Source organism: Oncorhynchus gorbuscha, linkage group LG17 (genome assembly GCF_021184085.1).
Source record: "Oncorhynchus gorbuscha isolate QuinsamMale2020 ecotype Even-year linkage group LG17, OgorEven_v1.0, whole genome shotgun sequence".
In the NCBI taxonomy this organism is placed as follows: Eukaryota; Metazoa; Chordata; class Actinopteri; order Salmoniformes; family Salmonidae; genus Oncorhynchus; species Oncorhynchus gorbuscha.
In genome coordinates this window covers 51,264,885-51,409,063 of record NC_060189.1, presented here as the reverse complement: position 1 = coordinate 51,409,063, position 144,179 = coordinate 51,264,885, and the positions used below count along the sequence as shown (strand labels likewise).

The following is a 144,179-nucleotide window of genomic DNA, read 5'->3' as shown; positions in this document are numbered from 1 at the left end:
TCTTCACTAATATTCTACAATGTAGAAAATAGTACAAATAAAGAAAAACCCTTGAATGAGTAGGTGTTCTAAAACTTTTGACCGGTAGTGTACACTGACATCCAAATATTTTGCATTTATCAAACTGCGTTGTGTTCGGCCACAAAAGGCTCTTACATAACCCAAATATGTGAGAAGGGAGACTAATTCAAAGGACAATAGAATGGATGAAGTGGGCTTCCTCAATCCATCCACCATGCAGGTCAGTCGGCGTGCACCAACCATTCCATCTACTTCTTCAGTGATGTCTTTTGCTTTCCCTTCTAGTGCCACCCCAGAGATAACCCCCTTGATAGGCGCCCTGTTTTGATGATCCACACGCGACACATTCCAATCCGATATCTTTATGAGTCGCAAAGCACGCTCCGTCTGCTCCGGACACACACAAACAAAATAAGCCCAATTCTTGTTATTCTCACGGATGCCACGTAATCCAAAACCGTCAGTTTCAAACAAAACATCCGCTTCCGACATCTTCCTACGTTAAGTCTTCACTTAACTACCACTACTACTTATTCTGTGGTTTTTTTCCCCCAATAAGGTGTGTTGCTGCCAACTGGACGGGGTTGGAAAGAAAACAAGTTTAAAAAAAAATCCATATGTGATGTAGAAAATCTAACTTAATCCACACAACAAAAAATAATACTTTAACAAAAACAAAGCTCACTACTTCCATCCTTCAGCTTCATATCTCCCCTCTCAGGCTCTAAGGCTTGAGGGTGGTATGGCTCTTGCCAATACTCCATGCATCTCCTCCGCTGAGAAGTCTTCCAGTCCCAGGAACTGCTCTGCCACATCCACAATGATAGTTATTTTCCTGGACTTCCTCTCCACTTTGGCAGTGCCGTTAACCACCGTAGTTATAAAGGCCACAAAGTCCACCAGCTTGACATGCAAAATGTCTGGCAACCCCTGCAGAGAAGGCCTATTCACCACCATAGGCTCTTCAGGACCATTAGATCCCTCTATCCTTTTTACAGCTGTTTCATATGAAATGTTCTGGTTGGCCCTGACTTCAGCGACCTCATCCTCTTCCACCCTCGTCGGCCATTCTTAAGATGTCGCTTCATGATCCCCACCACAATCGCAACACTTCACATGCTCCTCACTTTTACAACACATGAGATGATCTCTTCCACAACATGGACATCTCAAATTGTCCCTTCTGCAGACACTTTCCACATGTCCATAACCTGTACAGTGATTACACTGCGTTGGTCTTTGGATAAATCCTCTTACATGGTAATTCATATACCCAAACTGCACTTGGGTACGGATGGACTCGTAAAAAAAAACTTTCAAAAAAACTCCACTCACCACACGATTCATCCGCCGTGCATCAATCACCCCATGGATACCTTTTTATTTCTGCAACATCGATTTCCCACAAGACTCCTGCTCAGGAAGTTGGTGGCACCTTAATTGGGCAGAACGGGCTTGAGGTAATGGCTGGAGCGGCATCAGTGGAATGGTATCAAACTCAGTTTCCATGTTTGCCATTCCATTTGCTCTGTTCCAGCCATTTATGAGCTGTTATCCCCTCCGCAGCCTCCTGTGGACGCCAGATATGACCCCCTTGAGGGGTGCCCTGCTCCGAATAGCCACGCATGACATGGCAACCTTCTCGAATCGGGTGAAACACAACACCCGCTCCTTCTGTTCCTCTGATGTACAAGAAATCAGAACGAGTCCACTTCTCATAATCCACACAGAATTCCCTTTACCATCACTCTTTCCACCAGTCTGGATCTCTGAAATGGATTACTCTGATTTGGCAACTTGTTCCGCTCCTCTTCAACAAACGTTCTCCTATAAGACTAGGGGACATACACAGAACTGGACGTTTTATTTCCTAACTCTGCTTTGCTCTGTTTTCCATGCTGTCAGACGCTATAATGGCACAGATATAAAGAAGAGTCCTCCATCTATCTTTATGATCCACACCTCCCTGCTTGCGCCATCTTGCACCTACGAGTCACATCCTCACTTCTGTTTACACTGAAGAGAAAGGATCTTATTGGTTGGGAATCATAGCTCAAAGGGTGTGGTTAAATGAAAATGTATGTGTGCGGTTCTTTGAAATATGATACTGCTCTATTACACATCAAACCTTCTTCTTGTGCATTTCCGGCAGACTAGACGCTGTATCGCTGCATTTCTCAGGTCAGAGTGCAAATTACACATTTAAATATCTAATAACCTCACACCAGTAGATGCAGGCCGGTGGAATACAACAGCTTCCTTGTTATTTCGATTTGCCTATCATTTGAGCTCAATCAAATGTATTTATAAAGCCCTTTTTACATCAGACGTGAAAGTCCTAGCTCAAAATTGTTACAGGCGAAAATGAGGTTAGTCAGGTCACAGAATGACCTATCCTCAGCATACCACCGGCAATATAACATACTTCAATCTCTACCTCACCACATTCCTCACACTTCCCGTCTGTGTGTTTCCCCACTAACAATAACCCACTACCCAATCCACAATGACCCAACCACAGCCTTGTCAACAGAACCCCATCCCTCCTGTCACACCCCAGATACCCAACCTCCCTCTCAGAATTCTGGATAGAAAAACTGCCTTCCCCACTCCCTCTCACACTCACATTGCCACTCCTGGGTCAGCCCCTCTGCTATGATGCTCGTACATTCCATCCCCCCTAATGGGACCACCTTATGCACCGCCTCCTCCTTCACAGCTGCTTTCGGCTACCTCATCTGCTGCCTCATTTCTCCCTACCCCAACATGAGCTGGGCAGTGGCGGTTGTAGACCATTTCAACTGGGGGGGGCCAAGCTGGGGCCAGTTGTACTGTTAGAGGGGCCAGATACATTAGACGTTATTGTTGTCATATCGTTTTCTTCACTGCATTGCAGGCATTAGCAGGCAAAAGACCATGTTCATAATCATCATCGTTGCCACGGTCTAATAACGGATGTAATAAAAAAAAGCAACAGCAAAAACAAGTTATGTAAAAATGATTTCATACTCCATTTAGGGGGGCCACAAGGGGGTAAAAAATAGTTGTCACAGGGGCACTACTAATTATTTCTAATTTATTAACAGATTTGATCACATAAAGGAACAGGTGCAACCTGACTATGCCAAATGTGTTAAAGGTGTTATAAATAATTTATGAATAGAAAAAAAGGCAAAACCAAATCAGAGGCGGGGGGTTGTTGTGTGTAACATCCCAAGGATTCTGGATAGCAAGGACCCCCGGAGGGCAAGGACCGAGCTTTAAAGAGTTTCCACTATGTTCCACAGGTACAAAGTCCAAAAAATGTAGGGTATTGTACAAATTAATAAACTTAGTTTTTGGCTAATTTCAGTGTTTTTTGGCTATGCCAGCACACCAAACAACAAGCCTGTATCATGTGAGCATCCCCAGATAATCAACTAAAAGGACCTAGTAATCCCCCAAAAATTCTGACCCCAGTAGACTTAATGAGAACTACAATATTTCAGCTAAAGAATAGCTACAATTTCTCCCTGTTGTGGACATGCCTATGTCTGATGAGGTAACTCAAGAAGGAGAAGCTCTTGTAACATAGTTTGCACTTGAAGGGCCTCTCCTTGGTGTGAACGGTCTGGTGCTGCTTCATATATTTTGTCTTAGCAAAGAGCTTCCCACACGTGGGGCAGGCAAACGGCTTATCGGCGTCCGTCCTAACGCTCGGCCTACCATGTTGTGACCCAATGACACCAGAGGAGGTAGAAGCATGAGCCACCACCCTCAGGTGGTTAGTGTTGGAGCTCTCTCCTTGACCTCTAGCCATTGTTTGGGTGTTGTTGGGATTGTGTGCTGTGTTATAGGTTAGGTACCTCTCGTTGTGAACACCGATCCTGACCCTGTTTGTATTTGTGGGGTAACCATGAGGTAGCTGAGGAAGGCTAGACCCAGATTCAGGCCCAAGCCTTCTATGAACCCAGACCCCACCAGGCATTAGATGAGACCCTGAAGGAGAAGACCGACTACCACCAGGGGGGTCTCCCACCACTACCTGTGAAGGCTGAAGCCCAGGGTGACCTGCTCTATTCATCATAGATACTGTGGTGTTTGTATCATAGGAACAGGAGGGTCTATCTCTATCAGCCCCAGGCCCTGTATCATCCCTGCACTGAGACTGTGAAGAGAAGGGTCTGGGCTGCAGACTGGATCCCTGACTGGAGCCTCTGTCTCTCTGATGACCACCAGGACCGAGGTTGTTCAGTCCACCTGTCCATTGGTTGTGTTCTGTGTGGTGGTGGAGGCTCTGTCCCTCTTGGTTGGGTCCCGGTTCCGATTCAGGAAGGAAGAGAGACCGCTCCGGATCCAGGGTTCTGATTTGTTGCCAGGGTTTGTGACCAGCCACTTTAGAGGTCCAGTCTCTCCCGCCAGTAACACAGGATATCAGCAGGTCTTCATGGACTGCAGACTGTAAACACAAATTGAACAGAAGAGCATGAAGGTTTATATAAGAAACTCTTTGCTGTACACAGAAACATGACATTCTAAAATGTTAACCACAGTCAAGCAAATATCTAACAATGTGAATCAAATACCTAACAATATAGAGCCATTGGAATGATACAAAAATAACATTAAAACAAAATGGCATTACAATCAGGTGACAAGTAAAACTGAACAAGTTCCACAGACATGTGACTAACAGAAATTGAATAATGTGTCCCTGAATAAAGTGTGTGTGTGTGTGTGTGTGTGTGTGTGGGGGGGGGGTCCAAATCAAATGTAACAGTCAGTATCTGGTGTGGCCACCAGCTGCATTAAGTACTGCAGTGCATCTCCTCGTCATGGACTGCACCAGATTTGCCAGTTCTTGCTGTGAGATGTTACCCTACTCCTCCACCAAGGCACCTGCAATTTTCCGTACATTTCTGGGGGGGAGAGATGGCCCTAGCCCTCACCCTCTGATCCAACAGGTCCCAGACGTTCTCAATGGGATTGAGATCCACGCTCTTCGCTGGCCAAGACATTCCTATCTTGCAGGAAATAAAGCACAGAATGAGCAGTATGGCTGGTCGCATTGTCATGCTGGAGGGTCATGTCAAGACGAGCCTGCAGGAAGGGTACCACACGAGGGAGGAGTATGTCTTCCCTGTAACGCATAGCGTTGAGATGATGCTGTGACACACCGCCCCAGACCATGACGGACCCTCCACCTCCAAATCGATCCCGCTCCAGAGTACAGGCTTTGGTGTAACGCAAATCCAACCATCACCCCTGGTTAGACAAAACCGCGACTTGTCAGTGAAGAGCACTTTTGCCAGTCCTGTCTGGTCTAGTGACGGTGGGTTTGTGCCCATAGCCGACATTGTTGCCGGTGATGTCTGGTGAGGACCTGCCTTACAACAGGCCTACAAGCCCTCAGTCCAGCCTCTCTCAGCGTATTGCGGACAGTCTGAGCACTGATGGAGGGATTGTGCCTTCCTGGTGTAACTCAGGCAGTTGTTGTTGCCATCCTGTACCTGTCCCGCAGGTGTGATGTTCGGATGTACCGATCTTGAGCAGGTGTTGTTACACGTGGTCTGCCACTGCAAGGACGATCAGCTGTCCGCCTCGTCTCCCCGTAGTGCTGTCTTAGGCATCTCACAGTACAGACATTGCAATTTATTGCCTTGACCACATCTGCAGTCCTCATGCCTCCTTGCAGCATGTTCACACAGATGAGCAGGGACCCTGGGCATCTTTCTTTTGGTGTTTTTCAGAATCCGTAGAAAGGCCTCTTTAGTGTCCTAAGTTTTCATAACTGTGACCTTAATTGCCTACTGTCTGTAAGCTGTTAGTGTCTTAACAACCGTTCCACAGGTGCATATTCATTAATTGTTTATGGCTCATTGAACAAGCATGTGAAACAGTGTTTAAACCCTTTACAATGACGATTTGTGAAGTTAATTTGTAAAAATACAAATATCTTTGAAAGTCAGGGTCCTGAAAAAGGGCCATTTATTTTTTTGCTGAGTTTAGAATAACTTGTCTCACTGTTAACACTTGACATTTTCTGTAAATCTGGTATTCTCCCTTTGATAAAAAAATATTTTAGAATACTCTGGAAAAGTTCAAAATTACTTATTATTATTCTGTAAACATGACACTTCATCAGTGAAGCATTTTAGGACACCAACCATCACCATATCCTCTACTCTGCCTCATCATACTCTATTTCCTCAGTTCATCTCATCCAGTAATCTACTACATCCTAAACCAATAGAATTAACTACAAACTAACTAGTTCTACACTACATGTCACTATACAGGGGCCGTGTGCATTTCCTGCTGGTGTATCCTGAGGTAGCTACTCTCTGAGAACCTCTTCCCACAGTGGGTACAGGTGAACAGCATTTTTCCAGTGTGGACCTTCAGGTGCACCTTCAGCTGGTGCTGACGGGAGAACCTCTTCTCACAGTGGGGGCAGCTGTAGGGTATCTCCCTTGTGTGGACCCTCTGGTACCACTTCAGGTTGGAGGAATTGGAGAAACTGGCCCGGCACAAGTGGCAGACTAACGATTTCTCCCCCGTGTGCATCCTTTGGTGGATATCCAGGCTTTCCAACAGAACGAACATGGGAAGCGCTTCTCTTTGCCACCGGATCTACTGATAGCGTTACTACTACTAATACTGTCATTTGTCAATGGGCTTGTGTAGTCATTTAGTGTTGAGGCACGGATATTGTTTGAGGTCTGGTTTAACATTCGGAGAGTGTGAGGAGGACGAATGCCAGGGAGTGTCTGATGTCACAGGGTCCATGTTCCAGTTGATAGATCCTATAGAAGGCAGGCTGAAGGCAGCTCCTGTTAGGGGGTTAAACTGAGGCGCCATCCGGTCTCCCGGGTGGCACAGTGGTAAAGGGCACTGTACTGCAGCGCCAGCTGTGCCACCAGAGACTCTGGGTTCACGCCCAGACTCGGTCGTAGCCGGCCGCGACCGGGAGGTCCGTGGGGCGACGCACAATTGGCATAGCGTCGTCCGGGTTAGGGAGGGTAGGGATATCCTTGTCTCATCTTGCACCACTCCTGTGGCGGGTCGGGCACAGTGCACGCTAACCAAGGTTGCACGGTGTTTCCTCCGACACATTGGTGCAGCTGGCTTCCGGGTTGGATGCGCGCTGTGTTAAGAAGCAGTGCGGCTTGGTTGGGTTGTGTATTGGAGGACGCATGACTTTCAACCTTCGTCTCTCCCGAGCCCATACGGGAGTTGAAGCGATGAGACAAGATAGTAGCTACTAACGATTGGATACCTCGAAATTGGGGAGAAAAAGGGGGTAAAATTCACAAAAAATAATAATAAAAGAACTGAGGCACCATCAGTCTCTCTGAATCACATCTATAGGATCAGGATGGATACGGACACGTCCTCGCAGACCAAAATCTACACCTCGCCCTGGTCTCAGCCAGTCCATTGTCATGGAGCCTAAAATTGGATGTAGTTGTGTTCGACTGTCTGTTTCTGTCTGTCCCATCCACTGACCTTCACTATGTCACCTCTAGTCCTGGCCGCCTCAGTGATGTTGTCCCCTGGACCCTCCTGGGTCTGGGAATCCAAGATGGCCGTCCAGTCTCTGTTAGCTTCCAGCCAACCACCTGCAGGAAGAGGCTATAAAATGGGCTTGACAAACATGTGAGAATTCTACATGTTTTTTTTTGGTCAATTACCAGGTCAAGTTCATACATTGTGTGTTTTTGTATGTAAACACGAGTTGTGTTGATTTCATTTTAATAAATATCCAGATCCATCACTATTCCCATTGAAGATCTATTACTGTATGTAGGCTATATGTCTTTCTCTCTTACCTTGCTCCCCCACCTTTAGTCCACTCAGCAGGTCAATGTTCTCTGGTCCGTCTTGTATTGTCTCCTCTTTGACCAGCAGCAGATCAGGCTTCCCATCCTCCATGTCTACTGACTGTAAGAGTGAGAGGATGTTGGATCAAGAAATCTGATATGAGCACCCTGCTATGGAGCATTTTCTGATTGGGCAATGAGGGATTGCTGTGAGTACTATGCAAACATGTTAATTGATTTAATTACATTTACATTACATTTAAGTCATTTAGCAGACGCTCTTATCCAGAGTGACTTACAAATTGGTGCATTCACCTTATGACCTTTGACAGTCTTTAATGGTTTGATAATTGAAAGGCATGGTCCCACACTAAGACAAAATTAAATCAGGACTTGGGCCCGTATCCACAAAGAGTCTCAGAATAGAAGTACTGATCTAGGATATTTCCATATAATTGTATTAATTGTGATCTAAAAGGCAAAACTGATCCTAGCTCAGCACTCCTGCTCTGAGAGGGTTTGTAGATATGGGCCCTGACCTAATATAATTGACAGTAGTTTACAGTGGGCTCACCTCAGTGAGACTGTGTGTGGTCCTGTGCTGCTCAGCTGGTTCCTCTGTGGGTTCAGGAGGAGGTGTAGTCTGGTTGTCATCCACGACTATGGCCTCCTCAGGGTTCCCCAGACCCTCCTCACACCCCTCCTCCTTCACCAGCAGCACCTCTGGACCCTCCTCCTCCTGGAAGAGACAGGTGATACAGATCACACAGACAAACACTCCCTCAGGTATGTACACAAAGATAAAACACACTTTTGACAGAGTCTTTACCCATCCCCACCACGTTTGAGTCATATACTGTATTTACAGAATGACTTCATTGTTGTTAAACCCATCATGGTGGACATAAATATGTTGTGGGTAAATGGGTCAGCTATGATAAGTCAAGTCATCAGACAAACCTGACTAAACTATTTTGACGTGTACAGTAGGTGTTTGTTAGTGAGTAGGTATATATTTGTTCTAAAGAGCTGTCATGTTTATGCAGAACAGGGTGAGATCATATGTGATGTATATTAAAGAGAGTCTCAATGAAAGTCTAAGAATGAAAAGTCCCATGTAGGTGTTTATTGAACATAAACAAGTTTGAAATACACCATCTGAAAACCACACACACGTCTCAATTAAACATCTGCATGAACTACATGAACTGCATTCATGTTATCTTAGTGTCTTGGGGGGGGGGGAAACATTTTAAATGGAAGTAATGTACTAGGCATGTGAAAACCATCATATAGCCTACACCAGTGTTTCCCAATTTCGGTTCTCAAGTACCACCAACATTAAACATTTTTATTGTGGCACTAATTCAACTTGTCAACTAATCATCAAGCCCTCTGAGTAGAATGAGGTGTGCTTGTCCGGGGCTACAATGAAAATGTGTACCGTTGGGGGACTTGAGGACTGGAGTTGGTAAAACACTGGCCTACACAGTACAAACACTAAGCAATATACTTTTTAGGCTTATACATCCTACAATGTCTGGGCCTTGCACTTCAACACTCGTAGTTGTTGTGGAAATTGACCCACTGCTGTTGTTTACTTTGCATCTGCGTCATCTCTCTGAGTGTTCCTTTAATGCAGGGTTTGATCTAAACGTCAGAAGCTATCGAGTGGAATGGTTACTTTCGTTCGGTTCTAATTTTGAGTAAATAACTCACGGACACCAGAGAAGCTTAACCAAGTTGAATTCTTCCCAAAGGGTCGATACAGCTGTAATTCCGACACAGACATGGCTTCCCCCGTGGTAGTATTCATACCCCACTGTGGGTGGAGTCTCCTCCTTATCGCTAAACATTGCATCATTATTGCTAAGCAGGGAACTAAGTGATATGAGCCTTCAACGGTTTCTCCCCTTACCAGTACTGTCACATGCAATTGTTTTCCCTGCACTCAGCCCCCCCCCCCTCATGTCTCTTTTGTAACTAATGTTCCTATACTTCTGAGTATAAAAATGTTCCAGGTTTAACCCAGAATCCAACACTTTCTATGTTATAGAGTGGAATGGTTTTTCTGCTGGTGTATCCTGAGGCATCTCCTCTCAGAGAACCTCTTCCTGCAGTGCGTACAGGCGAACGGCTTCTCTCCTGTGTGGACCCTCTGGTGCCTCTTTAAATGACCAGCCTGGGTGAAGCACATGTGACACTGGGTACAGCTGAAGGGTTTCTCCCCTGTGTGGACCCTCTGGTGCCTCTTCAGGGTGCCAGCCTGGGTGAAGCGCATGTGACACTGGGTACAGCTGAAGGGTTTCTCCCCTGTGTGGACCCTCTGGTGGATCTCCACATTCTGGGAGCAGCTGAAGCTTTTGTTACAGAACATGCAGAGGAACCGTTTCTCTTTACCATTGCCTGACGTGGCTCCCCCTCCCTGAGCCTGGGCTCTAGCTCTGTCGTTTGAGTTCAATTCCTGATCTAAAAGGATGTGGCCGTGTGAATCGGAAGGCCCCATGGACATGGATAATGGGTCGCGATCCCTGAACATGTGTAAAGAGGAGTGGGTCGGGACATTTAGATTTGTCTCTAGGCTGTCCCTGTAGTCTAAGAAGTCATTACTGTTGCCCTGTGAGTGTCCTTCTCTTAAGTGAGTCTCGTCTGCATTCCATGTCAGAGGAGCATCACTCTCCACTTTCACAGTCATCTCATCTACGACCAGACCCTCCCCTTTCTTATCTAGACAACCTTCAGAGTTTACACTACTACTGTACCGGTTCCAGTCTCCTCTAGACAAATCAGTCTGTCTCTCTAAACCCAAGAGCATGTTGCCAGGGTCCATCTCTGTAGCGTAAGAACAAGAAGGATCATCACCTCCAGTGTCTAACGTGTCACCATCTCCATGGGAATGAACAGTCTTCTGGCTCTGGTGAAATACTGGTAAATACTCTGATCCGGGAGCAGGAGAACAGCCCAGTCTCTCCAGACAAAGTTTCTCTAGGTCTGATCTGTGGTCAGATCCTGTGTGTAAGAGGCTGTGTGTTACAGTTAAAGTCTCGTTGTCTGTCTCGGACTTGAGGACGGCGTTCGGCGTTCCACTGACCTCCATGATGCTGCGTCGGGTCCTGGGCTGGGGCGCGGCGGCAGCGAGGTCCTCCGTGGCTTCAGGGGGCGCTCCAGTCTGGATGTCTCTGCAGTGACGTGGGTCCTCCTGTCCTTCAGACCTCTCCTGCTTGACCCTAGGCCCTGCAGCCTCTGCATCTGCAGACTGACACAAGAGGTTATTACCGGTACATGAGTTGAATTGTATAACAATGTCGTGGGGAAGTCTCACAAGCTCCCCTGTGGCAAGTGAATAGCCGAAGGGAGCCTTTCTGAAATAAACTGGCCACATTTAATGTACCGTAAATTTGATGCAACACTAACCTCGATCACGATAACATGCTGGGTTGAGGTTCCACTCCCTTCGTCAACAGTGATTGGTTGGTCATCTCTCCATGTATTATGTCCCGCTGGCTTCACAATGCTTCTGTAGCCTCCAGTGAAATGTCCTTCACCTGAGAGAGTAATTGGGGGGGAAAAGAGGTTAAGTTCAGTACTGTCAATGTTCAACACTACTGTACACTGTTTACAAGGCAAGGATGTTAGGGAACACTTAGCATAACTTATTGATATACTATTTATAGATCGATATTGTTTTCATTGAGGAAATAAAAGAAAATGCCATAAATCAAGAATCTGGTTAGAATGTGTCTTTGCACAAGATCACTAAGTAATTAGGGGAATTATTGCATACTATCAAAAACTGACCAAGACCAAATTCTGGTTAACCATATCATTAACACATCTAAAGTTACACATGCTCAGAAGAGAACGGGGCTATAGGCCCCACAGGCTCTGCCATGTCGTCCAGTCGATATGTGCCAAACTTGAGGTGATGTGTTCACCTTTTCATAAAAAGTATGAAACTTGGTACACTTTGGAACCCTGAATATGTTCAGATCTATGGGGCGATCACAAAAACGGCACTTTTTCATTCTGACACAACTAAATGTATTTTAGATGTAACGGGTTGAAGGTTGGAGTGGAGTGCATGTGACCATCTAGGCCAGACCAGTTGTCAATTTACTCAGAGTAGGGTAGAGTATACAGTACATGTCCATTATACAGATATTCATTTTAGGCAAGATTCATGGCTTGGATGACCAACAGGGTCATAGCAGATCAGTGTGTACGAGACCCTCAAGCTAGAGAGTTGTCCACAAAGGCTGACAAATCTCATTCTAAATAGATGCACATACTCATTCCACTTCATCCTCTTTGGGACATTAGCCCATAATGAGTCAAAAGGTTGACCTTAAAATGAGGGACAGACATTTCACGTGAGGAGATGAACCACTAATCACATGAAATAAATAAAATCTTCAGAAATGACTGTCAAAGAAACACAACTAGGGCTTTACAATGATGGTGAAAACTTGGGAGAAATGTTGGGGTTAAGTGGGTTCAAATATTCTAAGTCACAGAAGAGACACAGAGGGCGACATGTCAAAATGCTGAATTGTGGCACATTAGGAAGTCTTTATTCATATAGACAAATCAGATGTATTCAATGTTCCATGTGGTCTATATTAAGGGAAACGTCATTTAATATAAACAGGCTTTAAATGTAATATTGGTGCACAATTTCTACTTAAAATATCAAAGGAATGCACAAGGTACTCATTTGGTGAAACGACCCTTGAAGTAGTCAAAAAATGTCCATGTTTGTAACTATCTTGAGAAGCATACCATAGAACCTCAATCTTCCAGCACCATGCATACTACCAAAGCCTTCTTGAAGTCTATGGTTAAAAAGTTAAAGGGAGGGGGGGGGGGGCACACATATGTCCCTGTCCTGTTCAGAATCCTGCTTGCTATTGCCTTAGATTGGTGTCAATAGCTGACTCCATGCTACTTCATTCATAGACGCAAAACTGCTTTAGCGCCCATTGGCAATAGTATCTTCCGACCTGGGTAGTTTTGTTATTAAGAGCCCCAACACTTGCTTTCAACATTTAACATACATCGCTTGCCGTACGGTTTTGGGAACATAAGGAACGTAATCTTTCATATCAGCAATAAATTATTTACGACACCTTTTTATAGGGTTACCACACAGCCATATTAACATGTTACAGTGCTTGTTTATGGAAAACAGAAGGACGACAGAGTGGACTACCTGTGTTAGTTAGCTACCTGCTCTCCGAACACCTGTGTAAACGGAAGACGGACGCCACTGAAAAATACTGTCTGTTGGTTGCAACCGTGTTTAATTCAAACAAGTTAACAGTGTACAGTAAGTGTGTATTTTGCATTTGTGAAATCATTTTGATGTGATATGAATGTAAAGGTCTTTATGCTTCTACAACAGTACCGCAATTGAGAATCAATTCATGTTTAGAAATAGTGTTTGGCTGTTTTGGCTTCCAGAGACAATTCGCCTTTAAACAAAACATTTTAGATCCTTTGACTATAAGGAGTAACATTAGGCTCATTTAGTCCAATATTGGCCTAACTCTATGAATACATTTCCAGTAAAACAGAATAAATAAAAAAAATGGTTGATTCCGCATTGCTCCTAAACTGGGACTCACTTTCAAGTGTTGTTTCTCAAAAAAAAGTTTTTTTTAAATCAACAGAAACCTGCTCATGGCAGTCCACCATTATATAATTATCGGAACTGTTTATGATGTTGTACTTGACCATCAAAGCATACACTACATGGCCAAAAGTATGGTCACCTGCTCATCAAAACTCTCCTTCCAAAATCATAGGCTATAATATGGAGTTGGTCCCCCCCTTTGCTGCCATAACAGCATCCACTCTTCTGGGAAGGCTTTCCACTAGATATTGGAAAATTGCTGCAGGGATTAGCTTCCATTCAGCCATGAGCATTAGTGAGGTCGGGCACTGATGAGAATGCGTTTCCACCCGGCTCGCAGTCGATGGGGTTGAGGTCAGGGCTCTGTGCAGGCCAGTCAAGTTCTTCCACACCGATCTCAACTAACCATTTCTGTATGGACCTCGCTTTGCATGGGGGCATTGTCATGCTGAAACAGTAATGAGCCTTCCCCAAACTATGGCCACAAAGTTGGAAGCACAGAATCGTCTAGACAGGCCTGGAGAACTCCAGTCCTCGGGGGCCTGATTGGTGTCACACTTTTGCCCCAGCCCCAGCTAACACACCTGACTCTAATAATCAATTAATCATGATCTTCAGTTCAATGCAATTAGTTGAAATCAGGTGTGATTGCTATGGATGGGGGAAAAGTGTGACACCAATCAAGCCCCCGAGGCCTGGAGTTGCCCAGACCTGGTCTAGCATGTCACTTGAACTAAGGAGCCGAGCCTGAACCATGAACAACAGCCCCCGACCATTATTCCTCCTCCACCAAACTTTACAGCTGGCGCTCTGGATTTGGGGCAGGTAGCATTCTCCTGGCACTTCAGGGAATGCGTTTCCACTGTTCCAGAGTCCAATGGTGGCAAGCTTTACACCCCTCCAGCCAACACTTGGCATTGTGCATGGTGATCTTAGGCTTGCGTGCGGCTGCTTAGCCATGGCAACCCATTTCATGAAGTTCCTGACGAACAATTATTGTGCTGACATTGCTTTTAGAGACAGTTTTGAACTCGGTAGTGATTGTTGCAACCGAGACAGACGCTCTATGCCATGGGTGTCAAACTCTGGCCCGTGGGCCAAATTTGGCCCGCGGGGTAATTATATTTGGCCCGCGAGACAATACCAAATTACTACTAGAGCTGGCCCGCCGGTATTATACAGCGCATTCACCACTAATACTACGAATCCCATAATGCTCTGCTGTTTTCGCGCGCCAATCAGGACAGGACCCAGAAACGCCCTTCCCAAAAATGGCAAAAAGAAAGGCAGAAAACAGGAGCTTTCTGGACAAGTGGGGGGCAGAATATCTGTTTACATATGTAAAAGACAAACCTGTGTCTTGTTTGTGGAGTCAACGTGGCTGTAAGTACGGAGTACAACATTAGACGACACTATGAAACGAAACACCATGACAAATACAAGGACCTGGACATGACTCAAAGGAGCCAGAAAGTAGAGGAGATGAAAAGAAGTTTGGTTTCACAACAGAATATGTTTAAAAAAGCCACATCACAAAGCGAGGCTGCTGTAAAGGCTAGTTATATAGTGGTAGCAGAGATCGCAAAATCAGCCCGGCACTTTAATGAGGGAGAGTTCATGAAAAAGTGGATGATGAAGGTTTGTGACCTCGTATGCCCAGAGAAAAAACAAGCATTTTCAAACGTGAGCCTGAGCAGGAACACAGTAGCTGATCGCACATGTGATCTTGCCACCAATCTGTATGACCAGCTGATGGAAAAGGGAAAATATTTTGTTGCGTTCTCCCTCGCTGTGGATGAGAGCTGCGACGCATCTGATACTGCTCAGCTGTCAGTCTTCATCCGTGGAGTGGACTCAAATCTGTGTGTTACGGAGGAGCTATTAGGATTCAAATCAATGCATGGCACAACCACAGGAAAGGAAATCTTTGAGGAGGTTTCCAAATGTTTAACTGAAATAAAGCTGCCGTGGGATAAACTCGTTGGATTAACGACAGATGGTGCGCCAACGATGTGCGGTAAAAAGAGTGGACTGGTGGGCATGGTTCGGGAGAAGATGCGGGAAGAGAACTGTGCAGGTGAGCTAACTGCATCATACATCAGGAAGCACTGTGTGTCAAAGCCCTAAAGATGGAACATGTTATGACCACAGTAACACAGGTAGTTAACTTTATAAGAGCCAAAGGTCTAAATTACATTTACATTTACATTTAAGTCATTTAGCAGACGCTCTTATCCAGAGCGACTTACAAATTGGTGCATTCACCTTACGACGACATCCAGTGGAACAACCACTTTACAATAGTGCATTTAAATATTTTAAGGGGGGGGGGGGGTGAGAAGGATTACTTTATCCTATCCTAGGTATTCCTTAAAGAGGTGGGGTTTCAGGTGTCTCCGGAAGGTGGTGATTGACTCCGCTGTCCTGGCGTCGTGAGGGAGTTTGTTCCACCATTGGGGAGCCAGAGCAGCGAACAGTTTTGACTGAGCTGAGCGGGAACTGTACTTCCTACTTCCTCAGTGGTAGGGAGGCGAGCAGGCCAGAGGTGGATAAATCACCGCCAGTTTAAATCTTTTCTGGAGGAGTGTGGTTCGGATAACGCAGACGTGCCGTATCACACAGAGGTGAGATGGCTAAGCAGAGGAAAAGTACTGAACAGATGTTTCGAGCTGTGTGAGGAAATATGTCAATTCCTGGAAACCAAAGGGAAGGATACAGCAGAGCTCCGGGAGCAAAAGTTCCTGTGTGAGCTGGCCTTTCTCTGTGACATCTCGAGCCATCTCGATGCGCTGAACCTGCAGCTTCAGGGGCGGGGGCGCATCATCACAGACATGTACGCTGCAGTGAGGGCCTTCAAAACTAAACTGTGCCTGTGGGAGAATCAGATGCTGCAAGGAAACCCTTGCCATTTTCCCTGCTGCCAATCCATAAAAGTGCAGATCTCTACCGCCGTGTTCCCATGCGCACAGTTTGCTGAAAAACTCAAGTGTTCTCGCCGCTGAGTTTAGCCGGCGATTTGCCGACTTTGATGCCCAGAAATGCAAGTTTGAACTGCTTAGTAATCCCTTCGCAGTTGATGTGGAAAATGCACCAACCAACATCCAAATGGAGCTGATTGAACTCCAGTGCAACGACACGCTGAAGTCAAAGTATGATGCTGTGGGCGCCGCACAGTTTCCACGGTTCATCCCTGACACAATGCCTCAGCTCCGCACCCAAGCTGCTCAGATGCTCTCCATGTTCGGCAGTACTTATCTATGCGAGCAACTTTTCTCCTCGATGAGGATGACCAAAACAACTCACAGGAGACATCTGACTGATGAACATCTTCGCTCGATACTGAGGATTTCTTCAGCTCAGAGCTTGAGCCCAGACATTGATGAACTAGCATCCAAGAAGAGATGCCAGGTATCTGGCTTGGGCACATCAGATTAGACCAGTGTGCAATAATTAACGTTTTCTTTATGCACTTTTTCTTGCTACAAGGCATGGGCTTGAATGGTTGATTGATTTATTATCATTTTATTTGTAAAATTATTAGCCAGTGGAAAAAGTTTATTTAGGTATTTAAATCAGAAGGCTGCAAATAGAAAAGAGGCATACAATTTTTATTTAAATTGTATTTATTTAATAAATGAATGCCATTGATGTGTTTTTTCATTTGAAATTCGATTTTGCATGTCTCCACTATTAAATTATATATTGTATGGTAATAAGCGATGCTTTTCCATATTCAATGTTAAAGCAAAACTTGTTTGGGTCCATATTAAAAGGTTAATTTGTTCAATGTTGGCCCGTGACTTTGTTCAGGTTTTACATTTTGGCCCACTGGGTATTTGAGTTTGACACCCCTGCTCTATGCGCTTCAGCAGTCCCGTTCAATGAGCTTGTGTGGCCTACTACTTCGTAGCTGAGCCGTTGTTTCTCCAAGACATTTCCACTTCACAATAACAGCACTTACAATTGACCGGGGCAGCTCCAGAAGGGCAGAAATTGAACGAAGTGACTCATTGAAAAGGTGGCATCCTATGATTGTGCCACGTTGAAAGTCAAAGCTCTTCAGTACAGGCCATTCTACTGCCAATGTTTGTCTATGGAGATTGCATGGTTGTGTGCTCGATTGTTTACACCTGTCAGCAATGGGTATGGCTGAAATAGCAAATCAACTAATTTGAAGAGGTGTCCAAACTTTTGGCCGTGTAGGTGTCATTTTAAAAATATTTTTCATAAATCACATTCTGTGTTGTGTTTGGTTCAGCAGATATGACAGAAAATGCATTGTCCGGTTATGGTGGAATAGCAAAATGACGTTTGAGGTTGTGCATGGCATCCTTCTAGTCATTGACCATCAAAACATAGGGGTGGGTATACATCACATTTTCCGTAATATCATGTTAGATTATTTGGTTATGGTGGAATGGAAAAAAGCCACCAGGATGCGTTTTTTCTTTTTTACGATGGCTGCATGTGTGTTCAGGACCCCCAAACTCTACTTGTGTACTAAGGGTGTGTTCGTAAATTAAGAACGTTTCGCTCTCGGAGTGCACACTGGACGCTCTGATCGAGGAAGTGGGTTCATCCGAGCGTTCTGACCTCAAAACGGTAGTCAAGCACCCAAGCTAACAGGCTAAAGTTGGCTAGCTACTTCCAGACACATGAGAGAACACCTCACTCTGACCATTTTACTCGCCGTAGCAGAGCTGGTTAGGCTGTTTTCATGTTATCTAGATCGTTGGTGACAAACTGCTGGCAACAATAGAATCCCTTTTTTTGCCGAGGTTTACTGACACCGGTCACTTTTAACCGGTGTTGCGCGTTCGTAAGTTCATGTTATTCTGCCCTCTCTGGCACACCCAGACGAGAGTGCGCTGAAATCAGAGTAGATAGATTGAATTTACGAACGCACCCTTGGTGTCATGCTTTTATGAAAGCGTGAACATAATTTCCACATATTGCCAGGGCTATTCTGAAAAATGTACCTCTTGCCGTTGCTCTGTATCGGTCGAGGATCTTGACACTTCTGGGACTGGCGAGAACGCGCTCTCGCATAGTCTTCTCTGTGCGTTCCCGTGACACTTTCATTTCCAGAAGCTGTAGTTTCCTCCTCAATGTCCTGTTTTCTTTCTGGCTTTGAGTTATTTCCAAACGAAACACTTCATAGTCGTCGTCTACGACTTTACAGATCTCCGCCACGGCTGCATTCGCTAGCACCTCCATGATGGAGGCTATTTGAGTGTGGAAAACCATACTGTTCACGTTAGCCATTGTTAGATGCTATCTAGGTAACGTTAGCTATCAGTCAAGTCCTGTCTCCAAATCGAATTAAAGACTACATTGGATAAGTATGTGATGCTGTGCAATTAAATGAGTAATATTTTTGCTAAAACGCTGACGTTTTCTTGATCACTGTTTACTTCCTTTTTACTTCTTCTTCGGAGTTTAACGGCGGTTGGCATCCAATATGTTGCATTGCCTCCCCCAACTGGACTATAATATAAATCCATTATACTTTCTGATAATAAAAAATAAGACATATATATTTTAAAATACATAAACACCCTTCCAACTAACCCTACACTCATTAACCCACTACTTTGACCCTATCTGCTCCTGCACCATGCCAAAGGCCTGGTATTTATAAATGCATTTATAAAGCCCTTTTTACATAAGCAGATGTCAAAGTGCTATACAGAAACCCAGCCTAAAACCCCAAACAGCAAGCAATGCAGATGTAGTAGCACAATGAGGTTCATTTTGAGAAAAGACTGCTAACCTTGATAGCTATCTATGTATAACTAATTTCTCTCACGATTATAAAGCAAACAAAAAACTGCATATTATTGGCCTAAAAGGTTTGCTGTGTTAGCCCAGTCTATCTTATCTAGGGTCCAGGGTCAGGATTGCCTTCAGAAAGTATTCACACCCCTTGAATTTTTCCACATTTTGTGTTAGCCTGAATTTAAAATACATTAAATTATTAATTCCTTTGTCACTGGCCTACACACAAAACCCCATAATGTCAAAGTGGAATTATATTTTTTGAATTATTTTACTAATGAATTAAAAATGAAAAGCTGAAATGTCTTTAGTCATTAAGTATTCAACCCCTTTGTTATGGTAAGTCTAAATAAGTTGAGCATTAATGTTTAACTTTTTTTTTTATGACTTCATCTCTGTACCCCACACATGCAATTATCTGTAATGTACATCAGTCGAACAGTGAATTTCAAATACAAAGACCAGGGAGGTTTTCCGATGCCTCGCACAGAAGGCCACCTATAGGTATTTCAATATATATATTTTTAAAGCAGACATGAAATAACTCTTTGGGCATGGTGAAGTTATTACACTTTGGATGGTGTATCAATACATCCAGTCACAACAAAGATACAGGCATCCTTCCTAACTCAGTTGCCTGAGAGGAAGGAAAGTGGTGGCTGCATCATGTTATAGGCATGCTTGTAATCGTTAAGGAATGTGGGGGTTTTCAGGATAAAAAGTTAACGGAATGGAGATAAGCACAGGCACCACCCGTAGAGGAAAACCTGGTCCAGTATGCTTTCCACCAGACATTGGGAAATTAATTCACCTTTCAGCAGGACAATAACCTAAAACAAGGCCAAATATACACTGGAGTCGCTTACCAAGATTGATGTTAAATGTTTTGACTTAAAGCAGCTTAAATCTATGGCAAGACTTAAATGGCTGTCTAGCGATGATCAACAACCAACTTGACAGAGCTTGAAGAATTGAAAAAATTGTGTGCAAATATTGGACAATCCAGGTGTGCAATGCTCTTAAGAGACTTAGCCAGAAAGACATCACAGCTGTAAACACTGTCAAAGGTGATTCCAACATGTATTGACTCAGGATTGTGAATACATATGTAAATTAGATAGCAAATTTCTTAAATAAAATACAGTTAGCGTTTCTAAAAACATGTTTAGATGGATGAGAGAAAAAAATATATTGAATACCTTTTGAATTCAGGCTGTAACATGACAAAATGTGGAATAAGTCAGGGGCTATGAATACTTTCTGAATGCATTGTATTTCCAGCCCCCAAACATGGAAACGGAAAGAGACGTTTGTCACACAAAACACCAAAGTCTAATGACATTTTGACGATTTTTCATTAGGCCAGAATTTATACATCCACTGCTGTCCACGTGTCTCTGTCAGCCATTCATCACTGCCTTGGAAAAATGTCAGTGTTCCCGTCGAACCACGTCGAATTTTGGAGAAGTTATACCACTGATTTTCAAGTCCATTCGCAAATTGTTCATGCCTCAGCTATTCTGTAGCCTAATGAAAAATAATAGTGTAATAGCCTACAGTTTTCTTGACATTTTGCTTGCATTATTGTGATTGGCTCATGTTTTACCGGTACGGCGTACCCCCACTATTTATTTTGCCGGGACGCCACCAGGACCACCTTACTTTCATCCTGATTACATGTCACCATACTCTATACAAGGGCCGTGTGCATTTTCTGCTGGTGTGTCCTGAGGTAGCTCCTCTCTGAAAACCTCTTCCCACAGTGCGTACAGGAGAATGGCCTCTCTCCCGTGTGGACCTTCAGGTGCATCTTCAGCTGGTCTTGGCGGGAGAACCTCTTCTCACACTGGGGGCAGCTGAAGGGTTTCTCCCCTGTGTGGACCATCTGGTGCCTCTTCAGGTGGTCCTGGCGGGAGAATCTCTTCTCACACTGGGTACAACTGAAGGGGTTCTCCCCTGTGTGGACCCTCTGGTGGATCTCCACCTTCTGGAGGCACCTGAAGCCTTTGTTACAGAACATGCAGAGGAACCGTTTCTCTTTACCATTGCCTGATGTGGCTCTCCCTCCCTGAACCTGGGCTTCAGCCCTGTTGTTTGAGTTCAATACCTGATCGAAATGGTGTGAACCGGAAGGCCCCATCGACGTGGACACTGGGTCGCGATCCTTGAACGCATGTAAAGGAGAATTGGTTGTGATGTTTAGATTTGTCTCCAAGCTTCCCCTGTAATCTAAGAAATCTCTGCTCTGTGAGTGTCTATCTCCTAGGTGACTATCTGCATTCTGTGCAGGAGGAGCATCGCCCTCCACTTTCACAGTCACCTCATCTACCACAATAACCTCCCCTTTCCTATCTAGACACCTTTCAGAATATACACTACAACTGTACCGGTTCCAGTCTTCTCTAGACAGATCAGTCTGTGTCTCTAAACCTAAGGACATGTTGCCAGGGTCCATCTCTGTATCATAAGAACAGGAGAGATCATCAACCCCAGTGTCTAGCACATCACCATCTCCAAGGGAATGAACCGTCCTCTGGCTCTGATGAAATACCGGTAAGTAATCTGAGCCAGAAGCAGGAGGACAGCCCAGTCTACCCAGCCCCTCTGGGTCTGATCTGTGGTCAGACCCTGTGTGTAAGAGCCGGTGTGTTACATTTAAAGTATCAGTGTCTGTCTCTGACTTGAGATTGACATTCAGAGCGGTGGCCAGGTCCTCTGAGGCTACAGGGGGCACCACTCCAGCCGCTGCTCCAGTCTGGATGTCTCTGCTGTGTTGTGGGTCCTCCTCTCCTTCAGTACTCTCCTGCTTGACCCCAGGACCTGCAGCATCTGCATCTACAGACTGACAAGAACAGAGGAGGTTATAATCGATATAATTGGATAACAATGTCTTAGGGAGTCTCACAAACTCCTACACGGCATATACATATTGATGCAAGCCAGTGAATAGCTGAGGAAAGCATTTCTGAAATTAACAAGCCACATTTAAGCAACATGTTACACTATGACACTAACCTCTATCACGATAGAATGCTGGGTTGAGGGTTCACTCCCCTCATCTATAGCTATGGGTTGGTCATTTCTCCACCCATTGTGTCCCGCTGGCTTTACAATGTTCCTGTGGCCTCCAGTGGGATGCCCTTCACCTAAGAGAGTGATTGGGGGAAAGGGGTGGTTAGATTAAAATAATATAAAAATAATAATATATGCCATTCAGCGGACGCTTTTATCCAAAGCGACTTACAGTCATGTGTGCATACATTCTACATATGGGTGGTCCCGGGGATCGAACCCACTACCCTGACGTTACAAGCGTCATGCTCTACCAACTGAGCTACAGAAGGACCATGTGAATGCTCAACGCTATATTATATATTATTTACAGTCTACAATTGGCAGGAATGTAAGGTAACACTTCTTATAACTTGTTGACATACTATTTATTGATTGATTGTGTTCCATGCATCACATTATTTTAAAAGTATGATAATAGGAAATTCAGTAAATCAAGAATCTGGGTAGAATATGGTGGTGTCTTTGTGCAAGAATTTGTCCTTAATTTGTCCTGACTGGTAAAATAAAAGTAAAATACAACAAATGTGCAAGATAGTATGCAATTCTTCCCCTGATTACTTAGCAAGACCCAATTCTGGGTAACACTTCTAAACGCATGCGAAACGGGACGAAAGCCCCCGCAGCCTCGGCCTCCTGCAAAATATACCTCTTGCCATTCCTCTGTATCGCTCTCGCATTGTCCTCTCTGCGCGCTCCCGTGCTGCCTTCAGTTCCAGTAGCTGTAGTTTCCTCCGTAATGCCCTGTTTTCTTTCTGGCTTTGAGTTATTTCCAAACGAAACACTGCATAGTCATCGTCTACGAGTTTACTGATCTCTGCCACGGCTGAATTCGCTAGCACCTCCATGATGGAGACTATTTGAGTGTGAAACACCATACAGTTAGCCATTGTTAGTTAGCTAGCTAGCGTTACCTAGATAACGTCTATCAACCAAGTCCTGTCTCCAACGAGAATTAAAGACTACATGGGGTAAATATGTGATGCTGTGCAGTTAAATTGGTAATATTTTAAATTAACTTGGTGTTAATAAACGTCAAAATAACAACAATAAAAACGCCAAGGTGGAAATTGTTCTTCGTCATTGTTTCCTTCCGTTTACACTGTAGAGAAAGTATGTTATTGGTTAGCGTCATAGCGCAAATGGTGTTGCAAAATAAAAAGTGCGCTCTGTTCTTTGAATTACGGTACCAGAGATACTGGATACAATGACGAGATGCTTGTATCCCCGCCCTAACAATGGGACTCGTTGTCCACAGAGCGGAACGGCTGACTGTCAAACTCCAGCCGAAGCCTATGGAGACCCTTCGTGGCCTTGGTGAAGAAGAAGAAGAAGAAGAAGAAGAAGAAGAAGAAAAAAAACAGCCAGACTAAATCGTTCGCTCAGTTTTGTTTTATTTGTTCCGCCTGTTTTCTTTTTATCCATTCCATCTTATTTTATCATTTCCCTCAGAATTTATTTTATAAATTCCTGTGTTTGTTTTTTTAAAGTCTGGGGGCCCAGAGTTTTGCCTTATCTGGTTGGCTAAACCAGAGGTTCTCAAACCTGTCCCCGTAGACCCCCAGCCGGTTCATGTATTTGATCTGTCCCAGAGCTAACGCATCTAATTTAACTTGCAAACTAATCATCAAACCCTTGACTAGGTGAATCAGTTGAACTAGTTCAGGGCTCAAACAACATTGTGAAACATCTGGGGGTCCCCGAGGAGAGGTTTGAGAACCACTTTATATGGGCAATGATGGAACCAGATTGTTTCTAATCAGGTCATATGGTTTAAAAAAAAATAGACATCTGTGATTGGACAATAAAACGAACAGGGCTGAGTTTGCTTTAAGAAGGGTTGCAATTGTGTAGGAATTTGCATCTGCAATTAAAAGAGTTACTCACATAGTAAGTCATCAATATTGTGCTGGTCTATTAATTCCAGTCAATTATTTTGGATGGATAAGGTCTAGGTAGACTAGCCACCCGAAGTTGGAATATAAAGCTAATTTGGTCACATTCACATTTTCTCTTAACACAAATAAATAGGCCTATTTTAGGCTATAAATCCGTTAACCACCTAACTGAGGATCTCAATTTAACCTTGCGCAATACCCTAGATGCAGTTGCACCCCTAAAAACTAAAAAAATGTCTCATAAGAAACTAGCTCCCTGGTACACAGAAAATACCCGAGCTCTGAAGCAAGCTTCCAGAAAATTGGAACGGAAATGGCGCCACACCAAACTGGAAGTCTTCCGACTAGCTTGGAAGGATGGTACCGTGCAGTACCGAAGAGCCCTTACTGCTGCTCGATCGTCCTATTTTTCTAACTTAATTGAGGAAAATAAGAACAATCCGAAATTCCTTTTTGATACTGTGGCAAAGCTAACTAAAAAGCAGCATTCCCCAAGAGAGGATGACTTGCACTTTAGCAGTGATAAATTCATGAACTTCTTTGAGGAAAAGATTATAATTATTAGAAAGCAAATTACGGACTCCTCTTTAAACCTGCGTATTCCTCCAAACCTCAGTTGTCCTGAGTCTGCACAACTCTGCCAGGACCTAGGATCAAGAGAGACGCTCAAGTGTTTTAGTACTATATCTCTTGACACAATGATGAAAATAATCATGGCCTCTAAACCTTCAAGCTGTATACTGGACCCTATTCCAACTAAACTACTGAAAGAGCTGCTTCCTGTGCTTGGCCCTTGTTGAACCCCATCCACACATGACTGTTGAAAAAGCGTCTGCTAAATGGCATATATTATTATATTATTATATTATAATAAACGGCTCTCTATCCACTGGATGTGTACCAAACTCACTAAAAGTGGCAGTAATAAAGCCTCTCTTGAAAAAGCCAAACCTTGACCCAGAAAATATAAAAAACTATCGGCCTATATCGAATCTTCCATTCCTCTCAAAGATTTTAGAGAAGGCTGTTGCGCAGCAACTCACTGCCTTCCTGAAGACAAACAATGTATACGAAATGCTTCAGTCTGGTTTTAGACCCCATCATAGCACTGAGACGGCACTTGTGAAGGTGGTAAATGACATTTTGATGGCATCGGACCGAGGCTCTGCATCTGTCCTCGTGCTCCTAGACCTTAGTGCTGCTTTTGATACCATCGATCACCACATTCTTTTGGAGAGATTGGAAACCCAAATTGGTCTACACGGACATGTTCTGGCCTGGTTTAGATCTTATCTGTCGGAAAGATATCAGTTTGTCTCTGTGAATGGTTTGTCCTCTGACAAATCAACTGTACATTTCGGTGTTCCTCAAGGTTCTGTTTTAGGACCACTATTGTTTTCACTATATATTTTACCTCTTGGGGATGTTATTCGAAAACATAATGTAAACTTTCACTGCTATGCGGATGACACACAGCTGTACATTTCAATGAAACATGGTGAACCCCCAAAATTGCCCTCGCTAGAAGCATGTGTTTCAGACATAAGGAAGTGGATGGCTGCAAACTTTCTACTATTAAACTCGGACAAAACAGAGATGCTTGTTCTAGGTCCCAAGAAACAAAGAGATCTGTTGAATCTGACAAATAATCTTAATGGTTGTACAGTCGTCTCAAATAAAACTGTGAAGGACCTCGGCGTTACTCTGGACCCTGATCTCTCTTTTGAAGAACATATCAAGACCATTTCGAGGACAGCTTTTTTCCATCTACGTAACATTGCAAAAATCAGAAACTTTCTGTCCAAAAATGATGCAGAAAAATTAATCCATGCTTTTGTCACTTCTAGGTTAGACTACTGCAATGCTCTATTTTCCGGCTACCCGGATAAAGCACTAAATAAACTTCAGTTAGTGCTAAATACGGCTGCTAGAATCCTGACTAGAACCAAAAAAATGGATCATATTACTCCAGTGCTAGCCTCTCTACACTGGCTTCCTGTCAAAGCAAGGGCTGATTTCAAGGTTTTACTGCTAACCTACAAAGCATTACATGGGCTTGCTCCTACCTACCTCTCTGATTTGGTCCTGCCGTATATACCTACACGTACTCTACGGTCACAGAACGCAGGCCTCCTAATTGTCCCTAGAATTTCTAAGCAAACAGCTGGAGGCAGGGCTTTCTCCTATAGAGCTCCATTTTTATGGAACGGTCTGCCTACCCATGTCAGAGACGCAAACTCGGTCTCAACCTTTAAGTCTTTACTGAAGACTCATCTCTTCAGTGGGTCATATGATTGAGTGTAGTCTGGCCCAGGAGTGGGAAGGTGAACGGAAAGGCTCTGGAGCAACGAACCGCCCTTGCTGTCTCTGCCTGGCCGGTTCCCCTTTTCCACTGGGATTCTCTGCCTCTAACCCTGTTACGGGGCTGAGTCACTGGCTTGCTGGGGCTCTCTCGTGCCGTCCCTGGGGGGTGCGTCACCTGGGTGGGTTGATTCACTGTTGTGGTCGGCCTGTCTGGGTTCCCCCTCCCCTTGGGTTGTACCGTGTCGGAGATCTTTGTGGGCTATACTCGGCCTTGTCTCAGGATGGTAAGTTGGTGGTTGAAGATTTCCCTCTAGTGGTGTGGGGGCTGTGCTTTGGCAAAGTGGGTGGGGTTATATCCTTCCTGTTTGGCCCTGTCCGGGGGTGTCCTCGGATGGGGCCACAGTGTCTCCTGACCCCTCCTGTCTCAGCCTCCAGTATTTATGCTGCAGTAGTTTATGTGTCGGGGGGCTAGGGTCAGTTTGTTTATCTGGAGTACTTCTCCTGTCCTATTCGGTGTCCTGTGTAAATCTAAGTGTGCGTTCTCTAATTCTCTCCTTCTCTCTTTCTCTCTCTCGGAGGACCTGAGCCCTAGGACCATGCCCCAGGACTACCTGACATGATGACTCCTTGCTGTCCCCAGTCCACCTGGCCATGCTGCTGCTCCAGTTTCAACTGGCCTGGGCCCTAGGACCATGTCCCAGGACTACCTGACATGAGGACTCCTTGCTGTCCCCAGTCCACCTGGCCATGCTCCTGCTCCAGTTTCAACTGTTCTGCCTTACTATTATTCAACCATGCTGGTCATTTATGAACATTTGAACATCTTGGCCACGTTCTGTTATAATCTCCACCCGGCACAGCCAGAAGAGGACTGGCCACCCCACATATGCTCTCTCTAATTCTCTCTTTCTTTCTCTCTCTCGGAGGACCTGAGCCCTAGGACCGTGCCCCAGGACTACCTGACATGATGGCTCCTTGCTGTCCCCAGTCCACCTGACTGTGCTGCTGCTCCAGTTTCAACTGTTCTGCCTTATTATTATTTGACCATGCTGGTCATTTATGAACATTTGAACATCTTGGTCATGTTCTGTTATAATCTCTACCCGGCACAGCCAGAAGAGGACTGGCCACCCCACATAGCCCGGTTCCTCTCTAGGTTTCTTCCTAGGTTTTGGCCTTTCTAGGGAGTTTTTCCTAGCCACCGTGCTTTTACACCTGCGTTGTTTGCTGTTTGGGGTTTTAGGCTGGGTTTCTGTACAGCACTTTGAGATATCAGCTGATGTACGAAGGGCTATATAAATAAATTTGATTTGATTTTGATTTGATCTATAAATACACAACTTTACCGCTTCGTTTCCACTGGCAGGAGGGGATCAGAGCCGATAGGCTTCACTAGGCAACCGCAGCTGTGGCTGTTATCAATAGGCTACAGTTGATCAGACTGAAACACAGATTAATTGTGCACAAGTTGACAAATCATCAAATCATTCAATGCCTTTGTGTCAATATTTTTTTATCACACAGAATCAAAAGGGTTGGGGCACGTGCCAGCTCAACACACGTTTTCCTGGCGGCCCTGCTATGCTTATCTCTGCAACACGGATTGACGGAAATCGCCACACAATGCTAGAAATTAAGAAACATATGTAAATATACATACATGTATACAGATGAAGTCGGAAGTTTACATACACTTAGGTTGGAGTCATGAAAACCCGTTTTCCAACCACTCCACAATGCTCTTGTTAAACAAACTATAGTTTTGGCAAGTCGGTTAGGACATCTACTTTGTGCATGACACAAGTGATTTTTCCAACAATTGTTTACAGACAGATTATTTCACTTATAATTCATTGTATCACAATTCCAGTGGGTCAGAAGTTTACATACACTAACTTGACTGTGCCTTTAAACAGCTTGGAAAATTCCAGAAAATGATGTCATGGCTTTAAAAGCTTCTGATAGACTAATTCACATTATTTGAGTCAATTGGAGGTGTACCTGTGGATGTATTTCAAGGCCTACCTTCAAACCTAGTGCCTCTACTATTATTCTGACATTTCATATTAAAATAAAGTGGTGATCCTAACTGATCAGAAACAGGGAATTTCTACTAGGATTAAATGTCAGGAATTGTGAAAAACTGAGTTTAAATTTATTTGGCTAAGGTATATGTAAACTCCCGACTTCAACTGTGTATATATATATATATATAATGTCAAGATATTAAATATCTTGACATTTTGAGACAGTATACATTTTGTTATTTTGGGGGGGTGGCGGGAATGGGCTTCCAAACTTTCCTCCCTCTGATGAGTCATGTACAATTGTTAACATAAACATACCATGGCGCTTGGCTGCACCATGTTTTACTGGCCGTATATAGCCCTAATATCATGCATAAGGGGTAAAATACTGGGTCGATAAGAGGCGCGCAAAATGGACAACTGTCGAGTTTGCACAAAGTTTCGCCTATTTGATTTGCATCATAAACATTCAGTTATGAATGTCAGTGAAATTCCTGGCTTTTCATCATAATTTGAATCGTGTAATTAACAGAGTATAATTACATTTAGGCTACAATGTTTTTGCCCACGTGGAATCGTCATGGTAGCCTACAAAAGGAGAATGCCGTTTAGGCCTAGAGATCGGGATACCCCTCCAGACCTCGTAGGGTAAGAGTTGAATCTCACGTTTAACCGCCTGGATTCAATACAAAAGAGAGTGAGATGTTATGCTCGCCTCATGAATAGACCGTCTCCAATTTTAAGAGACAACTCCGATATAACGTGTTTGTTTTTTCTCTCGAAGTACCCATGATGTCACGTGCATCACACTTACTGTATATGTAGGCCATGCTATTTTAGACAACGTTTTCACACAAAAAAGACAGTCCCTAAATTCTTTACAATAATTTGATGTATTTGGACTTTATTGGCAACCCCTAGAGCCTGAACATATATTCTGTGCTAACTGGCTTTTGGACCGCGAAGCCAGTTCCACTTGCTTGTTTTTATTGTTCCCCTCTAATCAGATACTGATTTAGACGTGGGTCCAATTAATTATCAGGTAGAACAGAACCAGCAGATGCCAGACCTCGTAGAGTTAAGGTAGAATACCCCTGATCTGCAGTCGCCACAATCATCATCGCCTCATCTCTGGTAGGAACTGAGATAATTGAGTGCACTCAAATGTTATTTTTTATTGGGTACCCAGTTCATTAAATATTTGTATTTCTGTATTGGATACAACTATTGTGAACGAATGACACTTGTCATTGCGGTTGATCTTAGAAAATAAGATAATCAAAACGATTTCAACAATAAATTATTCACACCTTGACTTTTTCCACATTTTGTTGTGTTACAGCCTGAATTTAAAATGGACTAAATTGTATATATATTTTTTTGTCACTGGCCTACACACTAACACATTCATTAGAATCTGAAAAGGTGAAGTGTCCTGAGTCAATAAGTATTCAACCCCTTTGTTATGTCAAGCCTAAATAAGTTCAGGAGTAAAAATGTGCTTAAGTTGCATGGACTCACTCCGTGTGTAATAAGTGTTCAACATGGCTCTTGAACTGAGACAATTATCTGTAATGTAGTGGGGTACCTCATCTCTGTACCCCCACATACAATTATCTGTAATGTCTCTCAGTTAAGCAGTGACTTTCAAACACAGATTCAACCATAAAGACCAGGGAGGTTTTCGAATGCCTTGCGAAGAAGGGCACCGATTGGTAGATGTCAAATTAAATTTAAATCATTTAAAAAAGCATATATTGAATATCCCTTTGTGCATGGTGAAGTTATTCATTACACTTCAAATCAAATTTTATTGGTCACATACACATGGTTAGCAGATGTTATTGTGAGTGTAGCGAAATGCTTGTGCTTCTAGTCCCGACAGTGCAGTAACACCTAACAATTCCACATCTATCTAATACACACATATCAGGGGTGGTATATAAATATATGGATGAGCGATGACCGAGCGGCATAGGCAAGATGCAATGGATGGTATAAAATACAGTATATACATTGGATGGTGTATCAATACGTCCATTCACTACAAAGATACAGGCATCTTTCCTAACTCAGTTGCCGGAGAGGAAGGAAACCGCTCAGGGATTTCACGAGGCCAATGGTGACTTTAAAAGAGTTTGAGTTTAATGGCTGTGATAGTAAACGGAGGATGGATCAACATTGTAATTACACCACAATACTAACCTAATTGGCACAGTGAAAAGAGAGCCTGTACAGACCAAAAAACATGCATCCCGTTTGCAACAAGGCACTACAGTAATACTGCAAAAAAATGTGGCAAAGCAATTCACAATTCACAATTAAATCCATTTTAATTCTACTTTGTAACAACAAAATGTGGAAAAAGGGGTGTGAATACTTTCTGAAGGCACTGTATATATATGCCTTATACTGTATTTTACACCATGTCTGGATGCAATATTCTACCCAGGAATATTAAACGCTGAAATCTAAACATCAGATATTGGGTGGAATGGTTACTTCATATGTTATAGAGTGGAATGGTTTTTCTGCTGATGTATCCTGAGGCAGCTCCTCTCTGAGAACCTCTTTCCGCAGTGCGTACAGGTAAATGGTCTCTCTCCTGTGTGGACCTTCAGGTGGATCTTAAGCTGGTGCTGGCGTGAGAACCTCTTCTCACACTGAGAGCAGCTAAAGGGTTTCTCCCCTGTGTGGACCCTCTGGTGCCTCTTCAGGCTGCCAGCCTGGGCGAAGGGCATGTGACACTGGGTACAGCTGAAGGGTTTCACCCCTGTGTGGACCCTCTGGTGCCTCTTCAGGTTGCCAGCCTCTGCGAAGCGCAAGTGACACTGGGGGCAGCTGAAGGGTTTCTCCCCTGTGTGGACCCTCTGGTGGATCTCCACCTTTTGGGAGCAACTAAAGCCTTTGCTACAGAACATGCAGAGGAACCTTTTCTCTTTACTATTGCCTGATGTACCTCCCCCTCCCTGAGCCTGGGCTCTAGCCCGGTCGTTTGAGTTCAATACCTGATCGAAAAGAATGCGGCCGTGTGAATCAGAAGGCCCCATCGACGTGGACACTGGGTTGCGATCCCTGAACGCCTGTAAAGGGGAGTTGGTTGCGACATTTAGATTTGTCTTTAAGCTTTCCCTGCTGTCTAAGAAATCTCTGCCTTGTGAGTGTCCGTCTCCAAGGTGACTATCTGTATTCCATGTGGGAGGAACATCGCCCTCCACTTTCACATCATCTACGATCAGAACCTCCCCTTTCTTATCTAGGCACCCTTCAGAGTATACACTACTACTGTACCGGTTCCAATCACCTCTAAATGGACCAGTTTGTGTCTCTAAACCTAAGGGCGTGCCAGGGTTCATCTCTGTAGTGTAAGAACAAGACGGTTCATTGCCAGTCTCGTCACCTGAGTCTCGATGGGAATGAACCGGGCTCGGGTTATCGTAAAGTAAATACTCTGAGCTGGGAGCAGGAGGACAGCCCAGCCTCCCCAGCCCCTGTCTCTCTCTGTGTAAATGCCTTTGTGTTACAGTTAAAGTCTTGGTGTCTGTCTCTGACTTGAGGACGGCATCTGGCCTTCCACTGACTTCCGTGATGCTGCTTCTGATCCTGGATTGTGCTGGGGTGGTGGTGGGGTCCTCCGTGGCTACAAGGGGTGGTCCAGTCTCTCCAGTCTGGATGTCTCTGCTGTGCCGTGGGTCCTCCTCTCCTTCAGACATCTCGTGCTTGATTCCAAGACCTGCAACCTCTGCAGACTGACACGAAAGGAGGTTATTACTAGTACATGAGTTGATGTCGTAGGGAAGTCTAACAAACTTCCTTATGGCAGATAAATGAGGACGTACATCCAAGACGGTGAATAGCTGAGGGGTGCCTTTCTGAAATAAAAAGGCCACAATTGTTTTATAAAAAGGTAACTCATTTTAACATAACACTATTACACTGACCTCTATCATGATAATGTGCTGGGTTGAGGTTCCACTCCCCTCATCAACAGTGATTGGTTTATCATCTCTCAGTGTATTAAGTCCCACTGGCTTCACAAAGATCCTGTGTCCTCCAGTGACATGTTCTTCACCTGAGAAAGTGATTGGGGGAAAAGAGGTGGTTAAGTACTGTTAATGCTCAATGGTATATTGTACACTATAGACTATTGACACAGAAATGGCAAAGATGTCAGGTAAAACTTCACATAACTTCTTGATATACTAAACTCAGCAAAAAATGTCTAAACACTTTCAACTGTGTTTACTTTCAGCAAACTTAATATGTGTAAATATTTGTATTAACATAAGATCCAACAACTGAGACAAACTGAACAAGTTCCAAAGACATGGAATAATGTGTGCCTGAACAAATGCGGGGTCAAAATCAAAAGGAACAGTCAGTATCTGGTGTGGCCACCAGCTGCATTAAGTACAGCAGTGTATCTCCTTGTCATGGACTGTACCAGATTTGCCAGTTCTTGCTGTGAGATGTTACCCCACTCTTCCATCAAGGCACCTGCAAGTTCCCGGACATTTCTTGGGGGAATGGCCCTAGCCCTCACCCTCCAATCCAACAGGTTCTAAACGTGCTCAATGGGATTGAGATCCGGGTTCTTCGCTGGCCATGGCAGAACACTGACATTCCTGTCTTGCAGGAAATCACGCACAGAACGAGCAGTATGGCTGGTGGCATTGTCATGCTGGAGAGTCATGTCAGGATGAGCCTGCAGGAAGGGTACCAAATGAGGGAGGAGGATGTCTTCCCCTGTAACGTACAGCGTTGAGATTGCCTGCAATGACAACAAGCTCAGTCCGATGATGCTGTGACACACCACCCCAGACTATGACGGACCCACCACCACCACCACCACCAAAAAAAAAGATCCCGCTTCAGAGTACAGGCCTCGGTGTAACGCTCATTCCTTTGACGATAAACGCGAATCCGACCATCACCATTGGTGAGATAGAACCGTGACTCGTCAGTGAAGAGCCTGGTCCTGCCTAGTCCAGCGACGGTGGGTTTGTGCCCATAGGTGACGTTGTTACCGGTGATGTCTGGTGAGGACCTGCCTTACAACAGGCCTACAAGCCCTCAGTCCAGCCTCTCTCAGCCTATTGCGCACAGTCTGAGCACTGATGGAGGTATTGTGCGTTCCTGGTGTAACTCGGGCAGTTGTTGCCATCGTGTACCTGTCCCGCAAGTGTGATGTTCGGATGTATCGATCCCGTGCGGGTGTTGTTGCACGTGGTCTGCCACCGCGAGGACGATCCCCTGTCCATCCTGTCTCCCTGTAGCGCTGTCTTAGGTGTCTCACAGTAATTTATTGCCCTGGCCACATCTGCAGTCCTCATGCCTCCTTGCAGCATGCCTAAGGCACGTTCACGCTCATGAGTTGGGACCCTGGCATCTTTCTTTTGGTGTTTTTCAGAGTCAGTAGAAAGGCCTCTTTAGTGTCTTAAGTTTTCATAACTGTGATCTTAATTGCCTACTGTCTAAGCTGTTAGTGTCTTAACGACCGTTCCACAGGTGTATGTTTATTAATCCGGAAAAGGGGACGTTTCTTTTTTTGCTGAGTTTATTTATAATCAATCTATTAAATTCCATGCATCACATTGTTTTCATTCAGTAAATAATAAGAAATGCGGTAAATCAAAAATATGATTCGAATGTGATAGTGTCTAAGCCAATCAGGCGAATTATTGCACATTTTCCAAAAACTGACCAAGACCCAATTCTGGGTCACACATCTGAACACATGCAGCGTTGAACAGAGCGACAGGCCGCACAGCCTCATGCCTTCCGCAAAATGTACCTCTTGCCATTCCTCTGTATCGGTCGAGGATCTTGACACTACTGGCGAGGACGCGCTCTCGTGTTGTTCTCTCTGCGCGCTCCCGTGCCACCTTCAGTTCTAGTAGTTTCCTCCGCAATGCCCTGTTTTCTTTCTGGCTTTGACTTATTTCCAAACGAAACACTGCATAGTCGTCGTCTACTAGTTTACAGATCTCTGCCACCGCAGCATTTGCTAGGACCTCCATGATGGAGGATATTTGAGTGTGAAAAACCATACAGTTAGCCATTGTTAGCAGTTAGCTAGCATTACCCAGATAACATCTATCAACCAAGTCCTTAACCCGAATTAGACAGTACATGCGGTAAGTATATGATGATGTACAGTTAAATTAGTCATTTTAAGTTCCAGGGTTTTAATAAACGTCTAAATAAAAACGTTAACGTGGAAATTGTTCTTGGTCACTTCACTTCCGTTGACTTAATTATCTTCCTGTGAGTTTCCAGCAGACTATCTGCTGTCTTCTTCGTCGTCTTGTGCGTTTCCGGCAGACTTGATGATGTACTGTGAATTGCTGTCTTTCTTAGGTCGGAATGCGAATTAATAGCCTCACACCAGTAGGTGCAGGCCGGTGGAATATAGAAAAGACAACAGCTTCCTTGGTATTTCGCTTTGCCTATCATTTGAGCTCAAAATTGTTACAAGCAAATATGCGGTTCGTCAGCTCATGGAAGAATGTCCTATCCTCAGCATACCACCGGCAATATAACATACTTCAATCTCTACCTCGCCACCTTCCTCACACTTCCCATCTGTGTGTTTCATCACTAACAATAACCCAACCTCACTCCCCATACCCACTGACCTTCCTCACAGAATTATGGATAGAGAAAAACTGCCTTCTTCTCTCCCACTCACGTTGCCACTCCTGGGTCAGCCCCTCTGCTATGATGCTCCAACATTCCATCCCTCCTAATGGGACCACCACATTTACCTCCTCCCTCTTCAGAGCTGTCTTCGCTACCTTATCTGCTGCTTAATTTCCCCAACCCCAACATGAGCTGGGGGACCACTGTTCCCTTAATGTTTTGGGTGGCACTGAGCAAATTTCAGTTTGTGTGGATATAAACTAGAATTTATGAGAATTCTGTGGAACTTCCTGCGTGCATTTTAGGTCCTGTACCCGCTTTAAGTTGAAGTTTTAGACTATCCAATAGGCTATTGTGGCTATTTGAACATAATGTGGTCCTATCAGAGTGTCCAAGCAACAAAACCACTGACGCAATAACATTTTCACGTGGAAATAGCTTTTGATTTCTATGATATGAAATTTATTATGGATCCAGCAAAATTAAGGCAGTTATACAATTTTAAAAACAGCCCCCAGTCCCCTACTCCACTACCACACATCTACAACACAAAATCCATTGGTACTTCTGTGTATAGTGCGTACAGTACATTTGGAAAATATTCAGACCCCTTGACCTTTTCCACATTGTTACGTTACAGCCTTATTCTAAAATTGATTAAGTTGTCCCCCCCCCCCCCATAAATCTACACACAATACCCCATAATGACAAGGCAAAAACAGGTTTTTAGAAAATTTTGCAAATGTATTAAAAATAAAAGCAGCACATTTACATAAGTATTTCAGACCCTTTACTCAGTCCTTTGTTGAAGCACCTTGGGCAGCGATTACAACCTTGAGTCTTCTTGGGTAAGATGCTACAAGCTTTGCACACCTGTATTTGGGGAGTTTCTCCACTTCTCTGCAGATCCTCTCAAGCTGTCAGATTGGATGGGGAGCATTGCTGCATAGCTATTTTCAGATCTTTCCAGAGATGTTCAATTGGGTTCAAGTCCTGGCTCTGGCTGGGCCACTCAAGGACATTCAGAGACTTGTCCCGAAGCCACTCCTGCGTTGTCTTGGCTGTGCGCTTAGGGTTGTTGTCCTGTTGGAAGGTGAACCTTTGCCCCAGTCTGAGCTCCTGAGTGCTCTGGAGCAGGTTTTCATCAAGGATCTCTCTGTACTTCGCTCCATTCATCTTTCCATCGATCCTAACTAGTCTTCCCAGTCCCTGCCGCTGCAAAACATCCCCACCGCATGTTGCTGCCACCACCATGCTTCACCGTAGGGATGGTGCCAGACTTCCTCCAGATGTGACACTTGGCATTCAGGCCAAAGAGTTCAATTTTGGTTTCATCAGAGTAGAGAATCTTGTTTCTCATGGTCTGAGAGTCTTTATGTGCCCTTTGGCAAACTCCAAGAGGGCTGTCATGTGCCTTTTACTGAGGAGTGGCTTCCGTTTGGCCACTGATTGGTGGAGTGCTGGAGAGATGGTTGTCCTTCTGGAAGGTTCTCCCATCTCCACAGATGAACTGTGGAGCTCTGTCAGAGTGACCATCGGATTCTTGGTCACCTCCCTGACCAAGGCCCTTCTCCGCCGATTGCTCAGTTCAACCGGGCGGCCAGCTCTGGGAAGAGTCTTGGTGGTTCTAAACTTCTTCCATTTAAGAATGATGGAGGCAACTGTATTCTTGGGGACCTTCAATGCTGCAAAAATGTTTTGGTACCCTTCTCCAGATCTGTGCCTTGACAAAATCCTGTCTCGGAGCTCTACAGACAATTGCTTGGACCTCATGGCTTGGTTTTTGCTGTGACGTGCACTGTGGGACCTTATATAGACAGGTGCCTTTCCAAATCATGTCCAATCAATAGATTCAATTTTTTATTTAATTGAACCTTTATTGAACTAGGCAAGTCCGTTAAGAACAAATTCTTATTTACAATGACGGCCAAACCCAGACTACGCTGGGCCAATTGTGCGCCGCCCCATGGGACTCCCAATCACGGCCGGTTGTGATACAGCCTGGATTCGAACCAGGGTCTCTGTAGTGACGCCTCAAGTACTGAGAGGCAGTGCCTCAGACCGCTGCGCCACAGGTACACTCCAATCAAGTTGTAGAAACATATCAAGGATGATTCATGGAAATAGGATGCACCTGAGCTCAATTTCGAATCACATAGCAAAGGGTCTGAATACTTAAGTAAATGTGATTTTTAAAATTCATTTGCAAACATATCTAAACCTTTTTTCGGTTTGTCATTGTGGGGTATTGTGTGTAGGTTGATGAGAAATATAATTTAATCCATTTTAGAAAGAGGCTAACGTAACAAAATGAGGACAAAGTCAAGGGGTCTGAATACTTTCCCGAATGCGCTGTACGTTATTGTGTGTGTGTCTATGTCTGCTTGTGTTGCTTCACGGTCCCCGCTGTTCCATAAGGTGTATTTTAATATTTTTTTCTTACATTTTTTAAATTTTTTTACTGCTTGCGTCGGTTACTTTATGTGGAATAGAGTTCCATGTAGTCATGGCTCTATGTAGTACTGTGTGCCTCCCATAATCTGTTCTGGACTTGGGGGCTGTTTAGAGATCTCTGGTGGCATGTCTTGTGGGGTATGCATGGATGTCTGAGCTGTGTGCCAGTAGTTCAAACAGACAGCATTCAACATGTCAATACCTCTCACAAATACAAGTAGTGATGAAGTCAATCTGCAATACACTTTCAGCCAGGAGAGATTGACATGCATGTTATTCATGTTAGTTCTCTGTGTACATCCAAGGGCCAGCCGTGCTGCCCTGTTCTGAGCTATGTGGTGGCTATGTGGTGTTTTTTTATTAGACCTACAAGGACATTTTATTTATCTGACAGTATTTTTGATATAGAGATTCCGGTAAACTCTGTTTCCTTTCATGTGTCCTACCAATAATTATTGGATTATTCACCATGGTAATCAGTTAGCATAAAAACAGAATTAGCAGTTATTTCTCAGTTTGTCAGTAACTTTAGGGAGTGAACATTATTCAAAATCGGACCTCTCTGAAATGAAAATGTATGGCCCTCGCTTCAGCAAAATATATTTGACCTAAACCCTACCTGAACGCTTGAAGAAAATAAAAAAAGTGACTCTCCACTATATCCAAAATAATAAGTGGATAGCAGATAACAAAGCTACCATTTACCCTCACTTCTTGGACAGACCAGAGCCTTAGATATGCAGTTTTACAAACTGTTCTTCGTCCTGTAAGCATCACTTGGCAATGCAGGAATTTTGATAACGCAAAGGGCTGCGGGCCAGAAGGTTGTGGGTTCGCAGACCACCGTGAACAAGGGTAGGGGTGGAAAGATCTCCTTTTATAGTAAAAGCATTGCATGAATCTTTCATCATATTTGCAGGTCAGAGAAATTGAAATGTCATGCAACTCTATGTCCTTTTACATCAAACAAATTTGCGAAATTACAGGCTAAGAATGGACTGATGTGTTCATCTTACCATATTTCTCCAATGCCAAATCAGTGTGTTTTGTTTGCAGCAAAACTGTCCATTTGCAAATCATTTAATTTGTGACATCATTAGGAATCTGAGCATGGTACATTCAAAAGTTGGGCCTATACCTTTCCAGCCCAAACAGAGTAGGTCTACCAACTAAGAAAATGTCAGCTTTAACTGCTGGCGACTCTTCTTCTGTGGCTTAACCCAAAGAGAGGTCACAAGTGTTCCCCTAAAATATGTCTGGGTTTGAACAGATTCTGTTGTACAGAAAAACAAATATTCCAAAACATACATCATTAATGCTGCAAAAAAATTGGCAAAGAATTTCACTTTTTGTCCTGAATACAAAGCGTTTAGTTTGAGGCAAATCCAACAACACGTCACTGATTACCACTCTTTATATTTTCAAGCATGGTGGCGGCTGCTTCATGTTATGGATATGCTTATCATCGGCAAGGACTAGGGAGTTTTTTGGGGGGAAAATAAAATAGGTGAATGGAAGTAATGAAATAGGCATTTGTGAACATCATATAGCCTACACCAGTGGTCGCCAACCTATTCTGAGTCATTACATTTACATTACATTTAAGTCATTTAGCAGACGCTCTTATCCAGAGCGACTTACAAATTGGTGCATTCACCTTATGACATCCAGTGGAACAACCACTTTACAATAGTGCATCTAAATATTTTAAGGGGGGGGTGAGAAGGATTACTTTATCCTATCCTAGGTATTCCTTAAAGAGGTGGGGTTTCAGGTGTCTCCGGAAGGTGGTGATTGACTCCGCTGTCCTGACGTCGTGAGGGAGTTTGTTCCACCATTGGGGAGCCAGAGCAGCGAACAGTTTTGACTGAGCTGAGCGGGAACTGTACTTCCTCAGTGGTAGGGAGGCGAGCAGGCCAGAGGTGGATGAACGCAGTGCCCTTATTTGGGTGTAGGGCCTGATCAGAGCCTGGAGGTACTGAGTCAAGATCCCTTTGAGTCAAAATGCATGCCGAGATCTAACGCTCTGATTTTTTTTAAATAACATGACTTAAATGTAACGCTATGCAACATTAACCAATTCAAAACAGTTGTGTAGCAATGAGGTTTGTGCAGTAAGCTATAAGCCCAATACATTATCACAGCATACTGGCTTTGCTTGAATTTACCTGCCAATGCATTGTTGTTCGGGACATTTTCTGTATTTATATTTCAAAATTTGAGGCAGGCTATATGATCACACCGGTAATAGATCCATTGTTGTATTACTTGTGAGGGACAGCTGAGTGAGCATTCATTTAAATGATTTGCTTTTTATTGTACTGGGCTGCTGGTGCCTGCATCTGATGGTCAGTCTCAACAGAGGGAGAGAGCAGCAGACTGAGGGTCCGTCTCTCAACATCCCTCCGCTCTCCCTTTCCTCCCCTCCACTGACACTGACCAAAAAGGGACACCGTCTTCCAGCTAATGGCGAAACTCGAGTCGCACTACATTATTTCTGCCTCATGCACAAATTCATGTTGTTACGGCTATGAACAGAGAAAGTGAAATATTCCTTGATATTAAAAAAGACCCAAGCCGGCAAGGAATAACAAGGCTTATAGAGCCACTTTCCTCCTCATTCATTACTGCTGCACTGCTTGTTGTAGCGCTGAGTGGAAATAGGAAGAACGTGCATTGTATTGTTTATAAAAGTGTGAAATACAAAGTGTTGACAGTTCTGAGTAAGAACTTAAACATGAACTCACTCATAAAAACAGCAGCTCTTTGCTGTGTTCATTGACAGTCTCTCTCATGGTTTTAAACGTTTTGAAATCTCACAGTATCAATTTTGTCATAGCTTTCTTTCATGCCTGCTACGTTACTGCAGACTCTGTCATCTGAGCATTCTGATTGGCCAGCGGTAGCATAGTGTACTTGATTTCCTCTCCAGGCCCACCGGAAGGCAGAGTTTGTACCTTCAGACACATGAAATGGCAACAGTTTGCCTACCCGGCACGCAGGGTAGCTGAATTGGCTGCACCTACCACCAACAGCCTGAGACCAATTTAAAAAAAAAATAGGAACACAAGGCTTTATATAGAAATGTTGGGCGATCGACTAGAAATGCCTTGGAGATTGACAGGTCGATCGAACGATTGGTGACCACTGGCCTGCCTACACAGTAGAAACACAATATGTAACAGACTTTTTAGGCTTATATATATATATATATATATATATATATATGCGCCTTATACAGAGTGTAAAAAAACATGAACATTATGCTCTTTCCATGATACTGACCAGGTGAATCCAGCTGAAAGCTATGATCCCTTATTGTTGTAACTTGTTAAATCCACTTCAATCAATGTCGATGAAGGGGAGGAGACAGGTTAAAGGAATTTTAAGCCTTGAGGCGATTGAGACAGGGATTGTGTATGTGTGGCATTCAGAGGGTTAATGGGCAAGAGAAAATATTTAAGTGCCTTTAAAACAGGGGATGGTAGTAGGGGCACTGGTTTGTGTCAAGAACTGCAACGCTGCTGGGTTTTTCAAGCTCAACAATTTCTCGTGTGTATCAAGAATAGTCCACCACAAAGGAACTTGACACACATGTGGGAGGCAATGGAGTCAACACGGGCCAGCATCCCTGGGAAATGCTTTCGACATCTTGTAAAGTCCATGTCCCTGACGAATTGAGTCTGTGCTGAGGGCAAAAGGGGGTGGTACGACTCAATATTAGGAAGGTGTTCTTTATGTTTCATACACTCCGTGTATATCACACAATGCCTGGATGCAATATTCAACACTGAAATCTGTTACACTCGTTATTCTAAATGAATCTGTGGATATTTTCCGCTGACAACAATATCAATCTATTTTTCTTTGTGCAGGGTTTCATCTAAACGTCAGAGGATATCAAGTGGAATGGTTACTTTCTATGTTATAGAGTGGAATGGTTTTTCTGCTGGTGTATACTGAGGTAGCTCCTCTCGGAGAACCTCTTCCCACAGTGTGTACAGGCAAATGGTTTTTCTCCCGTGTGGACCTTCAGGTGCATCTTCAGGTTGCCAGCCAGGGCGAAGCGCATGTGACACTGGGTACAGCTGAAGGGTTTCTCCCCTGTGTGGACCCTCTGGTGCCTCTTCAGGTCACCAGCCTGGGAGAACCTCTTCTCACACTGGGGGCAGCTGAAGGGTTTCTCCCCTGTGTGGACCATCTGGTGTCTCTTCAGGTTGCCAGCCAGGGCGAAGCGCATGTGACACTGGGTACAGCTGAAGGGTTTCACTCCTGTGTGGACCCTCTGGTGGATCTCCACCTTCTGAGGGCAGGTGAAGCCCTTGTTACAGAACATGCAGAGGAACTGTTTCTCTTTACTATTGCCTGATGTGGCTCCCCCTCCCTGAGCCTGGGCTCTAGCCCTGTCGTTTGAGTTCAATACCGGATCGAAAAAGATGCGACCATGTGAATCGGAAGGTGCCATTGATGTGGACACTGGGTCGCGATCCCTGAATGCGTGTAAAGGGGAGTGAGTCGGGACATTTAGATTAGTCTTTAAGCTTCCCCTGTAATCTAAGAAATCTCTGCCATGTGAGTGTCCTTCTCCGAAGTGAGTCTCGTCTACATTCCATGCCAGAAGAGCGTCGCCCTCCAATTTCACAGTCACTTCATCAACCACTATAACCTCCCCTTTCTTATCTAGGCACCCTTCAGAATATACACTACTACTGTAGGGGTTCCAGTCCGCTCTAGACAGATCAGTCTGTGTCTCCAAATCCAAGGGCATGTTGCAAGGGTCCACCTCTGTAGAGTAAGAACAAGACGGATCATTGCCAGTCTCTAATGTGTCACCTGAGTCCCGATGGGAATGAACAGTCCTTGGTCTCGGATTACTGTAAAGTAAAAACTCTGATCCGGTAGCAGGTGGACAGACCAGTCTCCCCAGCCCCAGACTCTCTGGGTCTGGCCTGTGGTCAGATCCTGTGTGTAATAGCCTCTGTGTTACAACTAAAGTCTCTGTGTCCATCTCTGACTTGAGGGCCGCGTTCGGAGTTCCACTGACCTCCACCATGCTGCATCGTGTCCTGGGCTGGGGCGCAGCAGTGGATAGGTGATCCGTGGCTGCAGGGGGCACTAGTACAGCCGCTGTTCCAGTCTCGATGTCTCTGCTCTGTTGTGGGTCCTCCTCTCCTTCAGTCCTCTCCTGCTTGACCACAGAGGATCCTCCAGGACCTGCAGCCTCTGCAGACTGACAAGAAGGGAGAGGGTTATTACCGGTACATGAGTTGAATTGGATAACAATGTCGTAGTGAAGCCTCACAAGCTCCTATATGGAAGATAAATGAGGACGTACATGTATGCAGGTGAATAGCTGAGGGGAGCCTTTCTGAAATAAATGGCCACATTTGATATACAGTCACAATTATGTTTAATGCAACCCTATTCCACTAACCTCTATCATGATAACATGCTGGGTTGAGGTTCCACTCCCCTCACCAACAGTGATTGGTTGGTCATCTCTCCATGTATTGCGTCCCGCTGACTTCACAAAGCTCCTGTGGCCTCCAGTGAGATGTCCTTCACCTGAGAGAGTGATTGGGGGAAAAGAGATGGTTAGGTTAGGTACTGGCAATCATCAACAGTACATTGTACACTATTGATACTGTCTACAATTGGCAAGAATGTAAGGTAATATTTCTCATAACTTACTGATATACAATGTATTGATTGATGTATTATGTTCCACGCATTATATTGTTTTAATTGAGTAAAGAATAGGAAATGCAGTAAATCAAGAATCTTGTTAGAATATGATAGTGTCTTTTCACATGCATACAGTATGCAATAATTCCTCTGATTAGCTATCTAAAAACTGACCAAGACCCAATTCTGGGTAAAAAATCTAGACATAAATGGCAGGCCTTGGCCTTCTGTAAAATGTACCTCTTGCCATTCCTCTGTATCGGTCGAGGATCTTGACACTACTGGGACGACTGGTGAGGACGCGCTCCCGCAATGTCCTCTCTGCGCGCTCCCGTGCCACCTTAACTTCCAGTAGTTTCCTCCGTAATGCCCTGTTTTCTTTCTGGCTTTGAGTTATTTCTAAACGAAACACTGCATAGTCGTCGTCTACGAGTTTACAGATCTCTGCCACGGCTGCATTCGCTAGCATCTCCATTACGGAGGCTATTTGAGTGTGAAAAACCATACAGTTAGAGTTAGCCATTGTTACCAGCTCGACAACTAGCGTTACCTAGATAACATATCAACCAAGTCCTGTCTCCAACGCGAATTAAACACTATAGCCGGTAAGTATTTGATACTGTGCAGTAAAATTAGTCACATTTTGAATTCCAGAGTGTTAATAACCGTTTAAATAACAACAATAAAAAGGCTAACGTGTTAATTACTCTTGGGCACTGTGCGCGTCCGTTAACTTCTTCGTGTTAACGGACTAGACGCCGTGTTGCGGTATTGCTGCCGTTCACAGTTCGGAGTGTGAATTGCACATTTCTCGAATCCCGAAACTGAGATCTGAACCGATTTGGATCTGTAAAATTCCCAACCGACACCTACAGGACCCCGTCATTTTGAATCCGAGGTGGGTCGACCCAAAATATTTCAGAGATGAGGGTGAATCAGATCCAAATTGGGTCTGGTCTATCAGACCCAAGTAGATCCAAAATATATATATTTTTAAATCTGCTTTATTGCTGCGCAAGCCAGCATAATTATTTTCACTGGTCTGGCAGGCAGTTAGCCATTTATCATGACTCTCAGTTCCATGACATTACACATAAAAGTAATTGGACGAAGGTGTCTTCTGTATGGGGAAGATTAGTTTAAGATCCCCGACACCCAATCTTTTTATTTTTATTTCGCCTTTATTTAACCAGGTAGGCTAGTTGAGAACAAGTTCTCATTTACAACTGTGACCTGGCCAAGATAAAGAAAAGCAGTGCGACACAAACAACAATACAGAGTTACACATGGAATAAACAAGCGTACAGTCAATAACACGTTAGGGGAAAAAATAAAGTCTATATACAGTGTGTGCAAATGGCGTGAGGAGGTAAGGCAATAGATAGTCCATAGTAGCGAATGTGCAGGTAGAAAAACTGGTGTGCAAAAGACCAGAAAAGTAAATAAAAACAATATGGGGATGAGGTAGGTAGATTGGATGGGCTATTTACAGATGGGCTATGTGCAGCTGCAGCGATCGGTTTGCTGCTCAGATAGCTGATGTTTAAAGTTAGTGAGGGAAATATAAGTCTCCAGCTTCAGCGTTTTTTTTTTTTTCAATTCGTTCCAGTCATTGGCAGCAGAGAACTGGAAGGAAAGGCGGCCAAAGGAGGTGTTGGCTTTGGGGACGACCAGTGAGATATACCTGCTGGAGCGCGTGCTGCGGGTGGGTGTTATTGTGACCAGTGAGCTGAGATAAGGCTTTACCTCGCATAGACTTCTAGATGACCTGGAGCCAGTGGGTCTGGCAACGAATATGTAGCGAGGTCCAGCTGACTAGAGCATACAAGTCGCAGTGGTGGGTGGTATAAGGGGCTTTGGTGACAAAACGGATGGCACTGTGATAGACTGCATCCAGTTTGCTGAGTAGAGTATTGGAAGCTATTTTGTAAATGACATCGCCAAAGTCGAGGTTCGGTAGGATAGTCAGTTTTACGAAGGTATGTTTGGCGTCATGAGTGAAGGAGGCTTTGTTGTGAAATAGGAAGCCGATTCTAGATATAATTTTGGAATGGAGATGTTTAATATGAATCTGGAAGGAGAGTTTACAGTCTGGCCAGACATCTAGGTATTTGTAGTTGTCCACATATTCTAAATCAGAACTGTCCAGAGTAGTCGGGCGGGCAGGTGTGGGCAGGTTGAAAAGCATGCATTTGGTTTTACTAGCGTTTAAGAGCAGTTGGAGGCCATGGAAGGAGTGTTGTATGCATTGAAGCTCGTTTGGAGTTTAGTTAACACGGTGTCCAAAGAAGGGCCAGATGTATACAGAATGGTGTCGTCTACATAGAGGTGGATCAGGGAATCACCTGCAGCAAGAGCGACATAGTTGATATAGACAGAGAAAGGAGTCGGCCCGAGAATTGAACACTGTAGTACCCCCGTAGAGACTGCCAAAGGTCCGGACAACAGGCCCTCCGATTTGAAACACTGAACTCTGTCTGAGAAGTAGTTGGTGATCCAGGCGAGGCAGTCATTTGAGAAACCAAGGCTGTTGAGTCTGCCGATAAGGATATGGTGATTGACAGAGTCGAAAGCCTTGGCCAGGTCGATGAAGACTGCTGCACAGTACTGTCTTTTATCGATTGCGGTTATGATATTGTTTAGTACCTTGAGCGTGGCTGAGGTGCACCCGTGACCAGCTCGGAAGCCGGATTGCACAGTGGTGAAGGTATGGTGGGAAAATGGTCAGTGATCTGTTTATTAACTTAGCTTTCGAAGACTTTAGAAAGTCAGGGCAGGATGGATATAGGTCTATAACAGTTTGGGTCTAGAGTGTCACCCCCTTTGAAGAGAGGGATGACCGCGACAGCTTTCCAATCTTTAGGGATCTCGGACGATACGAAAGAGAGGTTGAACAGACTGGTAATAGGGGTTGCAACAATGACGGCGGATAATTTTAGAAAGATAGGGTCCAGATTATCTAGCCCAGCAGATTTGTACGGGTCCAGGTTTTGCAGCTCTTTCAGAACATCTGCTTTCTGGATTTGGGTGAAGGAGAAGCTGGGGAGGCTTGGGGTGCGGAGCTGTTGGCCGGGGTTGTGGTAGCCAGGAGGAAAGCATGGCCACCCGTAGAAAAATGCTTATTGAAATTCTCAATTATCGTGGATTTATTGGTGGTGACAGTGTTACCTAGCCTCAGTGCAGTGGGCAGCTGGTAGGAGGTGCTCTTATTCTCCATGGACTTTACAGTGTTCCAAAACTTTTTGGAGTTAGAGCTACAGGATGCAAATTTCTGTTTGAAAAAGCTAGCCTTTGCTTTCCTGACTGACTGCGTGTATTGGTTCCTGATTTCCCTGAAAAGTTGCATATTTCGGGGGACTATTTGATGCTAGTGCAGTCCGCCACAGGATGTTTTCTGTGCTGGTCAAGGGCAGTCAGGTCTGGAGTGAACCAAGGGCTATATCTGTTCTATATTTTTTTAAAGGGGCATGCTTATTTAAGATGGTGAGGAAATTACTTTTTAAAGAACGACCAGGCACCCTTGACTGACGGGATGAGGTCAATATCTTTCCAGGATACCTAGGACCTGGTGGGTTCCTTGATAATTTGTGTGAGATTGAGAGCATCAAGCTTAGATTGTAGGACTGCCGGGGTGTTAAGCATATCCCAGTTTAGGTCACCTTGCAGAACGAACTCTGAAGATAGATAGGGTGCAATCATTTCACATATGGTGTCCAGGGCACAGCTGGGAGCTGAGGGGGGGTCTATAACAGGTGGCAACAGTGAGAGAATTATTTCTGGAGAGTTACATTTTTAAAATTAGAAGCTCCAACTGTTTGGGCATAGACCTGGAAAGTATGACATAACCTTGCAGGCTATCTCTGCAGATGATTGCAATTCCTCCCCCTTTGGCAGTTCTATCTTGATGGAAAATGTTGTAGTTGGGGATGGAAATCTCAGAATTTTTGGTGGCCTTCCTTAGCCAGGATTCAGACACGGCAAGGACATCAGGGTTGGCAGAGTGTGCTAAAGCAGTGAGTAAAACAAACTTAGGGAGAAGGCTTCTGATGTTAACATGCATGAGACCAAGGCTCCACATCACCCGAGGAATAGAGGAGGCGTTGGATGAGGTTATGGCTAAAGGCTATCAAAACTGGTTGTCTTGTGCGTTGGGGACAGAGAATAAAAGGAGCAGATTTCTGGGCGTGGTAGAATAGATTCAGGGCATAATGTACAGACTGGTATGGTGGGGTGCGGGTACAGTGGAGGTAAACCCAGGCACAGAGTGATGATAAGAAAGGTTGCATCTCTGGACGGGCTAGTTATGCTGAGTGAGGTCATCACATGTGTGGGAGGTGGGACAAAGCAGGTATCTGAGGTATGTTGAGTGGGACTAGGGGCTCCACAGTAAACTAAGAAAATAACTATCCTAAACAACAGTGTGCAAGGCATATTGACATTTGAGAGAGACATAAAAACGAGGCATAAAGCAATCACAGGTGTTGATTGGGAGAGATAGCTAAGGCAACAACGTAACATAAACATGCGTCACTTTCGGTACGGTTTTGGAGGCATATGTACCTTATCAGCGAGAATTTTCAATTGATACACACCATGATAGGGTTAGTGTTCCAAAACGGCCATATCTCAATGTTACAGTGGTTGTTTACTGAAGACAACCTGTGCTCATTAGCTATCTAGCATGTATGGATCTGTGTGTAAAAACAATGCTACAGTAAATGTATCTTTATTATTTTAGATTCTTTCTTGCTTGTGAAAGATAAGGACCATATTTTTCGAGAGACAAATCACAAGAGGTTTCTAAACGTTAAAACACAGCATCAGCAGGATTGTAGTTGGGAGAAGACTGAATGCCGCCTAGTGTTTTTGAGATCGAGTAGGCAGTGAACGTTAACGTTAACATCATCCTCTACTCTCTTTACTGATTTAGCATAAAATTCAGCATAAAACCTGTCTTTCTCGCACCAGGCACTTCTAATCCCCAGCAACATGGGCACCCCCACAATTGATAGAGTTTATTTTTCAACTGATACCACACAGTTCCATACCCTCCTGCACACTTCTCACATCTCGGACTCTTCCTCCTACACACTGCTGCAACAACGCCATAAGCTTGGGATCTAAAACATCCTTTGTGGGTTTGGCTAAAAAGCTCTCACAGGATAACTGGCATATCCTAACATTACTTTTTCTGGTAAAGACTCTGCTTCAAAACTCAAAATGACAGACAGTGTCTTCTCAGTTTCACCTTTGTGTGAGTTTCTCAGGCAGACTACACGCTGCATTGCTGCCTTTCTCAGGTCTGAGTGTGATTACACATTTTAAACAACTAATAGCCTCACACCTGTAGGTGCAGGCCGGTGGAATAGAGAAAAAAAACAACCGCAGTCTTGTCAACAGCACCCCATTCTGCCTTTTACTCCCCAGATACCTACTGACCTTCCTCTCAGAATTCTGGATAGAGAAAAACAGCCTTCCCCACTCCCCCCCCTCTTTCTCCCACTCACGTTGCCACTCCTGGGTCAACCCTTCTGCTATGATGTGCCTACATTCCATCCCCCCCTAATAGGACCACCACATCTACGTCCCTCTTCAGAGCCACCTCATCTGCTGACTCATTTCTCCCTATCCCAATATGAGCTGGGGCTCACTGAAAACCTACTTTACACCCTTTCTTCCCCACCCTATAAAGTGCCATCAATAGCTGTTATCAGGTCTGGGCATGCCTTTGACTAACCTTCTCTCAGCCTGACCGGGCTAGTCGCAGAGTCTGAACACACAATTACCCCTTTAGGCCCCACTTCTTCCACCCATCCCAATACCCACACTAGTGCTAGCATTTTAGCAGAGAAAACTGAAGCTCCATCAGACAGCCGCCTACCCTGGTGTATCTGAAACTGGGGAATATGTATCCAAAACCCTGTTCTCCCACTGTCTGGGTCCCTTGACCCATCTGTGAAAATCTGCAATTAGGGACCCCACAACGGCCACAGATGCACCTCAACCATCACAGAAGGCTTTCCGCAGTCCTCGGCCCTTATTTCACAAAGAACAGCCACCGAGGAACACACGGCCAGCAGACAGGAGTCACATAGCTTGGCCTACCTCTTCCTCTTCTCACTCCAGTTCCCTCACCTCCCCATTCCCATGACTCTCCCAACAGACACCTTGCGGGGTGAGATGAGACATGCCCCCATACTTTCATCCCATAGAGCATGGCCAGCTTAGCTCGTCGCAGCCTCAACGAAACCACCCCCATTTCAACCAACAAAGCAGGGATAGGGGGAATAGACACTGTGCTGCATATTGCTGCCTCTTACAGGTCAGAATGTGAATTACACGTTATCAAAAAAAAGTGGGGAAGGGAAAAAATTAAAAAATAATCTAACCCTACACATGCACTGAGTGTACAAAACATTAAAGACATCTGCTCTTTCCATGAGATAGATTCACCTGGTCAGTCTATGATCCTTTATTGATGTCACATGTTATATCCGCTTTAATCAGTGTAGATGAAGGGGAGAAGACAGGTTAAAGAATTATTTTTAAGCCTTTAGACAATTGTGCCATGGATTGTGTGTGTGCCATTCAGAAGGTAAATGGGCAAGACACAATATCTGAGTGCATTTGAACGGCGCACCGGTTTGTGTCATTTGATCCACCTCTACACTCAAAACCGCAAGGCACATGACGTGGAGTGCCAGCTGCCTCTGGGCGGAGGATGACGGCACGCGTCACAAACTCCAGGAATATCATTTGATCCACTTCTACACTACCCCATGTGGCATCCTGCTCTGGAGAGCAAGGCATAACAGGTCAATCACCGAGGTGTGGGATATGGAGCATCTGTTGTCTCTGGGCAGAGAATGCACAAAAAATCTAAACCCTTCCCCTCCTCGAAAATTGTACAGATGTAACAGTTCCCAGTTTGTCTTTTACCCAGCTTGAAACAACATATAGGTCAGCCAAAATGCAGGGATCCACTTTTTCAAAAATCCTCACTTCTAATGATCAAAAAAATAATCTCTGATAGGATTCTCAGGGATAACGTTGGAAGTCTCAATCACACCTGTCACCGCAGGTACTTTATACTGGTCAGGCTCACTTCCAAACTCTGTCACTCCCTCCATGGTTACTTGTTGTAACAGTAGACATGCTCTCACACTGAGTAGTTGATCTGTACTCTTTAACACCATTACTTGGTATATAGTCAGAAGATGGAGATTTGAGCCTTGTGCATTTCTTCCCATTCTTCCATGTCTGTGTTATGACTCCGAAGCCTCCTCAGTCCTCTCTGGCCTCCTTTTGAAAAAGGTCAAAGGTAATTGAGGAGAGGGAAAGTGGACGAAGTGGACATCCCACTTTTTTAATAGAAAAACAACATTGGATGTTCTAAGTCCATAACAATGCTTAAACCACATCAGGAGACCGACCACTTTTGAGGCCTGGGAAAAATCTACGAAATGTTGGTTTCTGAGTGTAGTTGGCCTTTAATTGAAAACGCACAGGCACCTAGCACTGTTTGGTTAGTGGTGTTTCTGTAGCACGTGAGATGAGTTTGCAAAACAAATGGCCTCTGGATTGAAGCAAATAATCATATTCTGCCAGGTAGACATAGGCAACTTTATAGCTAGTTTCTGGAATGCCTTTCCATCTATGAGAAGAGCCTTTCCATCTACGAGAAGACAGTTAGGCCTATCATTAGTGTCGCTATATTTTTCCTGTTCCTTAATTGTTTGAAACCTGGACGTTTGGCTTCATATTATGAGGCATGTTTTACCGTAGCGTATAGTCAAAATCCCACCATAGAAACGTGGAGTCAATTATTTTATAACGACTTCCTCATACATTTTCCTGAAAAGCCAACTGTCATTTACTCCCGAGGTGTTGACCTACAACCACTGATTATTATGATTTGACCCTGCTGGTCATCTATGAACGTTTGAACATCTTGGACAGCCAGAAGAGGACTGGCCACCCCTCAGAGCTTCTGCATTGCTTGCTGTTTGGGATTTTAAGCTGGGTTTCTGTATAGCACTTTTTTGTTATTTTTTTGACCCCCTTTTCTCCCCAATTTCGTGGTATCCAATTGTTAGTAGTTACTATCTTCTCTCATCGCTACAACTCCCATACGGGCTCGGGAGAGACGAAGGTCGAAAGCCATGCGTCCTCCGAAACACAACCCAACCAAGCCACACTGCTTCTTAACACAGTGCGCATCGGCCCACGGACCTCCCGGTCGCGGCCGGCTGCGACAGAGCCTGGGTCTCTGGTGGCACAGCTAGCACTGAGAGGCAGTGCCCTAGACCACTGCGCCACCCGGGAGGCCCATCTGTATAGCACTTTTGACATCGGCTGATGTAAAAAGGGCTTTATAAATTTGATTCTATTGGTTTTCTTTCTTTCATTGTCTAACAGCCAAGGCATTATCCTAGTCATATTAGCAACCCATGATAGTTATTGCATCTTTAGATCTCCCCTCTTTCTAAATTTCTAACAGATATTACCATCTCTGTCCAGGAAACCGCTTGAATGTGCGGTGTTTGGTGTTTACCTGGAAATTGCATTTGGGAACATTCCCACTGAGGCCTACTGCTGTGTGCACATTGCTGCACCTAAAATGTGAAGCAATAATAGTTTATCAACATTTTAAGCTAAACATTCTGATATGTTCCATCTGCCTTATTAATTTATGCAGTGTATACCTCCACTACACTACTTTTATACGCATTATGGGGATTTTAAGAAGTGAGTATACGCAATGCACACTGACAAATAAGTGGATATAGGTGTATACCTGCATATACCCTACACTACTGCAGAGGACGGACTTTTGCCCAAATGAGAAAAGGCCAGAGAGAACTAGACAAATCAAGACACACCACTTCCGTTAACACTGAAGAGAAAGGATCTTATTGGTTGCCGTCAAAGCTCAAAGGGTGTGGTTAAAATAAAAAGGTGTGCCCTCTGTTCTTTGAAATACGGTACTACTTCTTACAATACATGTCAAATCTGCCATGATCAGTATCTTTTAATCAGAGCAGACTTGTTTGGAATGAACAGTGTGTTTGCAAGAATAGAGAAATGTATAGAACTTTATTCCATCTACATCACGTCAATAACGTAAATATTAAACTGACACTGTTTTAGCCTAGTTTTACTGTCACTCTAAAAACAGGTATTTACACAAGCCTATTACAAGTTAACAAAGGGTTAATGAGGGGTATGTGGTTAATTACCCTCTTATCCCAAGACACTTCACAATATAACTATGTCAGATAAAGAATGGTTCCCAGACATCCCCTGTATACATCTCAAGGCACACTGCTACAATTTCTCCCCATTGTGGACACTCCTATGTCTGATAAGGTTACTCCGGAAGGGGAAGCTCTTGTAACATAGTTTGCACTTGAAGGGCCTCTCCTTGGTGTGAACTGTCTGATGCTCCTTCAAATAGTTTGCCCGGGTGAAGTGCTTCCCACACGTGGCGCAGCTGTACGGCTTGTCGGCGTCTGCCCTAATATTTGGCTTGCCACGTTGTGACCCAATGACACCAGAGGAGGCGGAAGCAGAAGCTTTTGAGCTCCCTCCTTGACCTCTTGCCATCGTTTCGGTGGTGTTGGGATTGTGCGCTGTGTTATAGGCTAAGTACTTCTTGTGGTGAACACCTATCCTGATCCCGTCTGTATTGGTGGGGTAACCCTTAGGTAACCGAGGAAGGCTAGACCCCGGTCCAGTCCCAGGCCTTCTATGAACCCAGTCACAAGGCATTAGACGAGACTCTGAAGGAAAAGACAGGCTTCCTGATAGGCTACCACCAGGGGGGTCTCCCATCACTCTCTGTGAAGGCTGAAGCCCAGGGTGACCTGCTCTGTTCATCATGGATACTGTGGTGTTTGTATCATAGGAACAGGAGGGTCTATCTCTATCAGCCCCAGGTCCTGCTTCATCCCTGCACTGAGACTGTGAAGAGAAGGGTCTGGGCTGCAGACTGGATCCCTGACTGGAGCCTCTGTCTCTCTGATGACCACCAGGACTGAGGTTATTCAGTCCACCTGTCCACTGGTTGTGTTCTGTGTGGTGGTGGAGTCTCTGTCCCTCGTGGTTCAGTCCTGGTTCAGACTCCGGAAGGAACAGTGACTGCTCCTGATCCAGGGTCCTGATCAGTGGCCAGGTTTTGTGACCAGCCGCTTCAGAGGTCCAGTCTCTCCCGCCAGCAACACCGGATATCAGCAGGTCCTCATGGACTGCAGACTATAAACACAAATTGTACAGAAAAGCATAAAGGTTTATATAAGTAACTCTTTGCTGTACACACAGAAACATGACATTATAAATGTCAACCACAGTCAAGCCCATCTCTAACAATGTGATTAAATTAAGGTAGCCTAGTGGTCAGAGCGTTAGGCCAGTAACCGAAAGGTTTCTGGATCGAATCCCTGAGTTGACAAGGTTACAAATCTGTTGTTCTGCCCCTGAACAAGGCAGTTAACCCACTGTTCCCCGGTAGGCCATCATTGTAAATAACAATTTGTTCTTAACTGACTTGCCTAGTTAAATAAAGGTTACATGTTTTTAAAAGTACCGAACAATATGGAGCCATTGGAGTTTATTATAGAAAATGGCCATATGTGTTGATTCAGGAATGAAGTATAATGGAAACTCAGTCCCTGCAATGACACAAAAATAACCAAGTCAGTCAACACATGGTTAACTTGGCCAAATGGTCAAAGTACTTTGTGTGTGTGATGCATCTAGTGCCGTAGTGTAGTGGTAGTTAGTGCTTGCCGCCTGCCTGCTTGCTACTTTCTACTTTCAGCTATTCGGTAGTATTCAGACCCCTTTTCCACATTATGTTACAGCCTTATTTTAAACGGATTAAGTTTTTAAAAAGTCCACAATCTACACACATTACCCCATAATAAAAAGTAAAAACAGGTTTAGAAATTGTTGCACATGTAAAAAATATATATATAAAACAGAAATAAATACCTTACTTACATAAGTATTCAGACACTTTGCTATGGCACTCAAAATTGAGCTCCGGTGCATCCTGTTTCCATTGATCATCCTTGATGTTGCTACAACTTGATTGAACTCCACCTGTGGTAAATTCAATTGATTGGACATGATTTGGAAAGGCACAGATCTGTTTATATAAGGTCCCACAGTTGACCATGCATGTCAGAGCAAAAACCAAGCCATGAAGTCGAAGGAATTGTCCGTAGAGCTCCGAAACGGGATTGTGTCGAGGCACAAATCTGGGGAAGGTTACCCAAAACATTCTGTAGCAATGAAGGTCCCCAAGAATACAGTGGCCTCCATCATTCTTAAATAGAATAATTTGGAACTACCAGACGCTTCCTAGAGCTGGCCGCCCTGACAAACTGAGCAATCAGGGGAGAAGGGCCTTGGTCAGGGAAGGTGACCAAGAACCAAATGGTCACTCTGACAGAGCTCCAGAGTTCCTCTGTGAAGATGGGAGAACCTTCCAGAAGGACTCTCAAAACATGAAACAAGATTCTCTTGTCTGATGAAACCAAGATTGAACTCTTTGGTCTAAGTGTCATGTCTGGAGGAAACCTGGCACCATCCCTACGGTGAAGCATGGTGATGGCAGCATCATGCTGTGGGGATGTTTTTCAGTGGCAGGGACTGGGAGACTAGTCAGGATTGAGGGAAGATGAATGGAGCAAAGAACAGAGAGATCCTTGATGAAAACCTGCTCCAGAGTGCTCAGGACCTCAGACTGGGGCAAAGGTTCACCTTCCAACAGGACAACGACCCTATGCACACAGCAAAGCCAATGCAGGAGTGGCTTTGGGACAAGTCTCTGAATGTCCTTGAGGTGCCCAGCTAGAGCCCAGACTTTAACTCTATCAAACATCTCTGGAGAGACTCATACCCAATAAGAATCAAGGCTGTAATCGCTGCCAAAGGTGCTTCAACAAAGTACTGAGTAAAGGGTCTGAATACTTCTGAATATTTCTGTTTTATTTTTAATAAATGTGCAAAAATGTCTAAACCTGTTTTTGCTTGTCATTATGGGGCATTGCATATGTTAGTTGACAGGGGGGGAAACAATTCCATCCATTTTAGAATAAGGCTGTAACTTAACAAAATGTGGAAAAAGTCAAGGGATTCAAATACTTTCCGAATGCACTGTATGTAAGTCTCCCCTGCCAGTACATAGCCTCTCTACCACCAAGACTACTGTAGTGCAATACATCGTAACTGGGTATCGAGCGACCCCATATTAAACTACAGGGGATCTCGGAGCAGTAGTGGGTCCCAGAGACGAGTTGTGCAGTGAGCAGACATGCCCTGGCGCCCGTCAATCTCTTACCCACCTATGGGTTAAATAGAGGCAATGCATTGTGGAGTGCACGAAGGCAGGACACACATGTCCCTGACCATCCACTGGAGCTGAAGAAGCTTCCAGCCGCAACATTTACCGTGCCTCTGGGCCCTAGCTTTGGACGCAGAGACAGTGGGACTTTCTCAGTGCAACGGCTCTCCCACTATAATTAACTCACGCACAGGTACCTCATGCCAACATCACTTCTCTACAGCCTTACAGTGGTGGGGGAATGGCGAATGGACAGGGAGAGATGTTCACTGGCAGTCGTAGCCATGAACCTGCATGTTGGCGGTCCAGGATATTGGCCGCTCATCTGCCTAACCAGGACAGAGAAAATGTGTGGCAGCACCCTGGATGTCTGAGCAGCCCTTTTAGGACAGCACTGTTCATTCTAACCTAGGGAAGGGGCTAGAAAAGGTGCCCTAGAAATCTCCTGCTCTACTAAATCTGTCCTGCTTACCGTGGCTGGCAGATCATTCCCCAAACGGTAGAAACACAAGCGATATAAACAAAAAAGAAACAACAGGCAAACCGGTAAAAAATAAGCTCATAATAGCTGCTTGGAACGTTAGAACAATGGACAACATCCCGAGAGAAGAACTCCCTTGCTGTGCAGAGAACTGAGCAGATGTAAGATCAACATAGCAGCTCTGAGTGAAACAAGGTTAGCTGATGATGGCACCATCAGTGAACGTTTTTCTGGAAAGGGAAACCAAACGATGATAGAATACATGGGTTGGGACTTGCCATGAAAACCAACCTTCACAGGCACCTGCAAGACTTCAGTAGTGGGCCCCAGACAAATTAAACAACTTCTTTACACTCTTGGAGGACAATATAGTTCCACCGACACGGCCAGCGACCAAAGACTGTGGGCTCTCCTTCTCCATAGTGTGTTTACGGACATATTCAATCAATCTCTATCCCAGTCTGCTTTCCCCACATGCTTCAAGATGGCCACCATTGTTCCTGTTCCCAAGAAAGCAAAGATAACTGAACTAAATGACTCGCCCCGTAGCACTCACTTCTGTCACCATGAAGTGCTTTGAGACAAGTCAAGGATCATGTAATTTCCACCCTACCTGTCACCCTAGACCCACTTCAATTTGCTTACCGCCCCAATCGGTCTAGACGATGCAATCGCCATCACACTGCCCAATTCCATCTGGACAAAAGGAATACCTATGTAAGAATGCTGTTCATTGACTACATCTCAGCATTCAACACCATAGTACCCTCCAAGCTCATCATTAAGCTCGAGACCCTGGGTCTCGACTCCGCCCTGTGCAATTGGGTCCTGTAATTCCTGACGGGCCGCCTCCAGGTGGTGAAAGTAGGAAACAAAATCTACACTCCGCTGATCCTCAACACTGGGGCCCCACAAGGGTGCATGCTCAGCCCCCTCCTGTACTCCCTGTTCACCCACGACTGCGTGGCCATGCACACCTCCAACTCAATCATCAAGTTTGCCCTCACTAACTTTTACAGGTGCACAATTGAGAGCATGCTGTTGGGCTGTATCATCGGCTAACCATGTGTATGTGACCAATAAAATTGTATTTTATTTGACTTACCCTCCGACATAAATGAGAGGCTAATGAAAATCAGGATTCCTCTCAACAAGACCAGACATGCCACAATAATCAGTGCTAATGCACCTACATTACCAAGCCCTGACAATATGAAAGAGCAGTTCTACTCATCCAACAACTCCCCGGAGTGACAATCTAATCATTGCTGGAGACTTCAATGCCAGGGTGGGCTAAGACGGCACCAACTGGCAAGGAGTGATTAGCAAATATGGAGTGGGAACCATGAATGGAAATGGGCTCCTGCTCTTGAGCAAATGCTCAGAGCATAGCCTCGCGATCATCAACACCATTGTCGGGCAAGCAGAGAAGTACAAAACTACATGAATGCACCCAAGATCCAAGCACCTGATGGATTATATCATTGTGCAACAGACCGACATTAAGGATGTCAAGATACTAAGAGCCATGCATGGCGAAGAGTGCTGCACATAGAATGGTCAAAGCGATCCTTGGTATGTACAGTGGGGGAAAAAAGTATTTAGTCAGCCACCAATTGTGCAAGTTCTCCCACAAGGCCTGTAATTTTCATCATAGGTACACTTCAACTATGACAGAAAAAATGAGGGAAAAAAATCCAGAAAAATCACATTGTAGGATTTTTAATGAATTTATTTGCAAATTATGGTGGAAAATAAGTATTTGGTCACCTACAAACAAGCAAGATTTCTGGCTCTCGCAGACCTGTAACTTATTATTTAAGAGGCTCCTCTGTCCTCCACTCGTTACCTCTATTAATGGCACCTGTTTGAACTTGTTATCAGTATAAAAGACACCTGTCCACAACCTCAAACAGTCACACTCCAAACTCCACTATGGCCAAGACCAAAGAGCTATATCTGGGGAGCACCATCTCCAAGGATGACTCACTCGACCAAGAAATAACTAGCAGAATCCAGAAAGAAAGCCAGTCATTGGAAAGGCTGAGGAACAGAATACTAAACCATAACATCCCTCTCTTCACAAAGGTGAAAATCTACAATGTGGTAGTCATCCTAACTCTGTTGTATGGCTGTGAAACTTGGACCCTGTACAGTCACCACTTCAAACAGCTGGAGACATTCCATACACAATCTCTGAGATCTATTATGGGTATCCGGTGGCAAGACAAGGTCTCCAACCTGGAGGTACTGCATAAAGCTAACAGTACCAGCATTGAGAGTAAGATCATTAAGGCACAGCTCCGATGTACAGGCCACATCATCAGGATTTTCTTTGGCAAGCTGCAGCAAGGGCACTAGAATATAGGCCGACCCCAAAAAGCGCTTCATAGACCACCTTAAACACAACCTCAAGTTTTGCAATATCCAGCCCAACCAACTCAGACATCGCCTTCACCCGATATCCACCTGGCACTCAAACGCTCACCGCTGTAGACAATTTAGAGCGGGACAGAAACATCTATCTGCAGCCAGAGCAAAGCATCATTCTTGCACAACCTCGCCCAGAACACCACCAGAAGTACATGTCTGTCCCTCATGCCTCAGTTTGCTCTTCAAAACGGACTCCTGAGACACTGAAGAACCCACAATAAACCAAAATGACATCCACGAGTCGTCACCGTCGGACCACTAGAGAGAGGGAGAAGGAAGATTCAGTCCCTGCAATGATACAAAAATAGCCAAGGCAGTCGACACAGTTCACGTTGTATTTAACAAAATGGTCACACACTCACATAATATGAAGTACATTACTTTTATTGCACAAAACAATACGTGACAAGTCGAATAACTTATCACTATGGTAACACTACCTTTTCTGTAAATCTGGTACCCTCGCTTTGATAAAAATGTATTTTAGAATACTTATGAAAAGGTTCAACATTACACACATCTTTACTACTTCATGTCAGGTAAACATGAATTAAGTCACTATCATTATCTGTCTATAAAACACCAGTATCAACTTAAAGGGACAAAGTTTGTTACTCTTCATCAGTGAAGCATTTTTAGACACCATCAAATCAACCATCACCATATCCAGTCTGCCTCATCATCATCATCATCATAATAATAGAATAATAATACATTATATTTGGAGGACACCTTTCAGGGAAATCAAGGTAATCTTACATTAAACGTAGGCCTACATAAAATCAATAACTGTACAAAAGATCAAATCAAGTGCATCAATCAAATTAATATTTAAATAAAGGACCAGACAAAACAGGGCAGATAAAAAGAGGAGGGAGGAGTTGGGTAAAGGATATGGACCTGGTTTAGGTTGCGGGATAGGGGGACACATACAGTGCATTCGGGAAGTATTGTTGGGACCCCTTTTTCCACACTTTGTTAGTTTAAAGCCTTATTCTAATATTGATTAAATTGTTTCCCCCCCCCCATCAATCTACACACAATACCCCATAATGACAAAGGAAAAACAGGTTTGTAATTTTTTGGGTAAATAAAAAGTAACAGATATATTCCCTTTACATAAGTATTCAGACCCTTCACTCAGTACTTTGTTGAAGCTACAAGCTTGGCACACCTGTATTTAGGGAGTTTCTCCCATTCTTCTCTGAAGAGCCTCTCAAGCCCTGTCCGGTTGGATGGGCAGTGTTGCTGCACAGCTATTTTCAGGTCTCGTCAGAGATGTTTGATCAGGTTCAAGTCCGGGGTTCTGGCTGGGCCACTCAAGAACATTCAGACTTGTCCCGAAGCCACTCCTGCAATGTCTTGACTGTGTGCTTATGGTAGTTGTCCTGTTGGACGGTGAATCTTCGCCCAAGTCTGAGGTCCTGAGCGCTCTGGAGCAGATTTTCATCAAAAATCTCTCTGTACTTTTCTCCATTCATCTTTGCCTCGATCCTGACTGGTCTCCCAGTCCCTGCCGCTGACAAACATCCCCACGGCATGATGCTGCCACCACCATCTTCACCGTAGGGATGGTGCTAGGTTTCCTCCAGATGTGACCCTTGACATTCAGGCCAAAGAGTTCAATCTTCATTTCATCAGACCAGAGAATCTTGTTTCTCATTGTCTGAGAGTCCGTTAGGTGCCTTTTGGAAAACTCCAAGCGGGCTGTCATGTGCTTTTTACTGAAGAGTGGCTTCCGTCTGGCCACTCTACCATATAGGCCTGATTGGTGGAGTGCTGCAGAGATGGTTGTCCTTCTGGAAGTTTATCCCATCTCCACAGAGGAACTCTGGAGCTCTGTCAGAGTGACCATCGAGTTCTTGGTCACATCCCTGACCAAGGCTCTTCTCCCCAATTGCTCAGTTTGCCCGGGCAGCCAGTCTTGGTGGATCCAAACTTCTTTCATTTAAGAATGATAGAGGCCACTGTCCTTGGGGACCTTCAATGCTGCAGAAATGTTTTGGTACCCTTCCCCAGATCTGTGCCTTGACACAATCCTGTCTTGGAGCTCTACAGACAATTCGTTCGATATGATGGCTTGGCTTTTGCTCTGACATGCACTGTCAACTGTGGGACCGAATATAGACAGGTGTGTGCCTTTCCAAATCATGTCCAATCAATTGGATTTACCACAGGTGGACTCCAATCAAGTTGTAGAAACATGTCAAGGATGATGAATGGAAGGATGCACCTGAGCACAATTGTGTCTCCTAGCAAAGGGTCTGAATACTTATGTAAATGTGTTATATTTTGTATTTTTTGTATGTGCAAAACATTCTTAATTTGTTTTTACTTTATCATTATTGGGTATTGTGTTAATGAGATTTAAAAACATATATTTTATATGGCTGGAATGTAACAAAATGTAAAAAGTCAAGGTCTGAATACTTTCCGAATGTACTGTACGTGCCTTAAGAAAGTATTCATACCCTTTGACTTATTCCACATTTATTTGTGCTAGTCTGAATTCAACATTGATTAAATACATCTCACCCATCTACACACAATGCCCCATAATGACAAAGTTAAAAACTGTTTTTAGAAATGTTTGCAAATTTATTAAGAAATAAAAGTACAGAAATCTAATTGACGTACGTATTCACACCCCTGAGTCAATACTTTGTAGAAGCACCTTTGGCAACGATTACAGCTCGAGTGTTTCCGGGTAAGCCTTTAAGAGCTTTTCACACCTGGACTGTGCAACATTTTTCCAATATTCTATTAAAAATTCTTCAAGCTCTGTTGAATTGGATGTTGTTCATTGCTAGACAACCCATTCCATGTCTTGACATAGAACCCAGCCACTCAGGAACATTCATTGTCTTCTTGGCAAGCAACTCCGGTGTATATTTGGCCTTGTATTTTAGGTTATTGTCCTGCAGAAAGTTGAATTAATCTCCCAGTGTCTTGTGGAAAGCAGACTGAACCAGGTTTTCCTCTAAGACTTTGCTTTTGCTTAGCTCTATTCCGTTTATTTTTATCCTGAAAAACTCCCCAGTCCTTAAAGATTACAAGCATACCCATAACATGATGCAGCCACCACAATACTTGAAAATATGGAGAATGGTACTCAGTAATGTACTGTATTGAGTTTGCCCCAAACACAACACTTTGTATTCAGGAAAAAAGTTGAATTGCTTTGCCACATTTTTTGCATTATTACTTTATGCTTTTGTTGCAAACAAGATGCACGTTACGGACTATTTCAATTCTATACAGACTTCTTTCTTCTCACTCTGTCTATTAGGTTAGTATTGTGGAGTAACTACGATGTCGTTGATCCATCCTCTGTTTTCTCCTTTCACAGCCAGCTACTGGGATTTTTGCCCATTCTTCAAGGCAAAACTGCTCCTGCTCTTTCAAATGGGATGGGTTCCGCTGGTGTCGAGTAATCTTTAAGTCATACCACAAATACTCAATTGGATTGAGGTCTGGGCTTTGACTAGGCCGTTCCAAGACATTTAAATGTTTCCCTTTAAACCACTCGAGTGTTGCTCTTGCAGTATGCTTAAGGTCATTGTCGTACTGGAAGGTGAACCTCCGTCCCAGTCTCAAATCTCTGGAAGACAAAGAGGTTTCCCTCAAGAATTTCCCTGTATTTAGCACCATCCATCATTCCTTCAATTCTGACCAGTTTCCCAGTCCCTACCTATGAAAAACATCCCCAAAGCATGATGCTGCCACCATGCTTCACTGTCGGAATGGTGTTCTCAGGGTGATGAGAGGTTATGGATTTGTGCCAGTCATAGGGTTTTCCTTGATGGCAAAAAAGCTCAAATTTAGTCTCATCTGACCTGAGTACCTTCTTCCATATGTTTGGGGAGTCTCCAACATGCCTTTTGGCAAACACCAAACATGTTTGCTTATTTTTTTCTTTAAGCAGTGCCATTTTTTTATGGCCGCTCTTCCATAAAGCCAAACTCTGTGGAGTGTACAGCTTAAAGTGGTACTATGGACAGATACTCCAATCTCTGCTGTGGAGCTTTGCAGCTCCTTCAGGGTTATCTTTGGTCTCTGTTGCCTCCCTGATTAATGACCTCCTTGCCTGGTCTGTGAGTTTTGGTGGGCGGCCCTCTCTTGGCAGGTTTGTTTTGGTGACATATTCTTTCAATTTAAAAAAAATGGATTTAATGGTGCTCCGTGGAATGTTCAAAGTTTCGGATATTTTTCATAACCCAACTGATCTGTACTTCTTCACAACTTTGTCCCTGACCTGTTTGGAGAGCTCCTTGGTCTTCATAGTGCCGCTTGCTTGGTGGTGCCCCTTGCTTAATGGTGTTGCAGACTCTGGGGCCTTTCAGAACAGGTGTGTGTGTATATACTGAGATCATGTGACAGATCATGTGACCCTTAGATTGCACATTCTTTGAAACAAGTAATTTATTTCATCTTCACTTCACCAATTTGGACTATTTTGTGTATGTGCATTACATGAAATCCAAATAAAAACCTATTTAAATTACAGGTTGTAATGCAACAAAATAGGAAAAACGCCAAGGGGTACAAATACTTTTGCAAGGCACTGTAAATGTTCTATTTAATCCTGTAACACAACAACATGTGGAAAAAATCAAGTGGTGTGAACTGAATACTTTCTGAAGGCACTGTAGGTATACTGAGAAGACACGGGGGTGGGGGAGGGGGGTTAGGTAGGACAGAGTCAATGATAGGCTATAGGTTATAGGCATCCTTGAAGAGGTGTGTTTTTAGGATGTTTTTGAATGAGATGACTGAGTCTGCATGTTGTATGTTTGGGGTGTGTGCATTCCAGAGCCTGGTGCAGAGCAGTTGAAGGTTCAGGCAACTATGGTGGAGAGGCGGCAGGTAGCCTAGCGGTTAAGAGAATTGGGCTGGTTACCAAAAATGTTGCTGGTTCCAATCCTTCAGCAGACTAGATAAAACATCTGTCAATGTACCCTAGTTGCTCCAGTATCGCCGTCAATAATGGCTGATCCCTGCCCATGACACTCTCCCAGGGTGTCTGAGGGCGTTGGGAAATTTAAAAAAAACACACATTTCCATTTCACATCTCACACTGGTTAACCACTAATACATGCAGTGAAACAGGACAAATATAAGCACCCTCTATTTGACCTGTGAATGGGGGGGTGACATGTAAAGAGGAGGAGCAGAGGGGGCACGTGCTGGGTGAAGGTCAGAGAGGTAGGTGGGTGCCAGGTTGTGGGGGGCTTTGTAGATGAGGAGGAGTACCTTAGAAGTTAACACGGGATTGCACAGGGAGCCAGTGTAGATTGATGAGGATTGGTATAATGTGATCGGTTGATCTGGGTGAGGATTCTGGCAGCAGAGTTCTGGACCAGTTGAAGTCTGTTGGTGAGTTTGGGAGGGAGAGTGTTGCAATAGTCAAAACGGGAAGTGACGAGGGCATGGATGAGGGTTTCGGTCCAAAGTGACCCCAAGGCTTTTGACTTGTGTTGACAGAGGGACCGTAAAAACTATCTATGTGGATGCTGAGGTTGTACTGGGCATTGTAAGTAGGTGTTGGTGAATGTCATGGATTTTCAGGAACTTGTTGCACTGTTTGGGGGAGGAGTCTGCAGGGAAGTTGTCAGGAGACTGAAGTAGGCGGTTCACTGTGGAGAAGATAACTTTTGGGTTGTTTTTAAACAGAGTTGATGTCGGAGTGGTAAAATGTTCTTGCAGCTGAGAGGGCGTTCTCATATTTTAACAGGTGATCTTTGTATGTTTGAGAATTAACTACTAGACCAGTCCCCTTGCAGTCCACTGGCTTTTAACTGGCGTAGCTCGGGGGTGTACCATAAAGCAGTGTGGGTGAAGGAGACTGAGTGGGTTTTGAGGGGAGCGAGGGTATCCAGGGAAAAAGGCAGTCATTGCAGTTAGTGATGAGGTCAGGAGGGGACTAGGAGTAAGAACTGGGGTATGTATTAATAAGGCTCATGAGATCAGTGGGGTTTATGTCACCATACTCATTCTTTCCTCAGTTCACCTCATCCAGTTCCCTAATACATCCAAAACCAACATAATTAACTACAAACAAACTAGTACTACATGTCACTATACTCTATACATGGGCCGTGTGCATTTTCTGCTGGTGCATCCTGAGGTAGCTCCTCTCTGAGAACCTCTTCCTGCAGTGAGTATAGGCAAACATTCTCCCGTATAGACCTTAAGATGCATCTTCAGATGGTACTGGTGGGAGAACCTCTTCTCACACTGGGGCAGCTGTAGGATTTCTCCCCTGTGTGGACCCTCTGGTGCCGCTTCAGGTGGTGCTGGTGGGAAAACCGCTTCTCACACTGGGGACAGCTGTAGGTTTTCTCCCCTGTGTGGACCCTCTGGTGCCTCTTCAGGTTGAACGAGCGGGAGAAACTGGCATGGCACAGGTGGCAGCCAAATGATTTCTCCCCCGTGTGCATCCTCTGGTCGAGCTGCACCTGTTTGGGGAAATTGAAGGCTTTCCCACAAAATGAATACGAAAACCGCTTCTCCTTGCCACCGGATCTACTGACAGCGTCACTACTACTGTCATTTGTCAATGGGCTTGTGTAGCCATTTAGTGTTGAGGCACTGGCATTATCTGAGTTCTGGTTTAACATTAGGAGAGTGTGAGGAGGATGAAGGCCAGGGACTGTCTGTGTTGTCGCAGGGTCCATGTTCCAGTTGATAGATCCTATAGAAGGCAGGCTGAAGGCAGCACCTGTTAGGGGGTTAACCTGAGGCGCCATCAGTCTCTCTGAATCACAATTATAGGAGCAGGACGGAGCATCGCTAGCCGCATCTGTGTCTGTTTTCTCCTGCCGCATAGGGACACCTCCCCGTCCCTGCAGACCAAATCTACGCCTCACCCTGGTCTCAGCCAGTCTGTTGTCATGGAGACTAAATTCAGACGTGGTTTTGTGTTCGACTGTCTGTTTCTGGTTAACAGTGTTGTTCCCCAGCCCAGAGTTGAGGACGCTGTCCCATCCACTGACCTCCACTATGTTGTCCCGCGGGCCCTTAGCTGCATCCGTCTGGGTCTGTGAATCCAAGATGGCTGCCCAGTCTCCTCTGTCATCCTCTAGCCAACCACCTGCAGAAACATAAACATGGCAGAAAATAAACATGGCAGAGAACTCTAAATATGGAGTTTTTTTCTCTCAATTATCTGGTCAAGTTCATACATATAATGTGTTTTTGTATGTAAACATAAGTTGTATTGATTTCATTTTATGAAATACAAAATCATAGCCAGGTGCATCACTATTCCCATTGAATACCTATTACTGTATGTAGGCTATATGTATTTCTCCCTTACCTTGCTCCCCCATCTTTAGTCCACTCAGCAGGTCAATGCTCTCTGGTTCGTCTTCTATTGTCTCCTCTTTGACCAGCAGCAGATCAGGCTTCCCATCCTCCATGTCTACTGGCTGTAAGAGATACAGAGTGAGAGGATGTTGGATCAAGAATGAGGGATTGCTATGAGTATTATGCAAACATGTTAGTTGATTTGATTACTTGAAACGCTTTAATGGTTTGATCATTTAAAGGCATGGTCCCACACTTAAGACAAAATGAATCAAGACCTGGGCCCGTATCCACAAAGCATCTAAGTGTAAGAGTGCTGATCTAGGATAAGGTCCCCACCTGCCTATATAGTTTTATTCATTAGGATCTAAAAGGCTAAACTGATCCCAGATCAGCACTCCTGCAATGAGAGGCTTTGTGGATACAGGCCCTGAACTAATACCATGCAGACAGTAGCTCACAGTGGGCTCACCTCAGTGAGACTGTGTGTGGTCCTGTGCTGCTCAGCTGGTTCCTCTGTGGGTTCAGGAGGAGGTATAGTCTGGTTGTCCTCCATGACCATGGTCCCCTCAGGGTTGCCCAGACTCTCTTCACACCCCTCCTCCTTCACCAGCAGCACCTCTGGACCCTCCTCCTGGAAGAGACAGGTGATAGAGATTACACAGACATACTGTATACTCCCTCAGGTACGTACACACAGATTAAACATGGAGTGTTTACCCATCCTCACTACGTTTGAGTCCTATACTGTAGTTACATAATGAATTAATTGTTTTTAAACCCATCATGGTGGACATATAGTCAGCATCAGACAAGTCAAAAGTCATCATCAGACAAGCCTGACTAAACTATTTTGTCGTGTACAGTAGGTGTTTGTTTGTGTGGTTATGTGAAGGTATATTTAAGTGTATATTGGTTATAAAGCGCTGTCGTGTTTATGGTGAGATCAGTTTTAAATACACCATATGAAAACCACACATACACATGTCTCAACAGAAAATGTGCATGAACTTGATAAACTGCAGGGGGTGTGGTATATGGAGGGGGTGGTATATGATCAATATACTATGGCTAAGGGCTGTTCTTATGTACGACGCAACGCGGAATGCTAGGACACAGCCCTTAGCCGTGGTATATTGGCCATTTATCACAAACCCCCGAGGTGCCTAATTGCTATTATAAACTGGTTACCAACGTAATTAGAACAGTAAAAATACATATTTTGTCATAACAAATGGTATACCATGGCTTTCAGCCAATCAGCATTCAGGGCTCGAATGACCCAGTTTATAATAGGCTATAGGAAGTGCGTGCTCGGAGAAGCACAGGAAAAAGTTACACGTCAAACTTCGTTCCCGAGTTTTTGTGCTGCTGAGATGGTGAAAATAAAATGAGGCTGCACTGCATTACACACTGCAATTGATATATTCCAATCATGAGCGCTGCTCTGCTCTTGCTGATGTAAACATGTTTGTGCTGTCTATCTAATGGCTGTGCTGTGTATGGTGGCACTTTGGGAGGCAAGTCAAAGGCTTCTTCAGATGTTTTTTTATTTGTCCAAAAAATGCAATATACTGTACTTGTGGAGGGACTGTTAAATCAAATCAAATCAAATTTTATTTGTCACATACACATGGTTAGCAGATGTTAATGCAAGTGTAGCGAAATGCTTGTGCTTCTAGTTCCGACAATGCAGTGATAACCAACAAGTAATCTAACTAACAATTCCAAAACTACTGTCTTATACACAGTGTAAGGGGATAAGGAATATGTACATAAGGATATATGAATGAGTGATGGTACAGAGCAGCATACAGTAGATGGTATCGAGTACAGTATATACATATGAGATGAGTGTGTAGACAAAGTAAACAAAGTGGCATAGTTAGTGGCTAGTGATACATGTATTATATAAGGATGCAGTCGATGATGTAGAGTACAGTATATACATATGCATATGAGATGAATAATGTAGGGTAAGTAACATTATATAAGGTAGGGTAAGTAACATTATATAAGGTAGCATTGTTTAAAGTGGCTAGTGATATATTTACATCATTTCCCATCAATTCCCATTATTAAAGTGGCTGGAGTTGGGTCAGTGTCAATGACAGTGTGTTGGCAGCAGCCACTCAATGTTAGTAACAGTCTATAACAGTCTGATGGCCTTGAGATAGAAGCTGTTTTTCAGTCTCTCGTTCCCAGCTTTGATGCACCTGTACTGACCTCGCCTTCTGGATGATAGCGGGGTGAACAGGCAGTGGTTCGGGTGGTTGATGTCCTTGATGATCTTTATGGCCTTCCTGTAACATCGGGTGGTGTAGGTGTCCTGGAGGGCAGGTAGTTTGCCCCCGGTGATGCGTTGTGCAGTCCTCACTACCCTCTGGAGAGCCTTACGGTTGAGGGCGGAGCAGTTGCCGTACCAGGCGGTGATACAGCCCGCCAGGATGCTCTCGATTGTGCATCTGTAGAAGTGTGTGAGTGCTTTTGGTGACAAGCCAAATTTATTCAGCCTCCTGAGGTTGAAGAGGCGCTGCTGCGCCTTCTTCACGACGCTGTCAGTGTGAGTGGACCAATTCAGTTTGTCTGTGATGTGTATGCCGAGGAACTTAAAACTTGCTACCCTCTCCACTACTGTTCCATCGATGTGGATAGGGGGGTGTTCCCTCTGCTGTTTCCTGAAGTCCACAATCATCTCCTTAGTTTTGTTGACGTTGAGTGTGAGGTTATTTTCCTGACACCACACTCCGAGGGCCCTCACCTCCTCCCTGTAGGCCGTCTCGTCGTTGTTGGTAATCAAGCCTACTACTGTTGTGTCGTCCGCAAACTTGATGATTGAGTTGGAGGCGTGCGTGGCCACGCAGTCGTGGGTGAACAGGGAGTACAGGAGAGGGCTCAGAACGCACCCTTGTGGGGCCCCCGTGTTGAGGATCAGCGGGGAGGAGATGTTGTTGCCTACCCTCACCACCTGGGGGCGGCCCGTCAGGAAGTCCAGTACCCAGTTGCACAGGGCGGGGTCGAGACCCAGGGTCTCGAGCTTGATGACGAGCTTGGAGGGTACTATGGTGTTGAATGCCGAGCTGTAGTCAATGAACAGCATTCTCACATAGGTATGTCCAGGTGGGTTAGGGCAGTGTGCAGTGTGGTTGAGATTGCATCGTCTGTGGACCTATTTGGGCGGTAAGCAAATTGGAGTGGGTCTAGGGTGTCAGGTAGGGTGGAGGTGATATGGTCCTTGACTAGTCTCTCAAAGCACTTCATGATGACGGAAGTGAGTGCTACGGGGCGGTAGTCGTTTAGCTCAGTTACCTTAGGTTTCTTGGGAACAGGAACAATGGTGGCCCTCTTGAAGCATGTGGGAACAGCAGACTGGTATAGGGATTGATTGAATATGTCCGTAAACACACCGGCCAGCTGGTCTGCGCATGCTCTGAGGGCGCGGCTGGGGATGCCATCTGGGCCTGCAGCCTTGCGAGGGTTAACACGTTTAAATGTCTTACTCACCTCGGTTGCAGTGATGGAGAGACCGCATGTTTTCGTTGCAGGCCGTGTCAGTGGCACTGTATTGTCCTCAAAGCGGGCAAAAAAGTTATTTATTCTGCCTGGGAGCAAGACATCCTGGTCCGTGACTGGGCTGGGTTTCTTCTTGTAGTCCGTGATTGACTGTAGACCCTGCCACATGCCTCTTGTGTCTGAGCCATTGAATTGAGATTCCACTTTGTCTCTGTACTGACGCTTAGCTTGTTTAAAAGCCTTGCGGAGGGAATAGCTGCATTGTTTATATTCGGACATGTTACCAGACACCTTGCCCTGATTAAAAGCAGTGGTTCGCGCTTTCAGTTTCACGCGAATGCTGCCATCAATCCACGGTTTCTGGCTTGGGAATGTTTTTATCGTTGCTATGGGAATGACATCTTCGACGCACGTTCTAATGAACTCGCACACCGAATCAGCGTATTCGTCAATATTTTCATCTGACGCAATACGAAACATGTCCCAGTCCACGTGATGGAAGCAGTCTTGGAGTGTAGAGTCAGCTTGGTCTGACCAGCGTTGGACAGACCTCAGCGTGGGAGCCTCTTGTTTTAGCTTCTGCCTGTAGGCAGGGATCAGCAAAATGGAGTCGTGGTCAGCTTTCCCGAAAGGGGGGCGGGGCAGGGCCTTATATGCGTCGCGGAAGTTAGAGTAACAATGATCCAAGGTTTTACCACCCCTGGTTGCGCAATCGATATGCTGATAAAATTTAGGGAGTGTTGTTTTCAGATTAGCTTTGTTAAAATCCCCAGCTACAATGAATGCAGTCTCCGGATAAATGGTTTCCAGTTTGCAAAGAGTTAAATAAAGTTCGTTCAGAGCCATCGATGTGTCTGCTTGGGGGGGGATATATACGGCTGTGATTATAATCGAAGAGAATTCTCTTGAAGGTCTACATTTGATTGTGAGGAATTCTAAATCAGGTGAACAGAAGGATTTGAGTTCCTGTATAATGCGGTCTACATTTGATTGTGAGGAATTCTAAATCAGGTGAACAGAAGGATTTGAGTTCCTGTATGTTTCCTTCATCACACCATGTCCTGTTAGTCATGAGGCATACGCCCCCGCCACTCTTCTTACCAGAGAGATGTTTGTTTCTGTCGGCGCGATGCGTGTTAAAGGGTGGACCAAGTGCTATAGTAGGAGTTGACTGTACTGATAGTGACACCGTTGTCTGTGGTGATAGTTAAGTTTGGAGCGGACCGTACTGATAAATGCATAGATCTGAATAACGTGACACAACAGATGATAAATGAAAATAATGCTGTTGAACCACCAAATCTGAAACAAATTGTACGAGGGTGGCAGGGATGTTGGGGAGGATCAGAAAGTTAAGAATCATCCCATTTTTTACACAATTTTTTTTAAATTAAATACAGTTTTGGATTATCATGCTATTTCAATGGCGAAACATTTGACTTCCAATTTTGGGAGGAAGTTGCCAAAAACTTTGCAATGGCAAATTGGAAAACCCACTGTCATTAAACAGTGTCAAATGGTAGGAATATGTGTTACAATAATAGAGGTCATATTTAGACATTCTATTGCTCGTGACAACAAGGTGAAATTAAAACAAAATGGTACAAACAGAGAATGTATGAATGTATATGAGGCTCAGCTACAAAACCTATTGCCTGTAGAGAGTTTAAATGAGGGAATGTCAACTGCTCAGAGAAGACCCTCAGACTGCCAACTTAATATGCAAAATGGACACACTTTTGAGGATAAAGATGCATCCAAGAGTGTCAGCGGTGCATACTACCACTTAGAGACGGAAAGTTGTGGTAGAGGTTTATCAGATGATCAGATGAGGAAATCATATAGTGGAGGGCACCAATATCTATAGTTGTATATAATATCGATTTGAGCGAGGCATTTTGTGATATTGGTTTATTCTTCCTTTTAACCTACACTATTCTCAAAAAAAAACATACATGACTGCTTTTTTTTAGCATACTTCAAAAAACTATCAATAAAACAAAAACGGGTTGCTTAGCCTACTTAATTATCTGCTGATGGACCGTCAATTGTGGATGGGCTTCTCATTGTATTCAATCTGGTTAGGTAGGTTTATACCACCAGAACACACCTGGCCACATGGGCATGCCGCAAGCAGTTGTCTGGACTTTGAACAATCACAGTTTCAAAGTATTTTCTACGAACCAATATCAATATCAGAATAAAAACATTTCCATTTCGGGGGTTCCCATCACTAATTCAGTGGATTTATTCTGAGGGATCGCAACAAATTAATGTATCATAACGTGTGTTAAATTCATGGTCTCTGCCGAAACATTTTATGAAATGGGGGACTGAAATTATTGAATGTATCCTAGAGTGTGTTTGACCATGATTTTTAAATGGTACACATCTGATAAAATTGGTGACTGTAGTGACTGTGTACCTATAGCCTGGTTGATGTTCATTACATTTAAAATGGTAAATTAATTTGTTTTTGTTTAGACAACAGAAATTAGCCTTGTGTTGTTTTTTTTGTGCTGATATTTTAGTGTGTGTATATAGGTTTGTACTCCCAAACCCATGTTTACCTCTGCACATAGAATAGTTTTTCTCTATAAGCCAATAGGTAATGTGTAGGCCTACAGTGTATTGCATTGCGACCAATGGAGTGGGTGGAGTAAAAGGTGTTGCTGTGCATATAGACCTCAGTCCCCCATGAAATAACTCCATATATAGATTCTGTTTTAAAATCCAAATGTAATGTCAACTAAATATGCAGAAATATGAATCACTGTTAATGTTCAGACAATTATTTTTCATTTCATTAATAAATACAGGTTGACACTTCGACATGGAGGACTTTTATTTTGAAAAATTATGAGATTCCGTGACCCGGAAATACTTAGCAGTCTTATGGCTCGGGGGGGTAGAGCATGTTGGTCCGAGACTTGGCACTCCGATACCACTTGCCGTACAGTAGTAGAGAAAACAGTCTGACCTGGGTGACTAGAGTCTCTGACAATTTTATGGGCTTTCTTCTGGCACCGCCTATTATATAGGTCCTGGATTGCAGGAAGCTTGGCCCCAGCAATGTAAAGTTTGTTGGTAATGGCGACACCAAGGAACTTGAAACTCTCGACCCGCTCCACTACAGCCCCGTTGATGTGAATGGGGGCCTGTTCGGCCCGCCTTTTCCTGTAGTCCACGATCAGCTCCTTTGTCTTGCTCACATTGAAGTTGTTGTCCTGGCACCACACTGCCAGTTCTCTGACCTCCTCCCTGTAGGCTGTCTCTTCCTTGTCGGTGATCAGGCCTACCACTGTTGTGTCGTCAGCAAACTTAATGATGGTGTTGGAGTCGTGTTTGGCCACGCAATCGTGGGTGAACAGGGAGTACAGGAGGGGACTAAACACCACTGAGGGGCCCCAGTGTTGAAGATCAGCGTTGCAGACGTGTTTTGCCTACCCTTACCACCTGGGGGCGGCCCATCAGGAAGTCCAGGATCCAGTTGCAGAGGGAGGTGTTTAGTCCCAGGGTGATGAGCTTAATGGGCACTGGTGTTGAATGCTGAGCTGTAGTCAATGAACAGCATTCTCACATAGGTGTTCCTTTTGTTCAGTTGGGAAAGGGCAGTGTGGAGTGCAATTGAGATTGCGTCATCTGTGGATCTGTTGGGGCGGTTTGAGAATTGGTGTGGGTCTAGGTTATCCAGGAGGATGCTGTTGATGTGAGCCGTGACCAGCCTTTCAGAGCACTTCATGGCTACCGACGTGAGTGCTACGGGGCAGTAATCATTTAGCCAGGTTACCTTAGCTTTCTTGGGCACTGGGACTATGGTGGTATGCTTGAAACATGTAGGTATTACAGAGTCAGTCAGGGAGAGGTTGAAAATGTCAGTGAAGACACTTGCCAGTTTGTCCGTGCATGCTTGGAGTACACATCCTGGTAATCCATCTGGCCCCCTGCGGCTTTGTGAATGTTGACCTGTTTAAGGCTCACATCGGCTACCGAGAGAGTTGTCACACAGTCATCAAGAACAGGTGGTGTTCTCGTGCATGCTTCAGTATTACTTACCTCGAAGCGAGCATAAAAGGCATTTAGCTCATCTGGTAGGCTCGCATCACTGGGCGGCTCGCGTCTGGGTTTCCCTTTGTAGTCCGTAATAGTTTGCAAGCCCTGCCACATCCGACGAGCGTCAGAGCCGGGGTAGTAGGATTCAATCTTAATCCTGTATTGATGCTTTGCTTGTTTGATGGGTCGTCTGAGGGCATAGCGGGATTTCTTATAAGCGTCCGGATTAGTGTCCCGCTCCTTGAAAGCGGCAGCTCTAGCGTTTAGCTAGATGCGGATGTTGCCTGTGATCCATAGCTTCTGGTTGGGATATGTACGTACGGTCACCGTGGGGACGATGCACTTATTGATGAAGCCAATGACTCAGGTGGTGATGGTGCTGTATACTCCTCAATGCCATTGGATGAATCCCAGAACAAATTCCAGTCTGTGCTAGCAAAACAGTCCTGTAGTGTAGCATCCGCGTAATCTGACCACTTTGAGCAAGTCACGGGTACTTCCTGCTTTAGTTTTTGCTTGTAAGTAAGAATCAGGAGGATAGAATTATGGTCAGATTTGCCAAATGGAGGGTGAGGGAGAGTTTTTTTTATGGATCTCTGTGTGTGGAGTAAATGTGGTCTATTGTTTTTTTCCCCTGGTTGCACATGTGACATGCTGGTAAAAATGTGGTAAAATGGATTTAAGTTTACCTGCATTTAAAGTCCCCGGCCGCTAGGAGCACCGCTTCTGGGTGAGCATTTTCTTGTTTGCTTATGGCCTTATAGAGTTGGTTGAGTGCGGTCTTAGTGCCATCATAGGTCTGTGGTGGTAAATAGATGGCTACGAATAATATAGATGAGAACTCTCTTCGTAGATAGTGTAGTCTACAGCTTATCATTGGGTACTCTACCTCAGGCGAGCAATACCTCAAGATTTCTTTAATATTACACATTGCGCACCAGCTGTTATGGACAAAAAGACACACACACCCATCCCTCGTCTTACCAGACAGCTTCTCTATTCTTACAAAAGCTTGTCTGTTCTGCCGGTGCATGGAAAATCCTGCCAGCTCTATATTATCGGTGACGTCGTTCAGCCACGACTCGGTGAAACTTAAGATATTACTGTTCTTAATAATTAATGTGCCATTGGTAGGGTAATCGTAGGTCATCAATTTTATTTTCCAATGATTGCATGTTAGCAATTAGAATGGATGGCAGTGGGAGTTTACTCGCTCGCTTAAGAATTCTCAGAAGGCAGCCTGATCTGCGTCCTCTTTTCCTCCGTCTTTTCTTCACGCAGAAGACTGGGATTTGGGCCAGTTCCCGGGAGAGCAGTATATCCTTCTCGTTGGACTCGTTAAAGGAAAAAGCTTCTTCCAGTTCGTGGTGAGTAATCGCTGTTCTGATGTCCAGAAGTTATTTCCATTCATAAGAGATGGTAGCAGCAACATTATGTACAAAATAATTTTCAAAAATAAGTTAAACAACACAAAAAAACTAGCACAATTGGTCAGGAGCATGTAAAACGTCAGCCATCCTCTTCAGCGCCATCATAACAAGCTCCCCATATGGCAGATAAATTAGGATGTACATGTAAGCAAATGAAAAGCTATGCATAGCCTTTCTGAAATAAACGGGCAAAATTTGATGTACTGTAACTTTTAATGTTACACTACAGTGCCTTTCAAAAGTATTCACCTGCCTTGGAATTTTTCCTATTTTGTTTCATTCTTTTTTTTAAATGGAAAGAATATGGCACCACAACAAACCTGCCAAGAGAGGGCCGCCCACCAAAGACTCACGGACCAGGCAAGGAGGGCATTAATCAGAGAGGCAACAAAGAGACCAAAGATAACCCTGAAGGAGCTGCAAAGCTCTACAGCAGAGAATGGAGTATCTGTCCATAGGACCACCTTAAGCCGTACACTCCACAGAGCTGGGCTGTACAGAAGAGTGGCCAGAAAAAAGCCATTGCTTAAAAAAACATATAATATGTTGGCCAAAAGGCACGTGGGAGACTCTCCAAACATATGGAAGAAGGTACTCTGGTCAGATGAGACCAAAATTGAGCTTTTTGGCCATCAAGGAAAACGCTATGTCTGGCACAAACCCAACACCTCTCATCACCTTGAACACCATCCCTGTCAATGTTTTTCCATCGGCAGGGACTGGGAAACTGGTCTGAATAGAAGGAATGATAAATGGTCCTAAATGCATGGAAATTCTTGAGGGAAACCTGTTTCAGTCTTCCAGAGATTTGAGACTGGGACAGAGGTTGACCTTCCAGCAGGACAATAACCCTAAGCATACTGCTAAAGCAACACTCAAGTGGTTAAGGGGAAACATTTAAATGTCTTGGAATGGCCTAGTCAAAGCCCAGACCTCAGTCCAATTGAGAATCTGTGGTATGACTTAAAGATTGTTGTACATCAGCGGAACCCATCCAACTTGAAGGGGCTGGAGCAGTTTTGCCTTGAAGAATGGGCAAAAATCCCAGTGGCTAGATGTGCCAAGCTTTCGAGACATACTCCAAGAGACTTGCAGCTGTAATTGCTGCAAAAGGTGGCTCTACAAAGTATTGACTTTGGGGGGGTGAATAGTTATGCATGCTCAAGTTTTCATTTTTTTTGTATTTCTAGTTTATTTCACAAAACATATTTTGCATATTCAACGAGGTAGGCATGTTGTGTAAATCAAATTATATAAACCCCCCAAAAATCTATTTTAACTCCAGGTTGTAAGGCAACAAAATAGGAAAAATGCCAAGGGGGTGAATACTTTCGCAAGCCACTGTATGACACCAACCTCAATCACGATAACATGCTGGGTTGAGGTTCCACTCCCCTCATCAACAGCTAAGGGTTGGTCATCTCTCCACGTATTGTGTCCTGCCGGCTTCGCAAAGCTCCTGTGGTCTCCAGTGAGATGTCCTTCACCTGAGAAAATTATTGGGGGGGAAAGGGGTGCATAAGTTTGGTACTGTCAATACTCAACACTATATGGTACACTATCACTATTGACACTGTCTAACAATTAGTAAGGATAAGGTTACACTTCTCATAACTTCTTGATATACTATGATTGATTGACTGTTCCATGCATCACATTCTTTTGGAGTATGATAATTCAACATTCAGTTTATCAATAATATACTTAGAATATGATCTTGTCTTTGTGCAATAATCATTTGGACTTAATTGGTCTGCCTAGTAAAACAAAGGTAAAATAAAGTTGTGCAAGATGGGGTTAGTATTGCATACTATCCAAAAACCGCATACTATCCAAAAACCGCATTCTAAAAAAATGTACCCCTTGCCGTTCCTCTGTATCGGTCGAGGATCTTGACACCACTGGGACGACTGGCGAGGGCGCGCTCTCGGATTGTCCTCTCTGCGCGCTCCCGTGCCACCTTCAGTTCCATTAGCTGTAGTTTCCTCCTCAATGCCCTGTTTTCTTTTTGGCTTTGAGTTATTTCCAAACGAAACACTGCATAGTCGTCGTCTACGAGTTTACAGATATCTGCCACGGCTGAATTCGCTAGCACCTCAATGATGGAGGCTATTTGAGTGTGGAAAACCATACAGTTAGCCATTGTTACGTTTAGCTAACGTTAGCAACTAGCTAGCTAGCGTTACCTAAATAACGTCTATCAACCAAGTCCTGTCTCCAACGCGAATTAAATACAACATTGGGTAAGTATGTGGTGCTGTGCAGTTATATTAGTCATACTTTTAGTTCCATCGTGTTAATAAACATCTAAATAACAACAATAAAAACGCTGACGTGGAAGTTGTTCTTTGTCATTGTTTACTTCCGTTTACACTCTTCTTCTTGTGCGTTTCCAGCAGACTAGTCGCTGTATTGCTGCCTTTCTCAGGTCAGAGTGCGAATTACACATTTAAATACACTACATTACCAAAAGTATGTGGACACCTGCTCATCGAACATCTCATTCCAAAACCTTGGGCATTAATATGGAGTTGGTCCACCATTGCAGCAATGATAGCCCCCACTCTTCTGGGAAGGCTTTCCACTAGATGTTGTAACATTACTGCGGGGAATTGCTTCCATTCAGCCGCAAGTGCATTAGTGAAGTCAGGCACTGATTTTGGCTGATTAGGACTCCAATTCATCCCAAAGATGTTCGATGGGGTTGAGGTCAGGGCTCTGGGCAGGCCATTCAAGTTCTTCCACATCGATCATCGACGAACCATTTCTGTATCGACCTCGCTTTGTGCATGGGGAAATTGTCATGCTGAAATAGGAAAGGGCTTTCCCCAAACTGTTGCCACAAAGTTGGACGCACAGAATCGTCCAGAATGTTGCTGCAGCGTTAAGATTTCCCTTCACTGGAACTAAGGGGCCTAGCCCGAACCATGAAAAACAGCCCCAGACCATTATTCCTTCCCCACCAAATTTTCCAGGTGGCCCTATGCATTGGGGCAGGTAGGTAGCATTCATCCATCAGACTGCCAGATGGTGGGTCGTGATTCATCACTCCAGAGAACGCGTTTCCAATATTTCAGAGTCCAATGGCAGCGAGCTTTTCACCACTCCAGCCGATGCTTGGCACTGCGTATGGTAATCTTAGGCTTGTGTGCGGCTGCTCAGCTATGGTAACCAATTTCATGAATCTCTCTCCGTACAGCTGACGTTGCTTCCAGAGGAAGTTTGGAACTCGGTAGTGAGTGTTGCAACCGAGGACAGACAATGTTTACTTGCTACGTGCTTCAGCACGCTGCGCTCTCGTTCTGTGAGCTTGTGTGGCCTACCACTTCGCAGCAGAGCCATTGTGGCTCCTAGAAGTTTACATTTGACAATAACATCACTTACAGTTGCCTCGGGCAGCTCTAACAGGGAAGAAATTTTACAAACTGACTTGTTGGAAAGGTGGCATCATATGACTGTGTCACGTTGAAAGTCACTGAGTTCTTCAGTAAGGCCCTCCTAATACCAATGTTTGTCTATGGAGATTGCGTAGCTGTGTGCTCGATTTTATACATACTTTTGTATACATAGTGTATGTCAAAGATTTAAAGTGGGGACTCTTGCTTCGCAAGCCTCACTAATAAACCATCCTTAATACTGAAGAAGTGTTGTGCTAATATAACAATTTGCAAATATTACACTTGTCTTTCATCTTTTGTTATTCACAGCTGATACAGATACTGTACCAATGAACATTTTGTCTGGTGGTGCTGGGGCTACCTTGCCAAGCATGGCAGTCATATTACCTTCCTTGATGGTGTCCTAGTATCATACAGGCATAGCCTATCAAATAATGACATGTAGCTAGCTATAAACAAAACATAGCTACTTACCAACAACACAGCAGTCTCGGGTTTGACGGTTGACAGCCCAAGTAGAAGCTAGTTGGATAATAATCCAGCTATTCCAGATGGCGCCGACAGACATGGCAGCTCTACTTCTAGCTCCGAAGCAACTTTGCAGTATTTTTTTGGTTGTGTGTTATTTCTTAGTTTATTAGCCCAGAATGTTTTTTGTGTTATTACATACAGCCGGAAATAACTTTTGGATATCAGAGCTGCGGTAAATCACCAGCATTACGACCAGGAATAAAACTTTCCTGATTTGGATCCTTTGTTCGTACCCCCCAGGGCAATTTAACTTATTCCAGAGGCTGCTCAAAGACCGGAGGAGAAGAGGTGTTCAGAGTGGACTTCTAGTACACACCATCCATCGCTTCCTGGGTATATTACGCTCATGTTCAGTCTCTGGACAATAAAGTAGACAAGCTCAGGGTGAGAATCTCCTTCCAGAGAGACATCAGGGACTGTAGCATACTCTGTATCACCGGAATCATGGCTCTCTAGGGATATACTGTCCCTGTCCATACAGCCAGTTTGGTTCTCAGTTCATCGTGCAGACAGGAATAAAGAACTCTCCGGGAAGAAGAAAGGTGGTGTTGTATGTTTAATGATGAACTACTCATGGTGTGATTGTGATAATACAGTAACTCAAGTCCTTTTGTTCATCCGACCTAGAATACCTCACAATCAAATGCAGACCGTATTACCTCCCAAGAGAATTCAGCTGTGTATATTCCCCCTCAAGCCGAAACCACGAGACGGCCCTCAAGGAACTACACTGGACTTTATGCAAACTTTAAACCACATATCCTGAGGCCTCATTTGTTGAAGCTGGGGATTTTAACAAAGCACATTCGAGGAAAACGCTACCGAAGTTCTATAAATACATTGACTGTAGTACTTGCTTAGGAAAAACACTAGACCACTGCTACTTTCCTTTTCGAGATGCCCACAAGGTCCTCACCTGCCCTCCTTCTGCAGATCAGATCACGACTCCATTTTGCTGCTCTCTTCCTTTAGGCAGAAACTCAAACAGGAAGTACCTGTGCTAAGGTCTATTCAATGCTGGTCTGACCAATCAGAATCCATGCTTCAAGATTGATTTGATCAAGCGGACTGGGATATGTTCCGGGTCGCCTCTGAGAATAACAATGATATATACACGGACATGGTGACTGAATTAATCAGGAATCGATAGGGGATGTTGTTCCCAAGGTGACTATTAAAACCTACCCAAACCAGAAACCGTGGATAGATGGCAGCATTCACGCCAAACTGAAAGCGTGAACCACCGCATTTAACTATGGCAAGGTGACTGGGTATATGGTTGAATACAAATAGTGTAGTTATTCCCTCCGTAAGGCAATCAAACGGGTAAAACGTCAGTACATAGACAGTGGAGTCGCAATTCAACAGCTCAGACACGAGATGTATGTGGCAGGGTCTACAGACAATAACGGACTACAAAGGGAAAACCAGCCACGTCACGGACGTCTTGCTCCCGGACAAGCTAAACACCTTCTTCACCTGCTTTGAGGATAACACAGTGCCACCGACATGGCCCGCTCCCAAGGACTGTGGGCTCTCGTTCTCCATGGCCGACGTGAGTAAGACATTTAAGCGTGTTAACCCTCGCAAACCTGCCGGCCCAGACGCCATCCCTAGACACGTCCTCGGAGCATGCGCAGACCAGCTGGCTGGAGTGTTTACAGACATATTCAATCTCTCCCTATCCCAGTCTGCTATCCCCACTTGTTTCAAGATGTCCACCATTGTTTCTGTACCCAAGAAAGCACAAGTAACTGAACTAAATGATTATCGCCCTATAGCACACCACTTCTGTCATCATGAAGTGCTTTGAAAGGCTAGTTAAGGATCATATCACCTCTACCTTACCTGTCACCCTTGACCCACTTCAATTTGCTTACCGCCCCAATAGATCCACAGACAATGCAATCGCCATCACACTGCACAAAACGAAGGAGCTGATTGTGGACTTCAGGAAACAGCAGAGGGAGCATGCCCCTATCCACATCAACTGCAGTGGGGAAGGTGAAAAGCTCAGCATACACATCACTGTCAATCTGAAATGGTCCACCCACACAGACAGTGTGGTAAAGAAGGCGCAACTGTTGGGCTGTTTCACCGCCTGGTACGGCAACTGCACCACCCGTAACTGCAGGGCTCTCCAGAGGGTGGTGTGGTCTGCCCAATGCATCACCGGAGGCAACTGCTTGCCCTCCAGGCCACCTACAGGCTACCATCCAGAAGGCGAGGTCAGTACAGGTGCATCAAAGCTGGGACCGAGAGACTGGAAAAACATGTTCTATCTCAAGGCCATCAGACTGTTAAACAGCCATCACTAGCCGTCTAACACCCGGTTACTCAACCCTGCACCTTAGAGGCTGCTGCCCTATGTACATAGACATGGAATCACTGGCCACGTTAATAATAGAACACTAGTCACTTTAATGATGTTTACATAGTGCTTTACTCATCTCCATATGTACATACTGTATCCTAGTCAATGCCACTCCATCATTGCTCGTCCTAATATTTATATATTTTCTTAATTCCATTATTTTACTTTTAGATTTGTGTATTGTTACTACTGCACTGTTGGAGCTCGGAACACAAGCATTTCGCTACACCCGTAATAATAACTGCTAAATATGTTTGTGACCAATACAATTTTATTTGAAATCTATATGCTGGCCATCTGCCCAAGGTTGTTAAACAACTTTTAATGAAGCCCGTTTTCACTCCTATTTGCAGAGCGAAATGTGCGTGCGCTGCAGTCTTAACACCAAATGTACACATAGTTGGGGGCGGACCACAGCTGGGGGCGTGTTGTCTCTGGGCAATTAGGCATCATTGGCAAATGTAAATAATCCATACCCAGCCCTTCAACAAGTTGTGACAAGCACACTCACTAAACTCTGTTTTGGACAAGACTAACTTCACACTTTGTAGTACATTTTGACACTAGAATTAATGTTTGACTTGTATTGATGCGACATGGGCCATTTAAAGCTGGAGATGTTGGTTCTAAGGGGCAGTTGACCTTGAACAAATCACCTACTCTGTAACATGGACTCCGTGGTGAAAGAATAGGTGTTGACATGATTTTTAAATGACTCCACCTTCCGCTGTCCCCAATTCATACAACATCTGCAAGGTCCCTGAGTCAAGTAAAGCACATATTAAAAAAAAAAGCTTTTATAAAGCCTCATAAAGAAGGGCAGTGATTGGTAGATGGGTAACAATAACAAATCAGACATCAAATATCTATTTAAGCATGCTGAAGTTAATTTCCTTACAAAAATATATTTCAGTTTTGAAACTACTGTAAAAGTGAAATAACTGCAGTTGACTGGTATTTTGGACACAGTAATTGCAGAATTACTGTTAATTATAAGTTATACTGCACTCTAACTGCAGTTACCTTGCAAAAATTACTGCAGTAAAAAAAAAATTTTGGATGCAGTATTTGCAGTATCCTGCAGTTATACTGCACTCTGACTGCAATCTTTTTTTCGTAAGGGTTAAGTTGTGGATGATGTATTAAACCACTCAGACACATACAAGATGCAGTCGTCATTCTGAACTGAGCTGCAGGACAGGAAGTAAACTGCTCAGGAATGTCCCCATTAGGACATTGGTATGTTTAAAACGGCTACTAACTAAAAATGACAATTCAATCCATTTTAATCATACTTTATTACAAAATTTGAAGAAATCCAAGGATGGTGAATAAGTCTTCATGAAAAGTCCCATTATATGTTATTAAACATAAACAAGTTTTAAATACACCATTACAACAAAAAATCTGCATGAACTTGATACTGCATTCATTTTCTCAAGTGTTTTGGGAAAAAAAAAATAGTTGAATGGAAATAATTAAATAGGCATTTATGAACATTATATATCCTCCACAGTAGAAACACAATTATATAACAGACCTTTTAGGCTTATATATGCCTTATATATCACACAATGTCTGGATGCAATATTCCACCCAGGAATATTCAACACGGAAATCTGTTACTCTTGTTATTCCAAATTCATCTGTGGATCTTTTCTGATGGCAACAATGAAAATTAATCTTTGTCTATAATGCAGGGTTTGATCTAAACGTCAGAAGCAATCGAGTGGAATGTTTACTTTCTATGTTAGAGTTGAATGGTGTTTTTGCTGGTGTGTCCTGAGGTAGCTCCTCTCTGAGAACCTTTTCCCACAGTGTGTACAGGCGAATGGCCTTTCTCCAGTGTGGACCTTCAGATGCATCTTCAGCTGGTCCTGGCGGGAGAACCTCTTCTCACACTGGGGGCAGCTGTAGGGTTTCTCCCCAGTGTGGACCCTCTGGTGCCTCTTCAGGTGGTGCTGGTGGGAGAACCTCTTCTCACACTGGGTACAGCTGAAGGATTTCTCCCCTGTGTGGACCCTCTGGTGACTCTCCACCTTCTGGAGGCAGCTAAAGCCTTTGTGACAGAACTTGCAGAGGAACCGTTTCTCTTTTGTATTGCCTGATGTTGCTCCCCCTCTCTGAGCCTGGGCTCTAGCCCTGTCATTTGAGTTCAATACCTGATCAAAAAGAATACGGCCGTGTGAATCAGAAGGTCCCATTGACGTGGACTCTGGATCGCGATCCCTGAACGCGTGTAAAGGGGAGTGGGTTGCGACATTTGGATTTCTCTCTAAGCTTTCCCTGTAGTCTAAGTAGTCACTGGTGTTGCCCTGCGAGTGTCCTATGTGAGTTTCGTTTGCATTCCATGTCAGAGGAGTGTCGTCCTCCACTTTGACAATCATGTCATCTAAGACTATAACCTCCCCTTTCTTATTTAGGCACCCTTCAGAGTATACACTACTACTGTACCGGTTCCAGTCCCCTCTCATTGGATTAGTCTGTATATCTAAATCCACAGATATATCACTAGGTATCATCTCGGTCTCTGTAGCATATGAACAGGACGGATCATTGCCAGTCTGTAACGCGTCACCTGTGTCCTGATGTGATAGAACTGTCCTCGGGCTCGGGTTACCGTAAAGTAAATACTCTGAGCGAGGAGCAGGAGGACAGCCCAGTCGCCCCAGCCCCGTTAAAGTCTCGGTGTCTGTCTCTGACTTGAGTACAGCGGTCGGCGTTCCACTGATCTCCGTGCTGCTGCGTCGGGTCCTGGGTTGCACTGGGGCAGTGGTTGGGTCATCCATGGCTACAGGGGGCACTCCAGTCTGGATGTCTCTGCTGTGCTGTGGGTCCACCTCTCCTTCAGACCTCTCCAGCTTGACCTCAGGGCCATCAGCCTCTGCATCTGCAGACTGCAAAGGAGAGAGGGTTACTATCAGTACATGAGTAGAATTTGATAAATATGTTGTAAGTCTCACAAGCTCCCCATTGGCAGATAAATTAGGATGTACATGTAAGCAAGTGAATAGCTGAGGGAAGCCTTTGAAATAAATGGGCCACATCTGATTTACAAAGTAACTGTAATTTGTTATGCAAAACTATTACACTAACCTCTATCATGATAATGTGCTGGGTTGAGGGTCCACTCCCCTCACCAATAGTGATTGGTTGGTCATCTCTCCATGTATTGTGTCCTGCTGGCTTCACAGAGATCCTGTGGCCAGTGAGATTTCCTTCACCTGAGAGAGTGATTGAGGATAAAGAGGAGGTTGTGTTTGCTACTGTCAATCCTCAACGCTATATTGTACACTATTGACAGTTTGGACACTGTCAACAATTGACAAGGATGTAACTTAACACTTCTTGATATACTATTTATTGATCTCTGTATTATGTTCCATGCATCACTTTGTTTTCATTGAGTAAATAATAGGAAATGCAGTTAATCAAGAATATGGTTAGAATATGATAGTGTCTTAGCGAAAGATATTTAAGTAATCAGGAGAATTATTGCATACTAGCCAAAAAACTGACCATGGCCCAATTAACACATCTGAACACATGTGCAGAGGAGAACGTGGTGACAGGCGCTGAGCTATATATTTTTCAGTTAAATGTACCTCTTGCCATTCCTCTGTATCGGTCCAGGATATTGACACTACTCGTAGTCGAACTACCTGGGACGACGCGTCCTCGCGTCATTGTCCTCTCTGCGCGCTCCCGTGCCTCCTTCAGTTCCAGTAGCTGAAGTTTCCTCCGCAATGTCCTGTTTTCTTTCTGGCTTTGAGTTATTTCTAAACGAAACACTGCATAGTCGTCGTCTACGAGTTTACAAATGTCTGCCACGGCTGCATTCGCCAGCACCTCCATGATGGAGGCTATTTGAGTGTGAAAAACCATACAGTTAGCCATTATTAGCTAACGTTAACAGCTAGCTAGCGTTACTTATATAAAACCTATAATGTATGTCCTGTTTCCAACGCGAATTAAACACTACCTGGGGTAAGTTTGTGATGATGTGCCGTTAAATGAGTCATATGTTGAGTTCTAGGGTGTTAATAAACGTCTAAATACAACAATAAAATGCTAACTTTGAAATGATTGTTCACTTCCGTTCACTTTTTTTGTTTGGCTTTTCGGGAGACTACGTCTTCAGTAGGTTTAATTCCGGTTGGCATCCAATATTAACGTTACATTACTGCCATCAGCTGGACTGGAGTATAATTGGGAAAAGGAAAAACCCTGCCAACTAACCCAACATTCATTAAAAACTCACCCCCAATTCCGCTATGTTGATCCTATCTGATCATACACCATGCCAACAGCCTGGGAGGACAGAACACTACCATTCAACACACCATGTAACTCTTCCGTAGTCATTTCTCGTAATCCCAAGCACTTCTCTGCAGCTGCCACCACAACACCTATTTTCTGTGATTTGCATTCCATTCCGGCGGTACAGTCCTTACTGAAGCATGTTTCGTTTGTAGGCCTATCACTCTACTGACAAAAGTCTACTACTCAACTGGAGCCTCTCAGGATCCTTGACCCATCTTCACTGCCTCCGCATACGACATCTTCTGACTAGATGCCTTGTTGCGTATTGCTGCCCTTCGCAGGTCGGTGTGAATCGCACATTTTGTTCACAGAAAAGGGGAGTAGGAAAAAATAAATTGCACCTCCATCTAACCCTTCATATACACCACAATCCCCAACAAACCCACCACTCCTTCCCACTACTTTGGCCCTAACGAATATGGAAGCCTTTCTCTCAAAATTCCCTGTAGTTCTTCTGCGCCTAAAATCTGTGACACCCAAAAAACATCCCTGCTGCTGCTACTAAAAAATCTATATTCTGGGATTTCCATTCCATCCGTGCGGTACAATTTAATGACCATAGCAATAAACACCAAGAAGCCAACCTTACTAAAGCCTAAACTATACAAGACACTCTGCACTGGCCTACTACCTCTCAGGATCTCTCACCCATAGCGCTCCATCTTCTACTTTCCTCAATGCCTCAGCATATGACACTTTCCGCTCTGCTCTCACCCTGGCAACCTCACCCTGTCTCACTCGCACAGGACATTTCTGATCCCCAGCAACATGGCCACCCCCACAATTGACAAACAGCTTTTCACACCAAAACGACACACTCTTTTGTCCCACTGTAGGGGGTTTGAAACAAACGCTCTTACTGGATAACTTACATATCCTAACATTACTTTATCAGGTAATAACTCTGTATCAAAACTCAAAAGTACCGACAAGGTCACTTCAGTCTTGCGTTCTCCACTGGTCTGCGTCACCAAACGGTGCCCCCTTTTACACTGAAGAGAGGATCTTATTGGTTAGGATCATAGCTCAAAGGATGTGGTCGTTCCATTTTATTTCAATAACTTTTTGATTTGATGCCAACTTTCTACACATATTTGCACATTGTAGAAGTGGTCAAGAAAGTTACTTTTTGGGTCTGATTGCCAAAACATTTAGGAGATAGAGGTGCTTAAAGTTTATCCATAGTTCAATGTCTAGTTTTGATTTACATTTGGTTGATTTGTCAATTAACCTGAATTAAATGTAAAATCAACAAAAAAAGTAACTGGATTTAGGTTCAAAGTTATTCATTTGTATGACTTTTTAAAATAAATTATAAAATAGTTTGACAACCCTGTTTGTAAGCTCTTAAATTCTATCAAACTCAACTGTTTATCTTTCCCAGTGATGAAGACATGGATGTCTCATGGTATGGTGAGGTATGCAAATTTGATAAACTTTGAGCACCACTATCTCCTAAATGTTTTGGAATTCAGGTCCAAAAATGCACTTTCTGACCACTTCTACAATGAGCAGATATGTATAAAGGGGTGTGGTCAAAAGTGATTAAAATCAGATGGAACAACCCGAGAATGACTATTCCATCTACATTACCTCAGTGTGGTAAATATTAAACTCTCCTTGTTCTAGCCTAGGTTTACTGTTTCTCTAAAACATTTACTCAAGCCTGTTTCAAATGACAAGTTAACAAAGGGTAATGAGGGGTATGTGGTTAATTATCCTCTTACCACAAGACACATGATAACTATAATATGTCAGATAAAGAATGGTTCCCAGATATCCCCTGTGTAAAACTCAAACCACACTGCTTTCTCCCCATTGTGGACACTCCTATGTCTGGTAAGGTTACTCAGGAAAGAGAAGCTCTTGTAACATACTTTGCACTTGAAAGGCCTCTCCTTGGTGTGAACGGTCTGGTGCTTGGCCACATTGTTTCCTGCTCTGTTCATCATGTATACTGTGGTGTTTGTATCATAGGAACAGGAGGGTCTATCTCTATCAGCCCCAGACCCTGTATCATCCCTGCACTGAGACTGTGAAGAGCAGACTGGATCCCTGACTGGAGCCTCTGTCTCTCTGATGACCACCAGGACTGAGGTTGTTCAGTCCACCTGTCCACTGGTTGTGTTCTGTGTGGTGGTGGAGTCTCTGTCCCTCATGGTTCGTTCCTGGTTCTGATTTGGGAAGGACGAGCGACGGCTCCTGATCCGGGGCCAGGGTTTGTGACCAGCAATCTCAAAGGTTCTACTCTCTCCTCTCACCAGCAACAGCAATATCAGCAGGTCCTCATTAACATAATCTATGGCAATCTTTGGTTGTTTATACTTTAATAGCTAAACACATTTGTTCATATATATTGTTCATTTATTATATCTGTGTCCATATTGTCCATGAGTTTCTAGTAGATAGACCATATGGTTCAAGAGAAAATAGTAAATTTAATGAAAAAGTTATCTAATCAACATTGGCATTATTTTCAATGAACTCTATTGACTGGGTTCACAACGGACACCAGTTTGACAACAAATGCACATTGACATTATAAAATAAATAAGCATGTAAAAAAATATAGATTTCCTGCTGTAACCCTCATATTAAACACCAATGGTATTCACTAAGGCCCGATTCTGACCCGAGGTGAACCTGTGTAAATGGAATGTTATTCCCTTGTCATGCACTCTCTATGCGTATCTTGATCTTGAATTTAAGCAAGAGAGTAGCATGCTATTCACCTGCTATTCGTTTAGGTTGTAGAACTAAGAAATGAAGGTGTGACCGGGGTGTGTTTACAGATAAGGTGTATTCTGACTTTGACTTAATTCCCCTCATAATTCCACCACCTTTACATGCGAGGACACCATGAATAAGGTCGCCGCAAACCTGCCAGTTCCAAGTGTAAAAAGCATCTACCTTTTACAATAGAATTAACAGCATTCTCCATGCACTGTAATTTCTAAATGGACAAGAGCTATTGATAAGAGTAATGAGTAATCCGTTTGGGGAAGGGGATTGTAAATACACATAGCAATTGTTTTAAATTCATTTTCCTAATGATCCCTGGAGATTAATGGAAAACCAGTCATATGGAAGCAAACTGAAATTCATATCAACATGACATTTATTGCTGCCCCTTTTCAACTATGAAAAAGGCTACAAATAGCTGTGCTGTTATTCATTATTGAATTGTGTGCCCTCGTAATTTGATGCATATGCGCTTTAGAATGTTTGAATTATAGCCTATACCCGGGTATTTCTCAGTTTGATTTTACAATTTGTATCATTTTCAAAATGTGCCACTATCGGGAGTAAATCAGAAATACCCACATACATTTATAACGGTCACTTGTGTTAGTTTTCTTCCATTTGTAGCCTACATTTTGCATCATTCTATTCCCTTTACCTTTCTTTCCTCTGTCACAACCTTGTAAATTGTTCCTGGGGGTCGCTAGGATTAGTGGATCATATTAGGCTAACGCTGTGCAATAATTTGGGACATGTAGACTGTCTTAATCATATGTAACTCAGACCACACTTAGCAGGTTAAACCTGGAGCCTGGCGCACCGTTCACGAAGACTGGAGCATTGTCATACAGTTCCATGATTAGTGAGAAGGGTTGTTTTTTAGGACTATTGTTCAACCCCTATTGCACACCCCCCCCCCTTCCAATATTTCATGTTGAACTTGAATATGACCATTTTCAGGATGAATCAAAACACTATTTATTATTCATCAATATATTTAGTGTATAAAAGCTCTCCAAATAGTATTTTTTACATCTACCAGCTGTTGTTGAAATGGAGATGAATATGCATATATTTAGATATTTATTTCTTTGATCCTGATTTTCTGAATCCATTCTTACAATGTATTCTAGTCTGTCGACAAAATCAGAATTAAAGGTACACCGTATATAAAGGGATGGCTTAAGATAAATGTTCTGAAAGCTTAATGTGAAAATGTGTTTGCCAGAAAATGGGAGGGTTTTCAGCAGTTTAATTTATTTTTAAAGCAAAGCAAAGTTACGCACCTGCACACGGTAAGTCTGAATACCAACTACTGAGACGTGCATGGGAAAGGCATGCGTAAGAAAGGCGTAATTTCAGTCAGAAGCCTTATGTAGGTTTTTATTTAGGATAATGTTTTACAGCTTTGTCATTCTATTTTAAAATAATCTTATCTAATTATTTCATATATTAGGGCACACAGGGGGCCAGAAATGATTACAGACACCTGTGATAATCTGAAGTACCCAAAAAGGCCACTAGATGTCTTATGATAGATTACATAAACTCCTAGAAAGACACCAAAATTCTGGTAGTTTACAGGTAAACCTCAAAAGTTTCCAGTAACATACCTGCCCTAGTCAGCAGAGTCAATTTAGTCTTTTAATTCAAACAAAATGGTTATACACTGACTTTACAGTACAGTACTTTTATTGCACAAAACAATACATGTGAAGTTAAATAACTTTTCTCACTATGGTAACATTTGACCTTTTCTGTAAATCAGGTACCCAAACTTTGATAAAAATACATTTTGGAATACTTTGGAAAAGGTTCAACATTACATTAATCACCTTCACTACTTCATGTCAAGTAACCATGACTTAAAGGCACTAACATTTTATTATAAAACACCAGCATCAAACAATAGAAGGTTGACACTTTTCATCAGTGAAGTACACCATCACACCAACCATCACCATTTCATCTACTCTGTCTCATCATACTCATTCTTTCAGTTCAACTCATCCAGTTCCCCACTAAATCCTAAACCAACAGATTGAACTACAAACAAGCTAACTAGTACTACATATCATACATGGACCCTGTGCATGTTCTACTGGTGTACACTTATTTTTACTATTTTCTACATTGTAGAATAATAGTGAAGACATCAAAACTATGAAATAACACAAATGGAATCATGTAGTAACCAAACAAGTGTAGTCACCTGGAATGCATTTCAATTAACAGGTGTGCCTTAAAAGTTAATTTGTGGAATTTCTTTCCTTCTTAATGCGTTTGAGCCTAAGATAGACCTATTTGGTAAAGACCAAGTCCATATTATGGCACGAACAGCTCAAATAAGCAAAGAGAAACGACAGTCCATAATTTCTTTAAGACATGAAGGCCAGTCAATACAGAAGAGTTCAAGAACTTTGACAGTTTCTCCAAGTGCAGTTGGAAAAACTATCAAGCACTATGATGAAACTGGCTCTCATGAGAACCACCACAGGAATGGAAGACCCAGAGGTACCTCTTCTGCAGAGGACAAGTTCATTAGAGTTACCAGCCTCAGAAATTGGCAGCCCAAATAAATGCTTCACAGAGTTCAAGTAACAGATACATCTCAACATCAACGGTTCAGAGGAGACCGTGTGAATCAGGTCTTCATGGTAAAATTGCTTCAAAGAAACAACTACTACAGGACACCAATAATAAGAAGAGACTTGATTGGGTCAAGAAATACGAGCAATGGACATTAGACCGGTGGAAATTTGTCCTTTTGGTCTGGTCCAAATTGGAGGTTTTTGCTTCCAACCATCTCGGCATGTGTGGTTCCCGCCATGAAGTATGGAGGAGGAGGTAGATGGTGCTTTGCTGGTGACCATGTCTGTCATTTATTTAGAATTGATTTATAATTCAAGGCACACATAACCAGCATGGCTGCCATCACCTCATATTTCAGCATGATAATACACGGCCCCAAAAGGCAGGCAGGGATGTTCCTGTCCCATCGCTCATTAGCGACTCCTGTGGCTTCCTCCGACACATTGGTGCGGCTGGGTTAAGCGGGCGTTGTGTCAAGAAGCAGTGCGGTTTGGCTGGGTTGTGTTTCGGAGGACGCACGACTCTCGACCTTCGCCTCTCCCGAGTCGGTCGCTACGTTGCAGCGATGGAACAGGACTGTCACTGCCAACTGGTTACCATGAAATTGCACAATATGTAAACGAGCCGAATGTAGTTGACCAAAGCACCTTTCCTCTCAATCAACTGGAGGTGTTTGCTGTTCGGTTAGGGTCACCCATATTGTGCAAGTGTTTGTCACGTGTGAATTGCATCGGCATGGAAAATAAAAACCGATATACTGAATGTCGAGTTGATAATACTTCCTTGTGGATATTTTGTATCAGATTACCTCTGACATATGGACAAAGTATGTTGAATTGTAGTTTGTTCAACATTCTGACTTGTGAAACTGTTCAGGAATGCTGAGCCTACATGTTAGAGATGAGTGTGGAAGTATTTAACTCTCAGATTCTAAAAGAGGCTACCACACTGCCAACCTTATGCCTAACTCTAACCTTAAATCAAGACCAAAAAGTATAGTTGTTTTCATTAACTTTCACGATATATCCAATCTTTACTTTGTGGCTGTGGAATATAGTGTAAGTCGCTCTGGATAAGAGCGTCTGCTAAATGACTTAAATGTAATGTAAATGAAAACCGTTCAAGCTCAGAGCAGCCCATAATTTACCAAAATACTAATGACTGTCTAGATCCCATTTTGTATTTTTGTATTCTTTATTAACTAAGCAAGTCAGTTAAGAACAAATTCTTATTTACAATGACAGCCAAGGAACAGTGGGTTAACTGCCTTGTTCAGGGGCAGAATGACAGATTTTTACCTTGGCAGCTTTTACAGCTCTGCTGGTTACTTTCGGTTACTGGCCCAACGCTCTAACCACTAGGCTACCTGCCGCCCCTCGGTGGCAAGGGCAGAAACCCATAGGTTAGAAGGAAGCCAAGGAGACGAAGGCCATTTTAATTCTAAATGATAAACAAGCAAATCAAAATCAACACTTCAAAAGGACAACATGAATTCTCATTTGACAGATTTGATCACCTAATTATAACTACATAGAGAACAGGTACCACCAGATTTCATGTTATCTAGAGCGTTGTTGACTGTCACTGTGCTGCTGGCATCAATTTAATATATATTTTTGCCAACGTTTACTGACACCGGTCATTATATCGGCGTAGATAGCCAGCGTGAATTTATGTACGAACTGATACTGTTACACTTCAATGACAGCGTATTTTTTTTTACAACGCCAGCAAAACAAACAACATGTCTGTATCATGTGAGCGCACCCAGATGCTCAATTGAGGGAATTAGTAATCCCCAAAAAACTCTTACCTCAGGACACTTCACATGATAACTGGAATATTTCAGCTAAAGAATGGGTCCCAGATATTCTCTGTGTACATCTCAAGCCACAATGCTATGGTTTTCCCCCCATTGTGGACACTCCTATGTCTGATGAGGTTACTAAGGAAGGACAAGCTCTTGTAACATAGTTTACACATGAAGGGCCTCTCCTTGGTGTGAACGGTCTGGAGCTGCTTCACATAGTTCACCTTAGCGAAACGCTTCCCACACGTGGGGCAGGCGTACGGCTTTTCTGCATCCGTCCTAATGCTCAGCCTCCCACGTTGTGACCCAGTGACACCAAAGGTGGTAGAAGCTGGAGCCACCGACCTCAGGTGGTTAGTCTTTGAGCTCCTTCCTTGACCTCTAGTCATTGTTTGGGTGTTGTTGGGATTGTGTGCTGTGTTATAGGCTAGGTACGTCTCGTTGTGAACACCCATCCTGACCCTGTCTGTATTGGTGGGGTAACCTTGAGGTAGCTGAGGAAGCTGAGGAAAACTACCACCAGGGGTGTCTCCCACCACTCTCTGAGAAGGCTGAAGCCCAGGGTGACCTGCTCTGTTCATCATGGATACTGTGGTGTTTGTATCATAGAAATAGGAGGGTCTATCAGCCCCAGGCCCTGCTTCATCCCTGCACTGAGACTGTGAAGAGAAGGGTCTGGGCTGCAGATTGGATCGGTGACTGGAGCCTCTGTCTCTCTGATGACCACCAGGACTGAGGTTATTCAGTCCACCTGTCCTCTGGTTGTGTTCTGTGTGGTGGTGGAGTCTCTGCCCCGTGTGGTTTGATCCATGTTCCGACTCGGGAAATAAGAGTAACAGCTCCTGATCCAGGGTTCTGATCCGGGGCCAGCCGCTTCAGATGTCCAGTCTCTCCCACCAGCAACACCAGATGTCAGCAGGTCCTCATGGACTGCAGACTGTAAACACAAATTGTACAGAAGAACATAAAGGTTTATATAATAAACTCTGCTGTACACACAGAAACATGATATTATAAAATGTTAATCACAGTCAAGCCCATCTCTAACACTGTGATTCAAGTACCCAACACTATGGAGCCATTGGAGTTTCTTATAAAAATAATAACACAAATGTGTTGATTCAAGAATGAAGTATAATGTTTTGGTTCGACAGAGAGAAGGGAAACTCAGTCCCTGCAATGATACTAAAATAACCAAGTCAGTCAGCAGAGTCAATTTTGTATTTGTCATACAAAATGGTCATACACTCACATGACGTGAAGTACAGCACTTTTATTGCACAAAACGATAAATGTGACAAGTAGAATAACTTTTCTCACTATGGTAACACTTTACCTTTTCTGTAAATCCGGTACGCTCACTTTCATGAAATTAATTTTCGAATAATTTGGAAAAGGTTAAACCTTACATTACACACCCAACCTACATGTACAACTGACCTCAAACAACCTGTTCTCCCGCACATTGACTCGGTACCGGTACCCCCTGTATATAGCTTTGTTATTGTTATGTAATTGTGTTAGTTTTTATTTTATTTTTTGAGCAAATATTTTCTTAACTCTATTTCTTGAACTGCATTGTTGGTTATGTAAGCATTTCACGGTAAGGTGACACGGGGGATGTGACAAATAAAAATGTATGTGATATTTACTACTTCATGTCAAGAAAACATTAATTAAGGCACTATCATTATTTCACTATAAAACACCAGTATCAAACTAAAAGGACATAGTTGTCACTTTATCAGTGAAGCATTTTACAGACACAATCACACCAACCATCACCATATCTACTCTGCCTCATCATACTCATTCTTTCCTCAGTTCTTCTCATCCAGTTCCCTACTACATCCAAAATGACAGAATGAACTAACTAGTACTACATCACGTCACTATACTCTATACATTGGCCGTGTGCATTTTCTGCTGGTGTATCCTGAGGTAGCTCCTCTCTGAGAACCTCTTCCTGCAGTGAGTACAGGCAAACGGTCTCTCTCCAGTGTGGACCTCGTCTCACACTGAGGGCAGCTGTAGGATTTCTCCCCTGTGTGGACCCTCTGGTGCCTCTCCTGGTTAAAGGAGTGGGAGAAATTGACCTAGCACACTTGGTAGCCGAACGTGTGTATCTTCTGGTGAATCTCCACCTGTTTGGGGAAACTAAAGGCTTTCCCATAGAACGAACACGGGTAGCATCTGTACTACTGTCATTAGTCATCAGGCTTGTGTAGCCATTTAGTGTTAAGGCACTGGCATTGTCTGAGTTCTGGTTTAACATTAGGAGAGTGTGAGGAGGATTAAGGCCAGGGAGAGTCTGTGTTGTCACAGGGTCCATGTTCCAGTTGATAGATCCTATAGAAGGCAGGCTGAAGGCAGCACCTGTTAGGGGGTTAACCTGAGGCCCCATCAGTCTCTCTGAATCACGACTATAGGAGCAGGATGGAGCATCGCCAGCAGAGTCTGTGTCTGTTCTCTCCCGCCGCATAGCATACGGACACACCTCAAATCTACACCTGCACCTGTCTGGGAATCCAAGATGGTCGTCCAGTCTCCTCTGTTAGCCTCTAGCCAACCACCTGTAGAAAGAGGTTAGAAAATGGACTTTAAAAACACGGCAGAGAATTCTTCATGTGGAGTTTTTTTTGTTGTCAATTACCTGGTAAAATTCTAACATTATAATGTGTGTTTTTGTATGTAAAGATCAGCTGTATTGATAAAAAATGTTGAATGAAGAAAATTATGGAAAAAAACAATAGCCAGGTGCATCACTATTCCCATTGAAGATCTATTACTGCATGTAGGCTATATGTATTTCTCCCTTACCTTGCTCTCCCATCTTTAGTCCACTCAGCAGGTCAATGCTCTCTGGTCCATCATCTATTGTCTCTTCTTTGACCAGCAGCATATCAGGCTTCCTATCCTCCATGTCTACTGACTGTTAGAGATACAGAGTGAGAGGATGTTGGATCAAGAAATCTGATGTCATTTAAAAAAAAATTGGTCATATACACATGGTTAGCAGATGTTATTGCGATTGTAGTGAATGCTTGTGCTTCTAGTTCCGACAGTGCAGTAATATCTAACAAGTAATCTAACAATTCCTCAACAACTACCTAATACACACAAATCTAAAGGGATGGAATAAGAATATGTACACCTAAATACAGTGCCTTGCGAAAGTATTCGGCCCCCTTGAAATGTCAGTCTCTCGATGTGCAAAACTGATAGAAACATACCCCAAGCGACTTACAGCTGTAATCGCAGCAAAAGGTGGCGCTACAAATTATTATCTTAAGGGGGGTTGAATAATTTTGCATGCCCAATTTTTCAGTTTTTGATTTGTTAAAAAAGTTTGAAATATCCAATAAATGTCGTTCCACTTCATGATTGTGTCCCACTTGTTGTTGATTCTTCACAAAAAAATACAGTTTTATATCTTTATGTTTGAAGCCTGAAATGTGGCAAAAGGTTGCAAAGTTCAAGGGGGCCTAATATTTTCGCAAGGCACTGTTTAAGGAGCACCCTGCTATGGAGCATCTTCTGATTGGGCAATGAGGGATTGTGTTGAGTATTATGCAAGCATGTTAGTTGATTTGATTAGTTGACACTCTTTAATACTTTGATGATTCAAAGGCATGGTCCCACACCTCTCCTCCTCTGAGGTACTTTGTGGATACGGGCCCTGATCTAATACCATACAGACAATAGTTCACAGTGGGCTCACCTCAGTGAGATTGTGTGTGGTTCTGTGCTGCTCAACTGGTTCCTTTGTGGATTCAGGAGGTGTAGTCTGGTTGTCCTCAATGACCATGGTCCCCCAGGGTTCCCCAGACCCTCCTCACACCCCTCCTCTATTAGCAGCACCTCTGGACCCTCCCCCTCCTGGAAGAGAGAGGTTATACAGACATCCACTCCCTCAGGTACGTACACAGATAATAAACACACTTTCAACATGGAGTCTTCACCCATCCCCACTACATGAGTCCTGTACTGTAGTTACAGAATGACTTCCTTGTTGTTAAACCCATCATGGTGGACATAAATATGTTGTTGTGGGTAACAATAAGTCCACTATAATAAGTAAAAATGAATCAGCAGACAAACCTGACTAAAAACTATTTTGACATGTACAGTAGGTGTTTGTTAGTGTAGGTATATTTAGTAAGTGTATAATGGTTATAAAGTGCTGTCAGTGTATGCAGAATAGAGTGTGATGTTTACTGAAGGGAGTCTCAATGAAAGTCTTAGAATGAAAAGTCTCATTTTATGTTTATTAACCCTTTTCCACGGCCTACAATGCCTTCAGAAAGTATTCATACCACTTGACTTTTTCCACATGTTGTTGTGTTACAGCCTGAATGCAAAATGTATCAAATTTAGATGTTTAAGTCACTGGCCTACATACAAATACCCCATAATGTCAAAGTGGAATTATGGTTTTAGAAATTCTTAGAAATGTCTAAAAAACTCAAAGCTGAAATATCACGAGTCAATAAGTATTCAACCACATTGTTATGACAAGCCTAAATAAGTTCAGGAGTAAGAATTTGCTGAACAAGTCTCATAAGTTGCATGTGTAATAATATCAACATGAAATCAACATGATTTGAATGACTACCTCATCTCAGTACCCTACAGGTTTTCCAATGCCTCGCAAAGAAGGGCACCTATTGGTCGAGGGGTAAAAAGAAAAAACATTTAATATCCCTTTGAACATGGTGAATTTATTAAATGACACTTTGGATGGTGTATAAATACACCCAGTCACTACAAAGATACAGGCGTCCTTGTGATAGGAGAATACTGAGGATGGATGAACAACATTGTTGTTACTCCACAGTACTAACCTATTTGACAGAGTGAAAAGAAGGAAGCCTGTAAAGAATAAAACATTTTTCCTAAACATGCATCCTGTTTGCAACAAGGCACTAAAGTAATACTGCAAAAAATGTGTCAAAGCAATTGGCTTTTTGTCCTGAATACAAAATGTTATGTTTGGGGAAAATCCAATACAACACATTACTGAGTACCACTCTATATTTTCAAGCATAGTGGTGGCTGCATCATGTTTTGGGCATCCTTGTCATAGCTAAGGACTGGGGAGTTTTTCAGGATAAAAAATAAACTAAGCTAAGCACTGGCAAGTGGCTGCTTTCCACCAGATACTGGGATATTAATTCACCTTTCAACAGGACAACAACCTAAAGCATATTGGCAAATCTACACTGGAGTTCCTTACCAAAAAGACAGTGAATGTTCCTGAGTGCCAGAGTTACAGTTGACTCAAATCTACTTTAACATCTATGACAAGACCTGAAAATGCTCGTCTAGCAATGACCAACAACCAATTTGACAGAGCTTCAAAATTCTTGAAAATAATAAATGTGCAAACTTACACAGAAAGACTCAACGCTGTAATCGCTGCTTGCTTCTACAAAGTATTGACTCAGGTTTGTGAATACTTATGTAATGTAGATATGTCTGTATTTCATTTTTAATACATTTGCTAACATTTCGGAAAACATGTTTTCACCTTGTCAATATGGGGTATTGTGTGTAGATGGGTGAGGTAAAAAAAAATCATATTTAATCCATTTTGAATTCTGGCTGTAACACAAAATGTGGAATAAGTCAAGGGGTATGAATACTTTCTGAAGGCACTGTATAAGGATGTGGATACATTTAAATGTTTCTTACAGAAGAAATATGAAATGCACAGTAGAAAATGAAAGGGAACAGTTTTGAGATCATGATAACCGTTGCGTCCAAAGTAGAGGACACAACAGTTCACCTAAGACAAGACTGAATCGCAACATTACACTGTTCATTTGATGTGCATTTTATATTTACTATACTTTTTCTTACTGCATTTGTTAATAATGAAAATCAGAAAATACTCTTGATACATTCAGTAAGATGACAAGAATATTCCTGGAAAATGTTGGGTAGGAGCAACAAAAAATGACAAGGGGTTTGAGTGAGGACTAACTGGCAACACACCTGTCCAAAGTGTACACAGTTCCAACATCATTTCAATTCTTTTAAAGAAGCACCTTGTAGTTGCTCTCCTAGCTGTGCCGTTGAGGAACTGCAGCAAGCACACTTGTAGTCGTTTTGTTTGGAACACAACCCTGCAGCCTCGCCATCACACAAATGCTGTTATCGCAAACCAAAACCGGACCATTTTAAAATGGCAATCTGGGTCAGGTGCAGATCTATTGCCAACATGATTAGCTAAGTTATAAAAAACGATATTACAGTGTTTGGCTTTCACAAGACATTTCAGAGAAACAGATTGTAATTTTGGTGAGCATAGAAAGTCATGAGTGCATTCAGGTGCGTGTTCTGTGGCGAATAGCTATACGCTCATTCTGTTCAGAACAGGTTATGACGCCACATCTTGTAACTGTACATCAAACATAGTGATCAGAAACGTTGACGCTGTACACTGAGTGTACAAAACCTTAGGAACACCTTCCTACTGTTAAGTTGCACACCCCTAGTGCCCTCAGAACAGCCTCAATTCGTCGGGAGGGCATGGACTCTACAAGGTGTCGAAAGCATTCCATTGGGATGCTGGCCCATATTGTGTCCAATGCTTCCCACAGCTATGTCAAGTTGGCTGGAGCTCCTTTGTGCGGTGGACCATTCTTGATACACAAGGGAAACTGTGAGTGTGAAAATCCCAGCAGCGTTGCAGTTCTTGACACACTCAAACTGGTGCACCTGACACACACCATACACCGATCAATAGCACTTCAATATTATGTCCCAAGGCTTAAAAATATTTTATAAACTGTCTCCTTCCATTCATCTACACTGATTGAAATGGATTTAACAAGTGACATCAATATGGGATCATAGCTTTCACATGGACTCACCTGGTCAGTCTGTCATGGAAAGAGTGTTCCTAATGTTTTGTACACTCAGTGTACAGTCGTGGGTCAAACGTTTTGAGAATGACAAAAATATTAATATCCACAAAGTTTGCTGCTTCAGTGTCAGATATTTTTGTCAGATGTTACTATAGAATACTGAAGTAAAATTATAAGCATTTCATAAGTGTTAAAGGCTTTTATTGACAATTACATGAAGTTGATGCAAAGAGTCAATATTTGCAGTTTTGACCCTTCTTTTTCAAGACCTCTGCAATCCACCCTGGCATGCTGTCAATTAACTTCTGGGCGACATCCTGACTGATGGCAGCCCATTCTTGAATAATCAATGCTTGGACTCTGTCAGAATTTGTGGGTTTTTGTTTGTCAACCCGCCACTTGAGGAATGACCACAAGTTCTCAATGGGATTAAGGTCTGGGGAGTTTCCTGGCCATGGACCCAAAATATCGATGTTTTGTTCCCCGAGCCACTTAGGTATCACTTTTGCGTTATGGCAAGGTGCTCCATCATGCTGGAAAAGGCATTGTTCGTCACCAGTGAGCCCACTCCCTTGGCTGAGAGGCAACCCCACACATGAATGGTCTCAGGATGCTTTACTGTTGGCATGACACAGGACTGATGGTAGCGCTCACCTTGTCTTCTCCGGACTAGCTTTTTTCCGTATTCCCCAAACAATCGGAAAGGGGATTCATCAAAGAAAATTATTTTACCCCAGTACTCAGCAGTGGCTTCTTTGCTGCCCTTCTTGATACCAGGCCATCCTCCAAAAGTCTTCGCCTCATTGATGCACTCACACCTGCCTGCTTCCATTCCTGAGCAAGCTCTGTACTGGTGGTGCCCCGATCCCGCAGCTGAATCAACTTGAGACGGTCCTGGCGCTTGCTGGACTTTCTTGGGCGCCCTGAAGCCTTCTTCACAACAATTGAACCTCTCTCCTTGAAGTTCTTGATGATCCGATAAATGGTTGATTTAGGTGCAATCTTACTGGCAGCAATATCCTTGCCTGTGAAGCCATTTTTTTGTGCAAAGCAATGATGACGGCACGTGTTTCCTTGCAGATAACCATGGTTTCCTTGCAGATAACCATGATTCCAAGCACCACCCTCCTTTTGAAGCTTCCAGTCTGTTCAAACTCAATCAGCATGACAGAGTGATCTCCAGCCTTGTCCTCGTCAACACTCACACCTGTGTTAATGAGAGAATCACTGACATGATGTCAGCTGGTCCTTTTGTGGCAGGGCTGAAATGCAGTGGAAATGTTTTTGGGGGATTCAGTTAATTTGCATGGCAAAGAGAGACTTTGCAATTAATTGCAATTCATCTGATCACTCGTGATAACATTCTGGTGTATATGCAAATTGCCATCATATAAACTGAGGCAGCAGACTTTGTGAAAATTAATATTTGTGTCATTCTCAAAGCTTTTGGCCACGACTGTATATGACATGAGTTTTATGATATGGAAATGTGAAGTGCACAATTGGATGAGTGTTTGGCTTGCTTGTATGACATCAAAGTGGTATTTATTATAATCCTTAACATCTCATCTTTCAAAATAGATTCAGCCCTCTTAATTTACAGCATTTCCTTCACTCAGACAACAAAAACGTTGCCAAATTAGCGGGAGCGATGGGGGCTACTTGTTGGGTGTTGTGCTCAAGTTTAGAACTGCTGTCAGTCAAAACCCAAACCGAGCCTGAGCACTGACGTCATTTATAGCATATTACTGCACAGCCACTGCATTAGAATTTAGGTGCTTATCATTGGCCAAATCTGCCACTTTCAACCCGTATACAGATACGAGTCTAAAGGGCTACACAAACAAGTGTTAAATACACCATATGAAAACCACACATACACGTATCAACAATAAATACACATACATTTTCTCATTAGGAGTGTATTGGGGGCCTCCCGAGTGGCGCAAGTCTCTGCATCGCACTGTTAGCTGCGTTACTACAGATCCTGGTTCGATACCGGGCTGTGTCGCAGCCGGCCATGACTGGGAGACCCATGAGGCGATGCACAATTGGCCCAGCGTCGTCCGGGTTAGGGGAGAGTATGGCCGGACGGGAAGTCCTGGCGAATCCTGTGACGGCCCGGGCGCAGTGCACGCCAGGTGTTCGGTGTTTCCTCCGACACATTGGTGCGGCTTGGTGGGGTTGTGTTTCGACCTTCGCCTCTTCCGAGTCCGTACGGGAGTTGCAGCGATGAGACAAGACTTAAACTAACAATTGGATATGACGAAATTGGTGAAAAAAAGGGGGTATTTTTTTATATTTTTAATAACAAATAGAAAGTGTCTTGGGAAACAATTGAAGTAGTTAAATGGAAGTAATAAAACATATAGCCTAAACAGTACAAACACATTATGTAACAGACTTTTTAGGCTTATAATATGCCTTATATGTCACACAATGTCTGGATGCAATATTCTACCCAGGAATATTCAACACTGAAATCTGTTACTCTTGTTATTCCAAATGCATCTGTGGATCTGTTCTGTTGACAACAATGAAAATTCACCTTTGTCTTTAATGCAGGATTTGATCTAAATATCAGAAGCAACAGTATCAAGTAGAAATGGTTACGTTCTTGGTCTGTTATAGAGTGGAATGGTTATTCTGCTGGTGCACCCTGAGGTAGCTACGCAAACGGCCTTTCTTCCAAGTGGATCTTCAGGTGCATCTTCAGCTGGTCCTGGCGGGAGAACCTCTTCTCACACTGGGGGCACCTGAAGGGTTTCTCCCCCGTGTGGACCCTCTGGTGCCTCTTCAGGTCACCGGCCTGGGCAAAGCGCATGTGACACTGGGTACATTTGAAGGGTTTCTCTCCTGTGTGGACCCTCTGGTGCCTCTTCAGGGTGCCAGCTTGGGCGAAGCGCATGTGACACTGGGTACAGATGAATGGTTTCTCCTCTGTGTGGACCCTCTGGTGGATGTCCACCTTCTGGATGCAGCTGAAGCCTTTGTTACAGAACTTGTACAGGAACCGTTTCTCTTTACTATTGCCTGACGTGGCTCCCCCTCCCTGAGCCTGGGCTCTAGCCCTGTCGTTTGAGTTCAATACCTGATCGAAAAGGACACGGCTGTACGAATCGGAAGGCCGCATCGACGTGGACACTGGGTCGCGACCGCTGAATGCGTGTAAAGGGGAGTGGATAACAACATTTGGATTTGTCTCCAAGCTTTCCCTGTTTTCTAAGAAATCTCTGCCCTGTGAGTGTCCGTCTCCTAGGTGATTATCTGCATTCCATGTGGGAGGAACATCGCCCTCCACTTTCACAGTCACTTTATCTACGACCAGACCCTCTACGCACCCTTCAGAGTACACACTACTACTGTACTGGTTCCAATCACCTCTAGAGAGAACAGTCTGTGTCTCTAAACCCAAGGGAATGTTGCCAGTGTCCAGCTTTGTAGTGTAAGAACAAGACGGATCATTGCCAGTCTCTAACACGTCACCTGAGTCCTGATGAGAATGAACCGTCCTCGGGCTTGGGTTACCGTAAAGTAAATACTCTGAACTGGGAGCAGGAGAACAGCCCAGTGGCCCCAGTCTCTCTGGGTCTGATCTGTGGTCAGATCCTGTGTGCAAAAGCCTTTGTGTTACAATTAAAGTCTCTGTGTCGGTCTCTGACTTGAGGACGGCGTTCAGCGTTCCACTGACCTCCGTGATGCTGCGTAGCGTCCTGGGCTGCGATGGGGTGGTGGAAGAGTCGTCTGTAGCCACAGGGGGAACCACTCCAGCCGCTGCTCCAGTCTGGATGTCTCTGTTGTGTTGTTTGTTTTCCTCTCCTTCAGACCTCTCCTGCTTAACCCCAGGACCTGCAGCCTCTGCATCTGCATACTGACACAAGAAGGCTGCATTTAGACAGAAGCCCAATTCCGATATTTTTTCTCAATAATTGGTCTTTTGACCAATCAGATCAGCTCTGAAAAAGATCTGATGTGAAAAGATGTGATGTGATTGGTCAAAAGACAACAACGACAACAATGTCGTAGGGACGTCTCACAAGCTACCCTATGGGGCATTCCATTTAATTTCAATCACTTTTTGACCGCACTCCTTTTGATTTGAATGAAACTTTCCATGGTAGAAGTGGTCAGAAAGTAACATTTTTTGCTTCACTTCACACAACACTGCTTTGATTGGTGTAACGTTAGCTAGAAACCACAAGTGTCTATCCAGATAATAAAAAGGCACCGGTGAAAGTAAAATTCAAGGAACTTATAGTTACATGCAGGGCCTAAAATGAACACACCCCCCCACCTGCCAAATGCAGATAGAATTTGGCATTGGTGTGTAAAAAGTCTATTTCACCAGCCACGTTGATGGGTGGTCAGGGCTCCACAGTGCGAGCTTTTCACTCGCTTTTGTGAATATAAATAGTCAAGTATGATCACATTTATAGTCAAATAAATGCTGCAGTAGCTATTTTAAAAGTACTTCCTCCGTTTTGTTTCATAGCTGGTCAATTAATCGCACAAAATCAAAGAACTACGAATCCTATATAGCCTATTCCACCTCGCTCTGTGAAGAGCTGAGTGAAATATACATTTTTGGAAAATCTGCGAGCAGACATAATAATTTCTGGGGAAAAAAACTGGCCACATTTGATTTACAAAGTAACTAATTGTTAATGCAACACTATTACACTAACCTCTATAACGATAACGTGCTGGGTTGAGGTTCCACTCCCCTCATCAACAGTGATTGGTTGGTCATCTCTCCATGTATTGTGTCCCACTGGCTTCACAAAGCTCCTGTGGCCTCCAGTGAGATGTCCTTCACCTGAGAGAGTGATTGAGGGAAAAGAGGTGGTTAGGTTAGGTACTGTCAATGATCACTCGCTATATTGTACACTGTGGACACTGTCTAGAATTGGCAAGAATGTAAGGAAACACTTCTCATAACTTTCTGACATACTATGTATAGGTCAATTTATAGTTCAATTGATTATGTTCCATGCATCATATAGAAAATTCAGAATATTATGTTGTGCCTTTGTGCAAGATATCTAAGTAATCAGGTGAATTCTTGCATACTATCCAACTACTGACCGAGACCCAATTCTGGTTAACTATAATGTGGTTGACGCATCTAAAGCCACATGCACCGAGGCGAACGGGGCCACAGCTCCCGCAGCCTCGGCCTTCTGCAAAATGTACCTCTTGCCATTCCTCTGTATCGGTCGAGGATCTTGACACTACTGGGACGACTGGCGAGGACGCGCTCTGCGCGCTCCCGCGCCACCTTCAGTTCCAGTAGCTGTAGTTTCCTCCGCAATCCTCTGTTTTCTTTCTGGCTTTGAGACATTTCCAAACGGATGACTGCATAGTCGTCGTCTACGAGTTTACAGATCTCTGCCACGGCTGCATTTGCTAACACCTCCATGATGGAGGCTATTTGAGTGTGAAAAACCATACAGTTAGCCATTGTTAGCTAGCGTTACCTAGATAACATCTATTAACCAAGCCCTGTCTCCAACGGGAATTAAACACTACCTGAAGTAAGTATGTGAAGCCGTGCAGTTAAAGTAGTAATATGCTGAGTTCCATGGTGTTAATAAACGTCTAAATAACAAATTAAAACGCTAAAGTGGAAATTTTTCTTGGTCACTGTTCACTTCCGTTTACACTGACGAGAAAGGATCTTATTGGCGTGCGTCATAGCTCAAAGGGTGTGGTTGAAGTACGGTACTGTTTTACTAACAACAAGTCCAGGGCTCTCTTTTCGGCTGGCGCAAACACAGTGTTTTGACCGGAACTGGCACCTAAGCTTGACAACGCTTCGCTCTAAAATATTGGCTGCTTCTTGGGCATAGTCGTGAACCTATTAAACTTAGTAAATACATACCGTTAGTGAAATATCACATCACTATGGAATTAACATGGTCCACACGCACCAACAGTCGTGAAGAAGACACGACAACGCCTCTTCCCCCCTCGGGGGCCTGAAAAGATTTGGTTCTACCGCTGCACCATTGAGAGTCCCCATTACATATGTCACTAGTATGAAATGTACCATTAATGCCCTTCATTTGGTTACATTAATTTCTGTTAATGCATGTGTTAATTACAGTCAGTGGCGATTTTAGCATGTACATCTTGGTGGGGCAAAAACATTATGTGGGCTGCATGCCAGCAAAGTCACAATACATGAATTGCGCAATAATGGTGCCCACAAACTGTTATGGCCTATATAAAGCTGTCCCAACATCAGTCCTGAACACCTTACCACTGCTACACCTGGCTATCAGCGGAGCCTTGTCTGGCAGCGAAACAGTTAATTCAGCCTCATTTACTGCCTTTTAGAAAAACATAGCTGACTTGCTTTAACAAATGTGGTTTCTACTGACAATTGAGATGTACAAACTATGGCACAAGGGGACAACAAGCGGGATGAGGCAATCTGTAATTTAGATTAAGACATTAATGAGGGAGCTAAGACGGACCTAGTCAATATAACTATTTGTTCAGCACTTTTGAAATGTACAGCAACAGAATTCGGAACTTGGGTGGGCTGGTCTTACAGTGTTCTCCCTGTACACCTAGTCAGAACCGTAGGATAAATAAAGGGCAGACAATGAAAGCTATTGCAATATTCGATTATTACATTTCTCAAAAACAGGTTACAGGCAACATGTGCACCACCAAGTCAGAACAGTAGACACAATTAAGAGGTGAAAATAGACCAAATTATTAGGATGAGGCACATAGGCTACTAACACCTTACTACACAACATACACTTTATTACTTTCTTAGCTACAGTATACATATCTCCCTGGCATATTACATAATTTATGAATCATGCTGTCAGTGATCTTCAGGTCATAGCTCTCTCGAAAGGCCCGAGTTACAGAATTTACAATTCCGAGTTGGATGATCGTTCAAAAAATATTTTCCTAGAACATCTACGAGAAATGTGGGGCTGAATGACGGGTCGCCACTGATTTAGTCATTTACATTCTCGTTCTCGGAGTGGACACATTGTTTGCAGAGTTCACAACCTGCTACACTTGTGAGAAACAAGATTTGTTTATGACATTTGTCTTTGTTTGGTGTGCTCCGAAGCTTTTGAACATCCATTGTAAATTATACTATACTATAATTAGAGTTACTCACAGTAATCCATCTCAAAAATCTTCACAACAATGCCCCCCCCCCCCTTGGTGATCACCAATCCTCAGTGTGAGAGCAATGGAAGTTATAGGCCTACTGCTGCACTGGCCTATAGGCTGTCTCCTGCGCTCATCTCAATGGATCATGGTGTATCAATGTGTTCATATGGCAGAGGATGGTAATCTCGCATTAGTTTACTTTTATTTAGATTTGTATCATTTACCACATGACATTGAGAAACTGATATGGCCTCTCAGGAAGGAGAAGTTAACTGAACTGACAAAATGATGAGTAAATTAGGGATACAAAGTATATTGAAAGCAGGTGATTCCACACAGGTGTGGTTCCTGAGTTAATTAAGCAATTAACAGGGTCATGTATAAAAATGCTGGGCAGGCCATCTGGTCTGTGGTGACAGTTACCTGTAGTTTGCACTTAAAGGCTTCTCCTTGGTGTGAACGGTCTGGTGCTCCCATAGTTCCCCTTAGCGAATCGCTTCCCACATGTGGAGCAGTCATACTCCTTGTCGCCGTCTGTCCTAAATCTGGGCCTCCCACGTTGTGTGACCCAATGACACCAGAAGAGGAGCCAACGGTCTCAGGTGGTTCATCTTTGAGCTCCCCCCCTTGACCTCTAGCCATTGTTTGGGTGTTGTTGTGTGTGCTGTGTTATAGGCTAGGTACCTCTTAGGGTCAGGATGGACATTCACCTTGTCTGTATTGGTGGGGTAACCATGAGGTAACTGAGGAAGCCTAGATACAGATTCAGGCTTTCTATGAACCCAGTCACCAGGCATTAGACGAGACCCTGAAGGAGAAGACAGACTACCAACAGAGGGGGGGGGGGGGGGTCGTCTATGGTAGAAAAATTATAAGTTTGTTTAATACTGTTTATGCTTTGATGCAACCTGTGTCTGTGGGACTGAGTTGGGCCTCTGGGGCTTGAGCTGACAATTGATTGATGATGGCTAAAGACTGCATTCCATAGACAAGATGTGGTGTGTGTGACCCGAGATAGAGCCTGGAGGAGTAGAACAAACCCCTCATTGTATCTGGGAAACTGAGCCGAGTTGGGGGTAAAGCAACACCTAGTGCAGATAACCATGAGGTGGCTCATGATGCCCCCCCGATCTGCTTGGGAGGGGTGGAACCAGCTATGACTAAGCATTTTTAAATGTACCATGTAAGAACTATGCATTTTTCTGTAAGGTTAAGCTCTCGGTCCAACACTCATGAGTGTGGGGTTGACAGTTTCATTATTGCAATAATTAATCAATCTTAAATTAAGATTGACAAAATGAGTCTCTCTCACTTGATTAGAATATTCCATGACCGGTCTCACCACTCTCTGTGAATTCTGAAGCCCAGGGTGACCAGCTCTGTTCATTATCGATACTGTGGTGTTTATCATAGACCCTCCTGTTCCTATCTCTAAGCCCCAGGCCCGGCTCTGGGGCTGTTGACTGGAGCCTCTGTCTCTCTGATGACCACCAGGACTGAGGTTGTTCAGTCCCCTTGTCCACTGGTTGTGGAGTGTCTGTCCCTTACGGTTTGGTTCCTGCTCCAACTCAGGAAAGAACAGCGATGGCTTCTGATCTGGGGCCAGGGTTTGTGACTAGCCGCTTCAGAGGTCCAGTCTCTCCTGCCAGCAACACCTGGTCCTCATGGACTGCAGACTGTAAAGTTGTACAGACAAGCATATAGTGCCTGAGGAAAGTATTCTTGAGAAGATTGGGAGGAAGTCCCCAAGTGCAGGTGTGCCAAGCTTGTAGCATCATACCCAAGAAGACTCGAGGCTGTAATCGCTGCCAAAGGTGCCTCTACTAGGTACTGAGTAAAGGGTCAGAATACTTATAAAATCAGCAAAAATATCTAAACCCGTTTTTGCTTCGCCATTATGGGTTATTGTGTGTAGATTGAGGAGAAAAAAATATTTAATCCATTTTAGAATATGGCTGTAATGTAAAAGGTCAACGGGTCTGAATACTTTCCGAAGGCACTGTACAGAATTAACATGACATATTATAAAATGTTTACCACAGTCTATCCCATTTCTAACACTATGATTCAACTACCCAACAATAGGGAGCCATTGTAGTTTTTTATTTGAAAAAAAATGGTTTCAAGAATTAAGCATAATATTTTGGTTAGACGGAGAAAAGGGAAACTCAGTCCCTGCAATGACACAAAAATAACCAAGTCAGTCATCAATCAATTTTGTATTTTATGTCATCAAAATGGTCACACTCAATGTTGAAGTACAATACTTTTATTGCACAAACAATAAGTGACAAGTATATTCAAATATATAAAATAGTTAATGGTATTGAAAAAACATCCCGTGCCTATTTCCAAATGCCCCAGTACACAGTATACCGCCCAAGCCTACACAGTAGGGTACTCAATTGTTACCCAGAGATGATTTGATAGAGATAAAAACAGATACATTGGGCTTTTAAGATGAATGCACTGTCACTCTGAATAAGAGTGTCTGCTAAACTGTAAGTGGAATCAACTCACTATTTTAACCCTACCTTTTCTGTACAACTGGTACCCTCGCTTGGATAAAATTAATTTTTACAATACTTTGGACATGTTCAACATTACACATATCTTCACTACTTTCTCAAGTTAATTAAGGCATTCTCACTATAAAACACCAGAATCAACCTAAGGGACATAGTTGTCACTTCATTAGTGAAGCATTTTTACAGAGCGGTTAACAAAGAAACCGGTACTCCTTATATATGCTTTATTTAGAGTTATGTAAATGTTGTGAAACTTTTAGCTATATGTTAGGAGTTTTAATACATTGTAAGGCTGCATGATGTGACTAATGACGATTTGAAAAAATGTGCATTAAAGGCATGAGCTCTGCTTTCTTTTTTTTGTGCAGGCTGTACACACTTCATCAGTCTCTCATTTAAAATTTGACAAGCACTTGATAATGCCTAGAATTTCCCGGCGGCATCCCCTTTGTGTGGCCGTAATGCCCCCTAAAAAAAAATCCATGCATTTTACGGCCAGTGGCTGTTGTGCCCTTGGGCTGAATATAATAATTATAATTTCCTTCTGGCTGGGTGCTCTGAAGCACCTCTCACTCACATGGTTTTCCATCACGTGATCAGCTCTTTCTCACAGGCTACAAGTGAAGACGGACACGTCGGGGATGCAACTGTGTATGTTCTTATCCAATACCGAGGCGCATATTGAAGATATTGGAAGAACTGTCCACATTTACTTCGTCAGCCAACAAGATGAGTAGGCCTAACAAAACAGCAAAAGCACTAGCCTATGTCAATCTACTATCCCCCATAGTACAAAAGTTGACCTATTCTGCACGAGAAATAGCCTGGGACAGTTGTGGGATGTGATAGATCCCAAATTAATACAACCACTAGCATCAAAACCTTTTTTAAGCAATGAGGCTGACGAAAAAGATCAGGATGTATAGCTTAAAATGTTAATAAACTATTAGGCTATTTCTTCACATTGTAAGTGCAGCAATGTGTGAATGTTCCATTAGCGGGAAAATACCATTCTCATAGCAAAAGCTTTTATGCATGGAATCCTTTTATTATAAAAGGTGCATTTTAGAATCTTGAAACTCAGGCTCTACACCTGTTGTAACGTGGATTAATGTGCTTCATTTTAAGAAGTTATTTGGCTACTTTAGATGTGATACAAACCTTATCGAAACATATAGGCCTATGGGCTAGGCTACATGAGGTGTGTGACTATGATTTGAAAAAGGCATGTGCTGTTTCTTGCTTTACTCCACATGCTGTGCATCATTTAGAAATGAAACGCTAATATTGTCACCCATCAGACTATTCTTGATTTAATCTTGTCTTTACATACACTAAATAATATATGTGTGAAATGAGTTTTGATTTAGAATGGACCTGTCTCAAAACAGAGGCAGGGGGGGAAAATACACTTAAATAGCTAATGGTGGACACTTTTCCCGTGGTTCATGCCAGCCAGGTAGGCTGTACTCCTGTGGTAAAGAGAAACAATGTGCTTAATATTAGGAAAATTGAGAAATAAATATAGTAGGCCTAGCCTGTAGAAATCTGATGGGATCCTCTTTTTAAATGGAGGCCATCACTCTGTTTTCTCAAGCAATTGCATAGTCTATAGAAATGTTGTGCAACATAGGCTCTCATGAAGTGTTTGATTACATTTGCATTGGTGTTAGAGAGATAAGAGGGACAACAGAGTGCTGAGCACTAGGCAGTTAGCAAGTTTGGTAGGCTACTAATGATCATCAGCACCATGAGAGCTTGGAGAAGCTTAATTACCGTGACTAAATGGTCACGTGGAGTTTGACTGCTGTCATGAGACGTGACCGCCGCTATGGCGGTCACTGTAACTAACAGCCCTACACCCACCTGGTGTCCCAGGTCTAAATCATTGTCTGATTTAGAGGAGAACAATGGAGAAAAAAAATGCTGTGGAACTGGCATTGAGGTCCAGAGATGAATTTGATGGCTATACTCTATACATGGGCCATGTGAATTTCTGCTGGTGTATCCTGAAGTACCTCTTCCCCGCAGTGTGTACAGGCGAACGGCCTCTCTCCTGTGGACCTTCAGCTGCATCTTCAGCTGGTGGGAGAACCTCTTCTCACACTAGGTAAGCTGTAGGACTTCTCCCCTCTGTGGACTCTCTGGTGTCTCTTCAGGTTGGACGAGTGTGAAAAACTGGCCCGACACATGTGGCAGCCAAATGGTTTCTCCCCTGTGTGGACCCTCTGGTGCCTCTTCAGGCTGGACAAGTGTGAAAAACTGTCCTGACACATGTGGCAGCTGAACGGTTTCTCCCCCGTGTGCATCCTTTGGTGGATCTCCACCTGTTTGGGGAAACGGAAGGCTTTCCCACAGAACGAACACGGGAAGCGCTTCTCTTTGCCACCGGATCTACTGATAGCGTTACTACTACTGTCATTTGTCAATGGGCTTGTGTAGCCATTTAGTGTTGAGGCACTGATATTGTCTGAGGTCTGGTTTACCATTAGTAGAGTGTGAGGAGGATGAAGGCCAGGGAGAGTCTGTGTTGTCGCAGGGTCCATGTCCCAGTTGATAGATCCTATAGAAGGCAGGCTGAAGGCAGCACCTGTTAGGGGGTTAACCTGAGGCGAAATCAGTCTCTCTGAATCACAACTATAGGAGCAGGACGGAGCATCGCTAGCCGAGTCTGATCTCTCCTGACGCATATGGACACCTCCCCGTCCCCGCGGACCAAATCTACCCCTCGCCCTGGTCTCAGCCAGTCTGTTGTTTTGGAGAATAAGTTTGGTTGTTGTTTTGTGTTTGACTGTCTGTTTCTGGTTGTTTTGCCCCAGCCCAGAGTTGAGGACGTTGTCCCATCCACTGGCCTCCACTATGTCGCGTCTGGTCCTGGCCTGCTCTGTGATGTTGTCTCCTGGGCCCTTGACTGCACCCGTCTGGGTCTGGGAATCCAAGATGGCCGTCCAGTCTCCTCTGTTAGCCTCCAACCAACCACCTGCAGGAAGAGGTTAGAAAATAGACTTTACAAACATGGCAGAGAACTCTACATATGGAGATTTTTTCATTGTCAAGTTCGTATATTGTTTCAAATCATAGCCAGGTGCATCACTATTCCCATTGAAGATCTATTACTGTATGTAGGCTTTATGTACTTCTCCCTTACCTTGCTCCCCCATCTTTAGTCCACTCAGCAGATCAATTCTCTCTGGTCCGTCTTCTATTGTCTCCTCTTTGACCAGCAGCAGATCAGGCTTCCCATCCTCCATGTCTACTGACTGTAAGAGATACAGAGTGAGAGGATGTTGGATCAAGAAATCTGATATGAGCACCCTGCTATGGAGCATCTTCTGATTGGGCAATGAGGGATTGCTATGCAAATGTATTACTTAATTTGATTATTTGACACTTCAGACCAAATTAATCAAGACAGTATCCAAAGTGTCTGTAAGAATTTGTCGGAAGTTTACCTACACCTTAGCCAAATACATTTAAACTCAGTTTTTCACAATTCCTGACATTTAATCAGAGTAAAAATGCCCAGTCTTAGGTCAGTTAGGATCACCAATATATTTTAAGAATGTGAAAATGTCATAATAATAGTGATTTATTTCAGATTTTATTTATTTTTCATCACATTCCCAGTGGGTCAGAAGTTTAAAAACACTCAATTTAGTATTTGGTAGCATTGCTTTAAATTGATTAACTTGGGTCAAACATTTTGGGTAGCCTTCCACAAGCTTCCCACAATAAGTTGGGTGAATTTTGGCCCATTCCTCCTGACTGAGTTGGTGTAACTGAGTCAGGTTTGTATGCCTCCTTGCTCGCACACGCCTTTTCAGTTCTGCCCAACAATTTTCTATAGGATTGAGGTCAGGGCTTTGTGATGGCCACTCCAATACCTTGAATTTGTTGTCCTTAAGCCATTTTGCCACAACGTTGGAAGTATGCTTGGGGTCATTGTCCATTTGGAAGACCCATTTGCGACCAAGCTTAAACTTCCTGACTGATGTCTGGAGATGTTGCTTCAATATATCCACATAATTTTACTTCCTTCATGATGCCATCTATTTTGTGAAGTGCACCAGTCCCTCCTGCAGCAAAGCACCCTCACAACATAATGCTGCCACCCCTGTACTTCACGGTTGGGATGGTGTTCTTCGGCTTGCAAGCCTCCACCTTTTTCCTCCAAACATAACGATGGTCAATATGGCCAAACAGTTCTATATTTGTTTCATCAGACAAGAGGACATTTCTCGAAAAAGTATGATCTTTGTCCCCATGTGCAGTTGCAAACCATAGTCTGGCTTTTTTATGGCGGTTTTGGAGCAGTGGCTTCTTCCTTGCTGAGCGGCCTTTCAGGTTATGTTGACATAGGACTTGTTTTACTGTGGATATAGATACTTTTGTACCCGTTTCCTCCAGCATCTTCACAAGGTCCTTTGCTGTTGTTCTGGAATTGATTTGCACTTATCGCACCTTTTCGTACGTTCATCTCTAGGAAACAGAACGCGTCTCCTTCCTGAGCATTATGACGGCTGTGTGGTCCCATGGTGTTTATACTTGCGTACTATTGTTTGTACAGATAAACATGGTACCTTCAGGCATTTGGAAATTGCTCCTAAGGATGAACCAGACTTGTGGAGGTCTCCAATTCTTTTTTCTGAGATCTTGGCTGATTTTTTTAGATTTCCCCATGATATCAAGCAAAGAGGCACTGAGTTCGAGGGTAGGCCTTGAAATACATCCATAGGTACACCTACAATTGACTCAAATGATGTCAAGTAGCTTATCAGAAGCTTCTAAAGCCATGACATCATTTTCTGGAATTTTCCAAGAGATATAAAAAAGGCACAAAGTAGATGTCCTAACCAACTTGCCAAAACTATAGTTTGTTTAACAAGAAATTTGTGGAGTGGTTGAAAAACAAGTTTTAATGACTAAAACTTAAGTGTATGTAAACTTCGACTTCAACTGTAGCATTATTCATTATAATCTAAAATCCTAAACTGATCCTAGATCGGCTTTGTGGATACAGGCTCTGACCTAATACCATACAGACAGTAGTTCAGTGGCTTCACCTCAGTGAGACTGTGTGTGGTCCTGTGCTGCTCAGCTGGTTCCTCTGGGGGTTCAGGAGGAGGTGTAGTCTGGTTGTCCTCCATGTCCATGGTCCCCTCAGGGTTCCCCAGACTCTCCTCACACCCCTCCTCCTTCACCAGCAGCACCTCTGGACCCTCCTCCTCCTGGAAAAAGACAGGTGACAGAGACGTACACTCCCTCAGGTACGTACACACAGATAAACACATTTTCAACATGAAGTGTTTACGAATCCCCGCTACGTTTGAATCCTATATTGTCATTAGTTACTTCATTGTTAAACCCATCACAGACATTAATATGATGTTGTGGGTAAAAAGAAGTCCATTATAAGTCAAAAGTCAGACAAACCTGACTAATTTATTGGTGTACTGTAGGTGTTTTGCTTCATAGTTTGTTCTCCATATTCTTTTTAAAATAGGGAGCCAATTTGTTTTCACTAGTTTTATTTCCATAAGTGTTCTAATGGAACTCTTGTCCCTCTGCAACAGACTTATGGTGAGAAATGTTTGAACCATGGAACAGCTATAAAATCACAGTATTGAATCGCAATACATATTGTATTTTGTGATATTGTATCGAGGTCCCTGGCAATTCCTGCCCTAATTTGTTATAAAGTGTGGTTGTGTGTTTGCAAAATAGGGTACGATCAGATGTGATGTGTACTGAAGAGAGTCTCAATTAAAGTCTTGAATTTTGTGTTTATTCAACATAAAACAAGTTTTAAATACACCATTGGAAAACCACACATACGTGTTTCTCTGCGTACCCGGCCCACCACCTCAAGCTCAACAAGACGGAGCTGTTCTTCCTCTCGGGGAAGTCCTGCCAGCTCCAAAACCACATCACGGTTGATTGACAACTCCATGGAGTACAAAGAACAAAGCAATGACTTCCTGCAACTGTGATATATGGTTGTCTCACCCAGCTATCTTAAGATGAATGCACTACTAAGTCGCTCTGGATAAGAAAATCTGTTAAATGACTTGCATGTAATGTTACAACAAAACAAAAATCTGCATGAACTTGATAAACTGCATTCATTTCCTCATTAAAAGTGTCTTAGGAAAAATAAAGTAGTTGAATGGAAGTAATGAAATGGGCATTTGTGAACATCATATAGCCTACACAGTACAAACAATATGTAACAGACATATTTTTTTATATATATCACACAATGTCTGGACACAATATTCAACAATGAAATCTGTTACTCTCGTTATTGCAAATGCATCTGTGGACCTTTTCTTCTAACAACCAAAATGAATCTTTATATTTAATGCAGGGTTTGATCTAAACATCAGAAGCTATTGAGTGGAATGGTTACTTTCTATGTTATAGTGGAATGGTTTTTCTGCTGCTTCCCTCTGAGAATCTCCGGTGTGGACCTTCAGGTGCATCTTCAGGTTGCCAGCCAGGGCAAAGCGCATGTCACACTGGGTACAGCAAAATGGTTTCTCCCCTGTGTGGACCCTCTGGTGCCTCTTCAGGTCACCAGCCTGGGAGAACCTTTTCTCACACTGGGGGCAGCTATATGGTTTCTCCCCTGTGTGGACCCTCTGGTGCCTCTTCAGGTCACAAGCCTGGGAGAACCTCTTCTCACACTGGGGGCAGCTGAAGGGTTTCACCCCTGTGTGGACCCTCTGGTGGATCTCAACATTCTGGAGGCAGCTGAAGCCTTTGTTACAGAACATGCAGAGGAACCGTTTCTCTTTACTACTACCTGATTTTGCACACCCACCCTGCGCCTTGGCCCTTTGGTCCTTTGAGTTCAATACCTGATTGAAAAGGATGCGGTCGTGTGAATCCGAAGGGGCCATCAACGTGGATACTGGGTCGCAATCCCTGAAATTGTGTAAAGCGTAGTGGGTGGTGACATTTAGATTAGTCTTTAAGCTTCCCCTGTAATCAAAGAAATCTTTGCCTTGTGAGTGTCCTCCTAAATGAGTCTCATCTACATTCCATGTCGGAGGAGCGTCGCCCTCCACTTTTACGTCATTTACAACTATAACCTCCCCTTTCTTATCTTCGCACCCTTCAGAGTATACACTACTACTGTACCGGTTCCATTCCCCTCTAGACAGATCAGTCTGTGTCTCTAAACCCAAGGATATGTTACCAGGGTCCATCTCTATAGCGTAAGAACAAGACGGATCATTGCCATTCTCGAATGTGTCACCTGAGTCCCGATTGGATGGAGCTGTCCTCGGGCTTGGGTTACCGTAAAGTAAATACTCTGAACTGGGAGCAGGAGAACAGCCCAGTGTCCCCAGTCTCTCTGGATCTGACCTGAGGTCAGATCCTGTGTGTAAAAGCCTTTTGGTTACAGTTAAAGTCTCGGTGTCTGTCTCTGACTTGAGGACGGCGTTGGGCGTTCCACTGACCTCCGTGATGCTGTGCCGTGTCCTAGGCTTGGGCGCGGCAGCGGTGTGTAGGTCCTCCGTGGCTACAGGGTGGATGTCTCTGTTGTACCGTGGGTCCTCCTCTCCTTCAAACTTCTCCTGCTTGACCAGAGACGATCCTCCAGGACCTGCAGCCTCTACATCTGCAGACTGACACAAAGAGAGGATGTTATTAAAGGCATTTTAACTGGATAACAATGTCGCAGTGAACTCACAAGCTCTGTTATGGCAGATAAATAAGGATTTACATGAATAGCTGAGGGGAGTCTTTCTGAAATAAACAGGACACATTTGATGTACTGTAACGTTCTGTTACACTATGACACTGACCTCTATCACGTTAACATGCTGGGTTGAGGTTCCACTCCCCTCATCAACAGTGATTGGTTGGTCATCTCGCCATGTATTGTATCCCGCTGGCTTCACAAAGGTCCTGTGGCCTTCACCTGAGTGAGTGGTTGGGGGAAAATAGGTGGTTAGGTTAGCAACTCTCAATGATCAACGGTATATTGTACACTAATGACAGTCTACATTTGACAAGGATGTAAGGTAACACTTCACCTAACTTCATATACTATTTATTGATTATGTTCCATGCATCACATCCTTTTATAAGTATTACAATTGGAAATATGGTTAGAATATGATACGGTCTTTGTGCAATAAGAACAGTCTTAATTGACTTGTAAAATAAAACAAATTGTGCAGGGTAAGTATTGCATACTATCCAAACACTAACCAAGACCATAGACTTAGACAGACATCACATTGTATCTGTCCCATTATGAGTCAGTGAGAGCATGGGCAGCACCATTGTAGTACAGACTGAGATATGTTCCTGGATTCATCCAAAGGCATTGAGATTACCAATAAGGAGGAAGGGGCGCTGCTCTGTTGCATCATACCGCAGTGTGTGTTACGTTTGATGTGGCGTTCTTTTATGTTTTTAATTTGTACACTTATTTCACAAACAATCTGCCAATGATGGATTTACAGTGGTGGGGTGTTGTAGTGATCTTGTACATACCCGCAACAAAACGGACTAAATGATCAACACTGCTGGCCACAGAATCCAATACAGCAGAGTTCCTACTACACTTGTGGCCAAAACTTGAGAGAATGACACAAATATTGAATTTCCACAAATGTTGCTGCTTCAGTGTCTTTAGATATTTCTGGCAGATATTACTATGGAATACTGAAGTATAATTTCAAGCATTTCAGAAGTGTCAAAGGCTTTTATTGACAATTACATGAAGTTGATGCAAAGAGTCAATATTTGCAGTGTTGACCCTTCTTTTTCAAGACCTCTGCAATCTGCCCTGGCATGCTGTCAATTAACTTCTGGGCCACATCCCGACTGATGGCAGCCCATTCTTGCATAATCAATGCTTGGAGTTTGTCAGAATTTGTGGGTTTTTGTTTGTCCACCTGCCTCTTAAGGATTGATCACAAGGTCTCAATGGGATTAAGGTCTGGGGAGTTTCCTGGCCATGCACCCAAAATATCGATGTTTTGTTCCCCGAGCCACTTTGTTATCACTTTTGCCTTATGGCAAGGTGCTCCACCATACTGGAAAAGGCATTGTTCCTCACCAAACTGTTCCTGGATGGTTGGGAGAAGTTGCTCTCGGAGGATGTGTTGGTACCATTCTTTATTCATGGCTGTGTTCTTAGACAAAATTGTGAGTGAGCCCACTCCGTTGTCTGATAAGCAATCTCACACATGAATGGTCTCAGGATGCTTTACTGTTGGCATGACACAGGATTGATGGTAGCGCTCACCTTTCCGGATGCCCCAAACAATCGGAAAGGGGATTAATCAGAGAGAATGACTTTACTGCAGTCCCCAACAGTCCAATCTCTGTACCCTTTTCAGATTATCAGTCTGTCCCTGATGTTTTTCCTGGAGAGAAGTGGCTTCTTTGCTGCCCTTCTTGACACCAGGCTATCCTCAAAGTCTTCGCCTCACTGTGCATGCAGATGCACGCACACCTGCCTGCTGCCATTCCTGAGCAAGCTCTGTACTGGTGGTGCCCCGATCCCACAGCTTAATCAACTTTAGGAGACGGTCCTGGCACTTGCTGGACTTTCTTGGGTGCCCTGAAGCCTTCTTCACAACAATTGAACCTCTCTCCTTGAAGTTCTTGATGATCCGATAAATGGTTGATTTAGGTGCAATCTTACTGGCAGCAATATCCTTGCCTGTGAAGCCCTTTTAGTGCAAAGCAATGATGACGGCATGTGTTTCCTTGCAGGTAACCATGATTGACAGAGGAAGAACAATGATTCCAAACACCACCCTCCTTTCCAAGCTTCCAGTCTGTTATTCAAACTCAATCAGCATGACAGAGTGATCTCCAGCCTTGTCCTCATCAACACTCACACCTGTGTTAACAAGAGAATCACTGACATGATGTCAGCTGGTCCTTTTGTGGCAGGGCTGAAATGCCGTGGAAATGTTTTTGGGGGATTCAGTTCATTTGCATGGCAAAGAGGTTCTTTGATATTAATTGCAATTTATCTGATCACTCTTCATAACATTCTGGAGTATATGCAAATTGCCATCATACAAACTGAGGCAGCAGACTTTGTGAAAATTAAAGTGTGTCATTCTCAAAACTTCTGGCCACGATTGTACAATGCAACACAAACGCGATGGATATCCCAACAGCCCATCTAATCCCCGATTGTCTGCGAGTGGTTTACAAACCCAAATGTGGAAAGAGGAAAAACTTCCCTGACCCATCAGTTATTAATCAATGCCCAGTCACTGAGGGGGAAAAGCAGATGAGCTGTCAGCGAATCTGCGCTTCCAACACGAATACCGGGAGGCCTGTTTGCTGGCATTTACTGAGACTTGGCTCAATGACAGAGTCCCGGCAGGGAAGTGGAGCTGGCCAGCTTCACTCTGGTCAGAGCGGACCGTGATCTGACAGTCACAGGGAAACATCACGGCGGGAGCATCTGCCTGCTCGTCAGGGACCAGTGGTGTAAACCGATCCTGCTGAGAGAGACTCTGTACCCCCGACATTGAACTGCTTTCTGTGTCACTGCAACCCTATTATCTGCCCTGTGAGTTCCCCCAATTGTTTGTTACCGTTGTGTACATTCAACCTAAAGCTAATATAACAAAGGCATTAGAGATGATTTATCTGTCACAGAAACTGGAATATATCTCCTCCGACACACCCACATTTATTTTAGGGGATTTTAACAGCAGTACTTTGCACAAAGTCCTGAGCACATACCACCAGTATGTGAAATGACACACTAGAAATAATAAGACTTGATTTGTGCTATGGGACAATACCAAATGCGTTGTCTGCCACTACCAGACCTCCCCCTGGGGACATCAGACCACAATGTGGTCTATCTCAGGTCAACCTACTGTTGCCTCCTGGAATGGGAGAAACCTACAGTTAAACGTACAGATCTGGAAGAACAACAGTATCACTCGTCTCCAGGGGAGTTTTGACTGTACCATGAGGACAGCAGCTCTGATCTTGATGAACTCAGATGTTTCAGACTAATGTAAACTTCTGTGTTGAGTCAGTTGTGCCTACTAAAACCTGTAAAATCTTCCCTAACAATAAGTCTTGGGTATCAAAACATCTAAAATCACTACTACGAAAGAAGGCAGTTTATGCTGAGGGTGATAGACAGGCTTTAAGAGATGTACAACGTGAGATCAAAAGACAGATTCTGGTGGACAAGGAGGCATACAAGCAAATGGCGGAGAGGACCATCCTCAGGAAACTCAAGGGTGGCCTGGCAAGGGATTAAATCCATGGCTAGCAACCCCACATAGGCAGGGGAAAAACAGTTCTGACCTTGCTAGACATGAGGGCCAGAACATTGCTAATGAACTGAATGGTTTCTTCTCAAGATTTGAATCAGACAACCTTGCCGGAGGTAAAACAAATGGAAGCATCATTAAATGTTTGAGAGGGTTGTTGTTAAACAGGCTGATGTTTTGAAGTTGTTCAGGGGATGTCACGCACACAAAAGCCCAGGCCCAGACAGAATAAGTGGGCATGTGTTAAAGCACTGTGCTGAACAAATGGCTGGTATTTTTACAGACATTTTCCAATCCTCGCTTGACCAGCAAGAAATACCAGTATTGTGGAGAGTCAATAAATATACCAATTCCTAAAGCATCTAATCCCTCTGTGCTGAATGACAACCGCCTTGACGTCTTTAATAATAAAATGCCTTGAGAGAATTGTGAAAAGTCATTCTCGGTGTCACCCAGATGCTCCTCGACCCATTTCAGTTTGCCTATCAGCCCAGCAGAGGAGTTGATGATGCCATTCTTACGCTCCTCAACATGGTCTACAGACTTCTAGAGGGTGCCAAATCCCATGTCAGAGTTTTGTTTGTTGACTTACCTTCTGCCTTCAACACAAACCAGCCTTACATTCTGGCGGAGACTCATTCAGGACTTCTCCTTAGATGTGGGGCTGGTTTTGTGGCTGTTGGACTTCCAGAGCCAACAGTCAGAACAGGTCAAAATAGGTCCCCATGTGTCGGACATACCCAACAACACAAGCTCTCCTTAGGGATGTGTTTTGTCCCCACTCCTGTACATCTTGTACACTAATAGTTGTACTAGTTCCCATCCTGACAGACACAGTGTTAAGTTCGCTGATGACTCAGCCTGTTGCATGATGACGAGGAACACCATGGCCCGGTCCTAAATGACTTTGTAGAGTGGCGTGACGAATCACACTTGGTCCTCAATACCAATAAGACCAAAGAGATGTGCATAGACTTCAGGAAGCATACAACACCTACCAGAAATCAGAACATAGAGATTGTAGAGAAATATAAATATCTGGGTGTCCTCCTGGGCAATAAGCTTCAGTGGAGTAAATGTACAGACCTCCAAAAAGAGTCTATAGAGACTGTACTTTCTCAAAAAGCTGGGATCTTTTAATGTTAATTGTACTATACTGACTCTGTTATACAAATCTTTAATTGAGAGTATTTTTAACTCTTTGTATTGTTTGTTTGTTTGGCAATTCCACTGTCAGCCAGAGAAGTATGCTGAGAAGGATTATCACCACAGCAAGCAAGATACTTGGGAGTCAAACAGACAGGCCTGTATGAGATGTGAGAATGCTGTTCATCGACTACAGCTCAGCATTTAACGACATAGTACCCTCCAAACTCGTCATCAAGCTCGAGACCCTGGGTCTCGACCCCGCCCTGTGCAACTGGGTACTGGACTTCCTGACGGGCCGCCCCCAGGTGGTGAGGGTAGGTAACAACATCTCCACCCCGCTGATCTCAACACTGGGGCCCCACAAGGGTGCGTTCTGAGCCCTCTCCTGTAACTCCCTGTTCACCCACGACTGCGTGGCCACGCACGCCTCCAACTCAATCATCAAGTTTGCGGACGACACAACAGTGGTAGGCTTGATTACCAACAACGACGAGACGGCCTACAGGGAGGAGGTGAGGGCCCTCGGAGTGTGGTGTCAGGAAAATAACCTCACACTCAACGTCAACAAAACTAAGGAGATGATTGTGGACTTCAGGAAACAGCAGAGGGAACACCCTCCTATCCACATCGATGGGACAGTAGTAGAGAGGGTAGTAAGTTTTAAGTTGTTCCTCGGCATACACATCACAGACAAACTGAATTGGTCCACCCACACAGACAGCATTGTGAAGAAGGCGCAGCAGCGCCTCTTCAACCTCAGGAGGCTGAAGAAATTAGGCTCGTCACCAAAAGCACTCACACACTTCTACAGATGCACAATCGAGAGCATCCTGTCGGGCTGTATCACCGCCTGGTACAGCAACTGCTCCACCCACAACCGTAAGGCTCTCCAGAGGGTAGTGAGGTCTGCACAACGCATCACCGGGGGCAAACTACCTGCCCTCCAGGACACCTACACCACCCGATGTCACAGGAAGGCCATAAAGATCATCAAGGACAACAACCACCCGAGCCACTGCCTGTTCACCCCGCTATTGTCCAGAAGGCGAGGTCAGTACAGGTGCATCAAAGCTGGGACCGAGAGACTGAAAAACAGCTTCTATCTCAAGGCCATCAGACTGTTAAACAGACACCACTAACATTGAGTGGCTGCTGCCAACACACTGACTCAACTCCAGCCACTTTAATAATGGGAATTGATGTAAAATATATCACTCGCCACTTTAAACAATGCTACTTAATATAATGTTTACATACCCTACATTATTCATCTCATATGTATACACTGTGTACTCTATATCATCTACTGCATCTTTTTGTAATACATGTATCACTCGCCACTTTAAACTATGCCACTTTGTTTACATACTCATCTCATATGTATATACTGTACTCGATACCATCTACTGCATCTTGCCTATGCCGCTCTGTACCATCACTCATTCATATATCTTTATGTACATATTCTTTATCCCTTTACACTTGTGTGTATAAGGTAGTAGTTTTGGAATTGTTAGTTAGATTACTCGTTGGTTATTACTGCATTGTCAGAACTAGAAGCACAAGCATTTCGCTACACTCGCATTAACATCTGCTAACCATGTGTATGTGACAAATACATTTGATTTGATTTTGAGATCTTTAAAAAGGTCAGGGCCCTCAGCAAGGCTCACAAAATCATTTTAGAACCAAGCCACCCCCTGTACCCTGACTTTGAACTACTCCCCTCTGGGCGCAGGTTTAGGGCACCCCTCGACAGGAAAAACAGATCTAGACAATCATTTGTGCCAGGTGTAATATCCCTCCTAAATAGCTCGGGCTCATGTCCCTATCGACCCAGTAAGACCGGCAGGCTTGTCTCTTTTTATTGGTATGTAAAGTGAGAGTTGTATTGTCAATTTGTTTTGTTATTTAAATCCCACTTTAAAACGAGTACGTGACACTGCAAATAAATTTCCCCATGGGGACAATAAAGTCAGTAAAGTAAATAAGTGCATGGCCGACGTCTTCCCACAAAGTGACCATATGAATGTATCCAAACCAAAACCCATGGATTTCTGGCAATATCCACGCTGGGCTAAAGGCTAGAGCTACCGCTTACAAAGAACAGGACACAGACATGAACACCTACAAGAAATCCTGCTACGACCTTTGACGAGACATCAAACATGGAAAAGGACAATGTAGGAGGAAGGTGGAATCCTATTACTGGCTCCGACGCTCTTCGGATGTGGCAGGGTTTGCAGACTGAAATGCCCATTGATGCAGAACTCCCAAGCGAGCTAAATGCCTCGCATGCTCGCTTCAAAGAAAACATGGAGTAATGAATGCAAGCCCATGTTGTTCCGGATGACTGTGTGATCTCGATCTCCATGGGCGACGCAAGTTAAACACTCACAAGACTGAAAACCTGGGAGTGTTCTCAGAGCCTATACAGACCAGTTGGCACGTGTCTTCAGACATTTTCAATCTCTCCTTGTCCCAGTATGTAATGGAAAGATGGTGCTGACAGACATGGTCGCCTTGTTTCAGGCTCCTAAGCAACTGTACAGTATAGTTTCTTTTTTTTCGCTCTCAAATTATTAGCCCAGAATGTTATTTGCATTATTACATACAGCCTGAAATAATTTTGGGATATCAGAGAGGCGGTAACTCACCAGCATTTCAACCAGGAATATGTCTTTCTTGAATAGGATCCTTTGTTCGTACCTTCCAAGGTGATAGAACTTATCCCAAAGGCTGCTCCAAAACGCCACCGGCGGAGAAGAGGTATTCGGAGTGGACTTTTAGTCCAACTCAGGAGGCGTGCACACCATCCACCGCATCGGAGTATATTACTAGCTAATGTTCAGTCTCTGGACAATAAAGTAAACGAGCTCAGGGCGAGGATCTCCTAACAGAGACATCACGGACTAACATATTCCGTTTCCATAAATCATGGCGCTCTCTGGATATACTGTCCCAGTCCATACAGCCAGCTGGGTTTTCAATACATTGTGCAGATAGGAATAAGGAACTCTCCGGCAAGAAGTAAGATGGAGGTTAACCACTCACGGTGTGATTGTGGTAACATACAGAAACTCAAAAACAGGAAGTACCTGTGCTAAGGTCTATTCAATGCTGGTCTGACCAATTGGAATCCATGCTTCACGACTGTTTTGATCACGCAGACAGACTTGTTCGGACTGACATGGTGGCTGAGTTCATCAGGAAGTGTATTGGGGATGTTGTTCCCATGGGGATGATTAAAACCTATCCAAACAAAATTGTGGATAGATGGCAGCATTCCTGCAAAACAAAGTGTGAACCACCGCATTTAACCATAGCAAGGGCAAGGTGACTGGGTATATGATTGTTTGTATTCAGTCTAGTTATGCCCTCCATAAGGCAATCAAACAGGCAAAATGTCAGTACAAGAAAGTGGAGTCGCAATTCAAATGGTTCACACACAAAACGTATGTGGCAAGGACTCCAGACAATCATGGGTTGTAAAAAAGGGAAATCCAGCCACGTCACGGACACCGACGTCTTGCTCCCGGACAAGCTAAACCCCTCCTTCGCCCGCTTCGAGGATAACACAGTGCAACCAACACGGGCCACTCCAGAGGACGGTGAGCTCTTGTTCTCCGTGGCCAATGTAAATAAGATATTTAAGCGTCTTAACCCTCGTAAGGCTGCCAGCCCATACAGCATCCCTGGCCTCATTCTCAGAGCATGCGCAGACCAGCTGGCTGGAGTGTTCACAGGACATATTCAATCCCAGTCTGCTATCCCCACTTGCTTCAAGATGTCCACCATCATTCCTGTACCCAATAAACAAAACTGAACTCAATGACTATCGCCCTGTAGGACTCACTTCTGTCATTATGAAGTGCTTTGAGAGGATAGTTAAGGATCTAATCGACTAGACCCACTGCATTTTGCAAACTGCCCCAATAGAGCCACAGACAACGCAATCGCACTGCCCTATCCTATCTGGGCAAGAGGAATACCTATGTTAGAATGCTGTTCATTGATGACAGCTCAGCCTTCAACACCATAGTTCCCTCCAAGCTCATCATTAAGCTCGGGGCCCAGGGTCTGAACCCCACCCTGTGCAACTGGGTCCTGGTGTTCAACAGGCTGCCCCCAGTTGGTGAAGGTAGGCAACAACATCTCTACTATGCTGATCCTCAACAGAGGGGCCCCACAAGGGTGCATGCTCAGCCCCCTCCTGTACTCCGTTTACCCATGACTGTGTGGCCACTCACACCTCCAACTCAATTATTAAGTTTGCAGATGACAACAGTATAGGCCTAATTATTTATTATGTATATGTAGTGTATTCTAGTCAAGTTCATCATATTCAACTATTGCTGTACATATACTATTATATCCACGTATTCTTCAGATATATATATATATATATATATATATATATCTAAAAAATAAATATATATATATATATATAAAAAATGTAAAGTGTTGGTCACGTTTCATGAGCTGAAATAAAAGACCCCAGTAATGTTCCATACACACAAAAAGCTTATTTCTCTCAAATTGTGTATATATTTGTTTACATCTCTGTCAGTGAGTATCTCTTTGCCAAGATAATCCATGCACCTGACAGGTGTGGCATATCAAGAAGCTGATTAAACAGCATGATCATTACACGGGTGCACCTTGTGCTGGAGACAATAAAAGGCCCCTCTAAAATGTGCAGTTTTGCCAACACTCAATTCCACAGATGTCTCAAGTTGAGGGAGTGTGCAATAGGCATGCTGACAGCTTGTATGTCCACCAGAACTGTTGCCAGATAATTTAATGTTCATGTCTCTACTATAAGCTGCCTCCAATGTCGTTTTAGAGAATTTGGCAGTACGTCCAACCGGTCTCACAACTGCAGACCATGTGTAACCATACCAGCCCAGGATTCCACATCTGGCCTCCTTACCTGCGGGATTGTCTAAGACCAGCCACCCGGACAGCTGATGAAACCTGCCTTGATGACAGCTTTGCACACACATGTGGCATTTTCTCAACCAGCTTCACCTGGAATGTTTTTCCAACAGTCTTGAAGTAGTTCCCACATATGCTGAGCACTTGTTGGCTGCTTTTCCTTCACTCTGCGGTCCAAGTCATCTCGATTGGGCTGAGGTCAGTTGATTGTGGAGGCCAGGTCATCTGATGAAGCACTCCATCACTCTCCTTCTCAGTCAAATAGCCCTCACACAGCCTGGAAGTGTGCTGTCCTGTTGAAAAACAAATGATAGTCCCCCTAAGCACAAACCACATAGGATGGTGAATCGCTGCAGAATGCTATGGTAGCCATGCTGGTAAAGTTTGCCTTGAATTTTATATAAATCACAGACAGTCACCAGCAAAGCACCCTCACACCACCTCCTCCATGCTTCACAGTGGGAACAACACATGCAGAGATCATTCATTCACCTAGTCTCCATCTCACAAAGACACGGCGGTTGGAACCAAACATCTCATTTGGACTCATCAGACCAAAAGGACAGATTTCAACCGGTCTAATGTCCATTGCTCAAGTTTCTTGGACCAAGCAAGTCTCATCTTCTTATTGGTGTCCTTTATTAGTGGTTTCTTTGCAGCAATTCAACCATGAAGGCCTGATTCATGCAGTCTTCTGTTTACAGATTATATGTGTCTGTTACTTGTAAAGCATTTATTTGGGTTGCAATCTGAGGTGCAGTTCACTGTAATGAACTTATTCTCTGCAGCGAGGTAATGCAGGCTTCCTTTCCTGTGGCGGTCCTCATGAGAGCCAGTTTCATCACAGCGCTTGATGGTTTTTGTGACTGCATTTGAATAAATGTTAAAGTTCTTGACATTTTCCATACTGACTGACCTTCATGTCTTAAAGTAATGATGGACTGTTTCTCTTTGCTTATTTGTGTGGTTCTTGCCATAATATGGACTTGGTCTTTTACTAAATATGGCTATCTTTTGTATACCAACCCTACCTTGTCACAACAAAATAAATTCCACAAATTAACTTTTAACAAGACATACCTGTTAATTGAAATGCATTCCAGGTGACTACCTCATGAAGCTGGTTAAGAGAATGCCAAGTGTGCAAAGCTGTCATCTAGGCAAAGGGTGGCTACTTTGAAGAATATGAAATATATTTGGTTATCACAGTTTGTCTTCACTATTATTAGACAATGTAGAAAATAGTAAAAATTAAGAAAAACCCTGGAATGAGTAGGTGTGTCCAAACTTTTAACTGGTACTGTATGTGTATATATTTATTTATTTATTTATTTATACTCCGGACACCAACATTGCTCATCCTAATCTTTCTATATTTCTTAATTCCATTATTTTACTTTTAGATAAGCGTGCATTGTTAGATATTACTGAACTGTTGGAGCTAGGAACACCTGCAATAACATCTGCTAAACTGTTGTATGTGACCAATAAAATTGAATTTGATCTCAACGTTTCAAACTGACCACCATTGTCCCTGTTCCCAAGAACTCCAAGGTAACCTGCCTAAAAGACAATCATCCCGTAGAACTCACATCTGTAATTGTGAGTGCTTTGAAAGGCTGGCCATGACAACATCATCATCCCAGATGCCCTACCCTGGATCCCCTCCAAGTTGCATACTGCCCCAACAGATCCACAGATGACACAATCTCCATTGCACTTCACACTGCTCTCGCCCACCTGGACATGAGGGGAAATAACTATGTGAGGATGTTGTTCATAGACTACAGCTCAGCATTCAAAATTAAGAGGGTTAAACCAAGGCCTCATACCTTTTAAATGGTTAATAAATTGTGTTATGATAAACTGTAAGGTCACCTCTTCTAGGAGACCCGTGTGTGTCTTAACACTTGTTTTGAGTGTTGTGCCCTTCAGACATTATCAGAAGGCGGAAACTGCCTACGTTCATACATACTCCTCCTGTCTGTGCCCCACCTGGCTATCGGTTCTGAGAATACGACTAGTTTTCTGAAAACACAAGGCCGCCGCAGGCCTGATGAAAACAGACACCTGTCAGAAGATGCTTGGACTCGTTCCCCTTATGACCCTATACTTGTGATGAAAGGTCAAGTTTCGGTCAAACCCACCTCTGAGCTTTTAATTGCTGATAAGATGGTTGCTGCAGTTAGGGGGAGGTTAGATTTGTTAAAATGTTGCCATGGAAACTCGCAAGGATTGGGAGAAGCTATATGAATTACAGGATGTCTTAGACATTTTGCGGAACCTGGGGAGAGCTATTATGTACTGTACTCTGTACCAACTTCTGCCTACAATTGTATTACTAAAGGAGTATTTTAATACTTAAAACAAAGTCTGCTTCCTTTCCATTACTAATGTATGTTTGATAATTATATAGACCTGATCATTTGTTAAAGAAATTGACCAACAAAAACCATAGTCCCCCCCCAAGCTCGGGACCCTGTGACTGAATGTCTCCCTCTGAAACTGGATCCTGGACTCCCTGACGTGCCGGCTCTAGGTTGTGAGGGTAAGCAACAACACCTCCGCCATGCTGACCCTCAACATGGGGGCCAATCAGGGGTGCATGCTTAGTCCCTTCCAGTAAACCCTGTTCACCCACAACTGCATGGTCCAGTCATTTCATTCTCAACCAGGATTTCATCATACATGTCAAGCAGTGAAGTTTCAGCTCCGTCTGTCAATGGCCTCTCTTCCTCGGTGCACACGGTCACTGTGTTCGTTTCCATCTTGTCCAGCTATGTATGCAACACTTCACATAAAACCTGTTTCTTGTCTGCATCGAAGTAGTGGTCCTTGTACTTAGAATCGAGCATGAAGACGGCACAGTAAAGAGAGAATGCCACGAATCGCTTGTTCACAGCCTGTTTGGCGGTTTTGTTTTTTAGTTTAGTTTATTTTATTTTTTACAGGGACAGTGCACATTAATCAACGTTTCAGTAAAAGTGCCGGTTTTAGCCAGCCGGCTAATTTTCAACCGCAGTCCCTGGGCAGGTTATTAAAAACAATTACAATATAGACAATAGCACCATAAACATAGCAACATAGGACAAGCAAGACATAGCATACAGACAGAGCAACATAGAACAAAAAGCAGCAAGTCAAAATTCATAAAAGCAACAAAGTGTTTCCACACCTCACAAGCTACAGACAACATGGAAAGCGGCAACACACAGCTAGGGACCATGTTCACAAATCTGATTGACCTTTAGCCATGTCTTCAAGCATTTTGTGAAAGTGTGATATGTGGTGCAGTTATGTGTGTCTGATGGCAGTGTATTCCAGACATGGGAAGCTCTCACAGAGAATGCAGAATTACTAAAGGTGCTTTTCCTTGTTGAACAGGTGTTTCAATGCCATGACAGAGGGTATCGCGTATGCTGCAGGTGAAGTTGATGAGCTTATTTCTCGAGTCAGTTGTTAGAATGGAGCTAGCGTGTTCATATTTCCAAGTTCCAAACACATTCTCAAATGCCATTGAAAAGGCAGCAGCGCTATGACAACCAGCACATTCATGAGCATGCAATACGACTCATGTTACAATTTGTATTTTGCTTATTTTTTACTCTGCATCATTGGGAAGCGCTTGTAAGCATGCATTTCAAAGTGAAGTCTACACCTGTTGTATTTGGCACATGTGACAAATACAATTTGATTTGAGGCCATCTCCATTTTGAAGTAGTCCATTTTATTTTTCTACTACTTCTATGAGTTGGCAAACAAACTGGAAGTGTGCATACTGCCACCTGTACTGTGTTGTTTGAACATGTATAAAGCCAAAGTTGGCGATGTACTGCCACCTGCAGTTATGGAATGTTTACTCACGAGTATAATTCGTTAGTTGATCAAAGATCCCTGAATGGCATAATGTGGCCCTTCCTTCACCCATTGGAAGTCCCACCCAGTTGACTGCTTCAAAACGCTGCCCATTGCTAACAAGCTTGAGTCCACTATCATTCTCTAGGACCAAGACACCATTTTGGGTAACACATCTGAACACATGCCCGCAGCCTCGGCCTTCTACAAAATGTACCTCTTGTCGTTCCTCTGTATCGGTCGAGGATCTTGACACTACTGGGACGACGCTCCCGTGCCACCTTCAGTTCCAGTAGCTGTAGTTTCCTCCGCAATCCCCGGTTTTCTTTCTGGCTTTGAGAAATTTCCAAACGAAACACTGCATAGTCGTCGTCTACGAGTTTACAGATCTCTACCACAGCTGCGTTAGCCAGCACCTCCATAATGGAAGCTATTTGAGTGTGAAAAACCATAACGTTGCCATTGCAGTTAGCCATTGTTAGCAGCTAGCTAGCGTTACCTAGATAACATATCGACCAAGTCCTGTCCCCAACGTGAATTAAAGACTACCTGAGTTAAGTATGTGATGCTGTGCCGTTAAATTAGTTTGTGTTCCAGGGTGTTAATAAACGTCTAAATAACAACATAAACGCTAACATGAAATTGTATTTTGTCACTGTTAATTTCTCTTCTGTGTAGAAGGAAGTTATCTTATTGGTTGGCGTCATTGCTCAAAGGGCGTGGTTAAAATAAAAAGTTATGCGCACGTTTTTTTTTAATACGGTACTACAGATTACATTACACATAAAATCTCCTATGATCAATGATTTTGTCCGAATAACAATACTAGCGTACTATGTGTTTAATAATTAAACTTCATACTAATATAGTTTGATTTAGTAGAATTCACTCGTCTTTTTCGACTCCCATGTTTGACGCGCTGTAGCAAAGTGAACGAATGGTAGGAGTAAACGCAATTGTGCATTCGAAATTTCATATACTATTTTTTTGCATAACATACTTGTTTAGAAATAAGTGTGAGTAAGAATATAGTAATAAAAAATAGAACAACTTTATACCATCTAAATCTAATTGTATTAGTCGCATGCTTCGTAAACAACAGGTGTGGACTAACAGTGAAATGCTTACTTATGGGCCCTTCCCAACAATGTAGAGAGAAAGAAAACAGAGCCATAGGGTGGGTTTGTAAATTCTCTCTGGCTATCTATTCCGATTTCACTGCAACCTGTACACTCTCGTTGGCTGGCCCTTGAGTAATACTTGTTGCCAAACCCACTGGCTCCAGGTCATCTACAAGTCCCTGCTAGTTAAAGTCCCGCCTTATCTCAGCTCACTGGTCACCATAGCAGCACCCACCCATAGCACGTGCTCCAGCAGGTATATCTCACTGGTCACCCCCAAAGACAATTCCTCCTTTGGCCGCATTTCCTTCTAGTTCTCTGCTGCCAATGACTGGAACAAACTGCAAGAGACTCATATCTCTCCCACTAGCTTTAGAGCAGCTCACCAGCTGTCAGAGCAGCTCACAGATCACTGCACCTGTGCATAGCCCATCTGTAAAAAGCCCATCCAACTACCTAATCCCCATACTGTATTGATTTATTTATTTATCTATCTTGCTCCTTTGCGCCCCAGTATCTCAACTTGCACATTCATTTTCTGCACATCTATCACACGTGATTAATTGGTATATTGTAATTACTTTGCCACCATGGCCTATTTATTGCCTTTACCTCCCTTATCTTACCCCATTTGCACACACTGTATATAGACTGTTTCTACTGTATTATTGACTGTATGTATGTTTATTCCATGTTTAACTCTGTTGTCGAACTGCTATGCTTTATCTTGGCCAGGTCGCAGTTGTATACGATAATTTGTTCTCAACTAGCCTACCTGGTTAAATAAAGGTGAAATAAAATAAAAAAACATGTACATATAATTACGAAATAAAGTGACATAGCAGCAGCTTATGTGATGAGTATAAAAAGTTGGTGCAAAAAGGGTCAATGGACAAAGTTCAGGTAGCTACTTGGTTAACTATTTAACTAACTACTTAGCAGTCTTATGGCTTGGGTGTATAAGCTGTTCATGGTCCTGTTAGTTCCAGACTTCGTGCTTTGGTACCACTTGCCGTGCGGTACTGGAGATTACAATAAGACTTGGGTGGCTGGAGTCCGTGACAATTTTTAGGGCCTTCCTCAGACCACCATGTCGCGTCTGATGCAGAGCTCACTGAGCAGCCTGCTAGCCCGACCACCGAGGTTGAGGAGCCTAGCAGCAAATTCAATACCCGCCCATACCCCATACCGCCTGCAGACCCAACAAGATTGAAAATAGCCATGGCCTAGCACCAACAGCACGAGGGAAACATCATCACCAAACACCTCTGTTACTCCAGCCACTAGCATCTGAAAGTAGCGGTGCGTGGGTAAAATCCCCGGGGAAGCCAAGCCAGGAACAAAAATACCATATTACAACCTGTGTTGTGATAATAGCACTGTTTGCTCTATAACCTGTTAGTTCATATGCCTTGACACCGTGATATATAGGCCTAAGGCTGAGACAATAAGACGACACAGTGGCAGAATAAATTCAACCACACCTGCGTTTCATCACAAAACCAGAGAGCAACATCTGTCCGGTGAAGTCCACAAGGCATATTGCATGTAACAAGCAGTTACATGACCTACACAGCATGGTCAAGCAAGTTAATGTTTCCGACATTTTTGGACTCCTAACAACTATTGATTTAGAACCATGGAGAGTTAAGCAAGTCACAAATAAAACACTGTTCCAACACAATTTCAACATTTCATCATCATCAAATCACCCATGCTTAGTCTAATACAGTGACAACTAACAGATACCAAAAACAATTTAATCCAACGTAAACTAAATACAGTATGATTTGGCTGTCCATGGTACTGATTTCATGTGTGTTCGTGCGTGCTTGCAAGTAGAACATGTTGACTCACCCTACTTGTAGAGAAACGCCAATGACATCCTCTTCTCATGTTGCCAAAACGGTCTGACTGTCATACAGTTCTTCCATTTAGTTTTTGTTGTCCTAGGCTACCTGATAAATTATTTAGTTTTTTTCTTGGTTCATATATTGCATCCAATGAATATACGCCACTGCTATCGACGACTCCGGTGATGAGGAGGCAGAGCCTCCCGTCTTGACACTTACCCAAGCCGCATTTTCAGTGGGAGAAAACAGGCTTTTTGTAGCGCCTGGTTCAAGGTCTGCAGTTGGTTGTGGTGTACGCTGTCGTCTGAGGAGGCGATAGATTGACAAGGTAATGTATGTAGCTCCCTGTACAATTTCTTTAGGAAACCCACGGTGGCTGCACAGTACAGTGGAAAAAAAACTGAAAAGACTGCTTGATCAGAGACGGAATGGCCACCTTGCCATGATGTTAGTCATCTTTAAGTCAAGTGACATCACAGAGATGCTCGATGAAGTGGAATCTACTCGCGTATATGGTGACTCGCGTATATGGTGCTGCTATGTGAGACTTGAGATCACAGGCATACTGAAAGCAGTGACAGAGCCGAGCTTTAAGTTTATTGCTAACACGACTCACAAAATCATGGGGCTCCTTGACCCGCTTAACAAGTTACTGCAGTCTGAAACTACTGATTTGCAGACCGGTGTCAAACTTGACCGCAGTACCTATGGGTGAAAAACAGCTATGTGATGCTGAATTCTGAAAGCTTTGGGAGGCATTCCAGGAGGGAGGGCAGGAGCATATCTGCTCCAAGCAAATGATGGAGAGTCATGAGAAACTCTGCAAGAGTATCTATTTGAACAGCCTTGTCTCATAGACTAGAAGTAACAGTAAATCTGGGACACTCAAATTAGTAGGATATGTTTGGTATGCTTCAAAATTCAAAAGGCACTCACACATCTTTTTTGCAGGTGCATGGTAACAATTGAATACAATGAGAAAAAAGAAGAAACCCACATACAGGAATATGATTCCAAATAAATGACATTATTACATGTTCCACCACCCATGTTATCTACATTATTAAATGTCCACGTGGGCTATGTAGGTAAAACCTCTCGTTCTCTCAAGCAGATCATTTGTGAACATAATGGTTGAAATCAGGAGAAACTACAGGTATTATCTAGTCAGCAGTACATTTTAATGACCTGAAATATGACATTTCTACCTTTTAGATTTTGTGGTATAGAGAAAGTTAAGATATCAGACAGGGGAGTTGATATAAATAATACTCTGAGTAAAAATAATGTTTTGGGGATTTTCATCCAGACATTATTTCCTAAAGGTCTGAATGAAGAAATCACTATATGAAATTGACAAAAAAAAGAAACGTCCCTTTTTTCAGGACCCGGTCTTTCAAAGATCATTCGTAAAAATACAAATAACTTTATAGAACTTCATTGTAAAAGGGTTTAAACACTGCTTCCCATGCATATTCAATGAACCGTAAACCATTAATGAACATGCACCTGTGGAATGGTCGTTAAGGCATTAAAAGCTTACAGACACTAGGCAATTCAAGTCACAGTTCTGAAAACTTAGGACACGAAAGAGGCCTTTCTACAGACTTTGAAAAACACCAAAAGAAAGACTCCCAGGGTCCCTGCTCATCTGCGTGAATGTGCCTTAGGCATGCTGCAAGGAGGCATGAGGGCTGCAAGGAGGCATGAGGACTGCAGATGTGGCCAGGGCAATAAATTGCAATGTCCATACTGTGAGACGCCCAAGACAGCGCTACAGGGAGACAGCTGATCGTCCTCACAGTGGCAGACCGTCCTCGCAGTGGCAGACCGTCCTCGCAGTGGCAGACCACGTGTAACAACACCTGCACAGGATCTGTATATCCGAACATCACAACTGCAGGACAGGTACAGGATGGCAACAACTGCCCGAGTTACACCAGGAACACACAACCCCTCCATCAGTTCTCAGGCTGTCCGCAATAGGCTGAGAGAGGCTGGACTGAGGGCTTGTAGGCCTGTTGTAAGGCAGGCCCTCACCAAACATCACCAGCAACACAGTCGCCTATGGGCACAAACCCACCATCGCTGGACCAGACAGGACTGGCAAAAAGTGCTCTTCACTGACGAGTCGTGGTTTTATCTCACCAGGGGTGATGGTCAGATTCACGTTTATAGTCGAAGGAATGAGCGTTACACCGAAGCCTGTACTCTGGAGCGGGATTGAGGTGGAGGGTCCGTCATGGTCTGGGGCGGTGTGTCACAGCATCATCGGACTGAGCTTGTTGTCATTGCAGGCAATCTCAACGCTGTGCGTTACAGGAAAGACATCCTCCTCCCTCATGTGGTACCTTTCCTGCAGGCTCATCCTGACATGACTCTCCAGCATGACAATGCCACCAGCCATACTGCTTGTTCTGTCTGTGATTTCCTGCAAGACAGGAATGTCAGTGCTCTGCCATGGCCAGCGAAGAGCCTGGATCTCAATCCCATTGGGCACATCTGGGACTTGTTGGATCGGAGGGTGAGAGCTAGGGCCATTCCCCCCCAGAAATATCCGGGAACTTGCAGGTGCCTTGGTCGAAGAGTGGGGTAACATCTCACAGCAAGAACGGCCAAATCTGATGCAGTCCATGAGGAGAAGCAGCACTGCAGTACTTAATGCAGCTGGTGGCCGCACCAGATACTACCTGTTACTTTTGAACCCCCCCCCCCCCCCATTATTCTATTTATTTTAGTCACGTCTGTGGAACTTGTTCAGTTTGTGTCTCAGTTGTTGAATCTTATGATCATACAAATATTTGCACATGTTAAGTTTGCTCAAAACAAACGCAGTTGACAGTGAGAGGACATTTCTAACACCCTCCCAACATATCCTCCAAACACTGGGTTCGAGGCCATTATCACTTTTATACAACGGGTTACCAACATATACAAATAATGATTTGACATATTTTCAATAAACTTGAATTATTCACCCTTCCACGGGCTATAGTCCTGACACAAATCTAGTGCTGCTACCCAATCCGGCTGGTTGTTCATTCTATCGGATAGGTTGCCAGAGACGCTACCCTCTCTAACCAAATCGCTAACAGTGACAAAAAATAAAATCAGTAACAGAATGACTGCAATTGAATTGGCCACAATAGGAAATCATAGTCTCAAAACAGTTACAGTAAAGCAGAGTAGACCACAGTAAAGTACAGCAAAGAAGATTATAGTTCAGTACAGTATAATGTAATATACTCTACTGGACTTTACAGTAATGTCCAAACTTGTTAAACATAGAAGTCTATGATTGGTACAGATTTGGTCTGGTCTTGACCAACCAAATTTGGTCTTGTTTGGGTGCGGAGCTCATTAGAATAATAGCCAGTGTGTAGTATAATACTCAAACATGCAAAGGAGGATTACATTTTTTTCTACCTTGGTACCTATTCAGGATATATCACCATGAAGAGAATTACACACTCATAATTATGCATTTCTATATAGTACAGATCAAGGACCCATGATGTCATTATGTTACTGGGTGTTGATCCACTTCACTGACTGTAGTTCAATCATCTACATTGTTTTTTTAAAACTCAAGGTGTCATATCATAGCTGACACATTCTTTCTGCAGACATATTTTAATCATAATTTGGAGTTTTTGGAACAAAGTGGTCACAAAAAAACTAATTCTTTCATCAAAATTTGCATCTGCACTGTTCCTCAAATAAATGTGTTCTAGTAACATTGTCAGTGGCAATTGTTAAAAGTAGACTTCTGCATATACAGTTGAAGTCGGAAGTTTACATACACGTAGGTTGGAGTCATTAAAACTCCCTTTTCCACCACTCCACAAATTTCTTGTTAACAAATTATAGTTTTGGCAAGTCGGTTAGGACATCTACTGTGTGCATCTACTTTTTCCAACAATTGTTCACAGATTATTTCACTTTTATTACAGATTACTTTTATTACAGACTATTACTTAGAGCTCACTGTGTCACAATTCCAGTGGGTCAGAAGTTCATATACACTAAGTTGACTGCCTTTAAAAGCTTGGAAAAATTCCAGAAAATTATGTCATGACTTTAGAAGCTTCTGATAGGCTAATTGACATCATTTGAGTCAATTGGAGGTGTACCTGTGGATGTATTTCAAGGCCTACCTTCAAACCCAGTGCCTCTGTGCTTGACATCAAGGGAAAATCAAAAAAAATCATCCAAGACCTCAGAAAAAAAGTGGACCTCCACATGTCTGGTTCATCCTTGGGAGCAATTTCCAAATGCCTGAAGGTACCACGTTCATCTGTACAAACAATAGTACGCAAGTATAAACACCATGAGACTACGCAGCTGTCATACTGCTCAGGAATGAGACACGTTCTGTCTCCTTGAGATGAACATACTTTGGTGTGAAAAGTGCAAATCAATCCCAGAACAACAGCAAATAACCTTGTGAAGATGCTGGAGGAAACAGGTACAAAATCATTTATATTCACAGTAAAACAGGTCCTATATCGACATGACCTGAAAGGCCTGAAAGGCTCAGCAAGGAAAAAGCCACTGCTCCAAAACCGTCATAAAAAAGCTAGACTACGGATTGCAACTGCACATAGGGACAAAGACCGTATTTTTGGGAGAAATGTCCTCTGGTCTGATGAAACAAAAATAGAACTGTTTGGCCATAATGACCATTGTTATGTTTGGAGGAAAAGGGGGAGGCTTGCAAGCCGAAGAACACCATCCCAACTGTGAAGCACGGAGGTGGCAGCATCATGTTGTGGGGGTGCTTTGCTGCAGGTGGGACTGGTGCACTTCACAAAATAGGAGGGACTGGTGCACTTCACAAAATAGATGGCATCATGAGGATGGAACATTATGTGGATATATTGAAGCAACATCTCAAGACATCAATCAGGAAGTTAAAGCTTGGACACAAATGATCCCAAGCATTATTCAAAAGTTGTGGCAAAATGGCTTAAGGACAACTAAGTCAAGGTACTGGAGTGGCCATCACAAAGCTCTGACATCAATCCTATATAAAATGTGTGGGCAGAACTGAAAAAGTGTGTGCGAGCAAGGAGGCCTACAAACCTGACTCAGTTTCACCAGCTCTGTCAGAAGGAATGGGCCAAAATTCACCAAACTTATTATGGAAAGCATGTGGAAGGCTACCCAAAACATTTGACCCAAGTTAAACAATTTAAAGGCAATGCTACCAAATAATAATTGAGTGTACTTCTGTCCTACTGGGAATGTGATGAATTAAATAAAAGCTGAAATAAATCACTACTATTTTTCAGACATTTCACATTCTTAAAATATATTTGTGATCATAACTGACGTAAGACAAGATCATTTTTACTATGATTAAATGTCAGGAATTGTTTAAATGTATTTGGCTAAGATGTTTGTAAACTTCCAACTTCAACTGTAGGTGTATGTATGGTTTGTTAAAATTTGCAATCAATGGTTTTCGCTTAGCATACATAAAATTAAAAAGTGAGCATCAGCATCACTGTTAGCGTGGATTGCACACTACATACATCTTCACTACTTCATCAAGTAAACATTAATTAAGGCACTATCATTCTCACTATAAAACACCTAAAGACAAAGTCTGTCACTCTTCATCATTGACACATTTTTACAGACACCATCACACCAGCCATCACCATATTATCTACTCTGCCTTCATCATACTTTTTCCAAAGTTCTCCTCATCCAGTTCCCTACTATATCCCAAACCAACAGAATTAACTACAAACTAACTAACTAGTACTACGTTACATGTCACTATTCATGTGAATTTTCTGCTGGTGTATCCTGAGGTAGCTCCTCCCTGAGAACCTCTTCCTACAGTGCGTACAGGCGAACGGCCTCTCTCCCTTGTGGACCTTCAACTGCATCTTCAGCTGGTGGGTGAACTTATTCTTACACTGGGGCAGCTGTAGGGTTTCTCCCCTGTGTGGACCCTCTGGTGCCTCTTCAGGTTGGAGGAGTGTGAGAAACTAGCCCGGCACAAGTGGCAGCCAAACGGTTTCTCCCCTGTGTGAACCCTCTGGTGCCTCTTCAGGTTGGAGGAGTGGGAGAAACTAGCCCGGCACAGGTGGCAGCCAAATGGTTTCTCCCCCATGTGCAACCTCTGGTGGATTGCCACCTGTTGGGGGAAACGGAAGGCTTTCCCACAGAACGAACACGGGAAGCGCTTCTCTTTGGCGCCGCCACCTTTACTAATGCTGCTTCCACTACTGTCATTTGTCAATGGGCTTGTGTTGCCATTTAGTGTTGAGGCACAGGCATTGTCTGAGGTCTGGTTTAACATTAGGAGAGTGTGAGGAGGACGAAGGCCAGGGAGTGTCTGTGTTGTCGCAGGGTCCATGTTCCAATTGATAGATCCTATAGAAGGTAGGCTGAAGGCAGCATCTGTTACAGGGTTAACCTGAGGCCCAATCCGTCTCTCTGAATCACAACTGTAGGAGCAGGACGGAGCATCGCTAGCAGAGTCTGTATCTGTTCTCTTCTGCCGCATACAGACACCTCCCCGTCCCTGCAGACCAAATCTACACTTCGCCCTGGTCTCATCCAGTCTGTTGTCATGGATCCTAAGATCGGATGTTGTTTTGTGTTCGACTGTCTGTTTCTGGTTGTGGTTAACAGTGTTGTTCCCCAGCCCAGAGTTGAGGACACTGTCCCATCCCCTGACATCCACTATGTCACCTCTGGTCCTGGCCTGCGAATCCAAGATGGCCACCCAGTCTCCTTTGTTAGCCTCCAGCCAACTACCTGCAGGAATAGGTCACAAAATAGAGTTTAAAAATATGGCAAAGAAAACTCTACATATGGAGTTGTATGGAAAAAATAGCCAGGTGCATCACTATTCCCATTGAAGATCTATTACTGTATGGAGGCTATATGTATTTCTCTTACCTTGCTCCCCCATCTTTAGTCCACTCAGCAGATCAATGCTCTCTGCTTCATCTTCCATTGTCTCCTGTTTGACCAGCAGCAGATCAGGCTTCCCATCCTCCATGTCTATTGACTGCAATAGTAAAGGTTGGGTTTAGTTGGCACTATTTGCCGAAGCAGCAGCAAAAGTCTTCATGGGGTCCACAAAAAACCACAAAGGACGACAAGTAACAAAACACTTAGTGATAGACAAGGACAGTCACAAATTTAAAATACTATATACAAACAATACAACAACAAAAATGTGTGTGTTAGTGTGTCGCCTCACAGACCCCACCGGTCAATGAGATGCTTGAGTAATAGGAGATGGGAGTTCCATGCGATCACGGCTCAGTATAATACTGTGCGTTTCCATGAATTTGTTTTTGGACTTGGGGACTGTGAAGAGACCCGTGGTGGCATGTCTTGTGGGGTATGTACGGTGTCTGAGCTGAATGTTATTTGATTATGTAGACAATCGGGAATTTTCATCACAGTAATGTTTCCGGATGAAAACTGGAATAGAAGCAGTTCATCTCTCGTCAACCCTTTAGTGCTCCTGAGTGGCGCAGCGGTCTGAGGCACTGCATCTCAGTGCTTTGAGACAGATGCAGCTTTGCTCGGTAGGTCTTTCTTTGCTGCACTTGACCATATTACCAGACAGTAATCAAGATGGGCCAAGACCAGACCCTTAGCAGTTCATTTTACAGTGCAGGTGATTTGTACTGTAACACAGAACCACAGACATGCCCCTCCCCATCTTCACAACAACTCTCATTATGACTTGACCATGATCAGAGGGGTGAAGAGGAGCTCCACGGAACCTGAGAGTTCAGAAGTAATTTAGCCATTCAGTGTAGTCTTAGCGATCTGTAGATTTGCTATTTATGCAAGTTGTCATGTGAATTAACTTGTGACATTCCTGGATTACTCATTATACTGAGTCCGATTTAATTAAGTAATTAAATAGTCAGTTAAAAAAAAGGTTAAGGGTACAAGACTGTAAATATCTGGCTGTGTTGGCAAAAATCACTACATATCCCATTGAGCCAAGCGGAGAGAGGCCGTCTGTTGTCACAGTTCCAAGACCAGTCAGAAACGTCCAGCTAACCCTGTCAATGATGCCGGTGGATCTCAAAACTGAACTTGAATCCCCGTTAAGTAGCAATGATATCCTTCACCACCGTCATCTTATGACAGACATCTCAAACCAGATATGACTGTTCAACAAAACATAATTAAATTTTTCCCCCAGCTAATTTCTTAGTTATATGATTGTATAACTAGCAAAGAAGTTTTGAAATTGAGGGTGCAGTATTTATGAAGTTTGGCATAGTTCAGCAAGCCAGCTAGTTAAGCCCACTGAGGTATAATAAGAACGTTTTAGCCAGGGAAAACGAGCTTGGGCCTAATGAGCATGTGCACTAGGCTAATTAAGGAGGAAGATTGTAATTATGCCCTGATTAGTCATTGAAATGATTGGCAATATCAAAAGGTTGTGTTATAAATTTTAGGTAATTTATCTTGGTTTGGTAATATAACTTCATAATTTTGTTAAGTTTTGTAAAAAAAAAAACATCTACATTTACATTATGTCAACCAATCAGCTGAGCTGCCTGGCTGACTTTTTTGCCACCTATTTTGCATAATTTATTTGAACTAGTGTTGTCATGATACCAACATTTTACAAACGATACAATACCGTGCCAAGTATCACGACACCGAATAGTATCACGATGCCATGGTTGGGGGAAAAACCTGTGGCTTAGCATCCTGTGCGCACCGTTCATCGGACGCTTGTTCACGTTTTAAAAAATGTCTCCAAAAACCTGTCACTGAAATTCAGACTTCTACTCAATACAACACATTGAATTTAACTTCACAGTGTTTAACAGAACACGGCATAGAAGGGCTGATTTGCTGATATTTGCAAAGGCCTACCTGTGATTTAGCTGTAGGAATGGGAGGAAGGAATATACTGTACATGCATATTTATCTGCATGTCATTGTGCCAGTAAGGGGAAAAACACTGCATGAAACCTTTACTCTTTAGTTAACAGGCACACACAAACTGTCACCCTCACTCTCAAAACACACACACCGCTCTCTCTCCCCCACAAACACACACTGCTCCCAACTTTTACAACGTTAGGCACCAAACTGAATTTAAGGAGCACCAGAAAGACATTGATTTTTGATATAGTTTAGGCTTACATTAGGCCTATCTGAATCCTACCGTTTGAAGCACATGTCATGAGCAGCAGACCCTTTTCTTTCTTCCTGTGCCAATCAAATTTGCCTAAACATACAGTCAATCAAGTGACCAGGTTGTTAGCTAGCTACAGTAGGTAACACGACCGAACAACGCTGTTGGTTATCAAACCAATAATTAGCGACCAGGGATTCGTTTAAAAATGGCCCGCGACATGACTTGTGAAATTATGTCAAATGTGTGCAAATCCCGATAGAAAGAAAAAAAGGCATCTCCGGTAATATTAGTTTAACCGTTTAGGTTAGAGACGAGTTGTTTTCTTTGCTGTAAAGCTGCAAGCACGTGTGTCGCAAATCAGTGCTTGGTTTTCCATCTGACACTCAGAGGCTGCATGACAGTGAACTTGCAAAGTCTACTCAGACTGATCTGTGCTCTTGATTATAAAAAGCGAGGACATTTTACAATTTATCCACATTGCTAACTTTGTGCGCTGCTGCAATGTAATACATTTACAAATCTAACAGAAGACTCATCAGGGTCTGCATCCCCGCTCGCCATCACGGCAAAATTATATATTTATATTTTAAATGACAGAGGAATAGAAACACATGAAGAACAGACTGAGAGAAGCAGGTGAGTGAGGGCTGGTAGGGGATGCGGCTGGCTGATTTACAGCTGCCACGTGATACGCCCATGAAAGTTGAGTGGATATTACTGGACCTGCTTAAACAAGACACTGTGTGCAATAATAGTGTTTAACATGCTTTTTGAATGACTACTTCATCTCTGTATCCCCCACATACAATCATCTGTAAGGTCCCTCAGTCAAGCAGTGAATTTCAAACACAGATTCAACCACCAAGACCAGGGAGGTTTTCCAATGCCTGCAAAGAAGGGAACATATTGGTAGATGGGTAAACCTATTTTTTAAAAGCAGGCATTGAATATCCCTTTGAGCATGGTGAAGTTATTAATTACATTTTGGATGGTGAATCAATACTCCCAGTCACTACAAGAAACATGCGTCCTTCCTAACTCAATTGCCGGAGAGGTAGGAAACTGCTAAGGGATTTCACCATGAGACCAATGGTGACTTTTAAAACAGTTACAGTTTAATGGCTCTGATAGGATAAAACTGAGGAAAACTAACCTAATTGACAGAGTGAAAAGGAGGAGGCATGTACAGAATAAAATATTCCAAAACATGCATCCTGTTTGAAAAAAGGTACTAAAGAAATACTCTTTAATACAGCTATAATCTCAGCCAAAGGTGCTTCTACAAGTTGACTCAGGGGTTTGAATAGCTATGTAAATGAGTTATTTACGTATTTCATCTCAAATAAAAATGCAAAAAATGTCTGAAAAACATGTTCTCACTTTGTCATTATGGGATATTGTGTGTACATGAGTGAGAAAAAAATACATTCTATCCATTTTGAGTTCAGGATGTAACAACAATGTGGAATGGGTCAATAGGTATAGGTATTAATACTTTCCGAAGGCGCTGTAATTAATATGGGCTAATCATAGCCCTTTCCTGGGTAGCTTACCTGAGATGGACATAATATGAAGGGAGAAATAATAACTGTTTCGCTAACTGTTTCGCTAAGAGTCAGTCAATCAGGCACCTGT

At 43.6% G+C, this 144,179-nt stretch overlaps 7 protein-coding genes, 1 long non-coding RNA gene and 1 pseudogene across 11 annotated transcripts; 1 reads left to right on the top strand and 8 right to left on the bottom strand.

Annotated features, from left to right (window-relative positions):
* Window positions 1–5: 5 nt before the first annotated feature.
* Window positions 6–23,413, bottom strand: LOC124001616. 2 transcript variants are annotated; one of them, XM_046308566.1, is made up of 9 exons: window positions 22,955–23,413; window positions 22,249–22,379; window positions 18,435–22,075; window positions 11,238–11,368; window positions 10,915–11,079; window positions 8,398–8,562; window positions 7,833–7,944; window positions 7,510–7,622; window positions 6–4,459 (listed from the first exon to the last, which is right to left on the bottom strand). In XM_046308566.1, the coding sequence occupies exons 3-9, from the start codon at window positions 18,718–18,720 to the stop codon at window positions 3,521–3,523; spliced, it is 1,911 nt and encodes a 636-aa protein (XP_046164522.1). In that variant the 5' UTR covers window positions 18,721–22,075; window positions 22,249–22,379; window positions 22,955–23,413; the 3' UTR covers window positions 6–3,520. The 2 variants fall into 2 exon arrangements, 1 of the variants encoding a protein (XP_046164522.1); XR_006832826.1 differs by having other exon boundaries at window positions 4,324–4,459; window positions 7,510–7,635.
* Window positions 23,414–30,628: 7,215 nt separating this feature from the next.
* LOC124001652 (zinc finger protein 589-like) lies at window positions 30,629–34,875 on the bottom strand. The gene is made up of 3 exons (XM_046308636.1): window positions 34,329–34,875; window positions 32,476–32,606; window positions 30,629–32,283 (listed from the first exon to the last, which is right to left on the bottom strand). The coding sequence occupies exons 1-3, from the start codon at window positions 34,594–34,596 to the stop codon at window positions 31,045–31,047; spliced, it is 1,638 nt and encodes a 545-aa protein (XP_046164592.1). The 5' UTR covers window positions 34,597–34,875; the 3' UTR covers window positions 30,629–31,044.
* Window positions 34,876–40,901: 6,026 nt separating this feature from the next.
* On the bottom strand, window positions 40,902–44,038 carry LOC124001644 (zinc finger protein with KRAB and SCAN domains 8-like). Its single transcript, XM_046308619.1, has 3 exons — window positions 43,556–44,038; window positions 43,065–43,195; window positions 40,902–42,860 (listed from the first exon to the last, which is right to left on the bottom strand). The coding sequence occupies exons 1-3, from the start codon at window positions 43,836–43,838 to the stop codon at window positions 41,556–41,558; spliced, it is 1,719 nt and encodes a 572-aa protein (XP_046164575.1). The 5' UTR covers window positions 43,839–44,038; the 3' UTR covers window positions 40,902–41,555.
* An 8,356-nt stretch (window positions 44,039–52,394) lies between these two features.
* On the bottom strand, window positions 52,395–54,367 carry LOC124001678 (zinc finger protein 233-like). The gene is made up of 2 exons (XM_046308679.1): window positions 54,317–54,367; window positions 52,395–53,569 (listed from the first exon to the last, which is right to left on the bottom strand). The coding sequence occupies exons 1-2, from the start codon at window positions 54,365–54,367 to the stop codon at window positions 52,643–52,645; spliced, it is 978 nt and encodes a 325-aa protein (XP_046164635.1). The 3' UTR covers window positions 52,395–52,642.
* Window positions 54,368–63,150: 8,783 nt separating this feature from the next.
* LOC124001680 (sex-determining transformer protein 1-like) lies at window positions 63,151–85,381 on the bottom strand. Its single transcript, XM_046308680.1, is given in 8 exon segments — window positions 63,151–64,752; window positions 64,755–64,817; window positions 64,820–65,671; window positions 65,897–66,008; window positions 66,359–66,520; window positions 83,897–84,082; window positions 84,282–84,409; window positions 84,791–85,381. Coding segments are annotated over 8 exon segments (1,884 nt in total). The 5' UTR covers window positions 85,083–85,381; the 3' UTR covers window positions 63,151–64,663.
* Window positions 85,382–93,944: 8,563 nt separating this feature from the next.
* On the bottom strand, window positions 93,945–105,215 carry LOC124001576 (zinc finger protein 19-like). 2 transcript variants are annotated; one of them, XM_046308483.1, is made up of 4 exons: window positions 104,718–105,215; window positions 104,210–104,340; window positions 102,206–103,395; window positions 93,945–94,642 (listed from the first exon to the last, which is right to left on the bottom strand). In XM_046308483.1, exons 1-4 carry the CDS (start codon window positions 104,983–104,985, stop codon window positions 94,552–94,554), a joined length of 1,680 nt encoding a protein of 559 aa, XP_046164439.1. In that variant the 5' UTR covers window positions 104,986–105,215; the 3' UTR covers window positions 93,945–94,551. The 2 variants fall into 2 exon arrangements, with proteins under 2 accessions (XP_046164439.1, XP_046164438.1); XM_046308482.1 differs by lacking the exon at window positions 93,945–94,642 and having other exon boundaries at window positions 101,470–103,395; window positions 104,718–104,951; window positions 105,054–105,210.
* LOC124001577 lies at window positions 104,801–115,361 on the top strand. Its single transcript, XR_006832813.1, has 4 exons — window positions 104,801–105,058; window positions 112,018–112,190; window positions 114,403–114,465; window positions 115,002–115,361. It is a non-coding gene; the product is annotated as an uncharacterized LOC124001577 (long non-coding RNA).
* On the bottom strand, window positions 108,800–131,106 carry LOC124001574. 2 transcript variants are annotated; one of them, XR_006832812.1, is made up of 7 exons: window positions 130,640–131,106; window positions 117,013–117,128; window positions 116,665–116,832; window positions 114,262–114,426; window positions 112,347–112,458; window positions 111,217–112,178; window positions 108,800–110,670 (listed from the first exon to the last, which is right to left on the bottom strand). XR_006832812.1 is itself a non-coding variant. In XM_046308481.1 (6 exons), the coding sequence occupies exons 1-6, from the start codon at window positions 130,896–130,898 to the stop codon at window positions 111,277–111,279; spliced, it is 1,722 nt and encodes a 573-aa protein (XP_046164437.1). In that variant the 5' UTR covers window positions 130,899–131,106; the 3' UTR covers window positions 108,800–111,276. The 2 variants fall into 2 exon arrangements, 1 of the variants encoding a protein (XP_046164437.1); XM_046308481.1 differs by having other exon boundaries at window positions 108,800–112,178.
* A 7,491-nt stretch (window positions 131,107–138,597) lies between these two features.
* On the bottom strand, window positions 138,598–143,062 carry LOC124001977 (annotated as a pseudogene).
* Between the last annotated feature and the right edge of the window lie 1,117 nt (window positions 143,063–144,179).

Excerpts from the sequence above, each read along its gene's own strand:
- LOC124001652 (XM_046308636.1), bottom strand. The coding sequence starts at position 34,596 with ATGGCTAACTGTATGGTTTTTCACACTCAAATATCCTCCATCATGGAG. Across the intron at positions 32,607-34,328 it reads ATACAGAGGAATGGCAAGAG|GTGAAGAACATGTCACTGGA; the intron begins GTACATTTTGCG and ends TCACTTTCTCAG. Across the intron at positions 32,284-32,475 it reads AGCACATTATCATGATAGAG|TCTGCAGAGGTTGCAGGTCT; the intron begins GTCAGTGTAATA and ends CTTTCGTGTCAG.
- LOC124001644 (XM_046308619.1), bottom strand. The coding sequence starts at position 43,838 with ATGGCTAACTCTAACTGTATGGTTTTTCACACTCAAATAGCCTCCGTA. Across the intron at positions 43,196-43,555 it reads ATACAGAGGAATGGCAAGAG|GTGAAGGACATCTCACTGGA; the intron begins GTACATTTTACA and ends TCACTCTCTCAG. Across the intron at positions 42,861-43,064 it reads AGCATGTTATCATGATAGAG|TCTGCAGAGGCTGCAGGTCC; the intron begins GTTAGTGGAATA and ends CCTTCTTGTCAG.
- LOC124001678 (XM_046308679.1), bottom strand. The coding sequence starts at position 54,367 with ATGCACCGGAGCTCAATTTTGAGTGCCATAGCAAAGTGTCTGAATACT. Across the intron at positions 53,570-54,316 it reads CAAAGTGTCTGAATACTTAT|TCTGCAGTCCATGAGGACCT; the intron begins GTAAGTAAGGTA and ends TTGTGTTTATAG.
- LOC124001616 (XM_046308566.1), bottom strand. The coding sequence starts at position 18,720 with ATGGCTAACGTGAACAGTATGGTTTTCCACACTCAAATAGCCTCCATC. Across the intron at positions 11,369-18,434 it reads ATACAGAGCAACGGCAAGAG|GTGAAGGACATTTCACTGGA; the intron begins GTACATTTTTCA and ends TTACTCTCTCAG. Across the intron at positions 4,460-7,509 it reads CTAGAGGTGACATAGTGAAG|TCTGCAGTCCATGAAGACCT; the intron begins GTCAGTGGATGG and ends TTGTGTTTACAG.
- LOC124001576 (XM_046308483.1), bottom strand. The coding sequence starts at position 104,985 with ATGGCTAACTGTATGGTTTTTCACACTCAAATAGCCTCCATCATGGAG. Across the intron at positions 104,341-104,717 it reads ATACAGAGGAATGGCAAGAG|GTGAAGGACATCTCACTGGA; the intron begins GTACATTTTGCA and ends TCACTCTCTCAG. Across the intron at positions 103,396-104,209 it reads AGCACGTTATCGTTATAGAG|TATGCAGATGCAGAGGCTGC; the intron begins GTTAGTGTAATA and ends TTCTTGTGTCAG.
- LOC124001574 (XM_046308481.1), bottom strand. The coding sequence starts at position 130,898 with ATGGCTAACTGCAATGGCAACGTTATGGTTTTTCACACTCAAATAGCT. Across the intron at positions 117,129-130,639 it reads ATACAGAGGAACGACAAGAG|GTGAAGGCCACAGGACCTTT; the intron begins GTACATTTTGTA and ends CCACTCACTCAG. Across the intron at positions 112,459-114,261 it reads CCACACACAGTCTCACTGAG|TCAGTAGACATGGAGGATGG; the intron begins GTGAAGCCACTG and ends TATCTCTTACAG.